The sequence below is a fragment of the Sitophilus oryzae genome, unplaced genomic scaffold (assembly GCF_002938485.1).
Source record: "Sitophilus oryzae breed Bouriz unplaced genomic scaffold, Soryzae_2.0 scaffold_1586_pilon_pilon, whole genome shotgun sequence".
In the NCBI taxonomy this organism is placed as follows: domain Eukaryota; kingdom Metazoa; phylum Arthropoda; class Insecta; order Coleoptera; family Curculionidae; genus Sitophilus; species Sitophilus oryzae.
This window is the reverse complement of record NW_022146265.1, coordinates 2,412,417-2,556,595: the sequence shown is the minus strand read 5'-3', so window position 1 is coordinate 2,556,595 and position 144,179 is coordinate 2,412,417. Positions and strand designations below refer to the sequence as shown.

Here is a 144,179-nt window from a genome sequence, read left to right as displayed (position 1 = left end):
AAGGAACTTGGGCTTCTTTTTCGTTAGTATATTCTGTGCCTGTCTTTTAATTTCAAGAATGCTCTTGAGGCGCTGCTAATCCTGTGCTGAATTTCAGCGTCGATATTGGTCTTTTCCGAAATCAAACTGTCGAGGTAATTGAATTCTGCTACATATTCCAATATTATAGTTCTACACACGAAAATCGGCACCCAAGGCCAATGCCTACTCGGTATATTATTCATTCTATTTCTTAAAAATTTCTTATAAATGTAAAATATTTGTCTTTAGTTCTAATATTTTTTATATTATTTTCTTCTCTGTTAAAACAAGAATTAAAAGGTGCCTCTCTTCTAGTAGCATTTTCTTGAAATAATGCCGTAATTTACAATTAACTAAAAATTTTATTATAAATATTGATGAACTTGTTGAAACAAGAGCTTAAAGGTAAAAAATTAAAATCTATATAAAACAGCTGTAACAAATCAATATGATCCGACATTTAAAAGTAGGCCATGCTTTATATTCTTGGTATTTTACTAATAATATTCCAGGAATACTTTTCGTTCAATTGTTTTATTTGTCAAGTACTTTTCAATTTATAGTAATGTTTAGACTTGAATGAGTTTTTTTGTCAGCGATAACATGAACGTGACATATATGTTCAGTCAAATGTAATACGTTCAGTAAATTTTTTATTTTTAAGTTTATTTTTTCATTCAAAAACAATGTAATGTAAACTATTTAAATCAACAAAAATACACATTTTATATATACAGTATATCCCCGGATTGTCTTTACAAGAAGAAAAAACTTTTTTATTATTGACATGTTGGAAAAAATGCATTCTTCATAAAAAATTTTAAGGTTAAAGGTGACCAATGTTCAATATTAATTTTGTCTCACCCTGTATAACTTTTTGGATCAAGTTTTAATTTGATTTTTAACGTACAATAGTTAATTTAACTAGATATTAGGCTATACCGGGTAAATTCCAATTTAGGTAGCTTTTATTGTAATTTAAAAATTGTTCTTTATTTTTAGAAATTGTTAAATATGTCAAAAACCTTACATTTTAGTCATACACTTATATATATTTTATACTCTTATAAAACTCACTTTTGCTTGTTGGTCAAACCCAGGGGGGTGACAGTAAACCGGAAAATTGGAAACAGTTGTGGCGCGGTTCTACCCAGGCAGAAAGCATGGCCTTCTAGACTGTCCTAGACAAAAATCTGAATACTTCTATATGATTTCTGTCAATTTCTGCTACGGAACATTTTTATGCACGTCGGCGTCCTGTTCTTTTGTCTTTTGTCTGTGTGTCAGCGTCAGCTCCCGAGGCCTCTGGCAAGGTCGGGCGCCATTTTAATTTCTGCCGTTTAGATTTGATTGGAAGATTGTTTCTGATATGTCGGCTGAAATTTATAAGTACAAATATGTTTTTTGATATAAAGTTCCTTGTTAACACTTTAATAAAGTATATATGATATTAATTACATGAAGAAAATGATGAAATCGACGTTTCTGCGTGTAGTAGGTATGGGCCATATTATATGTAAAAATAGGTAATATATTAACTGTTTTTATATTTTTTTAGCTTTAAACCCAAGGATCTTGGGATATTCTTTGCCAAGGATTTTTCCGTATCTCTACTTTAAAGACTGATCGGTGATTTTGAGCAATTGAAAGCAAGTTATACAAGGTAAATTATGATTATTGAACTATTATTGGCCTACATTAATTTTCTACAAGATGAACAGAAATGCGTAATTACATATCACATAGGTACCTATTATGTATTTTCATAGCAATAATGCTATAAATCTATGTATGTAGATTATTTTTAAAATACAAATGAGGTATTAGATGTATATGTATCATATTTTTTATTCATTTTATTTTCATTCAAGTCCTGTTTGATTTAATTCACAAAAGTCTTATGTGCCTATATTTATGTTTTTTACATATTTTTTTTGATTTCAGGTTTTGTGTGGGTTCCGGTTGCCTTTTTCCTGCTTCCAGTTATTTAGTTTTATGCCCGTGAAGCTGTGAAAACATTTATTTATCTTCAAGTTTCTGTAAGTCAATGCACTGTTACTTTACTAATTCACTTTAACACAGCATCTCTGATATTATTTAAATATTTGATATTGATACAGTAGTTTATTGGATTATAGCTCTTTAATTGTGTTGATTTGCATATTTACATTGTTCTAAATTCCAAATAAATATTTTTGAGTAATTTTGTTGTATTATTTACTACTAGAAAGAGTAAAAAGTTTATTAACCCTCATTTAAACCTCCTGAACAGCCCGCCATTAAAAACCGGAAACGGAAATAAATTTCATAAAATTGAAATTGTCATGTCTATGTCATGTCAAATGTCCCAGCCGCCATATCTGAAAATTAGTTACCCAGGCAGCCACGCTGTTTCCATAATTTAACATTGACTTGACACTTCTTGTATTTATTATTTTATGGTCAAACCCGTTTATATTTTTCCAAATTTCCATATCGTTTTAGACAAAATTAAGAAAACCGTGAAAATACATATAATTGAATTTTTTTCCTAAAAATCAAAACGCGTTTCTATGGCAATATAATTTCGTTTTCATTCTCTGATAGATGATAATCCAGTAAAATTGTATCGCCGTATAAAGAGTGAAAAAAAAAAATACGGGCAAGCTGATTTTTTCTCTCTCTGAGTTTGTCAGCGACTGTCTTCTGAGTGTAAAATTGACAAAATCGGAAATATTCCCCTTGCGGTTTTACAACAAAATAATTAGACGCAAATTGTACATAAGAACATTCTCTATAAGTTCGCCTAATGATTTTTTTTATAAGTTTATTATTTCCGACTTAGCGGCCGTTTTATGAGCCCTTTGGGGTGGTTTTCAAAAAGTTTGTTTTACAGCAAATTGACCCGTATAAAAGTTGTTCATAGTAAATGGACAAGCAACTTCTCCTCATGAATTTTTTTTGCAGCTTGATTATGTTTGGAGATAGCGTCCAGTTCATGAACAAATTAGGGTAGTTTTCATGTGTGTTACTCTTTTTTCAGCAAATTCACCCTAGGAAACTCGTTCAAAATAAGAGTACATATACCTTTGCCTTATGAACTTTTTTTATAACTTGACTATTTTTGGAGATAGCGCCCAGATCATGAACAAGTGGTGGTAGAATGTAGAATGTTTAGGAGGGGAGTTAATCACCGCGACCTTATAGATCTATTGTGTGTTCCCCTTTCTTGAGTTATAACGAGTTATAACTCATCATACAGTCTCAAGGCTTTAAGAAAAGCCAGTATCTGAGACGGCTCCACAGAGGCCAGCTCTCCATCCTCGACATCAGACGTACCAAGGTTCATGGCACGAATGGTCGTCGTCTCGGCGCACTCAGTGATAAGTTGTTCTGGTGTTTCCCCATTTTCCCACAAAAATCTGCATTCGCCGTTGTTTCTCAGTTTCAGCCTACTGAGGTGTTCGTTGAGGAGACAGTGTCCTGTTAGAAACCCCGTGACAATCCAAGATTGTTTTTACTTAAATCAAGGAAAACCTTTGATTTTTCTCGGTCATAAGTTCTAAGGAACTTTTTCGAGTGTCTTAGACTGTTGGAGGACACCCATTCCAAGTTACGGATGGAGTCTTCCAGATTCTTCAGTTCCGCTTTCAGTTGGTTCCCGTTTGGAAAACAGAACGGTTGTGGTCCAGTTAGTGGAGTGTTCGCTCCTTTTCTAGCTAGATCATTTGCTTTTTCATTGCCTTCTATCCCTTGGTGAGCAGACACCCAGAGTAGGAGGACTTTATTTTCTTTGCCTAATTTGTTGAGCTTCTCCAGGCATTCTTTGACCAACTTCGAATTGATGGTTACTGGGTTGATCGCGTTAAGTGCTGTTTGACTATCGGATAGGATGGCAATTTCCTGTTTTCGATAGTTCCTATCTAATATAAATTGTACGCATCTTTCGATAGCGCAAATTTCTGCCTGAAGGATACTGGGGTAGGTGCCCATTGGTTCGGAGTATTCAGTTTTCGGCCCAAATACTCCTATCCCTGTCCCTGCTTTGGTTTTGGAAGCATCCGTATACCACTTGATGGTATGGTCTTTTATATGCTGAGTAAGCGTCTCTTTCTTCCAATCCTTTTTATTACTCAATACTACAATGAAGTCTTTCTCAAAGTTGTAAATTCTTGGTATGTCATCCACTGGGAGTTGGAGAAGTGGAATTTTCTTTTTGAGGGTGTTCCAAGCCCCTGACCTGAAAATTCTCACAGTACTGTTTCCGTCAGTAACCATTCTAATCATTGTCGCATTGGCATAACTACCGACGACAATGTGCAGTGGTGTTAGGTCTAGAATGACCTCCATTGCTGCTGTTGGACATGTTCTCATGACACCTGTGATGCAGATACATGCCAGTCTCTGTACTTTGCACAGGTTTTGCCTTGCTGTACGTTGCTCTAGTTTTGTATACCAAGCAACTGCTCCATAAGTAATCATGGGTCTTACTATCATGGAATACATCCAGCGCAAAATGTTAGGGGCGCAGCCCCACCTTTGTGGCTTTGCTGGTAATGTTCTTAATATGCCTGTTCCAGAGAAGTTTACTATCCAGGGTTATTCCCAGATATTTCACTTCCTGTGATAGCAGTATTTCCTTTCCATCTAGATGGATTCTTTTCAAGTTTTTCAAACTTCGCTTTCTGGTGAATGGCACTACTGCGGTTTTATCTGAGTTAATACTCAGCCCGACAGTCCTGCACCATCTCTCAGCGATGCGGAATCCTCTTTGGATAATATCACACCGGGTGCCTTCATGTTAAGTGGTGGTAGCTTTAAATATCTTTTTTTAGGAAATTCACAAGTGCTATTGAAAAATGGATTCGTGTTTTATTTGCAAGAAATTATTGAATGTTGCTGAAGACCACTGTCAAACCAAACCAAACCACAGAAACGAGTTTTGATTTTTAGGAAAAAATTCATCCGTATTTTCATGTTTTTTTAATTTTCTCTAAAACGGTATGGAAATTTGCAAAAGTAGGTAGGTAGGTATAAACGGGATGCAGGAATCCATTTTTCTCAAAATTTCAATAATAAAAAAATGTTTTCAAGACAATCCGGGGACATACTCTATACAGGGTGAGTTTTTACGATGAGTATCTCGAAAACTACTGATATCATGTTTTTTAACTAAAAATTAAAAAGCTATCTAAAATGTTTTCTCGAAAAATAAAAATGTCCATTTTTTTCGCGTAAAAAACCTCATAGACGTGTTTCTGGAGTCGAAATATACCACCCCCAAAAATTTTTACATTTATTTAACTCACCCTGTATTGGATTTGTTAGCTAAAAAAATTGTAGAAAATTATAAAAAATATCTGATATTAAGAAAGGAATTGCTTTTTGTTTTAAAAATTTAATTTATATGTTACCCCAAATAATATTAGAATGTTCTCAGTAACTCACTGATTGAAAACGATTGTTTTCATTCAAGGTCAAGATGGTGAATGAAAATGCGGATTCGCTGTAAAGTGTATCGTTTAGATTAATCAACTGATATAATAACCGATCAAATTTAAAACACTCCTTGATAATATATAAGTAGGAGAGGCACGTTTAAAAACCATTCCAGACATAATGTGAATTTGAACAATCTCTTATTAGCAGATATATTGAAAGGTTCTTTTAGGGCAATGGAATATCAAATTTACTTAATAAATTTGTCAGTTGTGTTTAGTGTCATCTGCCCAAGCTGGGCAGGGGTAAGTAGTGTTTAGTATTTATATTTAGTCTTTCAACGATTAATAAGATATATCATTCAATATAGCACAAATATAACGTATACTCTTGAATATACTTGTTTATGTTGAGTGATATGGTTATATAAGTATCATGCTTTTTGTATTATGATTTTAATATTGGAAATTTTAATTTTGAGTACTTAACATAAAAATTAACTTGTTTTTGCATTATGTTTTCAAGTATGTATGTATTAATTAAATTTTAATCATAATCACCGTAAATGGAAATCAAAATAAATAATATAGAATGTTATAGATCTCTCATTTATAGATTGTTATAAACAGATATCAAGAGTCACTGATTTTAATTCGAATAAAATTATAAAAATAATTGTAAAAATACATTTTTTTATTATTTTTTAATTATGTATACAGTATGGTCCCCAATTGTCTTTACAAGAGGAAAAAAAATTTATATTACTGACATTTTGAGACAAATGCAGTCTTCTTTAAAAAAATTTCCTTTTTCTAAAATGGTTAATCCCGTTTATACTTCTCTTTAATTTTTAATAAAAAAGAACATGAAAATATGGTTGAATGGTTGAAACAAGTCCTGAAAATCAAAACGCGTTTGTATGGTAATGTAATTTAGATTTCATTCTTTGACAGATGGTTATTATTAATTTTGATTAAAGTCATATTTTGTTAAAGTATCACATTTTCCCATAACTTTTATCACCCTTTTCGTAGCATTGAACTAAATAAATTTTGCGCTTCTTTAACATTTTTAAACAGCGAAAAATATAACGTTAATTAAAATTCTATTAATAACAAAAATCGAAAAAAATCAACCATTTGTTTTTTTTTCTCTAAAACGAAAACGGAAATTTGGAAATGTACAGTTTGACAAATATAGGAAGAGACTTGGGGATAGCACCGGTCGCGCCATAGACTTAAAATAAAATATAGACTACACTATTTACATCTCAACGCGGTCAAACAAGCTTTTTTGTACACATGTTTACTTCTGGGTACAGTCGACCGAGCCTTCCTCATCCAGCCTATGTTGTCACGTCTTTAATATTATCAATATTTTTTTCTTGTTATACACATTTATTGAGATATTAATACTACAGCTTTGACTACAGTTTAATAAAGTAGGTTTTAATATTCCATAGATGTATTAAATAGTCCTTATACTACTAAATTATAAGTCGGATACTGTTTAAAAAGGATAAGTTCTTTACAATATGACAACACCGATTAGAGGCGAGGGAGCCTATTCATTCATTTATTACCTTGTAGTACGCGTCGCACGTGTGCGGTAAAGCTTTGTTGCCGCTATGTCCCCGGCTGTATTAACGCATTTTCTGAGCTTGTAGTCCTTAAGCGTTTATTTTATTGTCTTTTTCTGTTCAAGAACTATAAAATATGGTTCGCCAGTGCCAAATTTGCAAGAAATTTGACTTAAATAATCCATTTAAGTCTTGAAACGACTTTCGACCGGTAGGCAACTCTCAATTTACCCATTAGGAGTCAGTGGCGTTGTTGTAGAAAGGCGCTTATTTAGATAATAATTTAGTAAAATGTAAAATCTGAATTGTTTCTCTTACATTACATTATTTACTTACTTACATTGTAACAAAATCATAATTATAACCGTGTTAATAATTGATAATGTTTTTATTAAAAATATATTCCGGTTTATTCTAAAATTATCTTCAGAACCTAAAATAACATACAAGAATTTTAAAATGATATTACATTATGAAACAATATTTTTTAATATACCGGGTCGTCTCAAAAGTGGCTCACCCCTATAATTTTTTTATTTTTTCAGATAAAAAAACAGATTTGTATGTTAGTAGGTACAGTACAGTACGTCTGTCCGTTCTATAGCTACGGGGTATCCGTGAGAGAGGAAACAATATTCTCTCGATGTTTTTCGTAAAAAATTAAACGACGCGTCCCATCCATAAAAATTCGACAAATTTGCAAATAGCCAATAAAATGAGTGGGCGGAGCTATTTGCGGTGACGTACTCGTCAAGTCGACGTATAAAATATATTGCTGTTTATTTAAATGTTTTTTGTCCGCATTCCTTTCATAGACACAGATCCAGCAGACGTACTGTATATGACATAAATTAGGATTTATTGACGTATTCAATTGTTTTTGGTCTCTTCCTGTTTCACCGAAATGATTACATCTTTTGATTTATAAAAGCACCCTCGGTATATTGCTACTTTATTCGATAAAAATGACACTCTGAATAGAATGACATATCATATGTCAACTTTTAAATTTCAATCCAGGGTACCATGGTGTTGTTAAAAACACTAAGTTTTAATCAAGGAGCCTTGGAAAAATAGTTTTGATCGTCTAATGGGTTTCGTGTCTTGTCTAGGCCGGTTAAAAGATGTACAAATCGTATTTTTAATCATACATATGTCAATTTTTTCAAATGGAACAAGGGTGACAAATTGTCGTTATGAACCGCGTGTTACAATTACAATTAAACCATATGCGAAAATGTCAAAAGTTGACATATGATATGTCATTCTATTCAGAGTGTCATTTTCTATCGAATAAAGTAGAAATATACCGAGGGTGCCGTTTAAAAAAAAAGAAAAAGTTTTAGTCATTTCCGGTGAAACAGGAAGTGACCAAAAACAATTGAATGCGTCAATCAATCCTAATTTATGTCATATACTAACATACTAAATCTTGTTTTTTTATTTGAAAATATAAAAAAATTATGGGGATGAGCCACTTTTGGGACGCACCCGGTATAATAAAGACAGTACCGAGTTAAATAAATGTAGTTTTTATTTTATCCACTTCCTATCACCTTCCTTGCTTTAATGGAACAGATTTATGTTTTCTCTAATTTACATAATAAGACATCGCTTAACCAGAAAAAAAATTACAACAATCATATTTTTTTTTCTCTCCCTGTCGCCGATTCTATTATATCTGTGGAATAGATCCTGTTTTGATTAATATTAGGGGTTGTAAATGTTTGACTAAAATTAATAATTTATTATTAATTTCAAAAATTACGTAATTTCGATTATAAAATTTCTTCTATAACGTGTATTTTATTATTTTTATCCATTTTAGACTCTAAGACGTTTTTTCTAAACTTTTATTTAAAAAAACCTGTCCTAAATCTTAATAAAATATAAAAAAGTTTAAATACGATATATTTTTAATTTAATTGTAGCCTCATTAAAATAAAAAAATTACCGGCTATGATACAGAGAGTTCAGGTGTACTTGAGAAACGAAAGACAGTGTTGTCTTTTTCGTCAGAGTAGTCAGGGAACGACCGTTACGACAGAGACAACCTATCTATCGCTCGTGTCGCACTCGTTATAACCTAAAACAATAACACAACAATAACAAGACATTGTCTGACCGCATGTTCCAGCTATTTATGAATGAGATGCTCAGTCTATATTTTATTTTAAGTCTATGGGTCGCGCACACGATAGAGAGAGAACGCATTCGGCGAAAGAGAGATGCAATTACGCTACGACAAATCTGATTAAAGCAAATTTGCGGACTGTCCACTGCGCATCGAGGGGCGTCTCTTATTTTATATTTCTCACGTCTCTAGCTATACTTGTTAAGTTGTATAACCATTATAGAACAAGGGGGCAAACATTTTTATGAAGAATCCATTTTACGCAAAATGTCAATAATAAAAAAGTTTTCCCCTTGTAAAGACAATCCGGGGACATACTGTAGTAACGTATCTTATCCAAAACTAGAATAACAAATAGGAACTTAGATTAAGATACTTGATACTTGAAATATAGATTTGTACCGGAAATACTTTAAGAGCCCAATGTGTTTACAAATTCAGTTACACTTAACTTAATCAACGAGTTGACACATAATATGACATATCATTATCCTGGTACAATGTGCAATAACCATGCAATAACATTTAGAGTATTAGATTAAATTAATAATACTAAATCAGGTGCGTATATCCTAGACGAATTAACTTATTTATTAACTTTTCAATAAACAAATTAAGCAATCAATTGATCTGAGTTCATTGGCGCCGTTAATAAAGTTGATAAATATATTGTGATGATATATTGATTTGCGTTCTTGCCTGTGTTTAATTTTGTGAATAAGCTTTGACCAAACCCAAAGAAACACCCTTTAGATCAGTACAGTACTCTGGTATATCTCTAGATCTATCAACCTAACAAACTCTTCACTAAACTTATTATCTTTATATCCTTGACAGTACTTTAAAACTACGGTGAGATCTAGACTATCCCACCATCTGGCGGAAAACGTGCAAGGTAGCACGTATCATACTTTAGATTAAAACTAGCTATGGTTGATAAGTAGCAAAAGCTTTTAATTAGGTTACCTACTAAATTTTTTTTCTTTTTTCTTAGCTACCACCAATAATGAGATCTGATATGATGTACAACATCGTAGGTGGCTCGGAAGTTACTGCAAATTCACTTCCACACCAAGCTGCTCTTTTTATTGACGAAACATATTTTTGTGGAGGCTCTATTATATCAACTAGATATATATTGACAGCTGCCCATTGCGTATATAAGTAAGTTAAAAAATATACTGGTATATTTTCATTCGAACTACGAGTACTTATAGATCATACCAAAAAAACTTTTAGTCACGTGATTAAGCTTGACCGGCACAGCGTTGCCCACTTTTACATATTTTCTTTTAATCAAAATATTTTAGGAAATAAAAATAAATTGATTATAAATATATCAACCGTTATTATTTACATCAACAAAACTCATTTTCTATCAGCACTTAAGAGACATAAAGGGCCATTACTACCGCTTTCCCGTTCAAAATATTCTAATAAGGTTGCGATGAGTTTTTTGCAACGACTATTAAGCTATACGCACACTGGTGCGATCACGGGCGTGATCACGATCTCATGATCCCGATCAGGGATGAGACGTTTCACACTGGCGCGATCGAGTTTTGGAGACGAAACGGCCTGGCGGCGGCGTTCTATTCGACAAAAAAGTTAAAATTTACTAATATCTGAATATGTAATTTTATACTTATAGCAATGTTCAACCATCCTGTATATTATTTTTCATAAACAGCGTTTTTTTGTAAGCAAATATTTTCACTAAAAATAAATTTTGCGATCATTATCTTATATCAATGAAAAGAATAACATTCATAGTAGTTCTGTATATGGAGTTAAACGTAAACGAGTTAGTACGTACTTAATTAAAAGCCACTATGGATATTCTTAAACAAGGTATGTACTTTAAATTTATTTCTAAACAAGTTCGTGATTGTTTATTTTTTATTTATTTTTTAAGATGATTCTGAAATGGGTATAAAAATTATACGTTTTCAAACTTCAAAACGGCATTTAAGAAAAAACATATCAAAACATATCGTATTTATTGAATATTTTTGTTGACATATTCATACACTTTTAATTTTTGTATAGTTCACCTGCGTCTGCTTGCTACGAACTTTATTTTATAATACTTTTCAGATGGAGTAAAATTTATGACCAATGCCGATCTGGTTTATACTTGGCTTGATCATAAGGACAAGAACTCAAAATTATTTGTATTTCAAAAAATGTGTTCTTTATTAGATATTGATGAACCTTCCAGTCAAATGAGACCATTTGTGCCTGAAAAAGCCCACTATTTTAGAGCGAAACGTCGCATAAAAAAGTTTCCATCTTTCAATTTATTATAGAACCTCATACCCAAGAAAACGAAAAAATAATATATTGATATGGTCTTTAAAGAGGTTACTATTAACATCCGAACCCCTCATACCAACAAAAAGAACAGTAACAAGGCGAAAAAGTAACATATTAGAAAATGATGTACAGAAATATCTTATATGTGAGGATATTTCATCTACCTGTGATTTGGATACTATAAATTTGGAAGATTCTGTCAGCAGTGATTCTTCTGAATCAGAGTAGTTACGATCTATGCATTTTGTTGTCCTAAAGTAAATTTATAGTATCTTAAGTTTTTTTTAATTAAATATAGCATTAATGTTTCTTTTTCATTAAAGAAAAATATTTTTATCTTATATTGGCGTATATTGTAGGAATCATGTTCTAATGTTATTCCAATTCTTTTTTATCACAGGGATTTATTTAATACTTACACCGTTTTCATACTATAAATTATTATTTCCTTAGATGGAACACAGCTCCCACATTTTTATTATTTATAAGATTTTTTTTTCATAAACGTGGGACTAAGAACATCATCATTTAGTACAATGAGAGTACTCATCATTTGTGTCAAATAAACCTAGTTTGAATAAATTGCCTACTATAAAAGAGAAGTTTTGCATTTTTGTCCTCTAGAGCCATATGTTCGAAGCACTGTGTGGCGGCGCGGCGTTCTATTCTGCGGTGGCGATCAGATTCAACTTGTCGAGTTGATCGCGTCATCGCGACCCAACTGGTAGGAATTTTCAGTTATTTTGTGTGTTTTTTCTTGTTGCAATTTAGAAATGAAGTTAATAGAGCAACCAATAAGGTTAAAATACACAAAATTCAATATGATTTATCCGATCCAAGTTACAAAAATAATAGAATTAAAAATAAAAATTTTGAGATAAAATTGGAGTTGCAATTGGATTGGATAGTACATATGTATACATTTTTATTATTTAAGTTTAAATATGGTAGGTAAATATTTAAGAATGTTGTTTTAAATATTAAGAATGTTTGTGTTAAGAAGTCATGAATGAATTTAAAAATTGCGCCCTCGATTACGGAACTAAAAGTTTAATTGGTATCGTATATATATTGGTATAGCCATGTCTGGATACCAATATTTTTTTATTATTGATACTTCCTAAAATCATATCATATCATATCTAAATCCCTAATACCATTATACCCGTGAAATACGTGAAATATATCATTCAGTAAAGAAATATATGACTTACAGTTTGTTTGTGTTCAATGGTATACCGTAAATAACTTTAAAACTATTTTTTAACTCACAATATTTGTTTGTTTCAGTTCTAAAACGGTTGAAATAATTCTAGGAGCACACAAATGGAAAACCAACGAAAAGACTCAGAAAATTTTCTACTCAACCACCATGATAATCCACGAAAAATATAACGGTAACTACTTGGAGGGCAACGACATAGCTCTAGTCAAAACGCCATCTTTTATAACGTTTACCTGGGCTATCCAATCAATCTCCCTATGCGACAGTGGATCGGGAGATTATTCTGGTACTACAGCTATAGTAGCCGGATGGGGTAAGTCAGAGAGTTCCTTAAAAATTCTTTATTTTTGTCTTAAAGTTATATTTTAACAAAAAAATGCCCACAGTCACTGGTAGTAACGAGCAAATATAGCTAATAAGTACTGGAAAAATCTGTACTAATAACTCTTAACGTAATGGTGCGTTTAGATTTGAGCACGCACGCACTGATCCTTCGCGAATGGCTGTGCGCGCACGCTCACTCTGAATCTGCCTGCGCGCGAGCAGCCGCGAACGTGAGCCGTCTGGTGTCGGTTTTTGATCCGTGCTCAAAGGGATTTTATGTGTACGCGAACGCTCAGTTTGCACCGGCAATTTATTTTGTCTGCGTCCGTGATTTTTTTTCGATTTCTTTATTAAAATTATGGAGTGGATCAATGAATCTTCGTTATTATTAATTGAAGAATATGAAAAGTTGCCTATATTATGGGATGTTAAACATTCTTCGTATTATTAAAAAACAAAAAAAGAAAAGAAATAACGCATGGCGAGACCTTGTAAATAAAATTAATATTGAATATGTCGATATTAATGAAATTGCTATTCTAAAATTTGTATCTTTTGTTCGTAATTTTTGGTGTTATTAAATTTTGTAAATATTCAAAGTCGGGCCTGGTCATTCTTGTACAGTTTTTGGACTGATCATAGCCCTCCTCACACACAAGTTGTTGCAGTAAATTATATCAATTATATCCAAAAATTTGGCTTTGCCACCAGCGACGATGTTTTCGATTTTTCTTCTTTTTAATAATTAAGCTGTGCATAACAATGACTGCAGCTCCGACTATTTCTTGGTCGTCCATTATTTTCACCAACACAACTCTGCTGTGCGCGCACAAGTGAATCACTTCATTCGTCGAAAAATAAGTTTTTAATTTGAACGGAGCCTAGAGCGCGAACGAATGCTGTGCGCGCACGCGCAGCTCGTGCTAAACGCACCATAAGAAGCTCAATTTTGGCATACAGGTTGATTCTAGGGTGTAGAGGTTCGATAAGAAGGGATTTTTCCAAATTCCAGTTCCAAGAGGGTGAAACCACCCCTCAAATATTACAATATTGTTTATTTAAAAAACGGTCAAGTTTCCGAAAAAACGCTTACACACGTATATTTTATTTTGTTTTTTACATATTTTAAGATTTTTTAAAAATGTATACAGGGTGTTTCGAAAAATCTGGTCATTGATTAATCACGATCCTGCTTAAAGCGCTTGACGTAAAAAGCTGATTTTTGGAAAACGGATTGACTTTAGGGTGTAGAGGTTCGAGAAGAAGGGATTTTTCGAAACTCGAATTCTAAGGGGGTGAAATCACCCCTCAAATATTAGAATATTTTTTATTTAAAAACCGGTGAGTTTTTCGGAAAAAATCTTAAACACGTATATTTTATTTTGTTGCTTTACATATTTTAAGATTTTTTAAAAAATTATACAGGGTGTTTCATAAAATATGACCATTGAGTAATCACGATTCTACTTAAACTGCTTGACCTTTAAAGCGGATTGATTTGTTCGATAAGGAGGGGTTTCTCGATTGTTTTTTCTCATGCTGACATAAATGTGAGAAAATTTTATCCAGTTTGTAGATATGTTAATGGAAATTCTTGCTTTGCTTTATTATCAATTATCACCATTACAAATGATTAATTCGATGCAAACGAAGTTGCGGGTACACGCTAGTTATGTATAAAAGGCTCATTTTTTTCTCAAACAAATTATTACCTAGCTACAAATGTGTTATTTATTTCAGGATACACGTCATCCAACAACATACTTTCCTCCGTCCTCCGCAAGGCTTACGTCACAATGGACAAGGTGTCTTTTTGTCAGCAGTATTTTGAAAATGTAACAGATTCGGACCTTTGCAGCAGAGGCAACGACACATTGACAGGCGCTGTGGGGGCCTGTTATGGGGATTCGGGTGGTCCACTCACAAGGAACAATATACAAATCGGCATAGTGTCATATGGGGCAAAACAGTGCGAAGCGGGGTATCCTACAGTGTACACTAGTGTAACTTATCACAGAGATTGGATAAGAAAATACTCGGGAGTTTGAATAAAAGATTATAGTGATTCGGTAATAAAAGATTGGTCATGGGACTTTTATTTGCTTTAATATTGGTTGGTTTGGCAAATCTTCTCTTATGGATACAATAGCAATCGAAAGTTGTTAGGGAATGCAATCCCGCACCAAAATCTCAATCCCGCAAACCCGCGGGATTAAAGCAATCAATCCCGCGGATCCACAAAATTGCGGGATTGTAAACAATAAATGCTCTTCTTTTCTCTCTCCGATTTTGGAATGCAGTTTGGACCACGTTTTAGACGCATTTATTGTGATTAAAATGCTATGTGGTTTTCGAAAATATATTTAGCGAATTCTCGTATACAGAGTGTTTTATAATAGTGTACAAATTTGGTCAAGAATCTTTTTTTATCGAAAATTTACAAATTTTAACTTTGTACGACTAATCTGTATTGAAATTAGAAAAAACAATTTGGTGTTTTTTTTAAATTTTTTGTTTTAAGGAAAATACGATTTTTTGGAAAAATATGCATTTATAGTCATACATTTGCTCATAAATGGTACAAAAGGCATTGTACATTTTGCATAGGCCTACAATATATTGATATAGCGTGTATCTTAAACTATCTGTACAGAAATTGGACCGATGTATACAGGGTGTTCAAAAAATATATTTAATACTAAATAAACTTAAATTTTATTATAATTTATCTACTTTTTTTCTAAATAAAAATATTATTCTGATGTTGATTTTTTTTTAACTTGTGTTAGTTATCTGCTTTCAGATACACTCTATATCAATAATTTTTTGGCATATGCAGAACGTACAAAGCTTTTTGTACCATTTAGGACCATCGTATAAAAAACGTCGTATTTTTCTTAAAACAAGAAAAAAATAAAAAACCGATCAAATTATTTTTTTCTATAATATTTTAATTAATCTTTTTTTTAATTTTTCTATAATATTAAATTTCGATAATTTCAATACAGATTAGTCGTCCTTGGTAAAAATTTCGATTATTTAAAAATTGTAAATTTGCGGTAAAAAAGATTCTTGACCAAGTTTTCACTCTTATAAAACACCCTGTATACGAGAATTCGCTCAATATATTTTCGTATTTTCGAAAACCACATAGTGTCTTAATCACAATAGATGCATCTAAAACCTGGTCCAAACCGCATCCCAAAATATTTTTTACTTCAAGTTCAAGCGATATTCAAAAACTTTAAATTTACCATAAAATTTTACTTGTCTCGATAATTATGTCCGGCAGTTTATTTGACGTAGTTGTCCACAAGTACTAGTTAAACGCTTTTCTTCACTTAGGCACGCCAAAAAGAAATCTAACAATTAACCTGTTTGTTTCACTTATTTTTAATGGCCATGCCGTAAGGGGAATCCCCTGGTGTCGATCTCGCAGATCCCGCAGATCCCGCACGATAAATCCCGCAACTTTGATCCCGTGGAATCAGAGAGGGATCCCGCATTTGCGGGATTGCATTCCCTAGATGTTGTACACTGTTCAAAATATGTAAAGGCAATGGATTTCGAAAATCAAATCTTTTATTAGCGAGTCATTTGTGCTTTCTCAACAATATAATGCAATAATGTTATGTATATTTTTGTTTATGTTTTTATAATTTATTTTTGTATATAATATTTATATACTAGTTTGTAACTATATTTAGAAGAAAAAAATATTTTTAGTAAATTGATATATATTTTTTTTAAATCTGGTGGTTTTAATTACACTGCAATAAATCCTGCTCAGTTCACACTTGATAACGGTCAGTTATACTTTATATTTAAGGATAAACGTTGTGTAAGCAAAATAAATAAAGACAATGGAAGTCCGAAACTCTTTTAGTTTTACTGAATCATTGTTCTACCACATTCAAAGTTATAATAAATAAAATCTTTAGCGTTGATTGCAGAAATAAGAAGATGCGCAACTTTATGGACGATTTCGTAGCACGTAAATGTACGGATTAATCCGTAGTTCTGGCAACATTGTCTCCGGCAACCACCCACTGTGTCGACTAAAAACAAAACCACGGTACAGTATTCTTTATAGTGATGGGAATACCGGTTCCACATGAATCGCGTTCAAAGACATTATAAAGATAGACCGAACATCTCATTCATAAATACTCGTTGGTAGTGTACAAACATTCCAATGTGTCAAACAAGGACAGAAGAGACAGAGAAATCTAAAATTTCCGACCCCGGCAACTAGGCGCATTTCGATTGTTCTAATGGCCAGTGGCGTATCGTTTTTTGGAAAGCATTTAATTAGTAAAGTAAAAGTAAATTAATTAGTAAAATTTATACTCCATATTAATATACTACATTAACACTTTTTCGTCAGATGAGGTCGGGTAACACCTTTGTTTATTTATTGAGCAAAATTCCTTTAGAATATCGTATATAATGACTAGAAATGACGCAATTTTAAGAAAAAAATGTCACTTTCTGGCTTATAATAAAATTTCAAATGCAACGTTTATATTCAAATTTGTTATGATCTACAACAGTTAGGTAGTCATTGAGACGAATTATAATTCAATTACTGGCTGCTACGTTCTTGTTTAATAGATTAATTACAAATATAATTAGAAATTATTTTGATTGTGAGAGGCTCCCTTGTGGGACGCCTATGTACAATGACGAAAACAATACCCACCTGTGAAAAGACAAATTCGGGTAATTTGAGCTTATTTTTCCACACACTTGACACTGTCGTACCATACTGAATTCGCAGATTCAACTAAAACCTGGTCCAAACCGCATCCCAAAATCTTTTTTAGTTCAAGTTCAAGCGATATTCAAAAACTTTAAATTTACCATAAAATTTTACTTGTCTCGATAATTATGTCCGGCAGTTTATTTGACGTAGTTGTCCACAAGTACTAGTTAAACGCTTTTCTTCACTTAGGCACGCCAAAAAGAAATCAAACAATTAACCTGTTTGTTTCACTTATTTTTAATGGCCATGCCGTAAGGGGAATCCCCTGGTGTCGATCCCGCAGATCCCGCACGGTAAATCTCGCAACTTTGATCCCGTGGAATCAGAGAGGGATCCCGCATTTGCGGGATTGCATTCCCTAGATGTTGTACACTGTTGAAAATATGTAAAGGCAATGGATTTCGAAAATCAAATCTTTTATTAGCGAGTCATCTGTGCTTTCTCAACAATATAATGCAATAATGTTATGTATATTTTTGTTTATGTTTTTATAATTTATTTTTGTATATAATATTTATATACTAGTTTGTAACTATATTTAGAAGAAAAAAATATTTTTAGTAAATTGATATATTTTTTTGTATCTAGTGGTTTTAATTACACTGCAATAAATCCTGCTCAGTTCACACTTGATAACGGTCAGTGATACTTCTGACCGAAACGTTGTGTAAGCAAAATAAATAAAGACAATGGAAGTCCGAAACTCTTTTAGTTTTACTGAATCATTGTTCTACCACATTCAAAGTAATAATAAATAAAATCTTTAGCATTGATTGCAGAAATAAGAAGATGCGCAACTTTATGGACGATTTCGTAGTACGTAAATGTACGGATTAATCCGTAGTTCTGGCAACATTGTCTCCGGCAACCACCCACTGTGTCGACTAAAAACAAAACCACGGTACAGTATTCTTTATAGTGATGGGAATACCGGTTCCACATGAGTCGCGTTACGATAGCGACCGTTCCAGAAAAATACCGCGATTTTGTAACCAAGGTTCCGACTTGGAGTGTCGCGGTCCTTGCTTATGCAGTATTTCTGGCATTAGTACCTACCTACTCCCAACCAGTGTTATCAGGTTCTTACACTTCTACCAGCTGTTACAACCATTCGTGCTATAAACTTAGATACAACTGATATTGGAGATGGAGAATTACCCTCTATAAAACCGTCCCAGATACTGGCTTTTGTCAAAGCCCTGGGACTGTATGATGAGTTATAACTCAAGAAAGAGGGACACGATATATCTGTAAAGTCGCAGTGATTAACCCCCCCTCCCACTCATTCTACATTCTACCAGCTCAAAATACATTTTGCTGAGATTAACTGACTTTTCCACTACCTTTTTTCACAAAGTGCAAATTTAAAAAATAAAACTTTCGTAATGGTATAAATTGTATTTTTAAATTTATTATAGAGAATGGTAGAAGTTCTGGCAACACTGCTCCCAATCCTGCCGTTGTCTCTGTGCCCGTGTAAATTCATAAACAATTTCATAGACAAATTTGTAAACAATACAGATGGCTAGAAGAATTTATGACAGTGGCGATACGTTAGGTTTCAATTTTGGAAATGACGTCTAGTTTTTATTATTTAAGCACGAATAGATTGACTTAAAATATGTACATGCATTTATTGGTATTCAATACTTTTTATTACGGCTCTATAGGAGCGCGACAGCTGGAGCGAACACGCGCGACGCTACGTACATACCAGTGCCAGTTACTACCGACGAAATCGCGACGGCTGGAGTCGCTATGCGGTTACTACGGTTCGAGCTAACTTCAAGAGCGAATATAAATAATTTATTTGCAAATTATAAATAATTTATAATTTTGTCGTCAATATGATCGTCGTTCTTCAGTAACAGGTTCCTGATTCGTTGTGGAGCGCGACACGACGGCGACGTTATAAAAAAATACCGCACCAAAATCGCGTTACTCAAATACCGCTAGCAGCACAAAGCGGCGCAGAACTAAGTTAAATCTCGGACAGGTTGACTAGCGGCGACGGTATCGCCAACTACATCTCGGACAGTTTTTGTCCCACGAAATCACCCATAAGGTTGCGCATCTTCTTATTTCTTCAATCAATGGTAGTATATACTATATTTTGATATGAATTTATTGATATGAGTTTAGACGGTCATATTGCATTCATGCCAAATGAATTCAAGTATAACTTGATCAGTTTATTTAACCAGTATTAATAATGCAAATGGATGAGAACAAACGAGGCAGCTTATAGGCGGCGGCGGCGCCGGCGCACTGTGGGGCCGATTGAAGAATCGTTGGCCAAAACCTTCAAAGATATATGAATCAACCAAAAATATATAGAATTTAACAGTTTTTGCTTAATTGAATTTCTAAGTAGTCAATCTTCAAAATTTTAGTTAATCAAATTATAGTTCACGTATTTTTTAATTTACTTATTATTATAATTTTTAATTTACACTTTTGCCTTGCAAGCCATTTCGAATATTGTTGTCTTGTGGCATGTCTGTGTGTCTGTCTGTCTGTTTATCGGTCTGTTTGATATATTTTTTTATCCGTATGTGACCAACAACTTTGATAAAAAAATAAATATTGTTTTTGGATTCTAGTTTTGAAGAAGTAAAAAAATAATTATTTTCAATCGTGGTCTCACATGTCTCAAAATTAGTAGTCCAACAGGAAACCCACTTTTTTTATTTCGCTAGTGAAAAGGCTTTTCAATTCGTTACTTTTTAACTATACATGTTCCTATACCTAAAATAAATCGTTTTAAACTTATTTAAGATTTAGTTTTAAAGCGTATATTTTTCTTGATTTTAACCAGTAGCCTATGACTTTAAACGTCAAGTGATAGAATAGATAAAACAGTAGATCTGACCATGTCATATTGTGATGCTCTGTTCAAAAAGCAGCATCCTTTTCTAGCCAACTTTGTGCTGTTTTTTCTTTCGTTCCTACGGAATATTATTAATAATATCAACTATTAGATATCGCTAAAGAGCGAAAATACGAGATATATTTTTATAAATACACTTTTTAAATTCTTAAACAGGCAGTATTTATACTATAGGAAATTCAAATAATTTGTTTTCTGACAGATGGAAATTGTGTGACTGTTTGACACTTAATGTCAAAGGAAGCTAGATAAAATCAAGAAAAATATTCGTTTTCAAACTAAATCTTAAATAACTTAAAAGCGATTTATTTTGGGTATAGGAACATGTATAGTTAAAAAGTAACGAATTGAAAAACCGTTGCATTAGTGAAATAAAAAAGTGGGTTTCCATTTGAAAAAAATGATTTATGATAACTTTCTAATCACTCAATTTCATGACAGCTACCGCCATTATTATATGACATTTTAACTATTTAATTTTTGAAATAGATAGCCACATGTCTTCTCTTTATGTCACAGTGGCTGTGGTGATTACTAAGTTTGACTTTTAGGCTATACAAATTTTTTTGACAGGTAGTATTTTTCGTCCAAATATTTAAATTTTTTTTTTCTCAAAAACGGTTAATGTTAGATATAGAGTGTTTAATATCATAATAAAATTCATAAAATTATACAGAGAATTTAAGTACATAATAAAAAATGGGGGCACCCATTTAAAATAAGAAAGTTGCTGTCAACTTCCGGTATTTCCGGAAGTGCCGCCATATTGAAAATATTTTTAATCGATAGATCTCGTTGCAAAACAATGATGTGCACAAAATCTCCGATCTAGATATTGTGGTTCTCTAAAAAATTCTAATGCACGCTCAGCCTGGGACACCCTGTATACTATATTTTGATATGAGTTTAGACGGTCATATTGCATTTATGCCAAATGACATCAGGTATAACTTGATCAGTTTATTTAATTAGTATTAATAATGCACATTTAGGCTGAGAACAAACGAGGCGGCTTATAGGCGGCGTCGCGTCGCGTCCGTCCATTTTTCTTAGCTGCTTGTATACGCTTGGTGGCCGCTGCCGTTCGTGTGTTTTGTAGCATTTAAGTCTAATTGAAGAGCCTACACAGGCGGCACAACCCGCGGCGCACGGTGCGTTGAATGGTCATTCTAGCGGGACAACGGACAACAATCTTGTATTTATTTATTTATTAATAAATTAAGTTGTTAATAAATAAATGAATTTAATTCTGTGATTGCTATATATTAGACCATTTGCTACATTCTTAGCTTTTATTTAAATCTCAAACTTCGTTACTGATGTTTTGTCCCACTAGACTTACCATCCGTCTCAGTGTTTCGCGCCGCGTCGACGAAAAGCCGCATCGTGTGTCCTCACCCTTACTCTTTTTGGATCTTTCAAGTGTCAAAACCAAAGTTCGTGTGACAATACATATTTCTAATGGTGTACAAAAGAATTGGCGCCGGGAGGCACGTATAGCCGCCCATTCTAAAATATGTTAATAAAAAGTTGGTAGGCAGTTCTTTTAGTTTCAAAGTAAAGGAATTTTTCCAATTTTTTTTATTTCAAAAACTGCGATTTTGATTGATTCTGATGTTATTATAAATTTTGTTGCAAATATTATGCCTAATCTTAAATTAAAAACCGCGTTTCGCTAGCTACTGTAATTTTGGAGTTACGATTTTTTTAAATTTTTAATCCCCTCCCATACCCCCTTAAAAAACCCCACCCCCATCCACCAAAAACTAATAGCCAGATTCTCGGGTGCCACAGTATTTTTGTGCCAAATTTGGTTAAAATCGGTTTAGCGGTTTTTGAGTTAACGTGTTACAGAAAGACACCATGGAAATATTTTGTATTTAGGTCATTTATGATCCAAATAACTCATTTTGAGTGAAATTAAAGAAACTTTTTTACCTGTTGGTATGGTTGGCTAAAATGATATTCAGACTATTTTTTTACTCCAAAAAAATATATTTTTAAATATTCTTTTTACAGATAACATTCGCAGAATTCTAAACTGTAATTTATATAGAATATAAATAACCTTCGATCTAAAAAACTAATCCATTTTCTATATCAATTTTATTTTTTATCAAGTCATTGATAAAAAAAATAATGAATCGCAGGTTTAACGTTTCTTATTAATTATTAAAAGATCCAATTAAAAAAAATAAATTTACTTTTTCGATCACCGTCACACACACGATTAAAAAATAAAACTTTTCTAACGAACACGTCTTGTTTGATTAATGAATGAAAAAAAAAAACTTTGAGTTTGTGTTCAGAACTTCTTTAACCTGTCACTTTTCCATTAATCCTGGAGTAAATAATGTTTTCGCAGACTTACGCATCAAAAAAATTATGTCAATTGCCTCTAACAAGTCAGGGAAGATTTCTATAGACGGCATATAAAAAAAGGGAAAAATAGTCACCATGGACTAATGTCATGTACTAGAGATAGATGGGACACTGATATAAAACAAATAGATCCGTCATTCTAGTGATCATCCTAGTCATGGTGATCAGTCATGATCAGTGAAGCCACCTAGTGATCAGGAAGAAACTAATGGAGAGTTCTGGCATAACATAATTTTAGCGTTCCATTACTTGGAACGCTACTAACTAAAAGGGTAACGTTATTCAAACGCAAAATTATTCCTCGTAAAATATAAAGTAATAAATATAGCCTTTTTTACTACCATTTTATGTTTTATTATATCATGAAAAGTGTAGCACAGTCAAAACAAAAATAAATTTATGAATACATACCTTTTAATCACCAACAATAGAGCACATAGCGGCTATTTTTTTTTGATTTAACAAATAAATTATAATATAGTAAAAATATTATAGACTACTAATTAACTGTTACTAAAAATACTATATATAATTAATAACTATGTACTTCCTTATTTATGATTAAACTATTTTTTTTATTTGGTTCATAAATTTATTATTTCGAAAATGTCAAAATGTCTTTAATAAAAAAATTTAGTATTTAAAACGAAAACGATGATTGACTTAAATATTAAAATGCACAAACTAGGATTCATTTTTCATTTCAGTCATTTTCATATATAAAAGAAGTCTGTACTTTAATCACTTTAATGTCTTTTGCGCCATCTGGCGATGCGGAAAAAACTAGATTTGTAGTTCTATAAAATAACTATTGACCAGAATTTGTGACGTTGGACGCCATCATTTTGGAGCCTACGGATGAGTCATCACCTCGTCAACAGCGACAATTTTAGCGATTTTTAATTATTTGTTGTGTGTAGTGAACTTTGTATAAACTCTATTACAATTAATCTCAGTCAGTCACCTTCACTTATTTTTTTTGTAGGACAGATATTACATCTTGTATTATTTCCAAAAATATATAGAACGTTACTTTTTTTTATAAAAGCTTAAAGGATTTTTAATATCCGCTGGATATGAATATTCATTTATCCGTTTCCATGCTTCAAAGGTAAAAATAACCGAGATATTCCTTTGATATTCTCCAAGTGTAATTCGGATCCGGGCAATCCAAACGCGAATAAATTATTCTTGGCTTAACAGAGAGCGAACGGAAACAACAATAGCTCTCAGTCAACGTCTCTCAAATATACATACCGACAATTCCCACGTTTTGTCTTGTTCTGTTGCGGTTTAGGCACACTTCGCCGCCTCAAGATTGAGACGTGCCTTGCCGAAACGCCACCAGTCTCTCTATTTTGCAACGCCAACACATCAATACTAAAGGTATATAGAAATACAGTGACGTAGTTGACCACAAAATAAAATTACACTTATATACCGGGTGGTGCATCGTCGTTGGAAACATAGGAAAACCCATGCAAATTTTGAACTGCGCAGATATGGACTCGACTATTGATTTTTTAGCGAAATCGTAAATAGATTTTTTAAGGTCTACGTTTGGTAAACGCACATGCCAAATTTGAACAATTTTGGACTAGCCAATTTTGAGTAATTAGAGAAAAACTGAATCGATCTTCAAATTAAAAGTGGGAATAGGTAACAATCAGTAAAAACCCCAACAGTAGTAACACCAGTCAAAAACCAACATTTTAAGTTGTCAGCGTCATTTTCACACCGTAACTTAATTTTAATAAAATTTTAATATTCAGTACTAGTAATAATTTATTGTTATAAACACAAAGAAAAAGTAAGCATGATAAAATGGCACTATGCGGGAAATAGCTTAGACAGTCTATCTTTTTCCCCTGAATATTAAAATTAAATTACGTATTTTTGACAATGACAAAATCATAGTTTGGAACGCTACCTGACCATTGACTCGTGTTTGATTGTTCCTTGTTACGGTTTTAATTTAGAAATAGTTACAATCTTTTTGAAATTCCTCAAAATCGGCTGGTCCAAAATTTTTCAAATTTGGCATGTGTATTTACCATACATAAACATTTAAAAAATCTATTTACCTAAAATTTATTTTAGCCAATATTTGAACAGTTTAAACCAAAACAAAACCTAGCTACGCCCACGTAACCAGATAATATCAAATCAAAAGTATGGCAAATTGTTAAAGAATGTTTTATTTAATTAAATTATAATATTAAAATAGCAAATCGTAAATACCTGCAATTTTGGAGTAAAATACACAAATATACAAATATTCTAAATTGCAAATAAATATTTGATAAGATATTAGCTAGTAGCAAACATCTGATAAAATCTCTCAATAAAAATCGAGAAATAATTAGTTAGTTAGTATTTTTATGATAATCTTCTCTTTTCAATAAGATACATTGACGCAACTTCCTTTATCGCAATCGATAGATATCTTTTAAAAAAATTAACGTAAATTAAGTATTTAAACGATTCAAAGCTATGTAAACTACTACAGAAGCACTTGGAAATTCATAGCATTTATAGATAGGTATATTGTGGTATAAGGGAGACCAAAAAAAACATACAGTTTAATTAGTAAAGTTGTAAAAAACGGCAGAAATTTATATTTTTAACTCAGTAGTTTACAGGTACAGCTGGTTCCAATAAAATTGAATACGATTTAAAACATATTTTTATTATTTCGGGCAGTATATTCTATGATACCAGTCCCCCATTTCTCTATTTTCACTTTGTCAAAAGCAAAGTTGCTTTATACAATGTCACAATAACCTTAACATGTCAAAATACTTGACACATAAAGATACACTGCCCAAATATTCGAAAAAATGTGTAAAGAGTCGTATTCATTTTTTTTGGAACCAGCTGTACAGACGAAAAGTTATTACTCTTCAAGCCAGCTAAAAAATATGTAGGTGGCGTTGGGTGGCATCCCCTACATAGACAAACAAATAAAAAGAGACTGGCAAATCCCATGGTAAAGAGTAGGACCGCGTTCCCGTAGCGCAACTCAGAATAACAATTTTGAAACCAATTGGCAGGACGTACGTCTTTATTGCTATCTTTCTTTATTATGTGTGCTTTATATGAAAAAGAGAGAGATAGGTATAAAACGTATCGTAAGACATTATCGCACATTCTGGCTGGCGGAAAATTTAAATTAGCCTTTATTAGCAGTATTCTTTCATTCTCAAACTGAAAATTTTCCCTTAAACTGATTTATTCCCTATACCACGTAAAGGGAACGTGGTGTAGGGAATAAATCAGTTTAAGTGAAAATTTGCAGTTTCTTTCAGAACGAAAGAATACTACTATTATAACGAAATTATAAAAAAAGCAAAAATTGTACTGTTTTATAAACATATTTATTTATACATAAAAATAATAAACTTTTTATAATATAATAACAAAACATAACAGTGTTTATTCCACCCACCTACCAATTTTAAATGCAGAAGAACTGACTGTTGCAGGAAACGATCGGCCAATTTTTTTAAAGGGCATTAAAAATCTCATTTTCGAAAAAACTGCCTAATTGCAACAACAAAATGAATATCCAAGCAAAGAAGACTTTACGAGAATCATGATCCTGAACCATTTTCAAGTCCAGTTTTAATCCTAAAACAAAAGTAAAATAGGTATATTAATAAAGTTTCTGGTTACTATAAACCAGCTACAAACTACCTACCCAAAAAATGAAAAAAATTAATTGTATTATAATTTGTTATGTTAAGAGAGGTTCGAAATATTTTTGACACTACTACTTCTACTTTTTTCTTAATAAGATGATAAATATAACTACTTACTTTTATTTTACCGGGTGTCTTTAACATATCTATCAGAGAAAGGGGGCACCAATAATTTAAAAATTATTAAGACATAACCTCAAAAGTTATGTCAAATCATAATGCTTAACGTTTGAAAAGTAATTTTCACATTTATTATGTGTCATCAGTGTCACGATTTGAAATTGGCGCGCGGAGTTTGCTGACCAATGGGGTCGTTATCACCTGTGACGTAGTGACCAACCTGTGCAATATCATACCTTGTTTTCTCGTACGATAATGGACGTTTTAACACTTTTTTGGCAAATTTAATCTAACCTTTATAAAAATATATCAGTACAAGAGCTATCATCGTGGAGAACACGAGAATTTTAGGGAATTTATATTAAGGAACCAGCTTTCTTAAAATTCTCTCTCGAAAACGTTGCTAGCTCTGCCCACGGCCACACAGAAAGCGTTTTTTGCGTTTTTAGCGTGAAGCGTCTTTAGCGACTAAAACAAAATAACAGGATTATATAGGAGTGGTTACACCAAAAGCGTGTAGCGTTCGGCGTGTCTCGCAAAAAAATGCAAATGAGAACAAATCAGTTTGTTTTTTGTAGCGTCTTTAGCGTTTTCTAAGAAGAAACCCCGTCATAGGCGGACGTTATATTTAATAATACAATAAAAATAAATTAAATAGTATGCATTTTTTTTAATTTAGGGTATTATCTAAAAATATTTTTATAAAGAATATCTACTGTTTACGAAGATTCTATTAAATTCAAAAATTTGAAGGAAATGTTTATGTTGAAAAAGTAATAAATTAAAGGAATATTTTCTTACGCGTAAAAAATATGTTTTTCTATGCGTAAAAAGTGTTTTTTTCTGCGTAAAAAAGGTTTTTTAACAGAAACAAATAGTTTTTGACGCGTAAAAAATAGTTTTTGACGCGTAAAAAATAGTTTTAGACGCGTAAAAAATAGTTTTTTACGTGTAACAAATAATTTTTTTACACGTAATTTTTTTTTTTGGGTAAAAGAGTTTTTTATAAGAAACAATAAGTTTTTGACTCGGTTTTTGACGCGTAAAAATTAGTTTTTACGTGTAACAAATAGTTTTTTACACGTAAAAAATATTTTATTTTGCGTCAGAAAGGTTTTCTACCAGAAACAATAAGTTTCTGACGCGTAAAAAAATAGTTTTTACGTGTAACAAATAGATTTTTACAAGTAACAAATAGTTTTATACGCGTAAAAAATAGTTATTTGCGTGTAAAATAATAAAAATAGTTTTTTACGTTTAACAAACGTTTTTTAAACGTAATAATATGATTCACTTTTACAAAATTTGTATTAAAACATCAATATTTTTGATAAACACGTGGACTGCTCACAAATACACGTCGCGTCACTACGTATTTCTAAGCCGTTAACACGTTTCGTTACAACGAGCTCGTGTGTCAGGACCTTCTCACTAGCTCGTAAGTCACGACTTTGAATTTTTACTCCCAGCACGCGTAAAGAAGTTTCACTCCAAAATGTTTTATAAATCACGTCCTAAAATTGCATTAGCAACTAGAAATATTTACTATTCTATTATATAATTATAATTATTTATTATATTATATTATATTTATAACAAGTACTGACCACAAACACTACAACATAAAAAGACTATAAACATATAAACTAAAATTCGTAAAATAAATGGCAAATAATAATTATTATTATTTTTACATACACCACTGGCACTAGCAGTAGATTGTGTTTGTCTCCGAATATATGCCCCGGCCCGTCAACAATTCAATCCCAGCATCTTCTATCTTCGTCTCTTCAACGCTAACGGCGCCGATCTCGCCTATCTCTTTCTCACAGGATTGATTGTTGGACGGGCCGGGAATCCACGAGCTTGCGACGTTACTAATTGACATCTTGATAGAAACTGCAACAACCTGCCGCGTGTTTTGCGTGTTTTTAATGGACACAAAAAGCGCTCGAGACGCAAAAAATGCTTTCTGTGTGGCCGTGGGCTTAGACTATAAGTAAAACAGCAAAATCGTTATGGAAATGAAAATATAAAATGACACCAATCACAAGCAAATCGTACATACGATGAACGGATGCATGAAAATGCAATAAATTTAAAAACTATGTAATTGTCTAACCAATCGAAGTCTTTAAATTCAACCAATAAAATTAATACCGTATCATCCTATCGTCGGATAACGGATGCACAAAAATCAAGCTTAGGAAAACACTCTTCGACCAGAGACCCATATTCATTCAAGTATTGATATTAGTTTAGAAATTATTTGGAAAAGTATCTCCAAAAAGACGCATTTTAGGAGATAAATTGATAACGAACTTTATTACCTATTTTTATCAGTAGAATATGCTGCTGAAGTTTCCCGAATACAATTCGAACCACCCTCTATATTATTAGTTTTCTTTTTATCTCTATGAGACTTACTAGTAAAGCAACTTAATTAAAGAACTGAGAACTAGTGGAGAGAAAGATTTGTTATTTTTGCTCGAGATTTGTGACCATTTTTGCAAGCAACTAAACGATAAAATAATTCACCCCATTTTTCGTTCTTATTCTCTTTCCCTCTCTCCAAAACTCACCCTCGCTACCCCCAAATCTCTCCAACTACAATATTTCCACTATTTTATGGGCAAGCGACAAAATAATTCCGCCGCCATAAATTTCAGTTAGTGCCGTTCTGGTTATGACAGTACTTTAGGACGGTGCCTGAGCGTTATTCGTTCACGGCGGAAATACAATAGAGAGCCGTTTTTAATTTGCCCCGCCCACCACGCTCTAAATTCTCTATTCTATTTACCCTAAATGAATAATGTCGCTCCCGCAAATTCATAATGTTTTCTACGAACAAAAATTATTATTAAGATTATACCATTTATTGCAAAAAATATTTGGTACAGTCAGTCGGCGTCATAAAAAACCGGTGAAGGGGTAGAAAATTTCATTTTTAAACTGTTCAGAATATAGTACGAGGGCTAGCAACATCCGGAAAACAACTAATTCCATACAATTTTAAGACATCTGGCTCTTTGATATATCTTTTACTATGCTCTGTAGAACAGCGCGCGGGCCGTCTGGCTGCCGGTAAACGTTGCTGTCACTACTGCGCATTGAAAGAAGATCCTATATTTTTTATAAGGCCTGTAAATTCTAGTATTGAAAATAAACGGAGCCAGTCTCCGGAGGTTCCGCCTTTGGAGCGAGGAGTCCGAGTTCGAGACCGGCTCGGGGTATAAAACCTTTTTATTTTAGTTTTGTTTATATTCTAATAGTAAAGTATTAAATAATTCTGGTGGTTCAAAAAAACAAATATTTAATACTTTACTATCAGAATATCAACGAAAATAAAATAAAATAGTTCTTACCTCGAGCCGGTCTCGAACTTCCGACTCCTTTACTTCATAGACGAAACCTATGCGCGCCGCGCTATGGAGACTTGCTCGATTTATAATCAATACTAGAATTTAACGTACTAAATAGAAAAAAATATAGGATCTTCTTCCGATGCGCAGTAGTGAACGCAGCCAGACAGTCCGCATGCTGTTCCAAAGAGCATAATAAAAAAGATATATCAAAGAGAATTTTCTTAAAACTCATAGACTATTAGATACTTCGAGGTGATGATCCTGATGCATTGTGACTTTTTTGAAGTAAAACACGCACGATGCTAGCGTTACGCAAAGCGTCACGCCAAGGTTGCCAAGCGTTACAAAAATGGTATCTTGGAGCGTCGTAACTCGTTCGATTTAAGGTTGATTCTCAATATACCTTCCATATCGGTTCCCTTCCGTTTACATAAAATATTATATTACGTAAACGAATAGGACAATGCACACTATCCGTTCCGTTTTCCTTCCGTTCCATATCCTTTCCTTCCATACATTTTTTTTGGCGGACGGACTGAAGCATATCGGAAACAGCGTTGTAAAGTTCTTACATTTCTACCAGCTCTGTTTTTAATATTAACCACTGCATGACAAATCTGATCAAAAACTCTTAGATTGACTAATAGTTCAGTCATTGGGGATTTTTGCTTGGAAAAAAGTCCGGAAGTTTTGCAACTTTGCAGGTTTATATGTTTTGGGGTCCCTAACTAAAATCCATAAAATGCACATTTCCAGACTTGCCGCCGGTGCCGCCATCTTGCCAAGATGGCGCCCAAAATCGGTATTTTGTGAATATCTCGAAAACTATGCGTTTTTCGCGAAAATTTGAGGAGAGCAAAATTAAAGAGAATAAAATTTCCTATAAAAAAGGTTTTATGAAAATTTTCGCTAAAGTCAACCGGAAATCCCTGGAAATTTTAAAATTTTGCGTAAAATTTGATATATTATGTATAGTAGATTTTCCAAAATCAAATGTCGATTAGGGTTCACCAAAACTAGTTTTAGTATAGTTTCTTCAATTTTGTCATAAAACAGTGGCGTATCGTTAATTCGCTCATTAATTTATGAATAATTAATTTTAATTATTGAAAATATCTACTTGTTTCCACACCACCCAAGAGGTAAAGTCTATGGCGCGTTTATTTTAACGTGGTCTCCCGGAGGCCTACTCCACTAGATAAATTAAAAACTTTAACTTATCTGCACAAGCCCGACGGATCTGGCTCATTGATGTCAAAGTCGATCGTGTCTGCTGTGCTGGGCTCATCAGGGTGGTCTCTCAATACGTCCAACTCTTCATCTTCAGCCGCCAGAGGGATATCTACAGGCAAATCCAACTCCTCTTCATCGGATTCGTCGAGTGACACTTTAGTGACGTTGTCACAGGATTTCCCATTGCAGTATGCACAAATCATTGAACATTTTAATCCTGCTTTTCTGCATCCGCAGGCTTTACCATAGTTGTTGGTTTTGCAGGATACAAGATACAGGATAAAAATGCCAACAGGGATTTTGGAGCTGGATTTTTCAACGTTGGGACTGGAGTAATGCCTGTTTTTGTTTTCTTCCAACCCCATTCTTCGGCATCTTTGGTACAACCAGACTAATGCTGAACCTGGTGGTAAGTTCGCAATGAATGCTGTCCAGCACGACAATTAATTATTCATAAATTACTGAGCGAATTAATAATACGCCACTGTTTCATGACAAAATTGAAGAAACTAAACTAAAACTAGTTTTAGTGAACCTTAATCGACATTTGATTTCGGAAAATCGACTATACATAATATATCATATTCATTGCAAAATTGTAAAATTCCCAGGGATTTTGTGCCTAAACGGTTGACTTTAGCGAAAATTTTCATAAAACTTTTTTATAGGAAATTTTATTCTCTTTAATTTTGCTCTTCTCAAATTTTTGCGAAAACGCATAGTACACAAAATACCGATTTTGGGCGCCATCTTGGCAAGATGGCGGCGCCGGCGGCAAGTCTGCAAATGTGCATTTTATGGATTTTAGTTAGGGACCCCAAAACCTATAAACCAGCAAAGTTTCAAAACTTCCGGAGTTTTTTCCAAGCAGGCCCCTTTTTTTATCCCCAATGACTGAACTATAAGGTAAAAAAACTTTGCAGTTGATTGAGCACGTACTCATGTTCCCCTTAAAACAATTCGCCACTAGCGGACTAAATATTACTAAAATTAATGTACGTTATACAAACCTTAGATCGTATCCGGTCTAGACTTACCTTTAGAGACATTTTAGACTAACTATCCCATACTTTCCGGGTTTAGTCCGAAAAGGAAAAGGGCTTTTTCATTACAACAACGGACGGGGAATAATAAACGCCCACATATGCAGACCGGTCCGAAAATTTCAACTCGCGTTTTCTTCAATATGCAAATGGGTTTTAGGCAGCCACTAATTGCTGCGAGTTTTGCCCAAATAACGACTACACACATGCCGTAATACGCTAACAAATCGTAGGTCGTATACATACAAAAGAGAGAAGAGTACCTGCAATGGCCGAGGCTCGGTCTTGAATATTAAAAAGGAAAAAATGGCAATTAAAAAGAATATTTCTTTTTAATTTTAGTGAAAGCTGCATTATAATGGGAGAAAAATTTAATGAATATCTCAAACGAAGAATAATATGATAGGAATATTAATACTGTTACAGATTCCAGGGGTCCTTATACGGAGCGATCAACAATAATTGAAATAGTTGGCAAGACTGATTGAAAAATTATAACAATTAGTATTTATGAGGTTGTTAATTTAAAAGTTTAACTTGATATAATGTCATTTTAAGAGAACGTCAACAGTTTTTGTAGACGTATCTGTTTTAAAAAAACTAAAGTGTTCTCGAATACTTGCATTTAGATATTTTAAATAGTTTTTTTCTTTGTTCTTTGTGTTTTTTTGCTCCCAACGACGGAAAGAGATATACTTTCCGAAACGTTATGGTGCGTTTAGACTTGAGCACGCACGAGCTGAGCGTGCGCGCACGGCATTCGTTCGCGCTCTCGGCTCCGTTCAAATTAAAAACTTATTTTTCGACGAATGAAGTGATCCATTTGTGCGCGCACAGCAGAGTTGTGTTTGTGAAAATAATGGACGACCAAGAAATAGTCGAGGCTGCAGTAATTGTTATGCTTAATTATTAAAAAGGAGAAAAATCGAAAACATCGTCGCTATTGGCAAACCCAAATTTTTAGAAATCGATATAATTTACTGCAACAACTTAGTGTCTGAGGAGGGCTATGATCAGTTCAAAAACTTACAAGAATGACCAGACCCAACTTATATTATACAGGGTGTTTAAAAACAAATGCGAAAAACTTTAGGGGGTGATTCCTTGTTCAAAATAAAGGGTAGTTTGCTTTATAAACGTTGGGTCAAAAGTCAACCATTAGGGAGATATCGCGGTACAAAGATGGCGGAAAATTAATGTTTTTATTTTTTATCTTGAAAACAAAAAGAGATAGACTAATGAAATTTTATGGAAGCATTACTGTTATGAAAACACACTTTCAGGTAATTTTTTTACTTTTTTAAAATGAGTGGAAGGGGTTGAAATAAACTACCCATATCATTCTTGTTAACGAAATTTAAAGAAAAATTTTATCAAACACATGCAAATGCTTTAATTTGGATAGTTTAGTTTGTTTAGTAACTTTTTTACCTCTTGTGTTTTTTTGATAAAGCTCACCGATTTGAAATTAAAAAATAAAATGTAAAGAATTACATGTCAGGACAAAAAACATTTTAAGATTAAGAATCTAGTGATAATAACGATAATAATAATCATCTAGATAATAACGTATTGCAGTAGAGTAATGTCAAATAAAATAATATTAGGAACATTCTAAAAAGTAACAGCGGGCGACTAGATTTTTTCCTAAAAAATTACAGCAGCCCACTAGATTCTTTATCAGAAAATGTTTTTTGTCCTGGCATGTAATGCTTAACATTTTATTTTTTAATTTCAAATCGGTGAGTTTTATCAAAAAAATACAAGAGATAAAAAAGTTTCTAAACAAACTAAACTATCCAAATTAATTTTTTTGCATGTGTTTGATAAGATTTTTCTTTAAATTTCGTTAACAAGAATGATAGGTGTAGTTTATTTCAACCCCTTCCACTCATTTTAAAAAAGTGAAAAAATTACCAGAAAGTGTGTTTTCATAACAGTAATGCTTCCATAAAATTTTATTAGTCTATCTCTTTTCGTTTTCAAGATAAAAAATAAAAACATTATTTTTCCGCCATCTTTGTACCGCGATATCTCCCTAACGGTTGACTTTTGACCCAACGTTTATGAAGCAAACTACCCTTTATTTTGAACAAGGAATCGCCCCCTGAAGTTTTTCGCATTTGTTTTGAAACACCAAAAATTACGAACAAAAGATACAAATTTTAGAATAGCAATTTTATTAATATCGACATATTCAATATTAATTTTATACAAGATCTTGCCATGCGATTTCTTTTGATTTTTTAATAATACAAAGAATGTTTAACATCCCATAATATAGGCAACTTTTCATATTCTTTAATTAATAATAACGAAGATTCATTGATCCACTCAATAATTTTAATAAAGAAAACGAAAAAAAATCACACACGCACGCACGAACGCAGACAAAACAAATTGCCGGGCAAACTGAGCGTTCGCGCACACATAAAATCTCTTTGAGCACGGACCAAAAACCGACACCAGACGGCTCACGTTCGCTGCTGCTCGCGCACAGGCAAATTCAGAGTGAGCGTGCGCGCACAGCCGTGTACACTTGAGCATTCGCGGAGGATCAGTGCGTGCGTGGTCAAGTCTAAACGCACCATTATGCATTTTATTGCACGCTAGGCAAATTTGTTTATTAGTAGACCACTGCTGACAATTAGTCTCCGTTGGATTAACGCAGCATTATTTTATAGATTTTCTTGTAGTGGCAAAATACTCATAGGACTCTTTTATTAAAAAAAAATATGTTTTGGAACAGTTCTAGAACTTTATATAAGTAAAAATATGAATTTGTAGTAAAAATTATTCCAGCTCCTGCATGATCTGACGTTCTCAAGCTACCTGAATGATGTTAAAGTTCAAAAAAGCGCTGTTTTGTGGTTTATAGGTTTTATCTATGTTCTCATTTTAATTCTATAAATATAACTATTTGTAATTTATACTAAAAAACTGGATGAGATAAATTTGAGAATAATAACGGTCTAAATTAACGGAAACAGAGTCTTCGTTCAATATTTTCCGAATAAAAAAGACTAACTTAATTAACTGTAACGATTACAAATCTCCTCCTCATTTAATCCAATTGAAATCGATCAGCGCTGTTGCGGTCCATCCAACGTAACAAAGTCCTCGAGAAAGTGCTCTGTGGTATCTCCATTCCATTCTGTTGCTGTCGTCATCTTCTTTTTTACGTTGAGGGATGCGAAGAGAAAAGAAAATGCCTTTCCCTCTCCCTCTCCCCACTTCGGTAGGGATTGAAAGTTTCGATGAGCAAAGGGCGGTTATTTTCAGTCGTTTGCAGTGATTCGCTCTATGATTTATGGCGGTTTTCACTGACGTTGTCATTTTTCAACACGTTTATGTACGTAAGCGACGGCTTTTTCAGTCTGGTTTCGGGGATGGAAGTACTTTATAGGGACGAGGCAATAGAGAAGGGCTGTAATGTTTGTTAATCTATTGAATATACTGAGCGAATCGTTTTTAATTAGGGTGGATAATGTATTATCGTGCTTGTGTCATTGTAGCTTTTGAGGGACTGAAAAAGTCTTGTTGTTTCGTAACTATAGCAGAAAATTAAGAAATATAAGACATACGGGATGTTTCAAAAAAATGTGCAATATCTCGTGGGGAGATTCCTCACGTAAAAATAAGATTAAGTTTTCATATCAACATAGGTCCGATTCTGCTTTGTTGCGTAGCTACAAGGTGTTAAATAAAGTCTTAATATTCTTTCGATTTATTATAATTTTCTTCCAAGTACCTTTTAGTGATTCGAATGAAATTTTGAGGGTAAAAGTGCTACATATTTTAATGCTAAAAAAGTGTAAATAGATTCATCAGGGACGAGCATATGGGTTATCAATAGAATATTTAAAAAAAACATGTGTGACTGTGCGCCACTGACTTTTTTCTTTTAATATCAAAATTGTGTAGGCTGTTTAATACCAATTAAAAATTATCTCTTGATATTTTGTCGGATTCGGCGTTCTTGATGAGATAAACGAGATTTTACAAATCACAATAAAATTAAAATTAAAATAAAATTAATAAATTACATATTTTATCTAATATATCATTAAATATTATTACTATTAGTTATTATAACTATTAGTTCAACCTACAGTAATTTAAAATAAAAAATACTGGTATTTAGGATAATTACAAAAAACTTATTTTAAAAAGTTTTAACATTCCGTAACTCTAAAACTAAGCATTGCCATACCCATGTTTATAGAATTTTATTTCATATTTTTTGATAAGGAATCAATGAGTACTTATTTAAAATTTTGGCAAGTTAATGATATTAAAATTTTTTAAAGGTAGCTATTAAACTTGGACCAAGGCAAAATTAATAAAATTGCGTTTATCTCATCAAGGAGGCTAAAATCGACAAAATATCAAGAGAACCTTTAATCGGCATTAAACTACCAAGAGCGATTATAAATAATTTATAATTTCTTCGGTATTATGGTCGTCGTTCTTCAGTAACAGGTTCCTGGTTCGTTGTGGAGCGCGTTACTCAAATACCGACACATCACTAATGGAGTTCTACGGTGGTAGAATTCGAGGCTGTATTTCTTATGTAATCTTATTTATCAGGTTTTTGTAAAAATTCTGTTGTTTTTTCATATACAACTCTAGTTGAAGTATAGAATAATCAAAAATATCATAATTCATTAAACTATGATTCACCATCCTTTATTTAACTCATCGCATTCAACGTTAACAGTTACCCACAGTAATACAGACACAAAACAACATGCACATAGATATGCGCTCTCGACGTAATAAGTCTGAATTATGCAAATTGCTTTTCCAAAACCCAATTTGTTTTATATTCAATGGAAACGCGTTCTGCGGTGGCAGAATTCGAGGCTCTATTATATCTTTACGCCTGTTTAGTTCGCTCGTTCGGTCGGGATCCACGTTTGATTTAGTGAATGTCGGTATGAAGATCGTAAATTTGGCCATCGTTTTGCTGATCTTTCGCGTAATAGGTTTGTTAATGCTTTTCCAAACGTATTTGTTTTTAGGAGAGCCGTCAAAAAAACGACCATTTTTGTTGAAATGTTCAACAAATATCGGATGGCTTTAAATTCCTGTTTTGCGATGAAATATATTTTACGATCCGGCAGTAAAAATAGAAAATAGAATAAAATTTAACTAACATCGAAAATGTTTTTATGGTTTTGTCTTTATATTGCTATTTTTATAATTGTGAACAAGTGTAAGCTTATAACCGGGTTAGAGAGAATAAAATTTGTTGAAAATAGAAATAAATTTAGGTATACAGTGTTCGACAATAGTGCGTCGGGCATCTGTAGCTCCTAGAATAAAAACCTTAGGAATTTTGTTTGGGTGCAGACCTAAAGTATGGAATAGGGTGTACTGTAAGTCTGAATTATGCAAATTGCTTTTCCAAAACCCAGTTTGTTTTATATTCAATGGAAAGGCATTCTACGGTGGTAGAATTCCAGGCTCCATTCCATATGTAATCTTATTTATCAGATTTTTGTAAAAATTCTGTTGTTTATTCTTATAAGAACCTAGTTAAGTATAGAATAATCCTAGATTTCATAATTCTTTCAACTATGATTCACCGTCCTTTATTTAACTCATCGCATTCAACGTTAACAGTTACCCACAGTAATACAGACACAAAACAACATGCACATAGATATGCGCTCTCGACGTAATAAGTCTGAATTATGCAAATTGCTTTTCCAAAACCCAATTTGTTTTATATTCAATGGAAACGCGTTCTGCGGTGGCAGAATTCGAGGCTCTATTACATCTCTACGCCTGTTTAGTCCGCTCGTTTGGCCGGAATCCACGTTTGATTTAGTAAATGTCGGTATGAAGATCGTAAATTTGGCCATAGTTCTGCTGATCTTTCGCGTAATAGGTTTGTTAATGCTTTTCGAAACGTATTTGTTTTTACGAGAGCCGTCAAAAAAAGGACCATTTTTGTGAAAATGTTCAACAAATATCGGATGGCTTTAAATTCCTGTTTTGCGATGAAATATATTTTACGATCCGGCAGTAAAAATAGAAAATAGAATAAAATTTAACTAACATCCAAAATGTTTTTATAGTTTTGTCTTTATATTGGTATTTTTATAACTCTGAACAAGTGTAAGCTTATAACCGGGTTAGAGAGAATTAAAATTGTTGAAAATAGAAATAAACTTAGGTATGCAGGGTTCGGTATTAGTGCGTCGGGCATCTGCAGCTCCTAGAATAGAAACCTTAGGAATTTTGTTTGAGTGCAGACCTAAAGTATGTAATAGGGTGTATTGTAAGTCTGAATTATGCAAATTGCTTTTTCAAAACCCAGTTTGTTTTATATTTAATGGAAAGGAATTCTACGGTGGTAGAATTCGAGGCTCCATTCCATATGTAATCTTATTTATCAGATTTTTGTAAAAGTTCTGTTGTTTATTCTTATAAAAACCTAGTTAAATATAGAATAATCCTAGATTTCATAATTCTTTCAACTGTGATTCACCATCCTTTATTTAACTCATCGCATTCAACGTTAACAGTTACCCACAGTAATACAGACACAAAACAACGTGCATATAGATATGCGCTCTCGACGTAATAAGTCTGAATTATGCAAGTTGCTTTTCCAAAACCCAGTTTATTTTATATTCAATGGAAACGCCTTCTGCGGTGGCAGAATTTGAGCCTCTATTATATCTCTACGCCTGTTTAGTTCGCTTGTTTGGTCGGGATCCACGTTTGATTTAGTGAATGTCGGTATGAAGATCGTAAATTTGGCCATCGTTCCACTGATCTTCCGCGTAATAGGTTTGTTAATGCTTTTCGAAACGTATTTGTTTTTACGAGAGCCGTCAAAAAAACGACCATTTTTGTTGAACTGTTCAACAAATATCGGATGGCTTAAAATTCCTGTTTTGCCATGAAATATATTTTACCATCCGGCAGTAAAAATAGAAAATAGAATAAAATTTAACTAACATCGAAAATGTTTTTATGGTTTTGTCTTTATATTGCTATTTTTATAACTGTGAACAAGTGTAAGCTTATAACCGGGTTAGAGAGAATAAAATTTGTTGAAAATAGAAATAAATTTAGGTATACAGGGTTCGACAATAGTGCGTCGGGCATCTGTAGCTCCTAGAATAAAAACCTTAGGAATTTTGTTTGAGTGCAGACCTAAAGTATGGAATAGGGTGTACTGTAAGTCTGAATTATGCAAATTGCTTTTCCAAAACCCAGTTTGTTTTATACTCAATGGAAAGGCATTCTACGGTGGTAGAATTCAAGACTCCATTCCATATGTAATCTTATTTATCAGATTTTTGTAAAAGTTCTGTTGTTTATTCTTATAAAAACCTAGTTAAGTATAGAATAATCCTAGATTTCATAATTCTTTTAACAATGATTCACCATCCTTTATTTAACTCATCGTATTCAACGTTAACAGTTACCCACAGTAATACAGACACAAAACAACATGCACATAGATATGCGCTCTCGACGTTAAGTCTGAATTATGCAAATTGCTTTTCCAAAACCCAATTTGTTTTATATTCAATGGAAACGCGTTCTGCGGTGGCAGAATTCGAGGCTCTATTATATCTCTACGCCTGTTTAGTTCGCTCGTTTGGTCGGAATCCACATTTGATTTAGTGAATGTCGGTATGAAGATCATAAATTTGGCCATCGTTCTGCTGATCTTTCGCGTAATAGGTTTGTTAATGCTTTTCGAAACGTATTTGTTTTTACGAGAGCCGTCAAAAAAACGACCATTTTTGTTGAACTGTTCAGCAAATATCGGATGGTTTAAAATTCCTGTTTTGCCATGAAATATATTTTACCATCCGGCAGTAAAAATAGAAAATAGAATAAAATTTAACTAACATCGAAAATGTTTTTATGGTTTTGTCTTTATATTGCTATTTTTATAACTGTTAACAAGTGTAAGCTTATAACCGGGTTAGAGAGAATTAAAATTGTTGAAAATAGAAATAAACTTAGGTATGCAGGGTTCGGTATTAGTGCGTCGGGCATCTGCAGCTCCTAGAATAGAAACCTTAGGAATTTTGTTTGAGTGCAGACCTAAAGTATGGAATAGGGTGTACTGTAAGTCTGAATTATGCAAATTGCTTTTTCAAAACCCAGTTTGTTTTATATTCAATGGAAAGGCATTCCACGGTGGTAGAATTCGAGACTCCATTCCATATGTAATCTTATTTATCAGATTTTTGTAAAAGTTCTGTTGTTAATTCTTATAAAAACCTAGTTAGAATAATCCTAGATTTCATAATTCTTTTAGCAATGATTCACCATCCTTTATTTAACTCATCGTATTCAACGTTAACAGTTACCCACAGTAATACAGACACAAAACAACATGCACATAGATATGCGCTCTCGACGTAATAAGTCTGAATTATGCAAGTTGCTTTTCCAAAACCTAGTTTATTTTATATTCAATGGAAACGCGTTCTGCGGTGGCAGAATTTGAGCCTCTATTATATCTCTACGCCTGTTTAGTTCGCTCGTTTGGTCGGAATCCACGTTTGATTTAGTAAATGTCGGTATGAAGATCGTAAATTTGGCTATCGTTCTGCTGATCTTTCGCGTAATAGGTTTGTTAATGCTTTTTCAAACGTATTTGTTTTTACGAGAGCCGTCAAAAAAACGACCATTTTTGTTGAACTGTTCAACAAATATCGGATGGCTTAAAATTCCTGTTTTGCCATGAAATATATTTTACCATCCGGCAGTAAAAATAGAAAATAGAATAAAATTTAACTAACATCGAAAATGTTTTTATGGTTTTGTCTTTATATTGCTATTTTTATAACTGTGAACAAGTGTAAGCTTATAACCGGGTTAGAGAGAATAAAATTTGTTGAAAATAGAAATAAATTTAGGTATACAGGGTTCGACAATAGTGCGTCGGGCATCTGTAGCTCCTAGAATAAAAACCTTAGAAATTTTGTTTGAGTGCAGACCTAAAGTATGGAATAGGGTGTACTGTAAGTCTGAATTATGCAAATTGCTTTTCCAAAACCCAGTTTGTTTTGTATTCAATGGAAAGGCATTCTACGGTGGTAGAATTCGAGACTCCATTCCATATGTAATCTTATTTATCAGATTTTTGTAAAAGTTCTGTTGTTTATTCTTATAAAAACCTAGTTAAGTATAGAATAATCCTAGATTTCATAATTCTTTCAACTATGATTCACCATCCTTTATTTAACTCATCGCATTCAACGTTAACAGTTACCCACAGTAATACAGACACAAAACAACATGCACATAAATATGCGCTCTCGAAATAATAAGTCTGAATTATGCAAATTGCTTTTCCAAAACCCAATTTGTTTTATATTCAATGGAAACGCGTTCTGCGGTGGCAGAATTCGAGGCTCTATTATATCTCTACGCCTGTTTAGTTCGCTCGTTTGGTCGGAATCCACGTTTGATTTAGTAAATGTCGGTATGAAGATCGTAAATTTGGCCATCGTTCTGCTGATCTTTCGCGTAATAGGTTTGTAAATGCTTTTCGAAACGTATTTGTTTTTACGAGAGCCGTCAAAAAAACGACCATTTTTGTTGAAATGTTCAACAAATATCGGATGGCTTAAAATTCCTGTTTTGCCATGAAATATATTTTACGATTCGGCAGTAAAAATAGAAAATAGAATAAAATTTAACTAACATCCAAAATGTTTTTATGGTTTTGTCTTTATATTGGTATTTTTATAACTGTGAACAAGTGTAAGCTTATAACCGGGTTAGAGAGAACTAAAATTGTTGAAAATAGAAATAAACTTAGGTATGCAGGGTTTGGTATTAGTGCGTCGGGCATCTGCAGCTCCTAGAATAGAAACCTTAGGAATTTTGTTTGAGTGCAGACCTAAAGTATGTAATAGGGTGTATTGTAAGTCTGAATTATGCAAATTGCTTTTTCAAAACCCAGTTTGTTTTATATTTAATGGAAAGGAATTCTACGGTGGTAGAATTCGAGGCTCCATTCCATATGTAATCTTATTTATCAGATTTTTGTAAAAGTTCTGTTGTTTATTCTTATAAAAACCTAGTTAAATATAGAATAATCCTAGATTTCATAATTCTTTCAACTATGATTCACCATCCTTTATTTAACTCATCGCATTCAACGTTAACAGTTACCCACAGTAATACAGATACAAAACAACATGCACATAGATATGCGCTCTGGACGTAATTAGTCTGAATTATGCAAATTGCTTTTCCAAAACCCAATTTGTTTTATATTCAATGGAAACGCGGTCTGCGGTGGCAGAATTCGAGCCTCTATTATATCTCTACGCCTGTTTAGTTCGCTTGTTTGGTCGGGATCCACGTTTGATTTAGTGAATGTCGGTATGAAGACCGTAAATTTGGCCATCGTTCCGCTGATCTTCCGCGTAATAGGTTTGTTAATGCTTTTCGAAACGTATTTGGTTTTATGAGAGCCGTCAAAAAAAGGACCATTTTTGTGAAAATATTTAACAAATATCGGATTCGCTTTAAATTCCTGTTTTGCGATGAAATCTATTTTAGTATTCGGCTGTAAAAATAGAAAATAGAATAAAATTTAACTAACATCGAAACTTTTTTTATAGTTTTGTCTTTATATTGCTATTTTTATAACTGTGACCAAGTGTAAGCTTATAATCAGGTTAGAGAGAATAAAATTTGTTAAAAATAGAAATAAACTTAGGTATATATTGTTTATCGATTGTTCAATGTTACGTCATCATTATTTGCCAAATATGCGTTTTAGGGCATCTATGACATCAGTTCCAATTATTGAGAAAATATTAAATACGTTCCGAAATTATTAATTGAGTTCCGTTTTTATTAATTTCATGTAGGGGTATGTGGGGCCTTTATTAATTTTGATGGTCGTTTAATGAAACTGGAGAAAAAAGCATTAGCAACAGGCTATATTATTTAAAAAATGCAATTATTTAAGAACGTATATACACGTTTGCATTATACTTATAAATTACACGTTTAGATGTAACCTAACCTTAAATTCTACTATTGGAAAAAATCCTACTGCTACAATAAGTTAGTGTATAAAGTTTCTAGAGGTTTTTCTAGAAGTTTTGTTTCTAATATAGATTTTCTATGCTTTGTGAAATAAAAAAACTGAGATTTTTGGTAAATCCTGTAAAAAAATCCTACAGTTTGAATTCTAAATTCAGCAACCTAAACAAGTTTTCATTGATTTAAAATAAAAATTAAGTAATTTGCATTAATCAAACTGTATTTTGTCTGCATAAAAATATGGTTATAATAATAAATGTTAAAATAATATTTTTGAATAAAAATTTGATTATAAAATAGAGTTATAATTCCAATTTTAAGTTTTATTTAAATAGTTTTAAAAAAGCACGCCTTTATATAACATATAGATCTACCATACGATCGAAAAAAAACGGCGTCAGCGCTGGCTGTGAAATGAAGATCGCTCTCATTTTATATGTAAAATTATATGTAAAATGTCATTGATCATCGTTTTCCAGGCAACTGGACAAGTATTGTACAGGGTGTCCCATATTTGAGGGTTTGTCTCATATTTCTGTTAAAATGACATTATATCAAATTAAACTTCAATATTAACAATTACTACCTGATAACAAATACTTAATAAGGTAAAACCAAAAAGCTTCAAACTTTCTGTATGATTATTTTTAATTTGTTTTTAATTTTTACGTATGTTAGGTTTATTTATGTTATGTTCTTTAAAATCAAAGAAGCGATTGCCATTCATTACTAACATCTACAGATGCATGAGCAATACATTTACTTTTATTAGATTGTATTAAAAAGCCTCTTTTATTTTTCTTTTAGAGGCTATCGCTTCTTTAATTATAATTTTCTCTATACAATTTTAACTTGACTTAGTTCTTGTAGGAAGCCGACAATATCATACATACATGCATATTCGTTACACGTGCTCGACTGCGCATCGCTAATTAACGCGTTCTATAATTAATGAGTCCCCGATATGCAATTGACGGCTTGTCTTGGACAGATGGCGCTGACTGACCGGCCACCGCGTCGCGGGCCGCCTGGTCCAGCGAGTCCACTCATCAATCATCGGCCAAACGGCCGTCTAATGACGTAGATGTCGTTGGCCGTTGTTTATGTTTTGTTTAATATTTATGGATAGTATCGGCGCGGATGAGTTTGAGGCATGGACGTTAAAAGAATGTGAATGCCACTTTCTTTACCACATAAACTGAAATAAAATGACATATCATATGTCAAGTTTTCACATTCTCGTTTAATAAAAAATGGTATTTTAAAATTCAATCTAGAGTGCCACGGCTATGTTAAAAACACTAATTCTTCATCACGGAGCCTTGGAAAAATAGATTTGATAGTCTAATGTTTTTATTGTCTTGTCCTGGCCAGTTAGAAAATCCTCAAATCGTATTTTTAATCATATCTCAATTTTTTCAAATAGAACGACGGTACAACTCATTAGCACATTTGGAAAAAGCATCTTTTTACGAGTTATTTGATACCCCACACTTGGTATTTTTGTTAATTTTAGCCCTATTTTCATAATTTTTTTAGCAAGCTGTATATAATTATATCAACTTTTTCGTAAACTCAGTTTTTTATAAACTAGTATTTGGTATATTATTCAGGGTTAATCGAAAAGTTGTTTTTTAATCTAACTTTAAAAGACATTTTGTTTCTGGATCATGTCAATACATGCCTTGGTTAATTTTATAATAAATAAATATAATCGTGTTTCTGGGGTCGAAATTTACTCCCCCTGAAAATATTTGCACTTATTTAGGACTCACCCTGTATAGCGTAGAAAAGAATCAACGTTCTATCTATTACTTTTAATATCTATAATTTCTATATGCATCCACTTTTTTGAATACTAATTAATTTACGACGAAAAATTAAATTAAATTTTTCGACGCTTTATGGTCACTCTCCTCTTTGTTAGGTATGATGTTGCAAAAATTTGGGTATTTTCATTTGTATGTGGTATGCGTGCTGAAGCTAAAAAAGGCTAACAGAGATTGATCAAACAATAAAAAATACTTAGATGAGTATAGATAAGCACAGGAATATTGTTTTAACACTAATTTTAAACCGCTCGAAAATATAAAAGTATTTTTGACAAAAATCTGTTTATTAAGTAGACTTAATATAAATAAATAATTAGTAAAACAGACTGAAACACAGAAACGCTTATTTTTTAACATATACAAAATTATTATTACAAATCATAACTCACGAAACTACGATGCACAAATTGTTGTTTTTAATGTTCTGTAATTCTTATATGTAAATTTCTACCTGATTGATTAGATATAAGCAGTAAAAAACATATAAAATATATTATTAATAATTATTACAGTTGGGGGCTGGAACCTTTGGTGTTACACAGCAAAATAAAACATTAAATCACCACAATACACCAAAACACTTCTACTTTTACACTGGACGCGTTTCGCTAACCATGTTAGAATCATCAGCAGATGATTAAAACTAAATTTATATCTACAAATTGAGCGTGTATATACTCGCTCAGTTGTTTCTGAGTAGGCATGGGAAAAACTAGCCAAGCGAGTTATTAATTTTGACGGTCTCATATGGATCTAATTAACATTGAATAATTCATAAATGTAGTAAATGTAAAGATAGTATGAACAGAGACAATAGCCCAATTCCCTCCAGTTCTCTGTTCCTACTGCTCTAGTTTCGGTAACTAATTGATACGCTCGGTTCGTTTTGACTCGTTTGGCTAAGACCGTCAAAATTAATAACTCGCTTGGCTAGTTTTTGCCATGCTCACTCAGTACCAACTGAGCGAGTATATAAACGCTCCATTTGTAGATATAAGTTTAGTTTTAATCATTAGTTTCATTTTTATTTCGATTTTTTTCAAATAATTTCTGAAGAAACGTCAATATTTGGATGAAAATTGGTGTCTAGGATTTTTTTCACATGAAAAATTTGATTTTTATGCCAATATGACTCCTACTTTTAGACGGCGCACAGAAGGGTATCTGAAAAAATTAGGTGGCCAAAATTTGATTTGACAAATGTGACCTTTTTTAAGAAACAACAATATTATTGTTAAGATAACATATGAATGCACTATATATTATGTTTTTTTTCCACCTTAAGGAATTTTTGTTTTTGTTTCCATGCCACAATACAAAACAAGCATATTTATTTGAATTATTAAGACAAAGTTTGAAATTCGATACCTTTTGTAGTAGCTACTTTTCTTGAAAACGTTAATATGGATATTGATGAAGCAGATAAATACTACAAAGTATTAACACATGTTGTTCAATATATTCGATGAAACTGTTCCTAAAAGTAAATTTAAAAGATTTGACGTTTTAAATTTTAAGTAAAGCTAGGTTTCTGTTATAGTTCCGTGTATTTCCCGCCTAATTTTTTTTAATTGTCTAGATGGTAGTGTCTAGTACACGAATTTAAAAAGTTTAGACCCGATAATATCCGATTTTCCAAGATTTTTCTTTTTAAAAAAATCATGTAATTTCACACAATTATAAAACTTGTTAATTTTTATTTCGTTATTTAATTTTAGGACCATCTGGCGTGAAGATATTCACCAAAAAGCAATTATTTGATATATAATGAACAAATAAGAATTGCCAAATATAACAGAAAAACTGTGTTTTTTTAGAAAACTTTTTACTTTCTTACGATGATTTCTCGGATGACTGTAAAAAAGAAATAAAACATAAATTTTCAAGATTGGCGGCCGCGTTTAAAAAAAATGAACAAAAGTAAGTTTTGAGAAAAATTATTTTCTCAAAAAAAGTGCTACGTGGCTTGAAACCTCTTTTTGTTTGCCAAAAGCAGTGCCAAACATGGGAAGACCTAAAAAGTCGTTTTTTGAATTGAGTGAGAGAAGTAAAAGAAGAAAGGCCAAGGAAGTTCTTACTGAAACAGATGCCAAGTTACTTACCTACGCGACTCAAATGCAATTGCACGCAGAAGGACATCAAACTGCATCAAAGTTAGTAACTTTGATGCAGTTCTTTGATAACAACAGAAGATCCCTCTGACGATGACGATCCATTTAATACGTTTTCTTCTGACGGGGAATCATCATCTAACTATAAATGGACAAAGTTTTGGGAATTTATAATTATTTTGTATTTTTTTAGAGTTAATAATTAAATTTCCATATTTTCCTCTTTCTGTTATTCTTATATTGTATTTTTTACCCATACAAATCGTGTAAATTACAAAATTTCACATTAGTTTGCTATTATTCCAAATTAAAATCAATAAAATACATTTGACCGCCTAATTTTTACAAATATCCCTCTGTGCGGCGCCACCTACATATTTTTTAACTGAGGAAGTTGTATAAAACTACTGAGTAAAAAACATACATTTACGACATAAAAAAGGTCTCTCGGTAAAAATAGCTACGAGTAATGGTTCTCGAGATATTTGGAATCGATATCTGTCATTATTACCATAACATGTTGACTAAATAGTTATTAGACTGAAGTCATAAATTTGAAATGTCTTTCTGCCGAAAATTTAACAGAAACAGAAACTGTTTTATCATCGTGTTTTCGCAGAAAAATATATGATTAATTCAAAAAAAATCCCCAAATTTATTATTTCAGTCAAATAACTATCTACACAACGTGTTTATTTTTTGTCAATAATGACATGTATTCATTCTAAATATCGTATATCCATTCTAAAGATTTTTACCAAGAGACATTTTTTACGTAAAAAGTCACGGAAATGTATATTTTTTCACTCAGTAGTTTTATACAGATAGGGACAAAAAGTTATTACTCTTCAAAACAGTTAAAACACATGTAGGTGGCGCCCCCTACAAATAGGAGTCATATTGACATCAAAATCAAATTTCTCTTGTCAAAAAACTCTCTGCCACCAATTTTCATCCAAATGTTGACGTTATTTCACAAATTATTTGGGAAAAAATCAAAATAAAAATGAAACTTCTACACCCTGAATCTCCAAAACTAAGCATTTTGTTACATACATTTATCTCGAAGAAGTTTCTGAGGGCTTATGATCAAGAAAAATCACAGATCTTCCTGGGTCTGAGTAAGAACAATCTTCGGATTGTCACGGGGTTTTTAACAGGACACTGTCTCCTCAATGAACACCTCAGTAGATTGAAACTAAGAAGAAACGGCGAATGCAGATTCTGTGGGGAAGATGGTGAAACACCAGTACACCTCATCACTGAGTGCGCCGAGACGACAACCATTCGTGCCATGAATTTTGGTACGACTGATATTGGAGATGGAGAACTACCCTCTATAAAACCGTCCCAGATACTGGCTTTTGTCAAAGCCCTGGGACTGTATGATGAGTTATGATTCAAGAAAGGGGGACACAATGGATCTGTAAGGTCGAAGTGATTAACCCCCCTCCCACTCATTCTAAATTCTAAATTCTAAAAAAATTCTACATACATTTATACGAACTTTTTTACTTATTTTTATCTGCAGAATATGCTGCCAATGTTTCCGGAGTACAGTTAGGACCAACCTGTATAGTGTTCAGAAACTCTTGAAAAACGCCTAACAATAATAATATTTCCAAGGATGTTTCAGAAAGAACCAACCACAATCTATCATTACTATTTATTATTTCTATAAACTATTAACACCCGTTAAAAAATGAATACGGTATTTATGTGAAGATACTAAAACCATTGATAGAAAATCACTTCCATCTTCCAACCAGTCTTAATCGTAAATTATGCATCGTTTTCGCGCCGAAATTAAAACCAATTTGGCTCCCGCCATTTAAAATATATCTTTTAATACCGTCAGAATCAAATATATGGATCCATCAAATGAGTTTCGACTGGATAGGAACCGGAAGCCGAGCTCTGAATTGTTTATGCGCTCGCTCCTAATTGATGAGCGTTAATTTCGAGTGAGCTTAGGCCCGCGCTCTAGTCGTATAAATAGCGTTAACGTTATTTACGGATTTCGTGATGAAAACAATGACAATTCTGAAATTTCGAACGATGGCAAATACAGGGTGGCTCGACAAACCTCCATATCAGGTTTTCTATACGAGATCGTTATTACCGCTTTTAACAAATTAATACGAGCATTGGTAGTGCGCATTTTTAAAATATTGTTACGGATTTTGTGGGTCCTTTATTCAAACACACGACAAAACACTTAACGAAATTATTTTCCAACTATAAACACAGTTTATACCATGCTGGCAACTCTTACCTTTGGGTCGGTATTTACATATGCGGAAGTAAATCGCATAGGAATATTATTAAGTCGAAGTGAGAGAAAAGCGACGGTGTGCTGTTGCGGCGTTGCCACATTTCTCCGGTACACCTTTCCCTGTAAAGTAAAGTAAAATTATGATCGCAAACCGCTTATTTTTAAAAGACTTTTTTTCGAGATAACTAGATAAATGGTGAGTAAATACCCAATAGGTATAATAATAAAATTTAGGTATATACCCAGAAGGTGCAGGATACAGGGTGGCGCACCTCATTCGCCTCGGTTGATTATACGAAAACGGAAAGATGTAGAAACAAAATATTTTATGGGCATATGTGGGAAGGTAATGTGCATAATTTAAAATTATTTTGAAATGTACGGGGTGTGTCAGAATTAAGATCCATACCAAAGATATATTTTTTCTTATGGAACACCCGGTATTTTAGTTCATTTTAGGATTCTTGGACATAAAATAAGGCGTTTATTGTAAGGGTTAAAATAAATATTTAAAATAGATAGAATTTTTGATACCCCTGTATACATTTAAAAAAGCAATCACATTTTTTAGTAAAGCTAATTTCTCTGGCTTCAAAGTAAGCACAAGAATTAACTCTGGAAAGTAATTTACAGGGTGTTGACACACTTTTTTATTATAGCATGCATATTTAAATATCTTTAAATATCTCAAAAACCAGAGCATTTAAACATATTAAACTCCTATAATAAATGTCTTATTTTATGCCCAAGAATCCAAAAATGAAATAAAATACTGGGTGTTCCATAAGAAAAAATATAACTTTGGTATGGATCTTAGTTCTGACAGACCCTGTACACTTGAAAATAATTTTAAATTATGCACATTGCCTCTCTACATATACCCATAAAAAATTTTGTTTCTACATCTTTTCGTTTTCGTATAATCAACCGAGGCGAATGAGGTGCGCCACCCTGTATATTCATTGAGAGAATATTTCGTCGGGGAACCCCCTTGTAAAATCCGATTACTCACATAACCTAAATTGAAATATTTGCGTTGAGCTGTATTTTCGATACAATTAAAGCTATTGTGCTATTATTGTGTAATCTTTGTGGGCTAAGATAAATAAGGTAACAACAAAATTGTTGATAAAATTGGTTATGGTACGTTAAATTAACAAAATAAACATACTTGGGTATATAAGGGGTATATAGTATTTACCCAACTTCAATCTACCCTGAATTTACCCACTGGGATATACCCGATGCAAAACGTCAGGAATTTACCCATATTTTAATATATCGGGTGTTTACCCATCTCTGGTAAGTATATTGTTTTATTAGGAGTAAAAATGATACTTTTAGAGGCGAGGCTATACGTTTGATAGGCAAGGTAGAAAAAGTACATTTTTACTCCGTATATAGAACGTACTATTTATTTAAACGTTTATAAATATTTTTTTAAGAAGATTTTGTGTTTTAACTAGGAATTTAGCACTTTTCCAGTTCTACTTACAATATTAATACAGTATTTTACTAGAAATTATTAATGTTCTTAACTTACCTACTCATATTCGTGATTTTATAAAAGTATCTAGCAAATTAATTGAGAAAAATGCAGTTATTTATTAAAATGACAGTATTAGTATTGTTCTATGGTATTGTTAATATTTATTTCTGACATTTTGTAATTTAGATGCATGGCATATGTATGGTTTGATTCGCGAAAGAAGATAAGTGTCTCATATCCTAACAAATTACGAAAGGAACGTTTGAATCATCGCTATGTTTTAATCCATCTCTTACCTGATGCTTTTAACCATAGACAGGAAAAACTCCAGACGGGGCTAAGACCGCACATAGAAAGAGCAAAACAGTTCAAAAACGTTTTTGGTTCTCAAGATATTTGAAATCGAAATAACCAATACATGCCATCATTGACAAGAATTATACAAGTTGACTAAATAGTTGTTACACTGAAATCATGTTTTTATGCCAAAGGTTCTACAGAAACTGTTTTATCATTTTTTTTAGAAAAATGTTTGATTAATTATTTAAAAAAATAAAAAGTTTCAGTCAAATTACTATCTAGTCAAAATGTTTATTTTTTGTCAATGACGACATGTAGGTACTGATTATTTCCATTCTAAATATTTTGAAAACGGTCGCTAGTAGCAATCTTTTCCAACTGAACCTGACTGAACTTTTATAAGTAAAAAATGGCGGAAATGTATATTTTTCACTCAGTACTTTAATACAGGTATGAAAAAAAGCTATTACCTACTCTTCAAAATGGTTAAAACCTTTGTTAAAACACTGTCAGTTTTTTTACGTCATCTAGGGACCGAGTTGAAGTTGGCGCTAAAGATTTTAGACAGTGACAGTTATTTTTGCATTTGACGGACGAGCGCACAGTGCGTTGGAAGATAAATTTAGGGGGACATAAGCGTTTGGTTAGAAATAAGCCAAAAAATGTGTACTGATAAGAATAAATAGTAGACATTCCAATTGATATAAAAATGTATGAATATTATTTGTATTTCGATACATTTTTATCAACCAAATTTGGTCATTTTCTGCTCAGGAATGCAGAGATCATACAAAAACAAAATATTTACAAGTGCTTATACATTTTATTCCAAAGCCAAATTATGTGAAGATTGCCAAAGGTATGAACTTTTCTACTGTACGTATATTATTTGTCACTTTTTTTCAAATATCGATATATTGAATGATGTAGATTTTTTCAGTTACCAACACAGGTATAATAGTCACAGTCACAGGGAGTTCAAGCTTAAGGTGAATGCCCAAAAAGTTTCATTTCAATCGAATAGTATAAAAACAAAACAACTCCATCAAAAGGCACTGAGTTTAAAAAATTGTCTTAGATACTTACTATATATGAATTTACAATTACCGAGTGTTAAAATTAAAATATCTATCTTATTTATTATTTTCAAAATAAAATAGAATTTTTTAAAATAAAATATACAGGGTGTCACAAAATTACAAAGTAATTAAAAAATAACTGCTAAAGAATTTTTTGGAAGCATTTCACCTGATATCATAATTTTATGTATTTGGCAATAGTTTACAGTACGGTTTTTGGGTGTCATGTACGAATAATATCATAGTTTTATTCATCATCATCAGCCAGCCCTTTGCGTCCACTGCTGGACATAGGCCTCCCCCATTTGCGCCCACTGTTGCCTATTTTGTGCGCTCTAGATCCAGTTATTGGTGATCCTTTTTATGTCGTCAGTCCATCGTGTTGGTGGTCTTCCCTGGTTTCTTTTGTCAGCTCTCGGTCTCCATTCAAGCAGTGTCTTGGTCCACCTACCATCGGTCACTCGAGCCACATGTCCAGCCCACCTCCACTTGAGTGTAGCGATTCGTGACACAACGTCGATGACGCCTGTTCTCGCACGTACGTGCGTACGTGCGATAGTTTTATTATCTTGTATTTATTTATTAATAAATTAAGTTGTTAATAAATAAATAAATTTAACCATATGGTTGCTATTTATTAGACCATTTGCTGGGTTCTTAGATTTTAAGTCCCAAACATCGCTCTTGAGATTTTGTCCCGCTAGAATAACCATCCGCCGCACTGTGTAGCGCTGGTCCCTGCGTGACGTAAGCATCCACGGCGACTACGACAGCGGCGATTTGACGCGATCGAACAGTCCTTTAGAATATATACAGTCCTTGGGTGACGCCTCCTACAATTAGGAGTCATATTAACATAGAAACAAATGTCTCATGTCAAAAAATACCACATACCACACATGAGATGAGACCAATTTTCATCGACCTATGTTCAGAAATCATTTGGAAAAAATCGCAATAAAAATTAAACTTCTACACCCTATACCTCCTAAACGAAGCATTTTAGGACATAAATTTTTACTAACTCATTTACTTATTTTTATCTGTAAAATTTGCTGCCAAAGTTTCTATCAAGGTACTATATAGAATGAAAAAAAAAGAAATGTCCATTATGAACCTCGTTATATCGACCTGACAAATTTTCCATTATTTCTCCAAAACCAAAACATTCCGCATGGCAAATATAATTAATTTGGAATACTAACGAAAATCCTACAGCCAGACACCTCCGCAGAAATTCTCCGCATAACCGAGCGAATTCTTCTTCTGATCCGGGATACGTAAACTCCTGATTTATGTCTCCGAACCAGGTCTGCCTCTATTGTTCCCGGTGCCGTATAATTGTTCCACGTCGGATGATACATTGATTATTAGAATTTCTATTCGACATCGGATATTGAATAAAACGGAACGCAGACGCTCCGGTCTGTTGTAAACCTTCATCAGATCTAGTGGTTGAATGAGACAATTACAAGGTGTGTAACGTAAAGCACGCCATACACGTCGAATTCTAATAGTAATTTATATCCTGATATCATGCCCTGTGTCTAGTATTACCAACCCTCAGGGTTTCTCACGGACACTACTGGTTTTGTCGGGTTTAGGGGTAAATACCTTGAAGGACTTTATTGTTAGACGAAATGTTGTTTCTTGATATTTTCTTGTTGTTTCTTGTCGATCTCGGCCTCATTGATGAAATAAACATGATATGCTGTAGGGAATATAATCAGGTGGTTTCCCATTGCCTGCCTGATCCTCACGCCGTTGATTCTTTATTGGGTTCAACCGCCTTAAGGACAAGAGGGTGTCTTTAGTCTTGGCCGAAATAGATTTGAGTCTCTATATTCGGCCTTTGGGCTTTAAATCGCAGCTCTGCTACTATATGCCATGTCCACCTGATACATATGCCTATCGACTTTGTTCGCTGTCCATGCCATAGTAGTCTTGTACACTGTAGATGAGATTATCCAGGGAAATTACCAGATATATTCAATAAGTTCTATCCCCCTCACTAGGTTTAGCCTACCGACCAAAGCAGTTTACCGGGATATGGCCGCTGCGTGCACAACAGCTTCTTGGAGCTACTAGGATCAAATGGTCAATGTCCAACTACCAAAGTAGAAGTGGTCGTCATCACCCAAGAGGTGCTACCTCTAAGAACACTACACCATACATAGGTGGTTGAAAAGTTCAATTACCTCGGATCCCTCATAATAAACAAGGGAGGCTGTGAAAACGCGGACTAGCAATAGCTCGTAACGAGACTATAAAACTAACACGAATATGGAAAGACTGCAATAAATTTAGTAAACACATTGATCTTTCCTATCGCTACTTATACATCAAAGACTTGGACTCTAAAAACTACAAACAGACGAAAAATAGATGCTTTCGAAATGTGAGCCTACAGAAGAATGCTGCGAATTTCATACACAGTACATCGGACCAACGTATCAATTCTAAGGCGGTTGAAAGTTAACACAAGACTTTCAACCAAAATAAACCAGTGATACCTTAAGTACTTCGGGCACTTTTCGAGAAGAACAGGTAGGCTGGAAAAACTCATAATCGAAGAGAAGATTAATGGCAAACGACCAAGAGGGAGATCTCCGACGCGCTGGGTGGACCAAACCAAAGAAATTATTGGTCACGGCCTGCAAGAGGCTTCTATAGCCGCTCAAGATAGAGAGGGATGGAGAACAACAATCCGACCAATTGAGACATGATGTCATCATACTCTTTCGAGAGTTAGCGGACGAGAAGAAGATGAGATAAACGCATTTATATTAATTTGCTTTGATCCATGTCTAATAGCAACCATTAAAAATTTTTAACATCATTAATTTGCGAACGTTTTAAATAAGTACTCATTGATTCCTCATCATAAAATATGAAAAAAGTTCCTATATAAACATTGGGTATCATAGTTTTAAAATTACAGGATGTCAAAATTTTTTAAAATTAGGTCTTTTGTAATTATCTTAAATTTCATTATTTTTTTATTTGAATTTGCTGTAGGCTGAACTAATAGTAATTATAACTAATTACACAAATATTAAGACACAACTTTTATTTGGCATTAAACGGCCTATACAATTTTGCTATCAAAGGAAAAAAGGTCAGTAGCGTACACGTTTTTTTTTCGAAAAATATTCCAGTGATAACCCATACGCACGTCCCTAATAAATCTATCGACACTTTTTTAGCATTAAAATATGTAGCACTTGTAGGGACTCTGACGCCCAAAATTTCATTCAAATCACTAAAAGCACTTGGACTAAAGGACTTTAACCACTTGCAGTTACGAAATAAAAAGAATCGGACAAATATGTTGATATGAAAAATATATCTTATTTTTACGTGAGGAATATCCATCCCCACGAGAGATGGTCCATGTTTTTTGAAACACCCTGTATAGACTAAAGGCACCCCCCCCCCACAAATAATTTATTACAACTTTGTAGAGCCAGTCTGATTACAACGTCTTTCTTTAGCGATTTGCATCGTTTCCGCAAAACCAGAAGTTCGTCGCTTTATATTTTCGTGGCGCTACAAGAAATTAAATTGATAATTTCGGCTTAAATTTAACGAAGAAATATGAGCGAGGCTTTGGCGAGACAAAACAGATGCCGCTACGCCTAAATAAGACATTTAAATAAATGTACATATTTTACACGAAGCGAAAGATATTTCAATTACTTCTTGGCCCCAACAACAGGAAAGTGATTAATGAAAGCTAACCTAATTAATTTGCTTTTGAACTGATCGTTCGTTTCCAGTCTGGTTTCCAGAAACTGCTGTTTAAATAAATCTTTCAATAAATTACTAAAATTAAAAGGCTTATTTTGATTTAGCGTTATATGATATCTACTTGTTAAAATTTTATTGGATACAGCCGGTAAATTTTCGCTGTACGTAGAATACTACAATTGCTTCAGTAATATTAGTATTTTTATATAAAAACAGTTTAAAAATTAGAATTTAAATCAATATCGTCCAATTATATTTTAAAAAAATTATTACATATGCTGCCATCTATACCATAAACTTTAAACCATTTTTCACAGAGATAAATTAGGCAACCAGATATACACAATAGTTCCCAAACTTTTTAATTATTTTTTAATAAAAAAAAAAATATGGGTTTTTTTAAATTAACAATTTTATATAGAAATGACCGTAGATTTAATAAAAAATGCAAGTGGATTTAAAAATTGTTAGTTTTTATTTAAAATTTGGAAAAATTCTTTTAAATGGTTTAATATTTTTATTACGTTATGTTGGCCAACCTGATGACAGTAATGACATAATTTTGACATAAACCGCAAATGCAAATAAAATGCTCATGGCTTCGCTACAGCGCCATTTTAACATTAACCTTTTTAGACAGGGAGGAGATTAATAATTTTGTTAAAAATATGTGCCGAAGCAGTTCATACGTTTGTCCGTATTAAATAATTAAACATTAGCAATGAGTGTAAGTATATAATTACGTTCTCAAACGTTTGAACGCAAATCATTTGCATAACATTTCATAAGTTATCCTGAAGCTACTTAATAATTTTGCTACATAATCGGAGGCTTATTTTCCTCAATCAAGTGTTTATTTTCAGTTGTAATGATCGTTTTTCTACTGGCCGGGAAATTTTGCCATTTATTATTAGTAAACATCATTTTGACATTGTTTTAGTGTGATTTAAAACCAGTGTATACTAAATATATTTTTTTCGTAGGCAATTTAAAGAACAAAGGATAATTCGGTATGGAAGATGGTTTAGAAAGCCATGTAAATGATATTCAGTTACCTGAAAATGTAAAAAATGGAGAGATAGACTCCAGTATGGCAAATTTCCCTGAAGGGACTGTCACTGAAGCTAAAGATGATAAAAAATCCTCAGGCTCACCCAAAGTTAATGGAGATTATTCCCAAGAATATGAAGAAACAAATAATAGTTTATATCAAGACTCTTACAGTTCTGAAAGTGATGCATTGGTTATAGATGAAAGTGTACCTAAAAAGAAAAAAGGCAAAGGAAAATCTAATAAGAAAAATAAAGAAGTAATCCGTCGCATGAGCGAAAAAGAAAATGAAATTGTTGGTAGCCCTAGTGAGTCTCGTGAAAAAGACAGTAGTGTAGAAGAAAAAATTGTTGAATTAAAAAAAGACTTGTTTAGCAGTGATCAAAGCAGTAACTTGACTGTGCAAAAACCGTGTGACGATTTAAGTGTAGAAAACCAAATTATACCAAGTGATGATAAACAAACTAGTAACATTTTTAATGAAAACAGTGAAATTGTAGATACAGTAGTTAGTAAAACTGGTTCAGATTGTGATCATTCTGTAGTAGATAGTGAAACAAATTGTGCCCAGGATCTTTTAACACATTCAAATCCTTATTTTAATGAATCTTTGTTTGAGTTGTCTCAATTACATCATTCCAATGAGGAAACTACTACAGATAATCCAAGTAATATTTTAAGTAGTAAAGAAATAAATTCCAGTTGTAATAAAGGTTCGAAACGTTTTAAACCCAAGCCTAAACTAAAAGAATATGCTCAGTACTTAGGACTTCAGCCTGCTGTACAATTTAAATGCCCCAAGTGTGGAAAATCAGGTTTCGAATCTTTACACGTATTACAAGATCATTTTTTGCAATGTAATGCAGTACAGAGCTTAGAGAAAGCTATAGAAAATGAGAATATATCTGGATTTAAATTGACTCGAAAAGTATTTTTATGCTCAGCTTGTGGCACTTATTACGAAAACTGGAATTTGTATATGCATATGTTAGAGTATCACAGACGTTACATATGTTTATATTGTTTAGGAATGTTTTCTGTGTTAGAGGATCTATGTCAACACATTCAATCTAGGCATAACCTTGAACCTGGTGTCAAAAATACTTTAGAAGATTTTTATAATACTTACACGGAACCTTGTTACGTAGTATGTTGTGAATGTAATAGACAATTTAACGAAGGTGATAATTTTTTTTACCATAATTGCATACCACAAAAATCAGCTACTAAGAACAAATCAAAACTGATTAAACAAGTAATTGCTCCTGAAAATCATATAACTGGTGATTCTATAATGGTATCGTCAGAAACATTGAATAAAGTTAGTGAAGTTACTAATCATTCAGAAAAGAAGATAGAAGGTAATCTTGAAAATGAACTTATTAATAGTGATACAAAAGAAAATGAAGTCCATCAAGTTGACAGTGATAAACAAAATTTGATTGATAACGAAACTTCAAAACAATCTGTAAGTGATTTTAGTGAAAATGCTGACGAATCTTCATCCAGCATAAAAGATAAATTTCCAACAACAGAAGTTGAAGATACTAATAATAAAAAAGACTTTTCTCACAGTGTTAATAAAGATACTTGTTCGGACAATAGTTTAGAGGGCGAACAGGATTCTTTAGATTCAACAAAAATATCTGAAGGAATTGTAGATAATCACAATAGTACAGAAAACACAATGGATGGTATAGAAGAAAATTTCGATAACCAGGATGTAAAGCAGTCTGAAGAACCAGAAATAGAAACAAGAAAGGTACCAAAGCTCTCTTTAAAATTACCCAAACCAAAGCCCCTTTCTGATCCAGAAGATAGTGATGAAAGTGATAAGCATGAGATGGAAATTGATAACATTGAGAGTGAAAATGAGAATGATCCAGAAAAAAGTGATTCAGGTATTTCATTGCATTTTTTTAATCTTAAAATATTTTAAATATTTTTGTTAAACTCCTTCAACATATAAAGGTGCGTTCACTTCGTCTGCGCCGCGCCGCGCCGCGCAAATCACTTTTTTAAAGGTGCGTTTACACCGGCTGCGCCGCTCCTCACCGCGCCGCACATAGGTCATTTTATGTATTTTAGGAATTAATAAATAAAAAAATTGAATGTCGAAAAAAATATTTTTTTATATTTCATCTTGGAGGTAGGGCCCCATAGATATTATATCTGCGATATTATATTTTAATATTAACAGAAGTGGCCATGGCCAGAATGACAATGTCAAAGTTTGTTTGAATTATTTCGCATAGTAAAATTACTGTCATTAGTTCATAAAGTTTCGAATTTTGTTGTTACGAATAGAAGGTGAGTTTAAAAAGTAGTGTTGTGTTATTGTATACTATAAGGTAAGATTTATTATTAAAAAAAAATAATATCCGTTTAAAAAGCTTGTGACTTGGCGAAAAGATACAATGTTTTAATAATAAGAAAAAAATAGTTTTTTTTCATAACTTTGTATTTAAAAAGGTTTATAATTCAGGATTTATACAGATTTATTTCAAGAACATTTTTTTCGTATTCACAATCTTTTTATCGATTAATCTATCCTAAATTTAACTGCCAAGATGTGCCAAGAGAGTAAATATATATTGTTTTAGGTACCATGTCAATAGAAAAATCTCTCTTGTTTTCTGCTTGGTGTGAAGGCAATTCTTTGAAGGAAAAAAATGCATCTGTTTTGCCATTTGTTCTGAATACGCTAAATTTAGGGCAACATGTTGGCGACGAACATTATAATGAAATAGTGAAAATTATTAAAAAATGTAATTATTATTATTATTACTCTTTGTCTAAATGTGTGGGAGCACGGTCAAATAAGGAACCACTTATCAAAGAAGTACTTAATTTACTTCCAGAGCCTACTTTACAGGCATCAGAGTTTGATAAAAATATTAGTCAGGATGATGATGATCATCAATATTATGTCTCTAAAAGGGTACCTACATAGCGAGGCATCTCGATGCGATGTTCGCCGCGATGCATCCTACGCGCACTTACTCGTTGTTTTAAAACAGTGCTTAAAACGTGCGCGTAGGATGCATCGCGGCGAGTATCGCATCTAAATGCTTCACTATGTTGGTACCCTTAGTAGTGACGAGGATATCGATAGTGATTAAATAAAAATATTATTACATAAATTTCTCTAGTAAAATAGTGTTATTATCATTTTATTTATATTTGTTTAATGTTTTAGGTTGTTTTTTTCATTGTTCAAGCTAATTTTTACTTTCAATTACTAATACAGTACATCTTCTGTAAACCTTCTAGATACTAATAAATTCACTTACAAAAAAGTAACGAACTACAGTTTTTGTTTGAGTTCGATATAATAAAATGAAAAAAAATAATAATATATTTCGTAAGACACCCTGTACAAGCATAAAATGAAAGAAAATATCATTATCCCACGCATTTATTTATTTTCTTACCAAACAAATTATTTTTGTTTTAAAAAATAATTTAAATTTTAAAGGCATTATTTATTACCGCCTAAATTAGCGAAAATGACCTATGTGCGCCGCTCAAATCATTTTCTTAACAAACTTATTACCTGTCAGTCTTAAAACAAATCAACTAAACCAGTTGTGTAGATGAAAAAATGATCGGTTTTAGTTGAACTACCTGGATCATTCAGTTTTGCAGCAAAACTTGTTTTCCCTAAACTGAAAAAATATATAAATAAAAAAAATAATCTGGATATATTACAGCATCATTAATAAATTACTTAAAAATCTAATATTTTTGTTGTTTCATAAAATACAAAGTTGTTTAAAGATATTTAATGGTTATTACCAAAAGATACTATTTTTACAAATGAAATTTAAGCTATAAATACAATTTTGTAGTAAAATTTCATGTTTATTTTGTTTCAATTTCATTAAACAATACTTGACAAAGCAGCCAATGTATAAGATAGTCTTTACCTCACAGGGTGAAATGTTATGTCTAGACAGAACTAAGATCTTTGTTTGTTCTTTTAATAAGATGAAAGACAAGTAAAACTTTAACTAGCAATTTTTTTATATACTAATGTTATATTTACTTTTCAGAATTATTACCAGCAGATAAAGATGAAGCAGTTGCTGAAAAAGATACCTCAACTTCTGAAGTTCAGTATCCTGTAGCAGATTCTGATATACCAATTGTTGAAATTGAATTAGATTTGTCCCTTGACAAAATGGATATCAGAATATTGCTTCAGAAATGTCTTCAAGCAACAGCGGCCACTTGCATTTACTGCAACCACGCTCGTCGAATAGCTGTCAATGGCAAACAGCTTGGCTTGCATGCTATTGCAGAACATCGATATTCTGCTATAAATAAAAGCATAACAGCCGAAGAACTAATACCTGATAGCTTTAATTCAAGAATAAAAGAATGCTTTGAACAGTTGCAAGAAGTTTTCTTCAATTTGGACTCGGGTGCTTCAGATGAGGCAGTGACTTTTTCTCACGTGTTTGAGTGTTTTCAGTGCCACTACAGTACAACTGTTCACAAGGAACTTTACCTACATAATAGAAAATTTCACTCAAAAAACTTATTACTGTGTATAATGTGTAAATCTAATTTCTATAGTTATAGCGAACTTATATGTCACTTATGTCCCGGTGTGTATATATTGGACTATAATTTACAATTCAGATGTTGCATGTGCGTAAGTGACGATCTCCCTTCGTCGTTTCGTCTGATGGTTCATTTAAGAAAAAGACACAATGTCTGTGATGTATGTTTAGAAATGTGTCATAGTCAGTATAAATTATCTAACCATGTGTGGAAACATAAGTTGCACCACTTTTGTTATAGATGTGGCATTGCATATAGGTAATAATCGTAAAGTTTACTTCAAGCATATAACTATATCAATTGCTTTTACAGAAATAAGCCTGATATTACAAGACATCTTTTCTGGAAACATGGCACTGAAAGTGTTCTTTGCAAGAAATGTCTGCAGAAGAAATGGCCCCACGTTTACCACTTTTGTGTTCCCCCGGCAGCTTTTACCTGTGAAGAGTGCAATTTAGTTTTTAGTAGAGCAGTATCACTCAAGGTCCATAAGAGGATACATACTGAAGAAAAGAAACATGCTTGTACATGGGAAGACTGTACTGAAGCTTTTATTTCTAAGAAACTAATGGAAAAACATTTGAAAAGGCATACAGAACCTCCAGAAGAAGAGAAAGTTGAAGAAGAGATTAAAGAAGAACCGAACGATGTTGAAAATGAGACAGAACAAGTTAAAGAAGAGGTTGTAAGTATTCTATGAACTATTTTCTGATACAAATTATTATTTTAAATGTTAAAATTATGCCCACTCCACTCACAGTCATCTTGTTGCAATGTTGCTATTGACATTATCATTAGATTTTTTTTATTATTTTTTATAATATTGAGGGAAAAAATACGAGACTCTGAGACACAAACTGCTTCAAAAATTATAAAATCTCATATTTATTTTTTTAATAATTGTACCATATGATCGCAAAAATGGCGTCATAGATGTCTTGAAAATGAAGATCTGTCATTTTATGTGTAGAATTTTAGGTATAATTTTAAAATGTCATTGATCATCAATTTCAGTTCAACTTGACGCCGATTTTTTTCAGGCATACAATATTTTATAATAGTGTCTTTTCTATTTTTTAGGACAAAGATTCAGAAGATTCCGCCAAATCTGTAAAACCGAAAGTTGATGTTTACGATCTTCCTGAACTAAATCTATCAGAAAGTGACAGTAGTGATTCGGAGCCTGAACCTGAAAAGCCCGAAGAAACTACGACAGTTAAAGATCCGATTGCTGAATCAAAGATTGATAATATAATTGAGGGTAATTTATTATTAATTAATATAATTATACCACACACAGATACAATTGAAAAAAATGTGTCAAAGACGGCTGCGGACTTATTTTTTAATAGTGCTTACTGTTATTTTTCCTTAAGAAGGTTGTAATTTATCTTTATATTGAGTAAAAATTATTTTTAAATGGTGTAGTGCAGGGGCGGATGCAGGAATTTATTTTAGGGGGGGGGGCAAATAAGTAATGTAGAATATTCTTTTTAATGCGCCATTTTTAATCCAAAAGCCTAATATTTAACCCAATTTATAGACTTAGGGGGGACCTTGGCCCCGTGTGTCCCCTCTATCCGCTACTGGTGTAGTGTAATATTTGAGAAAAAATAATTTTTGGAATTTTTTTAATTTTTCTATCCTTTTTTAATTTTTCTATAATTAGTGTTAATTTTTGACAAATTTTATGTCAATTTTTAGTAAATATGACGTCTAGAGATTAACCTCGACCCCAGCCCTCTTTGACACCGTTTTTTTTTAACCTACGGTATGTTTGTATATATGTATTAATTACTTTTTTAGATCAAAATGTATTAAAAGAAGATTCAATACAAAAATCTCCAACAAATGTGACCGAGTCACAAGTACAGGAAAAATTTGAAGATCTACAACAACAAGCAGTTGTGGACGATGCTTCTTCAAGTGTGATGCAAAATATTTGGGATAATTTCAAGAATTATCAGGCCAGTAAAGAGAAATTAGATCATATGCTTATTGGAGAAGTAAGTAAACTTGTTTTACATTTGTTATAATTATTACATTTGTTATAATTATTTATTTTATTTAAATTTTAGTTTGACACAAAACCTGATGAACCCTATGTGCCCGACATTCCTATACCTATGGTCGAGGAAGAATTGACGTGGCAAGTGGCGCTTAGGGATCATGACTATTGCGCGGAACAGGGTAAAGATACTGATACTATTATTGAGGTTAAGGTGAGTTCTTTGGTCTGTGAGATTTTGTTCTGTCCATTAAAGTGTCCGATGAATGGTCTATCTAGCGAGAGAATATATTTTTTTGGCGGAAAAAAAATATTTATCTTGAATTAACCTGACAAACAGTAACTCTTACTGTCAGTTATTCTTTTGGTAGACAGACTGTAGGATAGTACAATATCATCGAGAAAAAAACGGCGTCAGCAATGCCTATGAAATGAAGATCGCTGTCATTTTATATGTAAAATTATATGGGTAATATTCATTTTTAAGCCAACTGGACGCCGTTTTTTCTTTTTCGATCATACAGTATATAGGATGACTCAGTATTCTGAGCAACGATATTGTTAAGGTGCGTTCACACCAGCTGCGCCGCGCAAAACATTTTTTTTAACATATACTTTTGAAGTGTATTTTTTTAGCGCGCACAAAAGTACATATATGTTAAAAAAATGATCTGCGCGGAGCGGCGCGGCCGCTGTGAACGCACCTTTAGATTTTCTCTTAGTGTTTTTAAGTTCAATTTTCTTTATATGATATGTGACCAATGGTAGCGCTCGTTTTACTTTTTTTACATATACAGAGTGTCAAGAAAATTTGCAATAAATGGGACTTTTTTATTATTAGGTTTTAGGTTACTGCAAATTCGTTAGAATTGGGTATAAAACATTCCGTTTAAAAACTAGAATTTTATCATTAGTACCTTTGAATAAGAAGACTAAGGAAGGAGCATATCAAAAATCTTAGGTACACTGCGATGGGCCTCAAATATGGCCGACTTAAATTCCGGTTTATCAGTGTCGTTCTAATTTTATTTAAAAAATGTAAAACTATAATGTAGGGTAGACGTGGGGTAGACTCAATAATTTGTTGTTTTATTTTACGTTATGAATAAATGTTGGTAGTTATTAAAATTGTTATAAAAATATATAATTCTAATAAAAATAGATAAGTTATAATAAGTATTTATTAACACAAACATCCGATACGCTACTGAAGCAGGTAAGTCAAATTAACGTATCTAAATTCTTTGACATCTAATCTTTGACAAGTAATAAATAAAAGCTAAAATGCAAGAAAAGTATATAATTTAGTTAATTTAAGTGAATTTCATAAATGATCGGTTTACTACACGTATGTATATTATATAGTCACTTACTAGCGAAAAGTTGCTCAATTGTTGCCGAGATCTACCGCACGCTACACAACCAACTATTTTAGAGTCTTTTTCGATAAATCGCGATAGTGTCACTGTTAATTTAAGTTCTGCCACAATTTCCATCTAGATTTACTACCTTTATACAACTATCAGTAGTAGAATAAATAATAAATAACATAAAATAAGCTCCGTAAAGACTGACAAATCCACAAAATTTCAAATCAAATTCAAATGTGTCAAATGAATCGTCAAACAGAACTGTCAAGGATCCCCACCCTAGAGTGCTTTTTCCGCCCACCATACATGAATACATGGATCATTATGCTCCTTCCTTAGTCTTCTTATTCAAAGGTTAGTACCATATGATGGATAAAAGGCGGCGTTGAAAACAGCTGAGAATAGTAATCAATGTTTATTTTAGCGCGGTCAATCTCTAGATGTCATTGATTAAAAATTGTCATGAAATTTGTCAAAAATTAACAGTAATTATAGAAAGATTAAAAAAGGATACAACGTTTCAAGACATACAAATCTATTTCCAAAAAAAAATCTCGAATTTTAAACTACAACATTTAAAACTCATTTTTCTTCAATATAAAAATAAAATACAGCCGTCTTAAAAAATAAAGAAGAGTAAAGGGTCAAGTAAATTACGTCTCCGGCTTGACCTCATCAAAATTATCATCGATTGTCATTCCCTAGCCGTCTTTGACACCGTTTTTTTTCGATCGTATGGTATTTGAATACACTGTGAAAATATTATTAAAATATGCGGAGTGAAAATCTCACACTGAAAAGCAGATATTGAGCTTTTTCTGAGCCATGGGTCACTCTGTATACTTTTATTATATTTAAATTTTAAATTAATTGTTTCTATAATTTTATAATATATTAATCGTTTATAATTGTTGCTAGCCGGCTTTGGAATCTGCGGAACGTGTAGACCACGACTATTGCTTCCAGTCGGAATCGGACAAGACGGAACAGCCTAAAGGGACCGAAGCTGTCAAAGACATTCCTCAAATAGTGGAGCAAAAAAGTCCGGCGCAAAAACGAAGTTCTTCCAGTTCGTCGAGCAGCGATAGCGATTCTAGTTGCGCCTGCGGTTCAAGTTGCTCTTGCTCAGATAGCAGTTCGGATAGTTCTAGCTCAAGCTCAGATAGTTCAAATTCTGACAGTTCTGCTGAAGGAGGTAATATATTAATGTTTCATTTTGATTTTTTTCCAATAACAAGGAGCCGTTCTCTGCCGGAAACAATGCGACCTGTAAGGCCTATTGTGCTTGCCCCCTTTCTATATCTGCACCTATTCTCCTATCTCTGCGCCCTGCACTAACTTATGCAGGTCCTTGATAGGATGGGAGCATAGTTCCTCTGGCTCTAGCCTAGCTTTCCCAAATAAAAATGTCACTTGCGATCCAGAGCATCGCAGTGAGTGACATGTGCTCCGCTGTTTCAGGATCTTTATCGCAGAGTCTGCAACAAAGACTTCCTTGATACAGATTGGTTGGTTTGGTTATAATAATTCCTTTATGTCAATCCCCCCTACATACTTAACTGCTTGTACAAGGTGGACTAATATCACAGTCACCTAGATTTTATCAAATAATAACGATCTACTGTCACTAAATCATAAAAATTAAAATATCTTGGAAAATCTTTGTCTGAGGGGTAGGAGGCAACCTTAATATTATTTTGAAGAGACATAAATTCTCCATTAAATATTGTAATGATATACTGGGTATCAGTGGCCGATACAGAGGGGGGGCCTATGGGGCCCGGCCCCCCCATAAAATCTGTAAATTGTGTAAAATATTAGGCTTTTGGGATAAAAATGGCGTCCTAAAAAGCATATTCTACATTACTTTTTATTTTGGGCCCCCCCCTATAAAATAAATTCCTGTATCCGCCCCTGCTAGGTATTCCATTTGAAATAAAAGAGTAACTTGCTTTTAAAAGTGACATTTTTACAATATTAATTGTTAATTATTCTATAAGGAACGAAAAAGCAGCAACGACGTTTGAAAAAGAAAGAGAGGAAAAACGCAAAGAAGGAAGCTCCAAAAGAATTAGAGGCTAAAGTTGACACTGTAGCTGTTGATCAACCTGTTGTGGCTGTAGAAACACCAATTAACGAATCGGATCTAGAAACGACTGAAAGTGAAACTGATGAAGAATTTTATGACAGGTAGTGTTTCTTTTGCTTTTAATATCCAGATTTTTTCAAAATGATATTGTCAGAGAATCATGTATATGTGCATGTTTAAAAATATGTATGTAGTTTGTTTAAAAAAAATACTCTTTAGGGAACCACAAATGTTTGCCAAGAAAATATTGGAAGAAAAGCGGGCTCAACTTTTAGCCGAAATGGGACCAAATATGGTACCAAATGGTTCATTTATTGAAAGTACCAGTAGACCACCAACGCCGCCTGCTGGTACAATTGAAGAGGAAGGTAAGCCATTTATTTTTTTAATACAAGGATTGTATTTTAAAAAAAGCTAAAAAACTGACTTCAATGAATTGACAATTTGCTATAATTTTTCGATTCAGAATTTGTACCAATTACTAATAATAAAATCCGGTATTAACACAGTATTGCCAACTATTTCAGTCATTGTTGATAGCTCCATATTTGACTCGTTTTTTAGTCTTTGTATTTAATCATTTAATGATTAATAACTATTGTCAGTTACCTCACTCATGTTTATTTATAAGTAATTTTAATTAACACTATTTTATAAAACACTAATTCACTACAATACTCCAAAACACTTTTACTTTTGTCCTGGACGTGCGTTTCGGTAATAGCATCACCAGCAGATGATTAAAACTAAAAAAAAATACTGTTTTGTAAGATTAATTATATTCAAAATTTGGATAATACAAATAGTCAATAATAATTAACTAATAATTTATTTTAGAACAACAACCCAAGAAGAAAAAGAAAACAAAAAAGCGGAAAAAGAAGAAGAGCGAAAAAAGAGTACCCCTAGAACAAAGAACATATTCTTCTACATTAATAGTGGACTCCAATCCCCCACAGATATCAACTCCCTCATATTATCAGCAGTTCCATCAAGTCGAGAGACAATCTCCAACAGTTGCTCCCATAACTCTATCTCTTTCCAGAAATTCGCCTGTTCCACAAACCCCGCCGATAAATACCTCTATTGTGAGTAAAATACACTTTTATTTACAAAAGATGACGATTGGATCACATAGGATATTCTAACAAACTAAGGAATGAACATATATTGGTGGTAAATTCATCAGTAATTCTCCCCATTTTGAATGAATCCAGACAAAAAATATCTACAGTATATTCCGAATAAAACTATTCTGACCAATGACTAAAGAATACAAGGATATGTAACGCCCATATACGGGCTGCAGCAGAATTTGTGACCTTAGACGCCATTCTCTTGGAAGTAATGAATGAGTCATCAGCTGGTCATCAGCGACAATTTTAGTGATTTTTAATAGTTGGTTGTGTGTAGTGAACTTTGTATAAACCTTATTACAATGGTAATTTGTTCAGCTTTCAAGTGGAAAAGGCGCAATGATAAGAAAGAACTAGGAGTTTGATATACGTCGATACGTGTTTTGTACCTTCTGTTTACATTTTAATACATTTTCTTCGTAATTAAATAGTATGATACCACTGGATACACCATAGGTGTAGTGAAAATATTTATCAAAAATATAAATATCGCTTCAAGCGGCTAAATATGTGCCACGGCACTGTTTGGAAGAATGGTAATATTTTGGTCTGGGGTTTTATTTGTCCTTGTATTCTTTAGTCATTGATTCTGACGCAATTGTCATCTTTCGTGGATAAGACTCAAGGATACTATAGAGATAAGGATAGTTCGATTCCTATTTTCCTGCACTGTCAGTTTTTTTACGCCATCTACTGACCGAGTTGAAGTTGGCGCTAAAGATTTTAGACAGTGACAGTTATTTTTGCATTTGACGGACGAGCGCACAGTGCGTTGGAAGATAAATTTAGCGGGACAAAAGCGTTTGGTTAGAAATAAACCAAAAAATGTGTACTGATAAGAATAAATAGTAGACATTCCAATTGATACAAAAATGCATGAATATTCTTTGTATTTCCATACATTTTTATCAACTAAACTTGGTCGTTTTCTGCTCAGCAAGGCAGAGATCATACGAAAACAAAATATTTACAAGTGCTTATACATTTTATTAGAAAGCCAAATTATGTTGAAGATTGCAAAAGGTATGTACTTTTCTACTGTATGTATATTATTTGTTAAAATCCTTCATGCCTTTGTTCTGCAGATATCAAACTTTCACTTTTTTTTCAAATATCGATATATTGAATGATGTAGATCTTTGAGTTACTAATAGATATAATAAACTATGAGTTACTAATAGTTACCAACACAGGTAGTCACAATCACAGGGAGTTCAAGCTTAACAGGTGAATGCCCAAAAAGATTCATTTCAATCGGATAGTATAAAAACAAAACAACTCCATCAAAAGGCATTGAGTTTAAAAAATTGTCTTCGATACTTACTATATATGAATTTACAATTACCGAGTGTTAAAATTAAAATATCTACCTATCTTATTTATTATTTTCAAAATAAAATATATTTTTTTAAAATAAATTATAGAAGGTGTCACAAGATTACAAATTAATTAAAAAAAAACTGCTAAAGAGTTTTTTGATATCATATTTTTATGTATTTGGCAATAGTTTACAATACGGTTTTTGTGTGTCATGTACGAATATCATAGTTTAGAATCCTTGTATTTATTTATTAATAAATTAAGTTGTTAATAAATAAATAAATTTAACCATATAGTTGCTAAAGTAAACGCCACGAATGTTTGGGAGTGATTCATCGGTCGCTACCATGTGAACTAATCTGTTCAAGGTCGCATAAAACTTAATTCCTGCCGTGGTCTTTCAAGTCATATAATAATCAATATATAATCTGTTGTAATTTGTTGTTTTAATTATCAAAGTCTTGTCAAAACATATATTTGGTGATAAATATAAAATGGAATGCCCCATTGGTCGCACTGCAAGCACACCAATGGACTGACGCACAAAAACGAATCAATCAAAGAAACGCGATATAGTATCGTCTTTGTCAATCACGCTAACATTTTAGAATAAGTAGGAGGAGCGCAGGCAGATGATTAGACCGGGCCTTTAAAAACCTACGTCTGCGGTAAAAATTTACGTTTTTAATGTAAAAATGATAGCGGGCGTGTCGATTCTAACTTCATCAAGCGATGAATCATTCCCAAACATTCGTGGCGTTTACTCTATATATTAGACCATTTGCTACGTTCTTAGATTTTAAGTCCCAAACATTGCTCTTGAGATTTTGTCCCGCTAGAATAACCATCCGCCGCACTGTGGAGCGCTGGTCAGCGCGTGACGTAGCATTCCTCGGCGACTACGACAGCGGCGATTTGACGCGATCGAACAGTCCTTTAGAATATATACAGTCCTTGGATAAGACTATAATTAAATTTCTTCTGAATTAAAATATGTAATAATAAAAATATTTTAGGAAATGCCCGTCTTAGCTCGTCAGGATTCCACTGCTTCGGATACGAGCTTGAGAGCATCAAAAAGAAGAAGAGTGCCAAATAAATTCTATGGTTATTCCAGCGACGAGGAGAACGATAAACCTAAAAGGAGTAAGATGGAACTGAACAAGGTAAGTTTATTGTTCTCTGTCGTATCCTACGCGAATGTACAGAGTGTCCCAGAAATAAGTACAAATATTTTAACTCGTAGTATAGGCTTGGTGCATTCTCCGCCGGTGCTGCCCCCCCATCGGAGAATATCGTAAACAAATGCACGGGTTTAAATAGCGAGTATACGAAAAATGTATTATATATTTATTCTAAAAGTGTTAGGAAGTATAATTTGTGAAAATTCTAAAAATATAAATAAAAAAGTAGATATTTTGATATCTTCAGAAGGTCTAACTTGTATTATAATTTATTATTTCAGCTAAAAAAACTTTTTAGGTGAGTTCAACTACGCTATTGAGCATAGTTTTAATCACTGGTTTTCCTAGTGGGGTCATAATTGGGGCTGTTTCGGCTATAACGAAATATTTTAAAGGTACATAATTATAATTTTAGAAGATGTTCATAAAATATTTGATCACTAGTTGATTAAAAAAAGTATACCATTAATATTGCAAATTATATTTTATCCTCTCATAGTATGTCTATTTATTTTTTTGATCGTGTAACGAGCACTTTGTTTACTCACTTGTTTCGTCAAACTTCTTGAATCCATTTTTGCATTTGATGAAATCGGTGTGAGAAACTATGAAGTTATAAAATGATGTTTCGGGAGAGTTGAATATCCGGGATAGTTGAGTTATTGAATGTTATTGCATCCAATAACGCCCTAATTACGCTCTCCTTTACGCATTCATTTTTTCGACAATTTTATTAACATTTGAAATTGTCACATGAAAAAAAAACGACGCGTAGTTCGGATTCTTTTTCACTTATTTTTTACTACCTGAAACAGCGTTACATCACACAAAAAACACTTTGTACCTGAGTGTTTTATAGTCTCAATAACTGCACTAGCAAAAAACTAAAATACCTAAATATTAAGACAAAGCCACGATTTTAATATTAATTTAATGAGATCAACATACGGCGGCGTGAAATACATACTGATAATTTCTGATTTCTGCTGTTGAAGCGCTGCGTTCGAAATTTGTTGAAATCAACTGAAATGCACCAAGCCTATAATAAAGTTAATAAACTTAACAAAAAAAAACATTATACAAAATGAACAATTTTTTAAATATAACAATTTTTTTACAGACTATACCAGCTCCAGCGTCGCCAATGCTAGTGCCACCAATCACGATAAAGACCGGTCCTTCGCCGATGACGCTACCGCCTAAACCGCCGGTGGTGGAGCCCCTCACTCTGCGTCTTCCTCGGCCTACTCATCCACCAAACGATTTCAGAGTTCAACGAAGGGTAAGTAATTTTAATAATAATTCATTCACTTTAAGACAGACTATACCATTAATATTGGTATAGTTTCTCCAGTAAAACATTTTCATCATTTTCAGTAGGTTTGTTCCTCTATTTCTCTCTCATTTTTTAAATCTGTTGAAATTGTACGTTTTCCCTATTTTATTAAAAATTCCTATTTTTGTTTTGTTACTACAAAACTGGAATATTAATGCCCACTTGCACCGTTTGTATAAACTTTGGTTAAATACTAAACAGTTATTAACTATAATACGAGGCATGTTTTTTAAGTAAGTACCGTTTTGGAATTTAAAAAAAACGTGCAAAGATATCGCAATAATTTTATTTTTACATGAAAGCCTGTACCTTAATCTACTTTTCTACATAATTTCCGTGAATATTGAGGCACTTGTCATAACGTGGCACCAGTTTTTCAATACCCTCTTCATAAAATTCTGCCGCCTGACTGGTTAACCACTGTATCACAACTGTTTTGACTTCGTTATCGTCTTGAAGACGCTGACCGCCCAGGTGTTTCTTCAAGTGCAGGAATAAATGGTAGTCACTGGGCGCCAGATCAGGGCTGTATGGAGGATGATCAGAGTTTCCCATTTAAAAGATTTGATGAGATCTTTGGTCCGATTAGCCACATGTGGACGGGCATTATCATGCAGCAAAACAATACCCTTACTCAACTTGCCACGTCTTTTGTTTTGGATTGCACGGCGCAGATTGTTCAATGTCTCACAATAAGATGCTGCCTTGACTGTCTCATTACGAGGCAGAAACTCCACTAGCAATACTCCTTTTCTGTCCCAAAAAACTGCACATGATTCTCCGGGCAGAAATTGTTTGCTTAAACTTCACTGTTTTGGGTGATGATGAATGTCGCCATTCCATGGACTGTTGTTTCGATTCTGGTGTTTCGTAGGCCACCCATGTTTCGTCACCAGTAACAATTTTGTCTAAAAAATCTTCACCTTCATTGTGGTACTGCTCAAGGAAAGTCAATGCACTGCCTAAACGTTGGGTTTTGTGCAAATCCATCAACATTTTCGGAACCCAACGTGAACACAATTTCCGGTAATTCAAGTTCTCGGTCACAATGCGATACAAAACACTACGAGAACATTGAGGAAAGTAGTCGCACAATGATGAAATTGTAAGCGTCTGTTTTCTTTCACCTTTTCGTCCACTTTCTGCACCAAATCTTCATTAACGACCGAAGGACGCCCACTCCGTTCTTCATCATGCACATTTGTGCGGCCATCTTTAAATGCTCTCACCCATTTCCTTACCATTCCATCACTCATAATGTTTTGTCCGTAAACTTCACAGATCTCACGATGAATATCGATCGGTTTTTCGCCTTTAGCGCTAAGAAATCGTATCACAGCCCGTACTTCACAATCGGCGGGGCTCACGATTGTCGGAGGCATCTTAAACACTCAATAAACAACGTATACAATGAAGAATCAGACTATACTGGCGTCTGTGCATAGACAAGAGATGTAGGTAACCAGCGCGCATGCGCGGAACGCCGACCGTAGCGCTGCGGCGGCGGAATCGCAAAACGGTACTTACTTAAAAAACATGCCTCGTAAAATATGTATAGTTAATCACTGTTTAGCCTTTAAACAAAGTTTATACAAACGGTGCAAGTGGGCATAAGGTGCGTTCACACCAGCTGCGCCGCTCTGCGAAAATAATTTTTTTGCGCGGCGCGGCGCAGCCGGTGTGAACGCACCTTTAAAAATATTATAATCGGTACGCGCTCGGTTATGAATTTCGGAACATGTTTTAAACAATATGGACCGATCTGAGTACACGCCATAAAATGCGGATATTAGATAAATAATGATGACCTAACGTTGATCGATCGTCGTATAGACAGAGTAAGTAGATTGCCGAGTAGCTACAGAAACCGTCGGCTCTTTTGATGTGGTGGAACCAAATTTTCTTTCTCTCTCTTTTGACGTGTTTGACAGATAGACTACGTATTTAACTGCTCAACTTATGAAGTGATCCTATAAACATGGTATACACTGCTCATAATTTGAAGTGGAATTAATTATAAAGTTTTATACATATTTTTTCTGTTTTGTTTTATCCTTATTTCTAAATTTGAATGTATAAAATATCTTACAGCTAATAAATAATTAAAAAAACTATTCGTTGCCTGAGGTATACTTGAAATAAAGTACATAGACATATTTGATAAATGGCAACAGTGGCAACTTCGCTTCTTCATATGACAGATAACCTACTTATTTCGCGCAGCCGCAAAGAAAATTGAAAACGGGACTGTCGCTACTCGTCGGTTTACTTACTCTGGTATAGACTGCACTATCTTTTTATAATACCATATACAGGGTGTCCCAAGCTAAGCGTGCCTTAGAAGATTCTGGAGATCTACACTATTTAGACCGAAATTTTTTTGGACCCATTTGGATGTTTTACAACGGTATCTAACAATCAAAAATATTTTGAATATGGCGGCACTTCTGGAAATACCGGAAGTTGGCAACAACTTTCTTATTTTAAATGGGTGCCTCCATTTTTTATATTAGCTGATTCTGCTTTTTATTCTAGCTGATTCTCTGTAAAAAACCTAACCAGACCAAACACTCTATACCTAACATTAACCGTTTTTGAGAAAAAAAAATATTTAAAATTTTTGGAGGAAAAAAATTGCCTGTCAAAAAAATTTGTATAGCCTAAACATCAAATTTAATTATTACTACAGCCACTGGGACATAAAAAGAATCAGATAATTTATTTGCATCTGTTAGAAAACGAAATATTTGAATTTCCTATATTGCCTAATACTGCCTGCCTTAAGAGTTTAAGAAGTGTATTTATAAAAATATATGTCCTATTTTCGCTCCTTAGTGATATCTAATAGTTGATGTTGATATTATTATAATAATAGATATACCGTATGATCGAAAAAAAAACAGCGCAAAGTTGGCTTGGAAATTATGATCGATGACATACTGCTTTTTGAACAAAGTGTCACAATATGACATGGCCAGATCTATTGTTTTACATCACTTGATGTCTAAAGGCGACTTGTTAAAATCAAGAAAAATATACGCTTTGAAACAAAAAAAAATCTTAAATAACTTAAAAACGATTTATTTTAGGCATAGGAACATGTATAGTCAAAAAGGAACGAATTGAACGGCTATTTCACTAGTGAAATAAAAAAGTGGATTTTCATTTGAAAAAAAATATTTATGATAATTTTTTAATCGCTCAATTCCATGACAGCTACGGCCATTATTATATGACGTTGGAACAATTTAATTTTTGACATAGATAGCCGAAAAAAAATCACCTCTTTATGGCACAGTGGCTGTGGAAACCATATACGTATTACTTTTTACAAATATACTCAGGGTTCCCTATTTAACTCCGTGTGCAATTTCTGTGCCGTAAGAAAAAGACAACATAACCCAGCTCCATATTAAAACTGCATGTCTATTTCACCCGCATATGGATTGAACTGCGATTGCGCCAAACTCCGATTGATTGTTGTTTTAGTTCTGTTTGGATTACTTTTTATTTGTGCGCGTAAAAGAGTGATTTTGTTTAGTTTATTGTTTCCAACTATTTTTTGATATTTTTCCAACTCCATGATAATGTGTTATAAATAATAAAAATATAAATAAAATTGAAGGTTAGGGAAATGTCAGTCAACCACTTCCCTTTAAAAACATCGACCAATGAAAACTTCTTCAGGTGAGGCATGCTCAGTTAAATGAATATCCGGGTGAAATAGACTTATGCAGAATTCCATATTGTTCTCTCACTGTTTGGGCTTCACTTTTTGGAGATTAGGCTGAGTATATTTGTAAAAAGTAATACGTATATGGTGGAAACCACTAAATATGACGTTTAGGCTATACACATATTTATGACAGGCAGTTTTTTTCGGTCAAAAATTTTAAATATTTTTTTCTAAAAACGGTTTATGTTAGATACAGAGTATTTAATATCAAAATTCATAAAATTTTACAGAGAATTTAAGTATGTAATAAAAAGCATTTAAAATATGAAAGTATGTATATACGAGATGAAGTGCCGCCATAGAGAAAATATTTTTAATCGATATATCTCGTGAAATAATGATGTGCAAAAAATTTCCGATCTGGATATTGTAGTTCTCTACAATTTTCTAATGCACGCTCAGCCTGGGACACCCTGTATAGCACCTGTATGAATATTGATTTATTTTTGAAGTATTTATATAATATATGCTTTCTTATTGTTTTTTCAGCCATCAATTCCACCAATTCGCTTGTTTAAGCCAAAGATACCCATAGCTTCAAGAGATGAAAGCGCTACGGATTCTAATGATTCCGATATGGATGAGCCAGCTGAAGCAGCCAATGGACCTCCCAAGCCACAGCAGCCACAGCTGTATTGTTATTGTAGATGTCCTTATGACGAAGTCTCAGAAATGATTGGGTAACTATCTATACTAATATACAGGCCCGGCAATGGATCTCTAGGCATAGGAATTACATGCATTGGAATGAAACGCCTATAAAAAGTCTATGCTTAAACAGAGATGGACAACAACTTCCCCGTTTCCACTTCCACTACGACTGTCTACTTAGACAAACTCCAATAAGATAACAAATTTTGGAAATTCCACCACCTCCCATCCACTCATGATACCCATCTCCCTGCCCTTTATTTATCGCCATTATTTTATTTCCCTTCCCGCGCCTCCGCACCTCGCTATTCCGACTACCGTCAGTTCATCACAGAGTTGCCAGGTCTACCGGTTTCGTCTGTAAGCTACCGATCTACCGATTTAAAGAAAAATCTAACGATATATTCAACTGCGTCTTTAGTTTTTACAATAGAAGCACTTTTAAAAAGCTGACTTATTTGACTAAAAATTAAGCGACTGCCGCGTTGGAATCTGTATAATCTGACTTTATTATTGATTCATTAAATTTTATTTAGTAATAACACACATACAGGTCATCGTTCTGTCTAGTTGCAGAGTTATAGAGATATTCCTAAATATCCTTCTTATTAGGCGCGGTATTGGCGACATGCCCGAAGAAGTTGATATCTTTTGAAAAGATTTTCATTCATCTTCTAAAGTTGAACCCATATTTTCCCCCAAAAAATGTAAACAAAAAACAAAATTTAAGTTAAGAAACAACCTAAATTCGGACAAATATTTTAGTGATTTTCCCGTCAAAAAAATATATTAATATGAAAAAAGAGTTGAGAGTTGCTACAGCTTTCCCATTGAAATGAAATTAATTTTAGATATCACTGATCAAAATTTGTACAAAGGTAAAAAGTGACTGCTACACTAATTTGTGACTGCTATCCCTACTTGTTATAGTTTTATATGTTTTTATTAATATATTAATATTATTTAATTCAATATTTTTTTTAATATCAAATAATATACCTAGCTATTTCTAATTCTTGTTATATTTATTATATTTGTATTTTATTTGAGTGATCTATTATTACGACACATAGGAATGCTAATTTTGGACTTAAATATTATATTTTATTTCGTTTCTGTACTTTTAATTTTTGTTGAAGATCTACCGAGAATTTTGTTCTCGTATGGAATTATAATCTAACCAACCCGGCAACCCTGTTCGGCTACTCCTTATAAAGTTTTTTTCGGCCTAATTCCTTTGTCACAGCCGCGGCTTTGTCAAGCGCCGCCGCCGACCGACTGTGTCGGGGCGACTGCTAGGAAGATCGTACAGTATTGCCATTTCATAGAATTGCACTTGCTATTTTAGAAATGATTTCAAAGTTTTGCATGTTACTTTTCGTTTTAGAAAGAAGTTATGTGCCTAGAGAAAACATTCTTAAAATTGTTTCGTACTTTATTTAATATTTCATTAAGTAGGCAAGATAATGGGATTAGAAGATTTAGGATTTTGACAAGCCAACATAATTTCGATTTAATTGAATGGCAACACTGTCCGTCCTGTTTCTATTTTTTCGATTCTGTTCTATTAGTAGGCGGTAGCCCCCACACAAGCGTCTTAAAGACCCGCCCGGCCCCCTCTCGCAGGGGCTCTCTCGTCGTATCACTTCTATGATCACTTCCCCTATACGATGGTAGGGAAAAGACACTTTATCCGTCTCTGTTGCACTGCAGTGTATTTTGCAGCCTTACCATCTTTTTTTATCGCATTGAAAACCTCCTATTGCTAATATTCCTTTGCCAGCAGTGTATAAAATCGTTAAGTGACTCACTGATTAATCACTATCCTGCTCAAACCACTCAACGTAAGAAGCTCAATTTTGGCATACAGGTTGATTCTAGGGTGTAGAGGTTCGATAAGAAGGGATTTTTCGAAAGTCCAGTTCCAAGGGGGTGAAACCACCCCTCAAATATTACAATATTTTTTATTTAAAAAACGGTCAAGTTTCATTATGCTTATAGTTTCATTAAGATTACATATTTTAGGATTTTTTAAAAAGGTATACAGGGTGTTTCGAAAAATGTGGCCATTGATTAATCACGATCCTGCTTAAAGCGCTTGACGTAAAAAGCTGCTTTTTGGAAAACAGATTGACTTTTGGGTGTAGAAGGTCGATAAGAAGGGATTTTTCGAAACTCGAATTCTAAAGGGTTGAAACCACCCCTCAAATATTAGAATATTTTTTATTTGAAAACCGGTGAGTTTTTCGGAAAAACTCTTAAACACGTATATTTTATTTTGTTGTTTTACATATCTTAAGATTTTTTAAAAATTTATACAGGGTGTTTCACAAAATATGACCATTGAGTAATCACGATTCTGCTTAAACTGCTTGACGTTTAAAGCTGATTTTTGGTAAACGGATTGACTGTGGGGTGTAGGGGTTCGATAAGGAGGGGTTTCTCGAATCTCAAATTCCAAGAGGGTGAAAACGCCCGGCCCCTCAAATATTACAATATTTGTTATTTAAAAAACGGTTAGTCTTTCGGGTAAACGCTTGGACACGCATAATTTATTTTGTTTTTTTACATATTTTGAAATTTTTTAAAAAATCATACAGGTTGTTCCAAAAAGTTGGGTAATTAATTAACCACGATTCTGCTTTAACTGCTTGACGTAAAAAGCTTATTTTTGGCAAACGGATTTTTCGAAAGTCAAATTTCAACGAGATGAAACTGCCCCTCAAATATTACCAAGTTATATAATAATATCGCCATATTATTTTTTCTCATGCTGACATAAATGTGAAATTTTTTTATCCAGTTTGTATATGTTAATGGAAATTCTTGTTTTGCTTTATCATCACCATTACAAATGATTAATTTGACGTGAACGAAGTCGCGGGTACACGCATTAATTATTAGTATTTTATATATTGTTTATACTTTTTATTTAACTGCTTATTGCAAACCTACTAATGTATGTTAAATTGTTACAGATGCGATTCAAATGATTGTGAAATAGAATGGTTCCATTTTGAATGTGTTGGAATTATGGTACCACCTAAAGGACAGTGGTTCTGCCCCGATTGTAGAAAGAAGAAACAGCAGCAAAGAAGAGACATACTGACTTAAATTTTCAGGAATGCATCAGTTTCGCGTGAAATTTTTGTTTAAATAGTATTTTAATGTTGATTGTAATTCTCCATTGTAGAGATACTTATTCACCTTAGAAGTCTTTCATTAGTTTTATTTTTACATGTATAGCAGTTAACTTGTAAATGTATATGGGAAAAAATGTTGAAATTTAATTTAAGAAAACGTATATGAAAAGAAATGTCTTACATGCATGCTTTAATTTTTTTGTTCTAAAAATCTGGAAGATTTAAATTCAATAGATTGAGAAAGGTGGTACTTACGAGGTTTAAAAAACATTAATTTATTTTTAAAATTGAGTTAAATTTAGACCTTTTTGTTTTGAGGTTATTTGTAAAGTCTGTCCAGCGAGAGAAGGCATTTTCAACAGACGGCATTGTGTCAACTGTCATTGTCATATTTTCTCTTGTTGGACAAAATGTATTTTTAATTAGTATGGCTCATTTTAACGGGGCTATTACATAACAATTGTAAAGGTATCTTCTGTTTAAAATTTAATTTTTTGGATGCTGTGAAAATTATAATTAGTATTTATTTTGACGGATTTGCTAAAAAACAAATATTAAAATTTTCGCAGTTAAAACAGCTTTATATTGTTTCTTGTACATAATATAACTGTAAATATTCTTTATATTCTATATTCTTTACTGTAAGGAATGCATACATACTGAACTGTACCAGTTTTAGTTTTTTTTTTCTCTATGATAGATCTTAATGTATATTATTTTTATTAATACTTTGCCAAATTAGTGTAAAAAACTTGTAAATAATTTTGTCAGTTATTGTGTATTGACAGTGTGTTTCCTGGTTTGAATGTGGTTTTTAGTAATAGATCTGGAATGCATATTCAGGATACTTACGTTTCTGATACCCATTATTAAATGTGACAAACTAAATACCTATAGATGTTTTATTTAAACCTTAAATGCTAGCATATATAGTCTGTCCAATGGGAGGATCCTTGATAGTGACAGTTGTGTTTGTCATAATTAACAAGGAAATTGTATTTTATATATCTTTTTTTTATGATGTCTGTCTAAATCTTCCTTGAGCCATTGGACAGACTATAAATATGTATGATAGGTCATAATTTTTTATATTATAGGGTCAAGAACCTTAGATTCAAAAAACATTGTAAAATGAACATAGAATAGCATGGAGCTATAAGCTACGTACTCTGCTATAAGCCCTATGTTCACAATTAAAATAGAAGCACAGAATATACCATTGTATAAAGGAGCCCTATTTTTAACGAAAATATAATTTTGCGGTTACTAGTGCACATATTTCTAGTTTTTGTGCAGAGGTTGATAGTTTTTTTTTATATTTTTGTTCCTTAAATTACGGGTATTGTATACAAAAAATGCACTTTTTTATGAAATCAACAAAAATTGAATATGAGCTTGAAAGGAAATGTGAACTGAGAAAGGTTGGCCCTTGGGCCGATTCAAAGTTATGGAATAGTTTAATAGGTAGCATTAATGTTTAGATGGGTTGCAATCATAACATAACACAGAACAGTTTATAACACAAAAACATGTTAAACCTTCTTTATCCCAAACATTAATTAAATATATTATTTTATTTTATTTATTTAACATTGTCATCAAAATCTGATGACAAAACCAGAAACAGTTTTTGACAAAACCAAAACAACCCAAACCACTTCCATATCTCTGACAAAAGTATAATTAGAACTTAGAACCAGTCATAACAGGAGCTGGATCATTCCACATTGTAAACACCAGTGTTCTAAACAGAATGGGAAATATGAGATACAGTGAATAACTACCATTAATACAGCTTTTTGTTTATTTATCAAATATCTTATGGCCTTATATATAAATATACTTCTTAAAAATTATTCAGAATTTTATGTATTAATTCCATATTTAGATTTCATTTTATCAATTTCCTCTTGTTTCTTGTCAATATCTGTCTTTTTAAATGCTTTATTGGCTTGATAATACAATACCACCAAATATCTGTTACATACATTAAATCCTGATAGATGATCGCAGGCATTCTTTGCGTCAAAAATATCCTCGTAAACAACAAAAGCTGTGCCTCTTGTTTCCGGAGTATTCCCTAGTCTTATCTGTCGAATAGCTCCATATTTTCCAAAAATATCGTACATTTCTTCGCCAGTTATTTTATAAGGCAAATTTCGAATATATAAAATTCTGTTTATTTCTGGTGGCAAACGGACCTACAACAAACAATTATGAAGTTGGAAATATCGTTAAATCTAAAAACTTACATTTGCTTTTCTTTGCATAACCAAAGCCATCTTCAAATGTTTTAAAGTCTACAATAAAGAGATACTTCAATATAACCAACTATCCCTGAACTATCTGGAACTATTCTAGCTTAAATAAGTGAAAATCAGTTAAAACAAACGTTTTTCGATCTTCCAAGTGTTTTCAATGTTGTTCCCTGCAGTTTCCTGTCAGTAGTGTCAGACTGTCAGTCACGTGTCAGTGTCAACCTGTCAGTTGTTAATGTCCCATAGATAAAAACATTAAGGGAAATGATTCCGTTGGATTTTCGTGGGATTATCTAATCTTTCTGTATTAAAACTGTATCTCCCTAAAGTATACCCTCCCTAACTTTTTTTTTACCTCTAAAAAGTTTAAACCCGCAGAACAAGAAAAGTTGTAAAATTTTATAATAAAGCATAAATCATATATTATTTTATATATGTAAATAAATTATATACTTTTATATATGTATATAAATCATATACTTTTGTAATTTAATGATGATGATATGATGATGACAGGATATTTATGATATATGATCTAGGGCTGGAATCTGGAATATGCAATGGGAATATGAAGCATTAAGCATAGTTGTTACGTTAAGTATGCTTTTTACAACCAGTTAACAACATAGGTCAACATATTTTACCAAAGTGCCACTTCCTCCTGTCCTGAAGGTATTTGGAGTGATTTTGAAGATATATTATTAATATCTATAACTACTATAATAACTCACTAAAATAGCGAATTTTTGTTTTAGAAAAGTGACATAACAGTCCTCTAACCTTACTTTAATATATTTTAGATTGGTATTTTAACTTATAAATAAAAAAGAATTATTAAGAAATGGCTGGTTTGGTAAACGCCCGTCGATTATTTATATCAAAATTAAGGCTTCAGTTACAAAGAAGATTAGTATCTACGTCGAAAAAAAATGATACAGTGGTAGCTGAAGTAGCTAATAGTACTACCACCAAAGCTGAATCTGAAACCAAAAATTGGGTATCTTATGGATTCGATTATTATAACAAATCGGAGGATAGGAATATGTTACACTCCCATTTCTTTGTAACAGTTACTTTGTGTTTTGTAGTTGGAGGTATGTGACATTTATTTTTATTAATGTTGACCACTGCTCGGTTTTGTAATTTGAATATTTTTTTTTTTGCTTTTGAGTAAATAGAGTATTTAAATTATGCAGAAGAGGTTTCTCATTAATGTAGGTCCTTTACGAACAGTTTCAATTTTGCAGGATTCTTTTATACCTATGCTCCTGATTTAAATTTGAGAGATTGGGCCATTAGAGAAGCATTTTTGGAACTAAAAAGAAGGGAGGCTGCTGGTTTGCCTTTGGTGGATCCAAACCTTATTCCACCTGAAAAGATTACTCTACCCACTGATGAAGAATTAGGAGACACTGAAATTATTATTTAATTACTGAAATATTATTAATTCTAATATAAAAATGTAATCGATGTGGCAGTTTAATTTTAGGTTTGTTCAGTTTGTAAATAAAAATACACTTCGATTAAATTCCTGTTTAAGCCATTTTTAAAAATATGGCGCGTATTTAACTCGAGAAATATTGCCTCTAAAAATTTAATAAAAATCTGTATATATTATTAGTATCAAATTATAAAAAACAAATTATTTTAAAAGATCTTTTATGATTATAGTTCCAATCAAATTCAAGGAAAGTGACATATAAAACAAAAAGTACAGTTGCTAATCAAGCTTAGATTGTGTTGAATAAAATAGCTTATCTTCAACAATTTATGTACTTCTAAGATGAGTATACATACAACCGATTGAAGACATTTTTAACTATAGAGGTAAATTTGTGGGTCGGCATCTGTAAATTGTTTGATAAAAATATTAATCATAAGTTATTAGTTATAAATAAAAAGGAATTATTACAATTTACTTAATTTACATTATGCAATAAATGAATAAGAATAAAATACTTAATACTTATATAGACATGTTATACTTTAAAAAATGATAATAATTAGAAAAATAATATATTTCATTTTAAATAGTTTAAAATCCCCGCCAGAAAATCACATTCTACTTTTCTTCTCATTTAATTTGTTGACCACAGCATCCAAAATTCATAATTTGGGCCATATCGTCCTAGTAGCTTAAAGCCATTAAACCGAAGAGAAGAATACTTATCATATATAAATACTAATATAAAATATATTATCATATATATTATACAGACTGTTACCCTTTCATATATAAATAAAAATATGTAACTGAATTCATCTGTGATATATATTCTTTGTCTGTGCCACATTTGACATTTTTGACAATTAACAGAGCGTCATTTTGTAAATTTTTGTTTTGGTTTGGAATGGAGTACCTTTTAGAAAAATAATTATCTAACAAACAGTTCTGGTTTTGTAATTCCAAGATTACTGTTCGTTATTGATGGAAGAACATTAGGATTTACTTAATACTGGAGGTTTAAGTAAATTTTACATTGTTGATCCTAACATGGAAGAAGGTCGCGTAGCCCCACGAGGTCGCGGAGCTGCAGCTCTAGCGGCTCTACTAAAGCAGAAAAAGGAACAGCAAGTCGGTATCCAATCCCAAGTACCTCCGCAAACATCGAGTATTTCGGTAAGAATACTATGTAACCTTATGCCCTTTTTTATTAATATTTTTTCAAGTATATAGAGCTTTAAAAAGTAAATTTGTATTGTTCTTTTCTTTGTAACAAGACGGAGGAACATGGGGTACCAGAACCTGTTGCACCAGCACCACGAGGGCGAGGTGCTTCTTTATTGGCTAGTTACCAGAAGAAAAAAGAGGAAATGCAACAACATGTTGGTGTCCAACCTGTAACGTCTCAAGGAGAGGCCCCAAAACCGAAGGTATTAATTATTTTTATTATATATTATTTTTTATTATGAATTTGAAAGCACATATCTCAATGTAATTGTGTGATTTATTAAAATTTAAGGGTCGGGCAGCAATGTTAGAGAAGTACTATCAAACTAAACTGGTAGGATCGGCACCTGAAAGTACAAGTAGTCCCAAATCAAAAATTGAAGAAATAACCAAAAAAATTGGAGAGATTACAACTGAAGATGAAGCTTTAGAGACAATGTATTACAGAGGTAATTTACTTTATCTTTTTCAAATATTTTGTATATGTTCTACAGAATATTTTATTAAATAACTATATTTACTTATATGTATGTCATGTCAAGAAAAGCTACAAGCTTTCTTTTATATATCTCCTTTTTGTACTATATAATTACAAATCTAATTTTTATTACTCATAGATATAATTTTTTACTGATAATTTATGTCTATTACAATTTAATTTTATTACTTATCACCAAATATAGAGATAATATAGGATAAAAATACTTTCTTTCATGATACTAGAATAGAATACTATAATTTTATGTTTATTACATAACCACTTAATCTTAGTCTTATTTAATGCACTTCGGAAAATACTTGCTCTTACAGTACATCTTATTGTACTGAATACATTGACTGTACTCTTAAAATCGGCATCCAAAACTAGGCGTTGCCGACTGTATTTTTAGCCAACCATACCAACAGGTATGGTAGGCTATTAAGATCGGCAAAAAAAAAGTTTTTTTAATTTCATTCAAAATGAGTTATTTGGGTCATAAATAACCTGAACACAAAATATTTTCATGGTGTCGGTCCATCTGTAACACGATAACTCAAAAACCGCTAAACCGATTTTAACCAAATTTGGCACAAAAATACTGTGGCACCCGAGAATCTGGCCATTAGTTTTTGGTGGGGGTGGGGGGTTGGTAAGGGGGTATGGGAGGGGGTTAAAATTTAAAAAAATCGTAACTCCAGAATTACAGTAGCTAGCGAAACGCGGTTTTCAATTTAAGATTAGGAATATTATTTGCAACAAAATTTGTAATAACATCAAAGTCAGTCAAAGTCGCAGTTTTTGAGATATTCCGTGTTTCCGTAGTCCGTTTTAGAGAAAATCCGTGTAGAGAACTCCAAACTCCCATCGGACGCGACCCCAGGTGGCGGATAGGGGAAATAACCGTGGACCAAGATTGGAAAAATTCCTTTACTTTGAAACTAAAAGAACTGCCTACCAACTTTTTAACAACATATTTTAGTATGGGCGGTTATATGTGCCTCCCGGCGCCCATTTTTTTTATACAGGGTGCTACAAATTTGAGATACGAGTATTGGTATCTCGGAAACCGTAATAGATATGAAGATGGTTAAATTGGGGCAAAGTTGCGCCTTGGGATGCTCACCTAGATACCATCAAAAAAGTTTTAAAAATTTCAAGGATTGTTGATTTTTTCGGAAAAAAACGATTTTTTTGAAAATGAATTTTATTTTTTCCTGTCGTTGCTTTTTATAAAATCAAAAAACTAATTGCACATCCTCATAGCAACTTTATTAGGGCTATCTGATAGTATTTTTAGATTTTCAAATTAGCTGATAATTTGTGAGATACAGAGGCCAACTTAATTTTTTTAAATACGGACCTGCATTTTTTATTTCAAGTTATGAAAGAACTCAATGATATGTCACACTTAACTTTTTTTTTGTTTTGGAAATTTGAACACAATTTATTTAAACTAATTTCAAGTCCGACTCTATTTTTTTTAATCATCATTTTTCATTTCAATCATAATTTACAAGCCAACTGGACGTCGTTTTTTTTCGATTATACGGTATAATAATGAATCTAGCCAATTCCCTTCACACTTGCTTACGGATTCAATGAATAATGTAATTTTTAATATTCATTTGTGAAATTGTCATTTCCAAACAAGGCGCCGTTTTTTTCGATCATACAGTATATATGTATATACACGTTTAAAATATATGTTATTACATTATTTTTTATTTAATTATACATTATACACACGTTAATAAATAAATAATTGTCTTGATAATCAGTCCACTGCGACTGTTAATAAATTTTGCATTATCGACTTAGATATTCTAATATTATAAAGGTGAGACTATAAAATACAAAATTGTATATGCATTACTCAAAAATGAACGATATATTAGTTTACGTTTTAATAAATATTTTGTACCGTCTAGGTACAAGCTAATTTCTGATGCTACGCCATTGGAGAATTTCGCCTGGTGACAATTTGCCTCACTTTCAGCTGCCGTGTTACCTGTCCCCTCTCTTTCCTTGTCTAAGCTAATGCTCGTACCTCGAATTTGTAGCACCCTGTATATGCTAAGAAATTAAATTACTATAGATATATCTCTACTAATTTGATATTTTATAATATTTAGGTACTACTGGAAAAGAATTACAGCTATCTGTAAATTATATTCAACTGAATATACAAAAAGGTGGAGGAGTTTTTCAGTATGAAGTTGTATTTAGCCCTGAACTAGATGCAAAAAGTCAAAGATATGAGTTAGTTAATAAGATAATGGGAGATCTTAAAACTGTAAAAGTATTTGATGGAGGTAATACATTTGAAAAATATATTTATTGTTTAATATACTTTTCTATCTAACATCTTACAGGTAGCTGTTTGTATCTTCCTCAGAAATTCATTGACACCCAAAAATCTTACGACATGAATCTCACAAATGGTGATCAAGCAGTTACAGTAACTATTATATTTAAGAAACAGAAGCGATTGGGTGACAAGGACTGTTTGCATTTGTATAATGTTTTATTTAAAAGGATCATGTTTGTCCTTTTATACACACGCATTGGAACAAATTATTACAATACAGAACATAAACATATAATTCCGCAACACAAGCTTGAGGTATGTTTTAATTTTATATACCGGGCGTGGTTCCAGTCGATATTATGGACACTAAAAACGTTAAATTTTCCATACAGATGGTAGAAACATTGAATATTAGCACTTTACTACATTATATAGGATGTGGATTGACCTAGTTTAAGCACAAAAATTCAAGAAATTTGTAAGCGTAAAAATTAAGAAAATGCATGTATTTACAATATCCCGAACTAGCAAGCATTGACTTTTTGATTGACAGTTGATCGACGGCCTTTACACGCTATTTGCGACGTTGTCAATATAATTATTTTATATAATTTTCTACTGAAGTGAGGTTATGTTAGATATTCTTTTAGAGGTTTTGTGGTTTTGAATTTTTGGTTAGCTTTTCTTTGTGAAGGGTGTTAAGCTGTGGTTTTTATATTTTAATAATTAACTGTGATTTTGCAAAAATATTATTAGATTGGTTAGGATTTGGGTTGCTTTGGTTAGGTTTTCTATGGTGAGGGGGTTAAGCTGTGTTTTTTATATTTTAATACGAATCTGAGTGCTTTCAATGATTTGATTTTAAACACAGATTTTATAATAATTCATTTGTTTTCACCGTGATGGAAAGGGAGGAGCCGTTCTAGGAGCCGTTCCTCCAGCGACCGGCACGTGAAAAATTGGCGTAAAATAGCGGCAACGTCGCACATGTTAATGTCATCATATGTTTGTACCATCTGTCAAAATTCCTCCGCAGCCATCAAATAGTACCATCATTTTATTTCAATATTTTAAAATTTACTGGATAATCCGCAAATTTTTTTGGCTTAAATTACCTACTAAAACACATACTTTTACAGGACAATTTTTGTTTTTTTAAAATTCTAGTGTCCGTAAAGTCGAACGGATCCCAGGGCGTTTCTTAAATAAGTGCAAAATATTATAATTTATTGATAAATATATAAATTTAATAACTTTTTTCAGGTGTATCCGGGTTTTGTAGTGACCGTTGTTGACCGTGAGTCTGATCTGTTGTTATGTTTAGATACTCAGCACAAAATAATACATAACCAGACGGCATATCAATTACTGGCTGAACTCAAGTGCTCTTCAGACGCTCGAAATTTCAAAGAAAACGCATATAAATCATTCCTGGGCATGTGTGTTATTACGCGATATAATCACAAAACCTATATTATTCATGATATTTTATGGGACGTGACTCCAAAGAGTACTTTTCCAACTCACGATGGACGGTAAGTAGTTTTGGAAGTTTGAAAAAGACTATATCCTCATATATTTGAAATTATTTTATGTTTACTGTTATAAAAATAATTTTTTCAGGGCTATTTCTTACGTTGAGTATTACAAGAATCAATACAAATTAGACATTCTAGATCATCATCAGCCATTACTTTTGCATAGAAAAAGTGTAACTGTAGCAGGTTCATTAGAAAAAGAAGATAGGATGATTTGTCTAGTACCGGAACTTTGTTATTTAACAAATCTAACAGATGCCATGCGAAATGATTTTAAGGTTAGTATCTAGTATTACCAACCCTCAATTTTAACGATGGATAATAAATAAATTTTAATATTTTATATAGTTAATGAAGGATGTGGCATTTTTTACAAGAATTACTCCTCAGCAGCGAAGACTAGCCTTAAGAACGTATATCGATAACGTTCGGAATAGTGAAAGAGCTCAGGAGGTAAGAAAAATATTTTAATAAAAAAATCACACTTATACAGGATTTACCAAAAAAATTTGCTACAAATAGGATTTTCTTGCCGATTTTTTTCAATATTCTATCATCTCATCCCCACTTGCTTATGCAAAGAGGATTATTGTGATCCACCGACATTGGTACTTGTTGCGCGACATACTTCAAAATATAAAGGTGCGTTCTGACCGACTGCGCCGCTCCGCGCAAAACATTTTTTTAACATGTACTTTTGAAGTGTATTTTTTTAGCACGCACAAAAGTATATGTTAAAGAAATGATTTGCGCGGAGCGGAGCAGTTGCAGTGAACGCACCTTAACAAAAGGTAGTTTATTGGCTATATAGTAGTAGTAGTAGTAGTATATATTGGTTTAATGATGCTGAAGAAAATAAAAAATTCTATCTGTTGGGGACTTTTTGGCACACCCTATACGCTTGGTGCATTTTCCGCCGGTGCTGCCACCATCGGAGAATATCGTAAACAACTAGTATATACAAATACACGGGTTTAAATAGCGAGTATACGAAAAATGTATTATTTAATTATTCTAAAAGTGTTAGGAAGTATAATTTGTGAAAATTCTAAAAATAAAAATAAAAAAGTAAATATTTTGAGATCTTCAGAAGGTCTAACTTATATTATAATTTATTATTCCAGTTAAAAAAACTGTTTAGATGTATTCAACTACAGTAGCGAGCATAGTTTTAATCACCGGTTTTGCTAGTGGGGCATAATTGGGGCTATTTCGGATATAACGAAATTTTTTAAAGGTACGTAATTACAATTTTAGAAGATGTTCATAAAACATTTAATCACTAGTTGATTAAAAACATATACCATTAATATTTCAAATTATATTTTATCCTCTTATAGTATATTATATGTCTATTTAATTTTTTGATTATGTAACGAGCACTTTGTTTACTCACTTGTTTCCTGAAACTGCTTGAATCCATTTTTGCTTTTGATCAAATCTATGTGAGAAACAATGAAGCTATAAAATGTTGTTTCGGGAGACTTGAATATCCGTGAAAGTTGAGTTATTGAATGTTATTGCACCTAACAACCCCCTAATTGTGCTTTCCTTTACACGTTAATATTTTTTCGGCAATTTTATTAACATTTGAAATTGTCACAACACAACACCACGCCTAGTTCGAATTCTTTTTCACACATATTATGACAAAACCACGATTTCAATATTATTTTAATGCGATCAACATGACGGCGGCGTGAAATACGTACTGATATTTTATGATTTCTGTCGTTGAAGCGCTGTGGTCGGAATTTGTTGAAATCAGCTGAAATGCACCAAGCCTATAAATAAGTCAAAAATTCTTTGGCGGCACTATACAGGGTGGTTCACCACATACGACACGGAGTATTGTAGCTAAACGATTAGATTTTTGCAAATTGTAAGTTTGGGGTTCGTTGAAGTACTATTAGAGCAACAATTTAAAATTATTTTTACAAGATACAGAGTGTCCCAAAACAAATAAAAAATGTCAAAGTTGTATTTTTTTAAATGGAACCTGGTTCCCTGTATATTATTACATTTTTTGTTTCCACGATTAAAATAAAGGTAAATTTGATTAAGGTTTACCGCATTTTAATCTTACCGTTTTTGAAATATTTAGGTTTTTGTAAAAAAACAGTAATAATTTTAATGCTTCATTTCTCTAGGCGTATTTAAGTTTTTAAAACTAAATATTGTACTAAAGTATTTCAATTTACTAAATTTTGTGTTGCAATAATAAAAATTATACTACCTTATACAGAGTATCTAAAAAGTTATTTTAAATAATTACTAGCTTTAAACGGCAATAACTTGTTAAATTTAAATGGAACACCCTGTATATTTTATGAGAATCAAATGCGCAATTTAATTGTCTATCAAATTATATTATACTATTTTTACCTATCTAAGTTTTCGTAGAAAATGCATTTTCTCATAATTTAGACCTCATTTATCAACATACCCATGGAATATTGACATTTTAGATTATTTTTAAAGATGTAACAAATTTTTAAAGAGTACAAATACCAATATCGTCGATATAGTTCGTTTATTTCATTAAAAAATAAACTTTTTAAATATTTGTTAAAGAGGACCATTTAATATGATTCCAGTATTCAAAGTACATTAATTGGCTGTTTGCGTTGATTAATAATAATAAATTGTTCAAAGTACTGTTACGGATTCCGTGGGTCCACTATTTAAACTCACGATAAAATACTTAACGAATTTATTTGTTTCACTCTGTACACAACTTATACTATTTACAACACAAAATATGCAACTACTATTACTCTAACGGTATTTCGCGGTATTTTCAAACTTCAGACTTAGACTTCAAACTTCAAACTTGTCCAACTGTCAAAGCGCGGGCCTTATATACCCCCTGGCGGTTGTTTCTAGATTTTTCTAAAGAATTCTATAATTTTCTTTACTTTCTGGCGAATGCGCCAGGTTCCTCAATTCCAAATTTTTTAGCAGTATGCAGTTATGCAACCAGTAATACACCTTGACATTGCCCCCTTCTCAAATTTGATCTTCCCGATCAAGGTTTCCTGTCTGGTATCTCTTCAATCGATCCAGATGAACTACTTTCATCTTACTTCTAGGGCTGCGTTGAATCCGGTACACAACATCATTTATCCTCTTGATGACTGTATAAGGACCTTCCCATGCTGGAGTTAACTTTGGGGACCTCCCTTTCTTGCGCTGTGGGTTATATAACCATACCATATCGTCCTGTTGAAATCCCGTAGAATTAGCTCTGAGGTCGTAACGAGCTTTCATCCGGTCACTGGCTAGCGTAATCTTACTTCTTACGGCCTTATGAATTTCCATTAACCTTTCCTTCAGTTCATCCGCGTAGTCCTCTACATTTGTGGTGCCGTCGTCTGGTGATCCGAACACCAAGTCACAAGGCAACCGTAATTCTCGACCAAATAAAATCTTCGATGGTGAAAGTCCGGTGGTGTTGTGAACTGCACTTCTATACGCCATTAGGAACAGCGGTATGTGTTGATCCCAATCTCTTTGATGTTCGGCCACCATTTTCGAGAGGTGTTCTTCAATGGTCTTATTGAATCTTTCGACCATCCCATCAGACTGCGGATGTAAAGCTGTTGTCCTAGTCTTGTGAATACCAAGCAGATCACACATCTTCTGGAACAGTCTTGACTCGAAGTTCCTTCCTTGGTCAGTGTGAAGCTCTAAGGGAATTCCAAATCTACTGAAGACATTATTGACCAATACTTCAGCTACAGTCGATGCTTCTTGGTTTGGAATGGCAAAAACTTCTGGCCATTTACTGAAATAATCCATCGCTACTAAAACGTACTTGTTGCCCTTGTGCGTTTCAGGGAATGGGCCTGCAATGTCAACAGCGATTCTTTCGAATGGCAGTCCAACGTTATATTGTTTCATTTTTCCCCTAGAGCGAGTGCTTGGTCCTTGGCTGGCTGCACAAGTTTTACATTGTCGACACCATTTCTTGACATCTTCGCAATAATCCACCCAGTAAAAGCGATCTCTCAGCTTGCTCAAGGTCTTGTTTACCCCAAGATGGGCTCCAGTTTTACCACCATGAATTTCTTCCAATACCTGGGTAACTTTCTTCCTTGGTACCAGTAACTGAGTTGTTACTGTCCTGTCATCCTCACTTTCCCACGTGCGCTTTAACAATCCATTCTCAATATCCAGTGAATTCCACTGAGCCCAGAGAGCTTTGAAAACGAGCCCTCTGTCCGCAATATCCTGCCACGGTGGTCTCTCGCCGTTACCTTCCTTGAGCTGTAGTATTGCTCCGATGTCTGGATCTTCCACTTGGTCTTTCCTCAATTGTATCTTCGTCCATTGTTCGTCAGTTCTCAGTTTAAAATTCTTTACTCTGATAGTGCTTTCGCGATGTTGCATTTTCTTGCCCAAGGTAGCTCGTCGTCGATCCGGTTCGTTGTCGATAATTTGTACCCGTCCTACACGGCACCCAACGGTTTTCTCCAGTTTCCCGAACACAGTTTTCTTGGTATCACCAGGTATCATCACAATTTTCGATGATCTTTCTTCCATATTTCCTGGCCTCTTCTCTTTAGATACAGAAAATTCCTCATTTCCGATTTTCAGGATGTTTCTATGGTGATCAAACGAAAAACCATGTTGACTGATCACATCCATACCCATGATAAAATCATCTTCAATGTCTGCCACTAAGACGCTATGCTGGAACTTCAAATTTCCTAACTTCAGTTCGACGATAGCCTCTCCCCGTACAACGGCCATTTCCCCCGTAACTGTACGTAAACACACTCTTCTTCTCAGAGGCATCAGCTTCAATCCTTGCACTGAGTTAGCCCGCACCAACGATACCATAGCGCCAGTGTCCACTGTCATTCGGATTCCCTTTCCATTGACTTTCCCGTCGATCACCAAACTGTCAGCGGTTCTTCCTAGATTTCAAATGGAAAAAATCCTGGGGGCTCTGTTCTCCCCAGTCAATACTCGCCCCTTAGTATTGACTGATTTTAGTTTTCCTGGTGCCTACGTTCTCTGGATGGTGAACGGGATCGCATTTGAACGCGGCAATCTCGTTTGATGTGGCCACTCCTGCCACATCTATAACACCTTATGTCCTGGGATCTTCTATGGTTCTCTGTCTGGGTGTTGTTGCTACTCTTGTTCACTAGTAACTCACATAGTTTACTAAACATCTCCTCCAAACGTATGTGAGAACTTCCGGGCTGTTCCTCGACCGTTACCGATCTTATCTTCGGTCTAGGGATGGCGCTAAAAGCAGCTTCAATTTCTAGCGCCCTGACCAGTGCTTCGCTGCTGGTAGAAAAACGGGATATTTGCAGCGCCCTCTGCAGTTCGTTGACCCTCAGTCCGCTGATAAAGCACTGAGCAGCGAGTTCCTCCCTAAATCCTTCCGGTGCTTCAGGATACGCTAGGTGTACCAGCCGACGTAAGTCTGCTTCAAATTCCTGCAGACTCTCTCCGGACCTCTGCATGCGTGTCTTGATCTGGGCCTGGTAAAGTTGACGTCGATGTTGGTCGCCATATCTTCTGTCCAGTACAGCGACCAAAGTTTGGTATTCCTGCTGTTGGGCTGCAGGAATAGTTTGCAACAGTTCCAGGGCAGGGCCACGCAGCGCGATGACAAGTGCTGCTGCTTTCTCTTGGTCAGTCCATCCATTGGCAGCAGCCGCTGCTTCAAACTGGCGTTGGTACATCGTCCAGGTGGTTTGTCCATCGTAGGTCGGGGCCTTGAGGTTCGCAGTTCCATGAACGCCAGGTGTCCTTACTTGTACATTGGTCTTCTGTAGGTCCATCTATAATTTTTCCATTTTCTGCTGAAGGCGTTCCTCCAGATCTTCTACGGCTTCTTGGAAGTGATTCTGCTGTTCCTGGCAACGTACTTCCAACATTGCTTGTTGCTTTTTTTCCATGTCCCCGAAGCTTTTCCGAAGTCGAATTTCCTGATTTTCTAATATTTTCTGAAGCCGGTCTTGTTCTTCTTGTTTGTCGTGCTGTCGTTGAAATTTAAAATCTTCGAAAATTTTCTCAAGCCGGTCCTGTTCTTCTTGTTTATCATGCTGTCGTTGAGCTTTCAAATCTTCGAGAATTTTCTCAAGCCGGTCCTGTTCTTCTTGTTTGTCTTGTTGTCGTTGAATTTTTAAATCTTCGAAAATTTTGTCTTGATTTTCTAGAATTTTCAGTAGGCGATCCTGTTCTTCTGATTTTTTCTCTTCTCATATTCTCCATAAAACCTTCTAATAACTTGCTTACTTCCTCCATTTTCTTCGCTTGCTCCCTTGTACCAACCATAAAAATACTCTAATCCGGTCTAAAAATCTTCCAATCCACTTAATTTCTTCTTAAAATCCTCTTGAATCGCACTTCCGACACCAATTGTTACGGATTCCGTGGGTCCACTATTTAAACTCACGATAAAATACTTAACGAATTTATTTGTTTCACTCTGTACACAACTTATACTATTTACAACACAACTTATGCAACTACTATTACTCTAATGGTATTTCGCGGTATTTTCAAACTTCAGACTTAGACTTCAAACTTCAAACTTGTCCAACTGTCAAAGCGCGGGCCTTATATACCCCCTGGCGGTTGTTTCTAGATTTTTCTAAAGAATTCTATAATTTTCTTTACTTTCTGGCGAATGCGCCAGGTTCCTCAATGCACTTTGCGATTTTTTAGCAGTATGCAGTTATGCAACCAGTAATACACCTTGACAGCACTAAAAAACTGAATTTTGTATGTGTTTTATACCGTGTGGTAAAAATCAACATCTTAAAAATTTCATTTCATTTTCTGACGAATATAATTATTTATAACAACAGAGACGTTCATTTTACGCACATTTATTTAGAATAATTCATTAACTAACACAAGTATGTAATTAATTAATATTTGAGCGGAAATAATGGTGGTATATTAAGTTAATGATACACTCTTTTATAAAGATTTAAATAGTTATCTTTTTGTATACAAATGGGCTAGTAATATCGTTTTTAGCACCTGTATCTTTTATACATTGGTTGCTTTAAAAACAATCTAAAATGTCAATATTTCATGGCTATATTGATAAAGTAGGTCTAAATTATAATAAAATGCATTTTCTACGAAAACTTGAAGGGATAGGTAAAAAATGGCAAAATTCAATTTGATAGACAATTAAATTGTGCATCTGATTCTCCTAAAATATACAGGGTGTGCCATTTAAATTAAACAAGTTATTGCCGTTTAAAGCTAGAGATTATTTAAAATAAATTTTCAGACACTCTGTATGAGGTAATATTATTTTTATTATTACAACACAATAACTGATCAATAAATACACTTAATAACTTAATATAAACGTAAAAACTTTGATACCCTTGAAGAAATAAAGCTTTAAAATTTTTACTGCAATTTCACAAAATTGAAAATATTTCAAAAACGGTAAGATTTAAGTGTGGTAAACCTTAATCAAATTTACCTTTATTTTAATAGTAGAAACTAAAAATGTAATAATATACAGGGTGTTCCATTTAAAAAAATACAACTTTGATATTTTTTATCTATTTGGGACACTCTATATCTTGTGAAAATATTTTTAAATTGTAGCTCTAATAGTCCTTCAACGAACCCAAAACTTTGACCCAACACTTGAACCCAAAACAATTTGCAAAAATCTAATCGTTTAGCTACAATACTCCGTGTCGTATGTGGTGAACAACCCTGTATATTAAAAATATGATTAAATCTTTTCAGCTGTTGTCACAATGGGGTTTATCGTTAGCCGCCGAAAACCTGGGTTTAACTGGAAGGCAGCTGGAGACAGAGACAATTATTTATGGTAATCAAATTACCAAGTCCGCCGGTCCCAGTGCCGATTGGAACAGAGACCTTGGAAATAATCCCGTAATTGGCTTTTATATTCTGTTGAATCGTGTTTATTCATTTATAGATATATTTTTAAGGTTCTTATGCCAGTTGACATACGGAATTGGGTCGTATTTTATACGCACCAAGATACGCAGTGCGCTCGGGAGTACGCAAACCATATGCAAAGATTGTCAAGATCGATGGGCTGCCATATTGCCGAACCTCGATTGGAAAAATTGCCTAACGATCAGACCCAGACATATATTACCTTTGTTAAAGATCGACTCGATAAGGATGTTCAGGTAATTGTTACATAAAAAAATCAAAATAATATTCTTGGCCACTAAAAAGTTCGTTGCACATACTGTATTCCGGAAACTTCGGCGGCATATTCTGCAGATAAAAATAAGTAAAAAAGTTCTTATAAATGTATGTCCTAAAATGCGTTTCGAAGATACAGGGTGTAGAAGTGTCATTTTTATTTCGAATTTTTCCAAATAATTTCTGAAGTAACGTCAATATATGGATGAAAATTGGTACCTGGGAGTTTTTTGACATAAGAAATTTGATTTTGATGTCAGTATGACTCCTACTTGTTGAGTGCGCCACCTACATATTTTTTAACTGGTTTGAAGAGTAATAACTTTTCGTCCGTACCTGTATAAAACTACTGAGTAAAAAAATACACATTTACGATGTTTTTTACGTAAAATAGGTCTCTTGGTAAAAATCGGTACGAGTAATGGTTCTCGAGATATTTGGAATAGAAATTATCAATACCTGTCATCATTGACATAAATCAAACGTGTTGACTAGATAGTTATTAGACTGAAATAATAAATTTAAAATGTTTTTGTACCAAAAATTCAACAGGGCCTGTTTTATCATCATTTGTTCGCAGAAAAATTTATGATTTATTTAAAAAAAAATCCTAAAATTTATTATTTCGGTCAAATAAAAAAAACTTCTACACCCTGTATCTCTAAAGCCGCGTCCAAGCTACTCGAACAAAATGTTCGCGAAGATATATAATTAAACAGATACTAAGTGAAAATTGTGAGATAGGTAGATTTATAAATAATAAAGCCAACAAGTACAGCTAGCCTAGGCCTATTAAGGAGCGCCCAGCGCCGAACGGCTAGCTTGTACGCCAGAGCGTGCGTCTGCCTATGCTGGAGCGCGCGCGTTCTTTTTCCGACGGGTGTCGGTAAATCAAAATGAGCGAACGGCGTGCATTTCGGCGGACATTGTACCGGACACTTGTTCTATAGAAGGGTCTCATTTAATTTCGGGCGTCCGGCTGTGATTTTTATTTTTTATCGAGTATTCGACAATGGGGGACGCAGTTATTGACTGGGATCGTGAACATTTACAACTAATTTGTTTACACAAAGAAAAGATTTTATAATTTTAATTTTATTGTGGGTTGAGTGTGAAAAGCTAAGTAGCTAGACTTCGTCCATGTAATTTCATTTTTGTTAATAAAGACCTTTATGGTTATTTTTATTAAAAACCGGAATTATTATGGGATTGTGAAACTAAAAATTACTACTTAATAGGAAGTTTGACACCGGAAATGAAATTTTACCATTACCCTTTTAGAAATAAATATACCGGGTGTTCCTGAAAAGTGGTTCACTTCTATAATTTTTTTAATTTTTTAGCTAAAAAACGAGATTTGGTATGTTAGTATAGGACATAAATCAGGATTGATCGACGTTTTCATTTATTTTCGGTCACTACCTATTTCACCGAAAATGACAACAACTTTTGATTTAAATGGTACCCTCGGTATTTTTTTACCGTATATGATAGAAAATGACATTCTAAATAGAATGATATATTATATGTCAACTTTTGACATTTTCAATTTAAAAATGGCCATAAATAAACGTAACGACAATTTTACTCCAAATACGTATGTGGTACCAAATATATGTAATAATATGTATGTGGTACCCCAAATTATTCGTAAAAAATGCTTTTTTCAAATATGCTGAGCCAGCCTCGTACCATTTGAAAAATTTGAGTTATCATTAAAAATACGATTTGGGTATCTTTTAAGCGGCCATGAAAGGATACGAAAAAAAATTACACAATCAGATATATGTTTCCAAAGTTCTTTGATTACAAATTAATAGTTTTAACTCAGTCTTGGTACTCTAGATTGAAATTTAAAATGCTATTTTTATTTAATTGGAATTGTCTAAAATTGACGTATGGTGTCATTCTATTCAGAATGTCATTTTCTATCAAATAAAGTAAAAAAGTACTTAGGATACAATCTAAAAATACAAAGTTGTAGTCATTTCCGGTGAAACAGGAAGCGACCGAAGGTAATTGAATACGTCAATCAAACCCGCGATTTATGTCATACAACAAACCAAATTTCGTTGTATTATCTGAAAAAATAAAAAAGTGAGCCCCTTTTGAGAAACACCTGTTAGAATCGGCTGAAAATGAATACAGGTCTTAAAAATACACTATAACGAATAATCTACCAAAGGACCCCTGTGACCCTCCGCCTGCTAAATATTGATTCTTTAACGACAAGAGTTCTTAAACTGTTTACCGGTTAATTTAATTAATAAAATGCTTGCACTCGAAATCCGGGCACTCGAAAAAACAGCGAGTACCTAAACGCATCCTAGATCTATAGAACAAACTGGTTGTCGCATTGTTCCCCGCACCTCAGTCCTCGGGACCGATGCGATGGGCTGTGCCGTCGTTTACGACCTGCCGCTACGAGTATATAGTGTGAATTATATATGTTCGAGTAGCTAGGACGCGGCTTAAACCTAAGCATTTCAGGACATACATTTATGCGAACTTTTTTACTTATTTTTATCTGCAGAATATGCTGCCGAAGTTTCCAGAATACAGTTCGGACCACCCTGTATATTTGTGTATATATTAACACGAATTGTTTCTATTTTTTTATGAAAATATTTTGGAAACTATTGTATCTAATCATAAACAACTTTAAACAATGTTACTTTTATTTTTGATGAAAAATACACTAAAAAAGAAAAATCAGTGCTTCCGTTTGAAAATGGAGTTTTAATAGTTCTGTTAAACTAATAGTTCTTTTAACGTAATATTTGTGACATATTTATAAGCATCCTGTAGAATATTCAAAAACAGCTAAATTAGATATGACACTATAAACGAAATGTGGTAAGACTTTCATGTAAATTCACAAATCATAAAGTATGTCGCGGGTTTTTATATTAATATTGTGTTAATTATTTTTAGGTCGCCGTTTTTATATGTCCTTCGATGAGAACTGACCGATATTCCGTAATAAAAAAACTGTGTTGTGCCCAGTTTCCTGTAGCGTCCCAAGTGATTAACGCGAGAACGTTATCGAAACCAGATAAGGTCCGATCGATCATTTTGAAAATAGCGCTACAGATCAATTGCAAGTTAGGAGGGAGCTTGTGGACGCTCAGATTTCCTTTTAAAGGGTGGATGATATGCGGAATCGACGTATACCACGGTGCGCAAAATAAATCAGTTTGCGGATTTGTTAGTAATCTGAATGAAAATTTTACCAAGTAAGTTTTTTTCACTACTAACGCAGTAAATACCTATACGTCGTACAAAATAAAGACCGTTGCATGTCATCGAGCACGTGCGTTGATTGTAGACAGCATTGTTGCCAGATTGTAATCGGAAGAGAAATATTTTTGGAAAATTTTCTATATCTAAGATCTATTAAAAATTCTAAAATAAACTTTAAATTGTTAACAGTTTTAAATAGTTTCAAGCAGCGCTGAAAAAAAAATATTTTTAAACAAAACATGTTTTTTTATTGTTTAAAACAATTTTTTATGGTTTTAAAGAACATTGTAAATACAAAGTCGAAAATATGTTTACAACACTTTTATACTCTGTTTTAAACCATATCATGTTGAGTAATGATAAAGCCAAAGGACTAAACTTAATTTGATTTTAGAAACCTTAATGGTGCTCCTCCAAGTAGTAGTACAGAATTAATAGTTTATTTAGACAATATTAAGTTGAGCTGATTACTCTGTTTTTTATTCCTTTTGTATTATAGTTGTTGTTTTTTTATTTTGAAAGAGTTTTTCTCATTTTTTATTGAAATAAACACTTACACACCAAACCTATTTAATACTCTGTTATAAACAAATATTTAAAACAAGTAATGGTGTCTTAAAAACATCGTTTTAAACATTTTGTTTAATTAATAACAGTCTGGGTTTCGGGCAATTCAAAATATTATCTATTATAAAGAGTGGTAAATGATTATAAAATATATAGGCAACTTTTTGAAATATTCCAAGGATTAATAAATATTTTCCATAGAAGATTAGTAGATTTTGTTTCTCAAAATAAAAAAAACTCACTTCACTGGTCTACTTTAAAATACTTTATTATAATATAATACCGTTTATTGCCGTTATTGTCCCTTTCTTTCTCAAAATATTGTATCAGAGATGACACTAATTCTTGGCACCGACTATTTAACTGCTTAGGCATTTTTCAAAGAAAAAACTAACAACTACTACACAAAATATTCTGAAAACAACAGTTTTCGATCGATAGATAAAGGTTTTAAAAGATTCAATACACACGAGACACAACTCTCAACTAACGTTCAGAAAATTCTGGCAAATGTCAAATAAACGTGGCACCGCTGCAACCACTTCCTCGCCGTTGCCAACACAATATCGAGTGGGAGATTTAAAACTCATTGAAAACGTTCCACAAGGGCCATATTTGTGTAGTGGTAGCACTGCACACATTTATTAGCTTAATCGATAGCCCGCAACGGTTTTTATTTTGTACGACGTATACTTTTGATATACTTTTATCAAACAGTGTTTGATTTCAGTTATTGGTTACATAGAAGGGTGTTCCAAAATAAAAAAAATCTTATGGTGTTGAAAAGTTGAAAGTACATTTCAAACCAAAAATTTTGGCGCCTTTCATAAAATAAATTTGTTATAAAAGATAGCCAAAACTGATTTATTTGATTTGATATATGTAACCTTTATAATTTATACATCAAAAAAAAATAACAAGTTAGGTTAACAGAATTGAAGTTTTTAAGAAATTTTACAGTAAAAATTATATAAATATGGAGTATTATATATATTTTTTGTAGTTTTATTGGAAAATATTTGAAATTTTCGATTGGTGTTATTTTTGGTCTTTGAGACGGTTGATCTTAGGGACTTTGACCTTCACACGTTTTTTGTAGAGCGTGAAATTTCCTATAAATCTTCTCGCGAGGATGTTGCGGAAACAAACCATTCCGAAATTATTAAAATTCAAAAATAAAAATAATAATTTTCCGTGTTATTTAAATGGCAAAACACCAAATAAATTGAGGCAAACCTTAATATTAATATTAGGGGATGTTTCTACTAGGCGCCAAAATGTTTGTTTTTAAATGTACATTTCTTTTTTTTTTCATCTTTTCATCACCATAAGAATTTTTTTTTATATTTTGAAACACTCTTATTACATAGTTTCTCTTTCCTACAAAAGATTTTAAAAAATCTTATTTTTTTGGATTCCTTAATATTAATGTATTTTATTATAGGTGGTTTTCCGCTGCCCTATTTCAGTCTAAAGAATTAGGAGATTTCTATCAAATGGCCTTTACTAAAGCTTTGGAAGAATATAAAGCTCATTCTGGTTCTTACCCTGGCAAAGTTATCATTATTAGAGATGGTGTGGGCGATGGACAATTAGACCATTGCAAAGAACACGAACTCAAGCAGTTTCAAAATGTGCTAAAAGCATTTCAATTCGAAACCAACATTTGCTTCGTTATTGTACAGAAACGGATTAGTACGCGTATATTTCATTCAGTCAGAAATGGTAAGTTACACATTCATAGAGTCCTTATATAAAATTAACAATAAAAAATCTTAGGCCAAGTAGAAAATCCACCGCCTGGAACAGTAGTAGATCATACAATTACCAGCAAATATTTGTACGATTTCTTCTTGATTTCTCAGAACGTTAGACAAGCTACAGTGAATCCTACGCATTATATCGGTAAGTCATATTTTGGGTGTACTTTTATTGGAATATACCGGGTGTTGCATCGTCGAGCGGGACATAGGAAATCCCATGTAAATTTTAATGGGGTCAATTATTAGCTTCCCTAATTATTCTTGAGAATAATTCTATTTAGGTTTATTGAAGAGCACTAAAACCCACATTCAAAAGAAAAACCTTAGATATTTTTGATTAGTCCGTTTACGAGTTATCGCCGATTTCTTTTTAAATATTTCTCCTTTCTTATGGCCCTGTATTTACTTAGGAGCACCAGTCAAGGTAAAAGATAACTATCAAATGAAGTTGTCATTTCAGAAATTTATCTATTTAGTGCTTTATTATTATTATTAAAAACTCATACCTACATGGAAAATATTAGCCATGAATTACACTACCGAAGAAAAAGTATTGATGATTAAATGGTATTATCAAGGAAATAGTTATCAAAAGGTGTCGAACATGTTTGCTGGATAGACCGATACCTCGAAAATCTACAACCGCAAGGAATATCCAGAGATTTGAGACCAAAGGTACCCTAATAAATAACTGCAGATGTGAAGCAAGGCAGGAACAAAGAGAAGATGCAAGAAATGATACCGACTTGGAAGTTTTATTGTGCGTGGAAGAGAACGATGGAAAGATCAGCACAAGGAAACTTGAGGATGAAATAGGAATAGATCACACTACAGCGTTTCGAATTTTGAAACGACATAAATACTATTCCTTCAAATATGAAAAGCACCAAGAGCTACGAGATGGGGACGAAATACGGCGGCAGGCGTTTTGTTTTGATATGATGGAAAGAGCAAACTCGGATAGGGAATTTTTAAAAAACATGTTTCACTGACGAATGCACGTTTACCGTAAATAATGAACCCAATGTTCAAAATTATCGATATTGGAACAAAGAAAACTAACACAGGTTTAGAAAGTAAATGTTTGGGCAGGGATATTCGGACACAATATTATCGGGCCATTATTTCTTACGCGAAATTTAAATGCAGAATATTATTTGGAACTACTGGAAAATCATATTTTACCTGCTTTACATGATGCCGCTAGAGAAAATCAGGAAGTTTGGTACCAAATGGATGGCTGGTTTGATTTAACGGAAACGTTATGGCCCTAAATCATACAGTAAATTGGCCAGCAAGGTCTCCTGATATTTCGCCAAATGATTTCTTTCTCTGGGGCCATTTAAAAAACAGGATATACAAGGATAAAAAATACCCAAATCTAGACGAGTTAAAAATGCTATTTCTGCCGAATGCAATAGAATTTCAGTTTACCAACTAGGGAATGTAAGAAGAGAATTTTATGATCGCCTGGGTTATTGTCTAGCAGTCGATGCAGGAATATTTGAACATCTTCTTAAATCCTAAAGTTCTAACAATTTAATAGTACCTAAATTAATAAGTTATTGAATATTGTAATAATACTATAATTAACCTTGTAATTGATTACTTTATTTTACTTTAATTCATATTAATTTGTATTTATAAATACATCTTTTAAGATTTCCGATGTAGGGATGAGTTTTCAATAATAATAAAGCACTAAATAGGTAAATTTCTGAAATGACAACTTTATTTGACAGTTATCTTTTACCTTGACTGGTGCTCATAAGTAAATACAGGACCATAAAAAAGGAGAAATATTTAAAAAGAAATCGGCGATAACTCGCAAACGAGCTAATCAAAAATATCTAAAGTTATTCTTCTGAATGTGGGTTTTAGTGCTCTTCAATAAACCTAAATAGAATTATTCTCTACAATAATTAGGGAAGCCAATAATTGACCCCATTAAAATTTACATGGGATTTCCTATGTCTCGTCCGACGATGCAACACCCGGTAGAGATATTTATATATATTTTCAATTTTTAGTTCTCCATGATTCTTGTAACATTAAACCCGACCATATACAAAGGCTGTGCTACAAACTTTGCCACTTGTACTACAATTGGCCGGGAACCATAAAGGTGCCTGCACCTTGCCAATATGCACACAAGTTAGCTGCTATGGTAGGACAGTTTGTAAAATGCCAGCCGTCACCTGAATTAGCTACCAAGTTATGGTATTTGTAAATTTGTTGGCATTTATACTATGTATTATTTTGTTTTTGTCTGGAGAATATTTTTTTTCTAATTCTTTACTTATCGATAATTTGACTTACTGTTCTATACTTTACTACTTAAGTATGTTTGTTAATTCTTTATATGTCTTTAATAGATCTAAAACTGTTGTAGTTTTATGCAAATTATTTTTAATTTCAAAGACGTTGGTTTTTAGAATTTTCTAAATTTTTAAGTAAGACTAGTGTAATATTTGTTATGTAAAATATATTTTTCTATCTATATTGAAAACAATTTTCATTTATCATTAGTTACAAACACATCAAAGACAAGTATCTATCACAGCTTATTTAATTGGTGAGTAGGAATTGATTCTTTACCATAACGATTCCTCGCCTCGTTAATAAAAGCTATTTCCATTTCTTTCACAACTTTATCGAAGAAAATTGTTGCTAACTGTGAATGCAAAAGAGAACGAAATTCAAATTTTACATAAAAATCTATAACACATGTTTTTGGGTTGCTTCTAAGTCCTGGAGCAAATTTCCATTTTGTTTCTAAATAATTAAATAATCTTCCATCGTAGCACTGTGCTTTAACAAGCTTTGGTTCCACCAGCGTTACTTTTGAGGTGTAATTTTCGGTAACAGGTGGAAATCCAATTTCTAAATTGGCCTTGAGAATGTTGTCATTATGATCTAGTATTGTAGATTTTATGCAGAAAGGTAAAAATGCTTTATAATTTTTTATATCCGCTACAACATTGTACATTTGTTGTTCTGAAAATCTACAACAGTGATAATTTAGTACCTTCTATAAATACTAAAAGAATAATATATTGTATTACCCAATAAGCTTTCTCGCCTTATATTGTTTAACTTTGGTAATAATGTTATTGATGTGAAAATGCATGATTTTCATATGATTTTTAAAACATTAGTTTAAGATTTTAAATTAAAATACAATATACTGAACACTTCTTCTTCTTCTTCTTCTGTGGAAAGGATCAGTGACTCTGGAAACATCCAATTCCCGATCCAATCCATATATGGCCACTTGCCCTTACAGCATTCAGCCAGCACTACACTTTGTTTGAATATTTATTCCACTCGCGATAAAATCTGTTATCCTCTGGTATCTCTCTTCCTGCTCGTTACTGCTAGAATGAAGGAATATAAAATGTGGGCTAGGAATGTACTGTGGCGTGTCCAGTAACTGTGTGGAAGGATTGCGCCAGGAAGTAAATGTATGATAGGAACCTGAAATTGTTTTATTATATTAATTCATCTTTGGTTTTCTTTCCTTGATATTCCTATTATTCCATCTACCAAGCAGAAAATAGAAAGAAAGCGAAAAAAAAAAAAAAGAAAAACGTGCACCGCTAGAAACCGTACCTAGCTTCATCACCCACAAAATCAAAGCAAAGCATCCAGCAGACTACAATTGAGTACCCCAGAATGAGAAGTCGGTAAAAACCATTTTTTACCAAAAGCGGTTTTTGCCTGATTTCCTTTCATATACACCCAATACAACTCTTAGATCGAGAACTAGACATAACCGCTTAATAGTTTTGCCAAAGGATGGCGCAAATATATATCCGATTCGGCAATTGAGAATGAAAATTAGGTATATCCGGTTTTTACCCAACTGTCATTCTCATATTTTCGTTTATTTACGTTTGACGTTTAATTATGGCGGACAGAGAGAGTGATCCCGAGATAATGAGCGACGATTTAGATAATAGTGATAGTGTTGAAAGTGATACCGAGAGTGATGAAATTATTGAAGAGAACAAAACAAGGAAGAGAAAAAAAATAAAAGTCTCTGGAAAAGTGTTCAGAGGAAACGTAACCTCAAAGCGGACTGGCATACATTTCCACAACCGGAAGAAATGTCCCTGCAAGGCAGGGTTATGAATGTAGCTGCAAAAATCAATGCACAAGTAAAATATCATTCGAAGAAAAAACAAGCATTCTTAGCAAATTCAACGATTTGGCTGTTAAAAATGTGCAAGATTCTTACCTATTTAGCCTAATAACTGTGAAGTCTGTTGCAAGGTAGGTAGATACTTAGGTATTTAATGTTTAAACTATTTAATATGAATAAAATAAATAGGAAAAAAAAACAAAACAAAACAAGGGAAATTTCCAATTTTTTTTCAGAAGACGACCAGACATTATGAGAAAGCGGCTACGTGAAAAAGGTAATTCGAATGCAAATAATGCTGTGTCCGATGCCGATTTGATTGAAGCATCAAAACGAAACTCATCTTTTCATTACAAGGTAAGAACTTTTAGGAGGTATTGGCCGGCCGATTGTACTATGTTATTAACATAGTTTTTTATGTCGTAGGTAGGTTGTATTAGCATCAGGACGCGAACAAATTGTTTGCAAAAAAGCTTTCGCGGGACTTCATGGCATCAAGTTTGGTAGAATTGATCGAATAGGGCTAGCAAAGAAAAATAATTCCACTCCTCCGATTGACAAAAGAGGTTTATCAGAAGGATCTAGGGCACTAAAAAAATCAGAAGACCAAATCCGACAAATTACGTCACATATAAATTCGTTTCCCGTTCGCATCTCTCACTACACCAGAAATAAATCCGAAAGAAAATATCTGTCGCCCGAATTGAGTGTCATGAAAATGCACCAGCTGTATGTTGAAAGGTATGAACCTGAAAAATATATTCAATGGAAAGCTGATAAGAGCACAAAGTTTGAAATAAACTATGAATTTTACCTTCACATATTCAACAGTAAATTGAATCTTTCGTTTGGAAAACCTAAAATGGATGTCTGCAATACATGTGACAAATTCAAAAATCAAATAGATGTGGCGGAAAATCCTGAAGAAAAATCTAGATTAAATCGAGAGCACTCTCTACATCTAGCTAAAGCGCAAAAATTTTATGACGATCTGAATCAGTTAAGTAAAAAAGCTAAAACGGACGAAACAGTGGATGTTATCAGCTTCGACAACCAGCAAAACTTGCCAGTACCAGTACTACCGATAGGTGACATTTTTTATAAAAGGCAGCTATGGGTTTTCAACCAATGTTTTTATTCGGCAAAAACGGGTAATTCCCATATGTACATGTACAATGAAGTCGAAGGGAAAAAAAGGCGCGAATGAGACAGTATCTTTTTTAAAACATTATGTTGACAGTGTTATTAATCCTTCTGTTAAGACGCTGTACATCTTCACGGATAACTGTGTTGGACAGAACAAGAACATGGTTGTTGTTCAGATGTTATCTGCTTTGGTCGCAACTGGAAGGTTTAATATAATATACCACCGATTTCCTGAAAGAGGTCATTCATTCCTTCCTTGTGATCGTAAATTTGCCCTTGAAAAAGAAAAACGCAAGGTTACATACCTTTACTTGCCGGAAGAATGGTACTCAAAAGTAGCAAGAACATCACAGACTTTTTTAGTTGTCAATATTCTTCCAAAAATGATTCGGGACTTTCGTTCATATTTTCAACCTTTTTTTAAAAAAACCATAAAAAACTTTACAATCACAAAATACAAAACTTTTAAATATGAGGAAAAAAAAATCACAGTTTCTGCATGTCACAACATTGATACTCTAAATCGAACATTCATTGCCTTCAAACCAAACGCAGATTTAATTGCGTTAAAGGAATGGACTGTACCCCAGCTCTACATTACGAAACTTCCAGTAAATCCAAAAAAACTTCAAAACCTAAGAGAACTCCTAGACTTCATTCCTCTAGCATATCACGGATTTTATGTTTCTTTGGAAACTCAAGACGGGGGAGAGCAACAGCAGGGGGAAAGTGAAACCGAGGCATCCGACAGCAGTGATGAATGAACAGGAAAAAATTAAAAGTTGTATTTTTGTATGTTTTGCGAATGAAGAATGAAAACTAGATATATCCATTTTTTCTTTTTTCATTTTTTCCTGAAAAAATAAAATTTTATACAGTCTGACCACTAAGAACGTTTCAGAACAATTACCAATCAATTCTTAAATAAAAATAATTTAGCAGATCAAATAATGAGCAGTTCAATAATTTTTTTGCTCTCCTGTAAAATTATATTTTTGGTTTTTAGCGAGTTATCATTCTCATATACTCAATTATTCAACTAAACTAATTTACACTAGGTTTGTCAAGAATACAGATCAATAGTCTTATAATAATATTGGCATGAAAGAGACAGATCCGTGACAGCGAGTTCACAATTTAATATTGTTTTGCTTGAGGTAGATACACCATTTTTGCCTCTTTAGATAATGGATTCATCAGAACATCTTGAATCCTAATGGGAGCACGCATACAACTGGCTAGAGACAAGTATAGTGCATGACATGCTTGAGCTCTCAAACTACAAGCAAAAATGACGTGCGATAGGTCACCGTTGCTTCCACATTCACATAGAAAAGTCTTTGATACCTATTTTATGTAGGTGAGCCGGAGTGAGACAATGTGACGATCTCATTCTACAAAACATACTGACATATTCACGATTCTCCTCCGCACATTTACCAAACCATGGGGTATTGAAAGGTTGTAGAGCAATATTATAGTAAAAAACTCCCTTTGATTGGCCCATATTATGATATAAATTTGCCCATTCCCGCCTGCTTTCCTTCTTTATGATGCCAAAAAGTTCCGAATAATGAATCTTATTATACACCAGGTTCCTAGACTTTCTTCCAAGGAATGCCAGTCTATCTGCTTCCGTATTACCGTCGACATAAGAGTGACCGGGGATCCAAATTAGTCTTATCGATTTTCCTCGTTGTATAAGAGTAATAATTCGCTCTTTTATTCTTCCTGCTGTTTTTCCTACTCTACAAGAAATATCCGTACGTGAAATGCTCTGAAGAGCACTCCTTGAATCCGACAGAATGGCAATTTTCTCAAAATCGTCCCCCAGACCATCCAATGCCCTTTCAATAGCTAACATTTCTGCCGAGCAGATTGACGTGTTCCTCATAACTCTACCAATCGACGAATATTTTCTTGATGCATTAAAAACCCCAACTCCGCATCTCCCAGAAAGTGGATCCAATGAGGCATCCGTGTAAATCAGCTCATACCCTAGAAGTTCCTTAGAAACAAATTCCCGAAAGGCCATATTGTTATCAAGGGCACTCCCAGTCCCGAGTTTTCCCACTGCAAACACTGTAGCTGTATGTCCAACTCTATCTCAAAGCATGGAAGAATGTTACTTTTTTCCAGGACACGAGTGAAAGACAACAACTGTGTCCAGGCCCTCCATCAATGCCGGCGACTCCCTTCTTGCCCAATACGCCAAATTCTCATTATAAGACGTATACAGCTGTATAAGACAGGTTGAGGTTGCGTCTTCAGAAATTGCCATCTTTTTGGCGGCAAATTTTGCAGATAACAACGCTCTTCTGATTCGCCAGAGGGGTTTCCGCAGTTTCAGATAAAAGTATTGGAGTGCTCTTCCATGCACCCCGTTAGCACCCTTAGTGCGTGATATTGCGTTCGATCCAATTTTCGGGAGTTGTTCTTAGATAACGTTAGCATCGCTTGACTTCCATAATCGAGATGGGATCTTACTATGCCTTTATAGATGTTTATTAAAGTGTACTGAGGGGAGCCCCACCACGTTCTACATAGAGCACGCATAACATCTATTCCTCGTTGCGCTTTACCGCAGGCTTCCGTAATATGAAGGTTCCATGAGAGTCGTCTATCAAATAATACTCCAAGGTATCGATACTTCTCCACCCATTCAATCGCCTCCCCTTCGGCAGTGATTATCAATGGCGGATTCGGCCTTTTTCCACGCGAAAAGAGCGTGTATAATAAGATTCAGTCTTGGTTTTAGAAGTGGATATGCTCAACCCATTATTACTCAACCAGTTCATGAGAGAATTAATGTTGGTTTGTAAACTACTAATGACCATACTGACATTCCTATGGGACGAAAAAATTACTAGATCATCAGCATATTGGAGAAATTGAACGTCATCACTTAAGGCTTGAATTATGTCATTAGAGTATATATTAAATAAAATAGGGCTCAGAGGGGATCCTTGCGGGAAACCTTTGTGGGAGACCCGAGAACCTTTAAGTATGCCAGAATGAGGAGACCTAATAAATAGATTGGCGTTGTTTTAATAATTTTAGAATCACTTGAACAGTCCATTTATCAATCTGAGCATCATTTAGCTTCCTGCCCAAAACATCCAGCAAAACATTGTCATACGCCGCTTTTAGATCAATAAAAATACAGACTACTATCTCATTTCTGGCAAATGCCTGGTAAATAAAGCTAGATAATACTACCAGATTATCAGTAACGCCACGTCCTCTTCTAAATCCATTTTGATGTTGATTGTAGAACCTATCCTGTTCTAGCTTGTGCTCAATTCTGTTCTTTAGTATATTTTCAAATATCTCGCATAAACAAGAGGAAAGTGCAATCGGTCTATAAGATTCGTGGTGAGACGGGTCTTTACCATGCTTTAATAACGGTACAATGATATGTTCCTTCTATTCAGCAGGTATCTCCATATCTTGTCTTAAAATTTTATTATAAATGTTTACAAGACATTCGTTCATTTTCGTGGGTGTTTGGGCGATCATCTTGAATGTAATGTTATCTTTCCCAGGGCATGATTCCTTCCTGTTTTTTAATGCATAGTTGAACTCATACATGGAGATACTCTTTAGCTGGTTGTTGTTGTATGCTCTATCTGCTGAGGAGTCTTTAGCGGTGCAGTAAGGAGGGGCGAGACTGTCCAACAACGTCTCGAGCCACATCTCATTTTCATTACGGTTTCTAGCTTGTTTATAACTATTGGAGTATGCCTTGACCACTTTCCAGATGGTATTCATGGGTGTGTTTCTGTCTAGGCTTTCTGTAAATTTTCTAAAGTTTTCCTTTTTCTTTTGTTTCATGATTCTTCTTGCTACAACCGCTTTCCTTTTGTACTCCAGATAATCGTGTTCACTGATTCTCTCTTTATATGCCCGCAGGGCCCTGCCCTGATTTTCTCTTGCCATTTTGGAATGACGTTATGGGGATATGTGCCAGTGCTGTCCTATTATCTCTTCTACCAGACTTGGATAAGAGTTTACATTCATATCTTGATTGAAGCTCATGAAGTATCCGTCCCAATCCGCCTTCTTTGTGTTCCATCTGCTTATAGGATTATGTACTGTTTGGATGAACAGGTTAGAATTAATGACTACCCTCGATGTGGAAAATGATCACTCAGGCCGGGGCTATCTACAATTTCCCATGAGATGTTTAGTCCCAGTTCTGCCGTCATTAAGAGAATATCCGGACAGCTTTTCCCTTGGTTCGGGGGAGTGATCCTGGTCAGTGAACCATCATTTGCTATCAATATATCATTCTCAGCGCATTTGACTAAGATGTTTATGGTGATGTTTACTTATGATGATCCCTGTGAAGTTATTGCGGGAAGAGCCCCCTCCTTTACTGTGTTGACCATTAATGTCTCCCAAAAAAATGCTTCTATTTGTCCACGTGTTCATTAGCTCCTGAATATTCTCTCTAGTGAGATGAATGTCTGGTGGGCAATATCCAGTAAAAATCGACAAGTTTTTTTAGAGATTCCTAAATATTGAACTCTCCGGTCTATATTAATATTAGTATTGCTCACGACAAACGGGATAGAAGAGCTGACCAGGATAGCCACTCCTCCCCTTTTGTCCTGTCTATCTTTCCTTATGATACTATATGATGGTATATTAACACTAATATGCGGACTTAACCATGTTTCGTTAAGACACACTATAGAGATGAGCAAAACTGCGATTTTCCAATCGCAGTTGAAACTGCGATTGTGATTTATAAATCGCTGCGACTGTAACCTGCGATTGCGATTTTGATATTTTTAAATTGGTACGCTGTAATCTGGGAAGCTCAATCCCATAATTTCTTTATAAAAAACAGAATAAATAGCGGAATAATTTTTTTTTAATAAAAATTTACAAAGAAACTGTTGGGTATTTCGATGCCATGTGTCTTTTAAAATTTGTAGTGCGTGTTTTTTATGATATTTTTGCTGCACACATATTGCACTTAAAATTTTCATCAATTACCTACCAAAAAAAAATCCACAAATAACTTAGTTTCCTTTTTTTAAACATTTTTGATTAGAACAGACCGAATAAATTTAAAAGGGAAATTAAAAATACATAAAATGTTCAAAATATTCGAATGTGCTTTTAGACAGTAGGTATACTAACGAAAAATTTATTATAAAAAAAGTTGCCGCCAACCTTAATTCAGATAACTAGAAAAAAAAACTGTTTATTTTATCTTGTTTTCTTTTAAAAACATTTTCTTTATATGTAACTCAAAAGAAGCCGACGCCGACGGCTTTGATATGGCCCGTCCAGTGCAAGTGCAAACTTTCGAACTTTTAGATAAATAAAAGGACAATATCACATTTTATATTTAAAATTTCTCTAAAATGAAAAAACTGATTGTAAAGGATGTATTTAAATTAACATAGCAGCGGATCCACAACTGTTAGTATATTCAGAAAATTATATTATATTATGGACTGTTATAAAAATGTTTATAATAATATAATATATAACAAAATATAATAAATAAAAAGGGATGTTTCTTTTCCGTGCTCTATATCTTCTAGTAAATAAAGGATAAAAATAGATAATTTTTTATAATTTGAATCCAAAACTGTCCTTATCAATCATTTTACCTGAATCATTACCGGGGAGCAACTGTAACTATAATTAGTCATAACCGAAAACAAGAATTTTTTAACCTTCTCAATCCATAATTATATTATAAATCTAAAACTATTATCAAAATTTAAAACTAATAAATTATATATATTATGCGGTATATAAACATATATAAGCCTATTTTCCAACGCTTCATAAAAATTACGGGGCCCTGATTGCGAATGTGATTTTGCAATCTAGTCTAGGCCGATGTGTTGGGAGCTGCGAACGAAAATCGCAATCGCCGCTCTTCGTTGGCGTGCCCACTCCCGATGCCGCAATCGCAATCGCAATGCTGGGATGAGCTGCGCAGTGCCTTCTATTATAAGATCAGCCTACGGGCGAGATTTATGACGTCACGCTAGTTAGATATAACGGATTAATAAATATGTTGTAGAATACATGGAAAACATAATTATTCCTCAGATTTTTGGTTTGTATTTTAAAAATGATATAGTTTAAATGAAATATACATAATATACAGTTAATAACTACAACATATATACCTATTTATAGTAATAAATACTTTGGCAAATAAACTATGAACCATACAAATGCAGCAAATGTTTTACAATGTACAAATAATGTATAGGTACATAAGATAATGGGTAAAATGTAAATATATTTTAAATTTTGGGGTTTGAAAATCGATCTAAATTAACAAAAAACATTTAATATCTACTAATAGTGATGTATTATTATTTGCATTCACAAAATTTATATGTATATTTTGCAAGTATCAATGTTCGAAAAATTATATTTACAAATAATACAATATTATCTAAAAAAGGCGTCAGCGATGGCTATGAAATGAAGATTGCTGGCATTTTTTATATGTTAAATTATTCTAAAATTTTGATTTTCTTGGGATTTTTAGGTTCGGGAAAAACGCTGATTAAGTTTTCATTTGGGTTTTCATTATTTTTATTTGGTTTAAAAAAACGTTTCGGCTAACTATAGCCTTCACAGTGTTGTGTCATATGAGAAAAATAGTGTCGAATATAATCCAAAAAATTACATATACAATATAATTTACACCTCATAATGTTTACTGCAATTAATAAACTAATATAAACTTATCAAAAGATGACCACATATTTTTTAAAATTATTATTCTTAACACTAAAATTATCTACATTGACTATGGAGTACGCAGTAAACATTATGTGCGTGGTGTGAATATTTTATATGCAATTTTTGGATTATATTCGACACTATTTTTTTCATATGACACAACACTGATGGAGGCTATAATGTTAGCCGAACCGTTTTTTTTAAACCAAATAAAAATAATGAAAACCAAATGAAAAATCAATCAGCGTTTTTCCTGAACCTAAATTCCAAGAAAATCAAAAATTTAGAATATTTAGAATCAAGGTTCAAGAATATCAAATTTTCCAAGATTGTAAAATTCTAGTTAATTATTTTATGTGTACAGTTATTTAGGGAATGTCATCGATGTTTATTTCCAAGCCAACTAGACGCCGATTTTTTTCGATGATACAGTATAATTCTTACGTAAAATGTAAATAACATTAGACCAATTAAAACAAAGAAATATGAATTTTTAGTATTTTTAGTAACACCTTTATTCTTAAAACTTAATTTTTGTATTATGCAAATATACCAATTTTATTGTTATTTTATTCATATTGTATTCAGCCATCACTTAAATATTTGATATTAATTTGGTATTATAAATAATCAATACTATTCATTAAAAATTACTGAACAAATATATGTTATGCTTAACATACATTATATATTATCAAACAAAACACATTCTTCTTTTTAAACTGTATCAGTCTTGGCTTTACAAAAATCTTTTAAAATTTGAACTCAAAATAATAATCTTTTTCATGATCTCTAATACACATATTCTTTACTTTTCCCTAGATCATAATACCTACTTACGTGTTTGAATCTATCGAAGCTGAACCAGCAACACTTGGAGTGGAGATTCCACAATATGAATAAAATAAACATAATTGTCCAGTTTTCATTAATACCATCATGGGAGAATATTATTTTTAAATTTATTAAAGATATTTTCAATAAAATTCTCTTGATTTATAACTCGTACCCACTTTTCTTGCTCTTCCGGACACTTTAGGCTGCCTAGTATAATAACTATCCTTTCCACCAGGAACACAACAAAGATGAGGCATAGCACCAATAACACACTCCACTTAAGCTTTATTGATGAATTGTTAGAGTCTTAAAAACACACACAAAAATCACGATAAGTAAAAATGTATGGGCACTTTTAGGTTAAATCACTTGCACAACGTGTAATTTTTAAAATTTCTATTTTTTATGCGAAACCGAGAGTGACCATATATCTGGTAGTAGTTTATGTCACTTCAACACCAAAATAATTAGTTTTTTGCACTACAATAATAAATAATACCAAAAATCAAAGAGTTAAAACCAAAAATCAACCGATAAAATATGAAACGGAATCTAACCCAATATCTAAGTATGTACAGCTGATGAAGTAAACAAAAGTCCGCCCGTAGGCTGATCTTTTAATAGAAGGCACTGAGCTGCGATTTTCGTTCAGCTCCTCGTTCGCCTGTCCACTGCCGTGTTGAAGACGCGCCGCCGCCGGCCGGGGCGTACGAGAATCGCAATATTGCGATTTTCGTTCGCAGCTCATCGTTCGGCTTCTCAGTGCCGTGTCGATGCAACGCCGGTGCGAACGAAAATCGCAATGCTGTGATTTTCGTTGGCAGCTCTCCGTTCGCGTGCCCACTGCGATTGTAAATCGCAACTGGTGTAATATTGGTTGCCTAAAAATCCAAAATCGGCAGATATATGTTTCAATCGCAAGTCGCAGTTTGCTATGGAAAGGAATCACAGGTTGCGATTGCGAATTTACAATCGCTGCGATTAAATCGCAGTTTGCGATTTTCTGCTCATCTCTAACACACTACATCAGGTTTATAGGAATTCAGTAAAATAGTTAATTCAGAATAATTTCTTAGTAAACTTCGGATATTCCAATGTATGATGCTTAATTTGTTGCTGTGAATCATTGAAACAGGATTTCTTCTGAATCAAAAAGGTCCATAGGTCTAGGAGTGGATCTATTGGAATTGAGTATCATTGGGGATCTATGAGCGTTTTGAGAACTAATGTGAAACTGTGACAATACGGAGTCTTTGATTTCTTTAGAGACATTAATAGTATCAAGGACAGACCTTAGATAATCTTCCTGGTTCACTACCTCTACTTCCGTGTAATTAGAAGGACTAGGAGACGCCCTGGGTGAGCAATTTATAATAGGTGATGAAGCTCTTCGGCTTGTGTTTGGGAAGGAAGCCCTCCTAATGCCAGTTTTGGAAATGGAAGGATTTGGGGGCAATGTTTTTTTCCTCTTACCACTGTTCACCACTTTCGAATATGAGTATCCTTGGGAACTCTGAGCAGCTTGAAATTTCAAGTGTAGATGCCTCTGATTAATTTCAATGGTATTGTCCTCCTTATTTTTTAAAGTGTTGGGGAAATCCCTGACATCTTTTATAAATCTTGAACTAGCCAATCTTTCTTCCGGTGAAGGATGTTTAGCCTTTGCCTCGAAGAAAGATATATTCTCCGTTGCCATTGTTTCTTTGATGGCTCTTTGACGCGCGAACTCTCTGCAATTCCTGTCAGTTGCATAGTGTGGCCCCTTACAGTGCGCACAAGATGGCTCAATTTCTTCACACTTATCCTCTATGTGATCACCTCCGCACTTACGACACCTTTAAGCACTGCGACATTGCTTTGCCGAATGCCCAAATCTCAGACAATTAAAACACAGCAAAACCAGGTTAACATATACATGAACTGGAACATCACAATAATCTATTGTGACAAATTTTGGAATAATTTTCCCTTCGAATATTAGGATTACCGTCTCTGTCTCAATATACTTTACTTCCCCTTTATCATTGCTTTGTCTTTTTTTTATTCTCTTTACATCCAGTATCTTAGGTCCTGGTCTAATTTCCGACATGATATCTTCTCCTGTAACGTCGTTAAGTACGTTTCTGGCTACCCCCTTGCAAGTTACTAAGCTAGACGGCAGATAGGCCTCCAGGTTCCTTTCCTTCAGCAGTCTGTGGTTCAGAAAAGAGTTTGCCTCCATCCACGAATTAAACAGAATCCCTACTCTGTTTCTTCCTTTACGATCTACTTTTTGCACTCCAGATACCCTAAATTCTCTCAACTTTCTACCAATACCCATTGGGTACAAATTCCCCAGGTTTTCGGAAGATTTCGATCCAACGATAATTAAGCATGATACAAAGAATACAAGGTATCAGCGTTGTGCTTTTGATGTAAGGCAAATGTACTAGAATTGGTTACAAAATTGTAATAAATTGTAATAGATTCAAATTTCTTTCAAATGTTATATCAAGCTGTTATTACTGAAATTTGAAACAGTTTTTGAAAACATTTTTTTTAACCAAACAAATAAAACAATTAATTTTCAAAAAAATAAAATTTATTCTATAAAAACAAAAAAATTACAAAAATAAAACAGACTAAAAATGAACCAAAAAAACTTTATAAACGTAAGAACATTATAATAATTTAAAATGTAAGAGTATCAGGTTCTTCATCCTGTGCGTTTGAATTAAAATTTAGGCTTAAGAGATGCTCCGAGGGTTGAAAATTATAACATTTGGTACTGGATAAAAGAGACTTAGTATGTAAAAGAGCATCAAATGTACTTTTAAATCTGTTCCTGTTTTTTGTTTTAATTAAAATTTAAAATCTGAAAACTTCCTTTTAGCGGGCCGCCGAAGAATGTGGGAGAGACAATAGCGCTCGAACAAAAATCGTCAAAAAAAAGTTGAAGGTGATTTTTTTCAAATAATTGTAATAGATTATAGGGATTTTTGCTATTGTAGTAATAGCGTAATAGTAATTGGTTAATTGTAATAGATCTAGTACAATTGTAATAGCAAGCACAACGCTGCAAGGTATGATATTGCTAGATATTGCGCAGGTTGGTCACTACGTCACAGGTGATAAACATGTGATAAACGGCACCATTGGTCGGCAACAAGGATATATAGAATAAGGATATTCGACTGGCCCAAAAAAAACGTGCCGTATTTTGTCGAGGAAGACGATTTCGTCACGACCAATGAGCGTCGAGTATTTGAAATTGAAAACATATAAATTGACGGTAACCTATGTTTTTTGACTCATTTCACTGACAAATGTGATGAGATTGTTATTGTAATTTATAGATCCAAAATCCAAACGTTTTTTGAATAAATAATTTATTTTAAAGTTATTTCCTAGAGGTTTGGTTTGGCCTTCTATATTCTGGTATTTGTCTACTAATAAATAATATCTTATTTTGTATTTCGATGTATGGAAATCCGCAAGTTTTGTATCTGAAGCCGCAAAGAAATTTCGCTCTATAGTGAGAAAAATGTTATATCTTTTTAGACGCGTAGAATAACAAAATTTCTTATTTCCGATGTTCTAAATGTATTGCTCATAGAAATTGATAATATACTATTTTTATATTCACTCGTTCAAGTGCTGATCTATTTTAAATTGAATATTTATGTAAGTATTATGTGTATAGGGGCGGATTTACCCAATTCCTTAATTGCTATTCCTTAATTCTTATTTCTTATTCAAGCTAAATTATAAAAGATAAAATACGTGTTATGCAGTTAGTTTGGTTATACAATGTCTTAATCCTTAATTCTTAACCACGGTTCGTAATTCTTTATTTTGAAAGTTCCCAACTTTTAACTTTTTAGCGATTACGAATTGCGATTAAGGAAAACGTGTAGATGCGCATTACGTGGAAATTTTGAAATGTTAATTTTTTGGTGTATTTTGTGAACTGTTGTTCGTCCCATTCCAAGGAAGGCATGTCTTGTATTAGAGTTCCAAAATTGCCTTCCATGTCCTTTCTTCTATTCATGGGGCGAACCCCAAATCGCCTACAACCTCGGTGGCTATTCACGAGGTGAGCGACACAACAAGCCATGGTTATAAAAAATTAAAATATATACTTGAAATATTTGTAGTTATACCCATTGCACTTTGAAGTAAACAAAAATTGAAGAAAGTGATTTGCCTCTACAGAATTTAAATTTATTAGGAATTAGAAATAAATGATTAAGTAATTGATATTGCTCATAGAAATTGATAATATACTATGTTTATATTTACTCGTTCAAGTGCTGATCTATTTTTAAATTGAATATTTATGTAAGTATTATGTATAACACGATATAAATAATTTAAGGACATAAGAAATTAAAATTTCAAGTGCCAATATTGATTATTTTTCGAGTTTTATTCAAATATATTGAAATTAATATGGAAACAAAAGTTCATAAATATTAGTTTGAAAAGCCATGTCAGAAGAGTAGGATTAAAGACAAAGTATTAAGGTAACATATATTTGCATAAAGTTTTAATAACACTGACAATTTTATTTGTTTATGTTTATTAATTAAAATTTAGTTGCAATTTATTTCATATTTTTGAGAAAATTTTACTTACATACATACCTGAATATTATGCTGCTTTTTTTATTTTAAAGTGTGCCGACTGTGCTGTTATTTTTGTACTAGTAATATTGTATACTGTAGGTATCGTATTCATATATAGTTATATATATATATATATATATATATATATATATATATATATATATATATATATATATATCAGTAGGATAGATACTTTACTTTCTTTCTATGTGTACTTTATCCTTTATAGTCTTTCTAAGTGCATATAATACTACTTTTTTAAGAGAAGGCAGTTTTTAATAATCTATTGTTAATTCCCCTAATTCTGTGTCCCCTGGTTCTGCTATACAACAATTATATATTTTTTTATCATTACTGATTTTAAAAGTTTCTTTTCAAAGAATTTGACCATATATTTTTTTTTCAGAGTAATTGGGCTGTTCCTGAACAATATTGAATATAAATATTCAAAAATATGATAAACTGCATATCCTACTAAGTAGATCAATACCAAAATTCCATTAGAGAAATAAGTTAAAATTATGTTTTACTTGTATAATTTTCTTGCTATTTGTCCACCATTATTTGTGACTTAGAAATTAAATAGTCAAAAAGAATTTAGTACCAGTTTTTATTTCCCAAAAAAAATAATTGTTAAATAATTACATATTGCTTAAGATACAGTATATTATATTGTGTTTATAGTTGATAATTCTAGTTCTTAGTTGTTTATAGTTGATAATTAACAATATTTCTGATGTTAGATATTATATTAGATAAAAAATTTAATTACCAACAGCTACCTACCTATGTAGCTGCAGATTATTATATTGTGTAGTAGGTACTGTATAATTCTTTAGTTCAAGAAACAAATATCAGTACAAGTATATAACCAAAAAAATGTTGATGCAAATTCTTTGTATAACATACGTACCCCTATGGTATTCAACTTTTCATTGTTCTTTTAATTAGATACACAATAAGCACATTAATTCGTTTATTAAACAACCAAAACTCTAACTACTTAAATTCACAATATAAATATCACAATAAATGTATAAGCTTTGATCAATTCCTATTATTAATACCTGACGACTTCATACTTTATAACTACCAATGGCTATCCTACTAACACACTAGCCAACTAATAATAAATCTGTTCTAAAAAATACAACATAAAGACATCGTTATTGCAATAATATAGAAATATATTCCATGTATCATTAACTACCTAGGTATAAATACAATACCCACATCTTCTTTTAAGCGAATAGTGCGTTAGAGGCAGAAATATTGCCTGCATTGTACATCGTACAAATTGGCTAGAATTTATTAATATCCATTGCAAACATTTCTCTTTCAAAGGGTCTAAATGTTTTGTCTTTTTACTGTGTCCCTGTAATATGTTATCAATTAAGAACAGTTATCAAATATGACATGGACAATAATAATTGTTTTACCTTTTTTTCAAACTAAACTCTTTAAACAAACTATATAAATAAAATTTATCTCATAACCTAACTTGCTGCTAGAATTTCTTTCTTGTTATTCTATGTTCCTGTATTGTTATTCTTCACATTATCAATTTCTATGAGCAATATTATTACTAAATCAAGGAAATCTATTCCTAATGCCAATTTAAATTCTGTGAAGGCACAACACTTTCTTCAATATTTGTTTACTTCCAAAAAATGTCAAAGCATATAACTTGAAATAATATATCAAGTATATATTTAAATTTTTGACATGCACTCACATTTAGAACATCTGAAATAAGAAATTTTGTAATTCTACACGCCTAAAAAGATATAATAACATTTTTCTCACTATAGAGCGAAATTTCTTTGCGGCTTCAGATACAAAACTTGCGGATTTCCATACATCGAAATACAAAATAAGATATTATTTATTAGTAGACAAATACCAAAATATAGAAGGCTAACACGCATATTCTTCAGCGAAAAATTTTTGAGGCCAAAATTTGATCGGCGGCCATACTTTGGTGACAAGATTTCGAGATGACACCGAGCGAATTTTTATGTTTTTTGTGACAACTGTTTTGTTTTAAATTTATAAACTGTATTGTTTAGTATGGCGAAATGTTCAGCGTATGGCTGCAAATGCCGAAGCGAGAAAAAAGTGGCTGGAATTACATTTCACAGGTAAAAATCGATACACAACTTTTGTTATGTGGTCATAAAATGTACATTTTTTCATTATAGCAGTAAAAATATGTAAAATGCTTTTAATATGTTTTGTACCACATCCAAACCATTTTTAATAAGATTTTTAATAATTCCAAGTGGTATTTTCAATATCCTGTATTATAATTAATGTTTGAAACTATAAATAATGCTACTCAGCATGGATTTCTCCAGTGGCGTCCAATTATAATCAGAGAAATACAATTTCTGCAATAAACATTTTTTTATATATTTTACATGTAAAAAAATGTATAAAGTATTGTTATCAAATATGTAAAATAATTGTAAACTATAAAAAAATAATATATGTATAGTTGTTATATAAAAATCTATATGTATAGTTGTTATATAAAACTTAAATTTACCTGCCAAGATTTGCTAGGGGTGGACAAACTTGTGGTGGGCTACCTGTTACTACATATATTTTTTTAAATATTCTTTCAAAAAATTTGCTAATTTAGGTGTATAATAATAGTTTCAGCGAGTAATTAATAAAAATTTAAAAATAAATAAAATAACACAAAGCTTCCAGAATTGTTTTTTTTTTGTGGAAAATTAGGATATTCTTATGATTGAAGGTAAGAAATATTAAAAATTACATTCATTGAATCCGTATGCAAGTGTGAAGGGGAATGGCTAGATTCATTATTATACCGTATGGTGGTAAACAAAAACGACGTCCAGTTGGCTTGTAAATGACGATCGACGACATTCCCCATATAATTTTACATATAAAATGACAGCGATCTTCATTTCATAGCCATCGCTGACGCCGTCTTTTTTCGATGTCGTTTTGTATAGTTTTTATGTCATTTTATATGTAGAATTATATGGGGAATATCATCGATCGTAATTTACAAGCCAACTGGACGTTTTTTTTTCGATTATACGGTATAATAATGAATCTAGTCAATTCCCTTCACACTTGCTTACGGATTCAATGAATAATGTAATTTTTAATATTCATTTGTGAAATTGTCATTTTCAAACAAACAAGAAGCCGTTTTTTTCGATCATACAGTATATATGTATATACACGTTTAAAACATATGTTATTACATTATTTTTTATTTAATTATACATTATACACACGTTAATAAATAAATAATTGTCTTGATAATAATCAGTCCACTGTGACTGTTAAATAAATTTTGCATTATCCACTTAGATATTCTAATATTATAAAGGTGAGACTATAAAATACAAAATTGTATATGCATTACTCAAAAATGAACGATATATTAGTTTACGTTTTAATAAATATTTTGTACCGTCTAGGTACAAGCTAATTTCTGATGCTACGCCATTGGAGAATTTCGATTGGTGACAACTTGCCTCACTTACAGCTGTCGTGTTACCTGTCCCCTCTCTTTCCTTGTCTAAGGTATGCGCAAACTTAACGAAATTGGAGCCGCTATCGATCATACCTTGTTTTCTTTGTACCATGATAATTAAGTAAGGACCAGAATCCTTATGTGAATATTTATATGATATTTTAGGGCCCCCCGAACTAGCAGCCATGCAAGAAGCTAATTTATAGGTTAGATAAACAAAGCAATAGGGAAAATAAGGAAACGAGCAGCAAAGCAAAAGATATTAAACAGTACTTACCAGAGGATTGTATATATACTTTGTATTTTCAATTTTACCACTATTAGAGGAAAAACTGTGACACGAGAATTTTATATATTAGATGTATATCATTATTCACTTAAAAATTTCTAAATCCGCTCCTGGCGTGACCCCCACCAAAGGAACCCAGATCGGAAAAACAGGCAGCCTTCGCGCATTATAAAATAGAGCATTTGTTACCTCTTTCTCTTCTAACCTCTTTGGCTGCACTGCAGCCACACTATCCTAAAAACGGCGTATCGGCGTAACGGGCGTAATGACCTTGAATGGATTTCCAGTAATTCTATTGGCTGAAACATTCATCTGTCAGAAATTTTATCTGTCAAAAATTTTAGCCAATAGAATTACTGGAAATCGATTCAAGGTCGTTACGCCGATACCTTTGCCGATACGCCGTTTTTAGGATAGTGTGGCTGCACCCTTACGAAGGAGTTAACACGCAAATTTCAAAAAATATTTACCAACAGAACCAGTAATAATAATTTAAACAAGAGTTCTTCTGAAATATGTAAACATATTTTTATAAAATAAACCTGAATATTTGTAGCACATCAACAATTTGGTAATGTATTTTTTTCAATTATTTTTTTTACATAAAATATATTTAGCACTTATTAACAGGCATGGTAGTTAATTTATTTTAATTTTATAACTACTTAGGGCCCTTGTCTTATTTTTCTCAATATATTATTATGTACAATTTTAGTAATATTTCCATCAACATTTGTAAGAGGCACATTTCTCCGTATTGCAAGCTACAAATTTATGTTCTGTACAAGATAAAAAAAAATATTACAATTACCTCAATTTGTTGGACAAGATTAACTTCTGGTTCGGAACATATAAAATTTGTAATTTTACTATCATGAGGACTACCTAATCTTCCCACTCTACCTATCCTATGAAGATAGTCAGCTGCGTATATAGGAAAATCATAATTTAAAATATGTTTAACTTGAATTGTATTTAATCCTCTTGACCCTACATCTGTAGCTGATAAAATATTTGTTTCTCCTCTACAATGTTAAACAAAATTAAATAGAAACTCAATTATTTTACAATTTTTAGCAGTGTTAAATTACCGAATAAATTTATTCCATTGTTCTATTCGAATTGCATAATTCATGTCACCATTTATATTTGCACAGCTGATTCCATTCTCTCTCAGAAACATAGCTAACCAATTACAATTTTGATGTTTATTAGTAAATATAATCATGGGCTCTTTGTTAAATTTAGTAAGTTGTAACAAACGGGCAGGTCTGTCTGATTTGGTAATTCTCATAAATTTTTGTTTGACATGTAAAAGGGGCATATGAAGATTGGGTGATACAACCTATATAAATATTATGTCCCAGTATTAAGACTATTCACACAGATATTTTTACCTGTTCCATTCTTGATTCATACGGTGCTAAAATGTCAGGTAATTTTCTAGGCAATGTGGCTGACACTAATATTAATTGTGCTTGCGACATTCTCTTAATTAATACTTCTACTCTGTCTATGAAGCCATCATCTAGGAGTGTATCAGCTTCATCTAATACAAAGTATAAAACCTAAAAATGAACTTGATGCTCTTTACTTATAATTAAATGAGTCTAGTTATTAGTGATCTATGTACCTGATTCAATTTGTAAATGCCTACAGTAGAAAGTTTACTTAAAGCACCTGGTGTTGCAACTATAATGTCTACATCATTTAATTGTGGATTCATCATATTATATTTTGTTCTTCCTGAAAAGATATGTGAGTTTCCTTACCACACATAAAATACTCTTTATACCTCCAGTTACAGTTTTAACCTTAATTCCAAAAGGCGCACCTAATATATTTGCAAATTCAGTTGTCTGAAAAGCTAATTCTCTGTTTGGCACCAAAACAACAGCTTTTGGAGCGTTGAGCTGTTCATTCCGTTCACTGTTTATAATATTTTGAATGATAGGTAAAAGAAATGCAATTGTTTTACCACATCCTGTTTCAGCTGCCAATAATGTATGAACACCTACAAAAACTTACTTTAAATCCTGGAAATAAATGTCTTTAATCAATACCTCTTTGTACAGTTGTAATAGCTTTTGTTTGAAAGCTAGTAGCTTCCTTTATTTTAATATTTTTCAAAGCGTCAATTATTAATTTATTTATTCCTAAGTTTGAGAATAAACATCCTTCTCCTTCGTCTTCTTGTTTAGAAATCGGAATAATTGTAAAATAATCACCCTTAGATTTACTGTGCAACCATCCCTTAGAAGCTAAGGATACTTCGTCCAACTTATTATAAGTAGAGCCTAAATAATAATCAAGTTTCTTTTGTTTACAACTAATTAACAATGTATTTTTATTGGTTTTTATCTTAGGGGCTGTCGTAGAATAATATAGTAAATTATCCCATAAACCATACTTTTTTAAAAGACGTTTTCCTAAAGCTATTGATGCCATCACATCTGAATTTGAAAATAAAATACACCACATACACTTAACTCAAAGCAAATCAATAGCCAAATTATGGAAGCTAAAAGGGTTAAAAGTTAAAAGGCATTTTTAAGCCATTCATAAGCTAAATTATAGCCAAATTTAAGCCCGGTATAGATTTTGGTTAAAGTAACAATCTTCTACTTTTTTTTATTAATTTGAAGGCCCAAGCGAACTAGAACGATCCGGTCTGGTAACAGGGTTACCATCCAGGCTAACTTTGGTTAATCAATGTAGAGACAGGATCCACCCTTGGATCCGCCTTAAAGCGGGTCTGAGTAGGACCGCTGTTCGGATTCTTCTGCGTAAACATGGCGTAAACAATGTATGCACCGTCCAGATTAGCCTTAGCAGCAAAAAGGTGACGTTACTCCACTTTAAACTTTTTATATGTTTTATCTTCAAATACCAACTTTTTAAAAGAAGATATAGAAGCCGGTATATGACAAGGGTATATGATGGCTATGATGAATATATGACAATGTAATTTTGTTAATGTCAATAATATGATATCAATCTTGGTGGTGCATTAATTTTATAAAATACTGAAACTATTAAAAAGTTTTGTAGGTTTAAAAAGGCAAAAAAAGGAATAATCCGAATAATAACATGTCAAATGTAATAGACGCTTTAATGGAAATGGGTTTTCCCAAAGAGAGAATGTAAAGTATAATAATTTTAGATGTATATATTTTTTTAAAATATGTATTATAGTGAACTCGCAATGACAAAGACCGGTAGTACAGACGTTCAAGCTATCATGGACTGGATATTGTCTCACGAAGAGGATATTCCACAAGATCCACTTGAAATAAATCCAGCTGGAAACGAAAATGTAGAAGGTACCTCCTCTGGTTTATTAGAGAACACTGAACAGCCTACAGCGAAATCTATTAAATGTGATGATTGTGGGAAGATATTTAATACAGATGACGAAATACAATTTCATGCTTCTAAGTCGGGTGAGTAGACAATCTTAGAGGAATATTACGTCCTATTAAATATGCTATTTCAGGTCACGAAAATTTCTCAGAATCTACTGAAGAGAAGAAATCCCTAACTGAAGAAGAAAAAAAGGAGCAACTTGCTCGGATAGAGGCAAAATTAAAGCAACGTAGGCTAGAAAGGGAAGCCCGAGAAAAAGAAGAAGCCTTATTAAAGGAGAAAGCTCGTATCAAGTCTGGAAAAGAACTTCTTGAAGCAAAAAAGGTAAGAGTTTGTATTTACTTTAATAGTTTTGATTGCACAGACACTTATTTTTAAAGAAATATGAGGAACTGGAAATGAAAAAAATTGTTGAACAAAGGAGAAGGGAAAAGGAAGAAGAAAAATTGGCAAGACAAAGAGTTAGAGATCAAATTGAGGCTGATAAATTGGCCAGAAAAGCTAAATTTTCTGGGACTAATAATCAGGATATACCTGCAACACCTCCAGTGGTAACTAGCATAGTGGAAAAGAAACCCCAAAATTACACTGAAGTGAAGCTTCAGATAAAACTTATAGATGGTAAAATCTACATTAATACACAAATATTCAAAAATCTTCCAATTTTTTAGTTACTCAATATTGTTTTTTTAAGTACATATCTGAACTATACTCATACTATTTATTGTATTTAAATATAACATCAAAAACATTTTAGGAAAAACTTTAGTTCAAAACTTTGGTATAAAAGAACCCCTTTCAGCAGTCCGGTTGTTTGTGGAAATGAATAGAACAGATGGCGATGGGCCTTTTAAATTAATGACAAGTTTTCCAAGAAAAATTTTTGTCCCTGAAGATTATGATAAACCCTTGGAAACCCTAGGTAAATTTAATATAATATTACATTTTTTTATGAAATATGAATGGTATATTTTAGGTTTAGCTCCAACTGCAACTTTAATAGTGTCAAAGTCTTAGCTTTCCTGATAAAAAAATTGATTGAATGAAATAAATGTGTATTTTTAAGTTAAAGTAAACATCCCCAAACATGAGTTGTTGGGTGCAAAACATTTTTTAAATATATTTATTTGCAACACCTTTATAAGAAGATCAGCTAATAAATAGGTAAATGTTACTACTAGATTTTTTTGACAAAAAATGAGAACTTTTTTATCTTTCTTCAATATTCGAATAAAAGAAAGTTTGAAGTTATTCTTCAAAAATAATTACCAATTTTGTGCTTTTATGTATATATTATTTTTCTGTATGTTTAGTCTCAAAGGAAGATGTCTAAAATGCCTAAGTAATAAATCAAGATTAGGCATAAAATTTGTTTTCATATTATAACATTTTTAATAAATATTATCAGTAGTTAAAATTATTTATAAATAATAATAGCAAGAATAGTTTATTACAAACTTTATTTTTAAAGGATAAACTTAAATACTATTCTGGTATTGGTAATCCTACAATTTACAAAAAAAGGCTTAGCTAAGTTTTTAGTTCTGATTAAGATTATCCAATGCTACAAAGTTAACCATCTCAATGTGTTTATAAAGTCATATAACCATGTTAAACGTTTCAGATTTTCATAAGACTGATCCATAAGCACGAAAATATCTGATTCATCATTTTCTATTGCAGATGTTGATATACTTGATATATATTGAATTGTCTTCTTAAGATTACAATTAGTTGTTACTCCATAATTATTTCCATAAGTTTTGTTTGATTGATTACAATCTAAAATAAAAAAAATATATACTTTCATTTCAATACTAAATCTGAAATTTACCTATAATATCTAAGGTTTTATTAAAACAGATGCGAATTTCACTTAAAAATGATTCCTTCGTTTTTTTATCTACAATACATTGGATAGTTGGTTCCTTATTTAAGTATTGCTTGAGAACATCATAAATTTTCGCGATGTCATATCCATCATTACTAGGAATAACCCCTCCTTTAGATAATACACTGTATAAATCATATTCTTCATTAAATCTTAAACCCATCCGAAAATAATTTGGTACACTGTCAAACTGGGGCAATATGGAAGCACAGGTTCCATGTTTGTTCCATTCATGCGCCCAGAACGAGTTTGGTTTAGTATTTCCCTCAACATTAACCCAATGATCCTTCAGATCATCAAGTATTGGAGTGAGTTCGTCTGGATTAAAGTGAATGGCTGAGGGACAGAATAGAGGTCCTTCATGGCCTAGGAAAAATATAATTTTAATAAAACTTAAATGAAATTTTTCAATTTAACCTACCTATCTTTGTTGGCCACACTCCATGAATGGTCCATAGTGATTTATCCTTAGGCAAGTTACATGTGTTATCCTTTTTTGCTTGTTCCCATTCTGTACAAGTTGTCAATGGCCAGCGTTGTGAGAAAATTAAATAGTCCCAATCATGATAAGGAGTTGGTTTTGGTGGGGTTTTAATGATCTGCCCAAAACTAAAATATTGCAATAAATATCGTTAATAGCATCATCCCTGTTTTTAATTGAATACCATATTTACATTATGGAACAATACAGTGTAAATATTCCCACAAATAACAAATTCTTGATGTAACACATATCTAATCATATGCGACTTAAATTAGAATATTTACTATTTTCTTTGTGTTTTTATCATTCATTCTTTATCGTTTCAAGAATGTAAATTAAAGATTAATTATTAATCACAAAATCAGCTGTTTAAATTGTTTGATTATCAAAATATGTCAATTCAATAAGATATTTATTCTATGGATTACATTATATAACTATAGAACCTTTTAATTCTATGGATTTCTTGTCATATATCACATTTTCAGTTTTTTAGTAGAATAGAAATCTAATACGTCGAAAGCCGATATCTAATGCATTTACCGATAGATGCCAGTAGACACAAGAATTTGAAAAAATATTAGTCCATAATAATAAAATGATCGGACATTATAAAACGGTAAAAAATCAATTTATTAAAGAGTAATTTAAATTGACGTCGCAAAATTGATAATATAGCTTATATATAATTTAATAAATAATAACTATTAATATATTAATATTTTTAATCCTTACATACCGATTGAATCAGAGATATACCTCTGGACACGAGAAGATGCAGTTTTACTTAACTATTTAATTAGCATAATGTGATATTTGTGAGTATCTAGGTTCTAGGTATTAATAAAAATATATTATGGTAGTTTTAAAAGTAAAGGAGTAAATAGGCTTCCATAAGATTTGGCCTGCGGATTTAGTCCGCCCTTTCACGTACCTACCAACTACTATATACCTCTCTCACTAAACCATCATACTCTCGTATTTTTAGCATAAAATATTCTCGTTTGGGACAAAATTTGACGTTTTATAGCAGTTTTTATAATATAGATGTTTAGAGGAATAAAAACTGCCGTATTTTCGTAAGTCCGCAACTTTATCCTTCGATCGTTTTTTTAGACCAATTCTAATCTGAGGGGCCAAGTCCGCGGATTTGGCCTGTGACAGGGTTGGTCCGCCACAGGTATAGCCTGCTACAGACTTGGTCCGTCCAAACCAAGTCCGCGGGCCAAATACGCAGGCTAAATCTTCTCGTGTATGGGGGGAGGGGTTAATGAGAACATTATATAAATTATTCGAAAAAGTGATAAACAATTTTGGAAAACAGACAACACAACAAACGCCTTAAATTTTTAGTCAAATGCAGTAACCTAATAAACTTAATAAATTAACAAGGTTTGATACCCTAGCATCCCCTTTGAGCAACACTGGACTAATTATTCATCTATTAGGTACTTTATTAAGTTAATTAGATATTAAATACTTATGTATATAATATTTATTTTTCATATCGACATAGGGTCCAATTCTGCTTTGTTTGTGGCTACAGGGGATTAAATAAGTATTATTTTTCGATTAATAATAATTTTATAATAAGTACTTTTAGCGATTCGAAAACCTCTTCGATTTTAAGTGTGAAAGTTACTATAAGTGTGACATATTTTAATGTTAGAAAAATGTCAAATGTCGACAAATATGTCTGAATACACCAGGGTCGTGCATTTGTGTTATCACTGGAATATTTTTTTTTAAAAAATATGTGCGCCACTGACTTTTTTCTTCTCTTGTTAGCAAAATTGTGTAAACCGTTAAACGCTTATTAAAAGTTGTCTTTTAACATTTGCAATTTATTTAATTTGCCTTAATTCAATTTTAATAGAAACCTTCAAAAAATTTTAATGTCTTTTACTGACCAAAATGTTAAATAAGTATTGATTCCTCATCAAAAAATATGAAAAGAAGTCCCCAAAAAAGCAGAATCGGACCTATGTTGATATGAAAAATCAATCTTATTTTCACTCACATGAGGAATCTCCCCACGAGAGATGGCACATGTTTTTTGAAACACCCTGTATTTGACCGGAGGCAAAATTCTTTAATTGAAGGGTATCGCATATTTCAAAAATACATAATTTTATCTTTTTAATATGTGCATAGCAACTGCAGGAGGTGGGCACTGCTTTTGTGGGGACATTGGCCAGATAATACAAAAAAAATTCTCATTATTAAATCTTTAATCTGAAATATTATATTTATGTATTTACATGCGACATATTTTAGAATGCGTACAGTTAATTAAAAATTTAAATTTAGATATATGTATAATGTTTATAATAGTCTGTCCAACGAGAGAATTCGTGACAGTGACAGTTTTGTGTCTGTGTCATTTTAATTCACATATATAAATTGTAATTTCTGTCATTGTTTGGATGCTGTCTGTGTAAATATTCCCTGGCTCCTTGACATTTTTTTTATAAAGTACGTCTCCTGGATCTGTGTCTATGAAAGGAATTTTAAGAATGCGTGCACATTATCGGAGTATGATCAATTTACTACAAAACACATTTAAATAAACAGCAAACAGCAGTATATTTTATAGATTGCTACCTATATACAAGCGGCAGAGAGTCACTTGATGAGTATGGACGGACTTGATGAGTATGTCATCGCAAAATACACTCCGTACATACACTCAAAGATACACTCATTACAATTGCTGTCCTCCTTTCACGCAGTTGAGCAGCTCTGAACTGTTCAAGAACGCGATGCTCTCACTCCTCACTCCATTCAATTGAGTCATAAAGCTCCAGAACTGTTCTGTGCCATATGGAGGCACCAGGCTATCGCGCACCGCTCCTTTCAGAACCGTTCTCGAGTAGCCCCAGGGCGTAAAGCCCGGAACTCGAAGTTCGCGAATGGAGGACAGCAATTGACCATTAACTACTTGCAAATTTGTCAAATTCTTATTGATGGGACGCGTCGTCTATTTTTTTACGAGAAACGAGAAACATCGATCAAAACAGTGGTAGACTGAACTTGGAGAACAGTGTAGTCGTTATCGGTAAAATAGTTGCATGATTTTATTGATTTTTTATTGTTTTTCTTCTTAATTTTTATAAAGGTTTTATGTCTCATTTAGGTTGAAAAACATTGAAAAAGTAAAACAGATAGGGCATTTTTAACATTTTTGTATAAGTAAGTAATATTACAAAAATATTTATGGTTAGGTTATTAGTTATAAAAATATTTATGGCACGCCCATGAATTGCCTGCTAACAGAGATCATATAAAATTTGAAATTATAGTCATGTCAAAATTCTGGTTTAAATAATATTTTCCAGGTTGGTGCTCTCCTTCCGGTTATACCAAAACTAGTTTATTCAACGCCCAGATGCACCAGACGCTAACAAATACCGTATGATCGAAAAAAAAAACGGCGTCAATGACAATTCGATGGTAATTTTGGCAAGGTTAATACCTAACCTAGAGATCATTTAATAAAAATTGACATAAAACTTGTCAAAAATTAACACTAATTATAGAAAAAGTACAGTATGTACTCAATACAAAAATAAATTACAACCTTCTTAACGCCAGCTGGCAGTAAGCGTCATTAAAAAAATAAAGAAGAATATAGGCCTAGTAAATGACGTTTAGGGCTTGACCTCGCCAAAATTATCACTACCAAACCTAATAGGACAAATGGCACCCGAGACCAAACTGTGACCATTCTTCCAAACAGTGCCGTGGCACATATTTTTCTTAACATAGTCGCTTGAAGCGATATTTATTTTTTTGATAAATGTTTTCACTACGCCTATGGTGTATCCGGTGGTATCATACTAATTAATTACGAAAAAAACGTATTAAAATGTTAACAAAAGGTAGAAAACTAGTATCGACGTATAGCACATATCGAGTATAGGGTGGGTCAAATTCGACGCTTTTAAATGGAAACACCCTTTTCTATAGGAGATAGACGAAAACTAATATCGGTGTCTGGAGCTCAATTTTCATCAAAAACATGATGGTGAAAACCGCACATCAATATCTATTACCGTTTCGGAGTTACGGAGTGTTTTTCAAAAATGTGCATTTTTAACAAATCGCTGTAACTTTTTTGCTATGGAAAATTTTGTATTTCTATGAAAACATTTCCAAAGCACCTTTTTACGTAGAATTTAATGGTTTAAGTATAGTTTTTTTAAAATTAATAATTTAATAGTTATCAACAAAAAAATTGATTTTTTATTTGGGACACCCTCTACATTTTTAATTAACTGAAAATAATTTAAAATTACCTTTCCAAAAATATAGCACACTTGATATTTTGTTATAATCCCCTTCGAAATACAGAATATTTAAAAATTCGCCACTTTTAACTAGTAGGCTTTGGATCCCTTATTGATGATATGCCCTTAATGGAACTCGAAAACATATTTTTCCAGCAAGACGACGCACCGCCTCAGAACGCTGAAGTTACCAGCAAATTTTTGCAGCCAATTTCAAGAAAAATTGAATAGCTAACCAACATCCCAGCTGTTGGCCGGCGAGGCCGCCTGACTTATTGCCCATGGATCTAATCTTATGGATATATTTGCGGAAGAATAAATGTTCCTTATTCTTCCGTATAATCTAGACAAAAATTAGAAATACTTAGCAATTACGAGAGGGTATCTTTCACCCCCACTGAGTTAATGAATTCCGCGAGAAATGTTCAAAAACGGCCCCGTCTGTCCATAACAGAAGACGGTCGATATGTCGAACACCTGTAGCAAAATCTCATGTCTTGGTTTGCTATTTATTTTTATTGTTATTAGATATAGTTTAAATGTGTTTAATTAATGTTGATGTTGGTTAAATATATTTTAAATTGTTATAAAATTCTGCATCTCTCATAGCAAATAATATTTTCGATTTAATTGATTCTCACAGCTAGAATTTTTTTGCATTACAGCCGGTGCCGTTCAAAATTTTCTTAATTTCCGTTCTTAATTTAAAGCAGGCGAATTTTTATATACTCTATATCTCGAACAGGAATCGAGCAAAATATCAAGTGTGTTATATTTTTGGAAAGGTAATTTTAAATTCTTTTCAATAAATTAAAAATATACAGGGTGTCTCATAAAAGAAATCAAATTTGGAAATGTTTTCATAAAAATACAAAATTTTCCATAGCAAAAAAGTTACAGCGATTTGTTAAAAATGCATATTTTTGAAAAACACCCCGTAACTCAAAAACGGTAACAGATATCGATATGCGGTTTTCACCATCATGTTTTTGACAAAAATTTAGCTCCAGACACCGATATTAGTTTTTGTCTATTTCCTATAGAAAAGGGTGTTTCCATTTAAAAGCGTCGAATTTGACCCACACTGTACATATAATATCAGAAAAATAATTATCGAATTCAATAAAAAAAAACGCTAAAAAGGTGTAGTGGACTGTTTATAAACGACCCTATAAAACGTAACTCCTGGCTCTTTCTTATCATTGTGCCTTTTACACTTGAAAGCTGAACAAATTACCATTGTAATAAAGTTTATACGAAGTTCACTACACACAACAAATTATTTAAAATAGCTAAAATTGTCATTACCAATTTCCAAGGCGCCAAGTTTGACTCACCCTGTAAAAAGATGTTTGGTACACCCTGTAGCGTAATAGTTTGGCGTTTGCCAATATATTCAATGGCTATCAATTTTGCGAAACGGCTGCGGAACATGCGAAATTTTCATTAATACATACGGGGGCACTCGACAGCTGTAGGCCAGACGGTATATGAATAATGCAGAGATTGTCCTATATATTTTAGCAATTTCCTAAGGTTTATGCAAAAGAAACCCGAATATTGACTTCATTTCCATAAGTTACGTTTGGATGCGGAAGTTAAGGAACGATTTAATGGAGTACCAGATTATTTTTATTTTTAATGTGTTGTATGTATAATCTTTTATTGTATTAGGAACCACACGATGGAAAAAAAACGGCGTCAAAGACGGCTGGGGAATGAAAATCGATAATAATTTTAGCGAGGTCAAGCCCTAGACGTCATTTATGCGTCATTTTTCTTGGCTCGTATATACTCTTCTTTATTTTTTAATGGCCCTTGCTACTAATTGGTCTTAAAAAGGTTGTTATTTATTTTTATACTGAGTAAAAATTATTTTTAAATGGTGTAGTTTAAAATTCGAAAAAATAATATTTTTTGGAAATCGATTTGTGTGTTTGGAAACGTTCTATTCTTTTTTAATCTTTCTATAATTAGTATTAATATTTGACAGGTTTTATGTTAATTTTTAGCAAATGACGTCTAGAGATTGACCTCGCCAAAATTATTATCGATTGTTATTCCCTAGCCGTCTTTGACGCCGTTTTTTTTTTCGATCATACGGTACTTAAACGTTATATGACTTTTATCTTTTAAGTTCGATTTACAAAAGAATATCAGAGCACAAAACCAACTCAAAATATCAACAATAGTTTGCACTAGCCGTATCACAGAGCTGCTAATACCGGGTGCGTCTCAAAAGTGGCTCACCCCCTATAACTTTTTTATTTTTTCAGATAAAAAAACGAGATTTGGTATGTTAGTATATGACATAAATTAGGATTGATTGGTGCATTCGTTTGTTTTTGGTCACTTCCTGTTTCACCGGAAATGACTACAACTTTTGATTTTTAAATGACACCCTCAGCATTTTTTTACTTTATTCGATAGAAAATGACATTCTGAATAGAATGTCATATCATATGTCAACTTTTGATATTCTCGCTTAATAAAAAATTGTATTTTAAAATTCAATCTAGAGTGCCATGACTATGTTAAAAACAGATGGATTTACAATAAAAGCGCCCCTAGGTACTTTTCCAAGCGCCCCCCATCAATTTGTAGAACATCCAAAACCGATAAAAAATTGCTAATATTTTTATTACAAAATATCCAAATTAAAAACCAACAAAAAAATTTTTGGTTGGTTTTCTTAGTTCCAGGTTTTAGTTACATAATAAGTAAAACACCGGCTATCGCTGGCGCCCCTTTCGCAGCTGGCGCCCCTAGGCAATTGCCTAATGTGCCTAGTGGTAAATCCGGCCCTAGTTAAAAACACTAATTCTTCATCAAGAAGCATTGGAAAAATAGATTTGATGGTCTAATGTTTTTAGTATCTTGTCCTGGCCAGTTAGAAAATGCTCAAATCGTATTTTTAATCATATGTCAATTTTTTCAAACGGAACGAGGGTGGCTCATTAGCATATTTGGAAAAAGCATTTTTTACGAATAATTTGATACCACACACTTGGTATTCCAAGTCAAATTTTCGTTACGAACCACAAGTTATAATTTCAAATAAACCATATGCGAAAATGTCAAAAGTTGACATATGATATGACATTCTATTCAGAGTGATATTTTCTATCGTATAAAGTAAAAAAATCCCGGTGTTGCCATTTAAAAATCAAAAGTTGTAGCCATTTCCGGTGAAACCGGAAGTGACCGAAAACAATTGAATACGTCAATCAATTCTAATTTATGTCATATACTAACATACCAAATTTCGTTTTTTTTCACTAAACAAATAAAAAAGTAATAAACGTAATAGCCACTTTTGAGACGCACCCGGTATATAAAAAATACTCTTATTTTACTAAAATATATATCGATATAGAGGGTCCTGTACCAGTGTCGAACATCTGAAGGCCCTGTATATACTAAAGAATTTCCTGTTAACACTATTAATTATAAATAACAGTATGCAACTGTTGTTTTGTCTTAAAATAACAGTTAAGAGAATAAGAGTTAGTATTTAATAATTACAAAAAAAATGAAAACTGTTATTTAGAATTGTTTGTAAATAACAGTTTTCAACTGTTGTTACTTCTTAAAATAATATTTGCTTCGAAAAATATCGGGTGGTATTTATAAATATCTTGTATCAGAACTGATATTTATAAATAGGTAACAGATTTCTCTAATATTACTTCTTAAAATAACAGTTACAAACATAACAGTTGGTATGCATTTAACAACAAAGTTACAACTGTTATTTATAATAAATTTCAGTTAACCAAACCAAACTAAAATCATTAGATTGGCTTTGATATAAATTTATTATTACATTCACCAGGTATTTTTCTAATTCTAGGGACACTAGCAGTGGCGGACTAAGCCTGTTGGCGGCCCGGGGCGGCGAAGCTAAATGTGGCCCCCTGTCTGTTTAGATAATGATATACTTCTAATGCACATTTTGTAAAAATTGAATGACGTATGTATAATGCTTGACAAAATTCAAGTATTTATACAGGGTGTCCCAGGCTGAGCCTGCGTTAGAAGTTTCTAGAGAACTATATCTAGATACGAAATTTTGTGCATATCATTGTTTCACAATGAGATCTATCGATTAAAAATATTTTCAATATGGCAGCACTTTCGGAAGTACCGGAAGTTGACAGCAACTTTCTTATTTTAAATGGGTGACCCCATTTTTTATTACATACTTAAATTCTCTGTAAAATTTTATGAATTTTAATATTAAACACTCTATACCTAACGTTAACCGTTTTTGAGAAAAAAAAATATTTATAATTCTTAGAGGAAAAAAAACTGCCTGTCAAAAATATGTAAGTATATAGCCTAAACGTGTGGATATCTATGTCAAAAATTAAATTGTCCGAATGTCATATAATAATGGCCGCAGCTGTCATGGAAAATTATAATAAATCATGTTTTTTCAAATGGAAATCCACTTTTTTTATTTCACTCGTGAAAAGGCTTTCGTTACTTTCGTTTTTAAAATTTGTTACTATTTGACTATACATGTTCCTGTACCTAAAATAAATCGTTTTTAAGTTATTTAAGATTTAGCTTTAAAGCGTATATTTTTCTTGATTTTAACCAGTAGCCTATGACAGTATATTATCGATCATCATTTCCAAGCTAACTTTGCGCTGTTTTTTTTTATCGTACGGTATATTATTAAAATATCAACTATTAGATATCACTATAGAACGAAAATATGAGATATATTTATATAAATACACTTTTTAAACTTTTAAGGGGGCAGCAGTAGTTATAATATAGGAAATTCAAATAATTCATTTTCTGACAGATGGAAATAAATTGTCTGACTGTTTGACACTAAAAGGCACCAAGAAAAATATACGTTTTCAAACTAAATCTTAAAAAACTTAAAAACGATTTATTTTAGGTATAGGAATACTAGTGAAATAAAAAAAGTGGGTTTCCATTTGAAAAAAAAAATTTATGATAATTTTTTAATCGCTCGATTCCATGACAGATACCGCCATTATTATATGACATTTGAACAATTTAACTTTTGAAATAGATAGCCACATGTCTTTTCTTTATGTCATAAAATAATAAATACAAGAAGAAGTGTCAAGTCAATGTTAAATTATGGAAACAGCGTGGCTGCCTGGGTAACTAATTTTCAGATATAGCGGCTGGGACATTTGACATGACATAGACATGACAATTTCAATTTTATGAAATTTATTTCCGTTTCCGGTTTTTAATGGCGGGCTGTTCAGGAGGTTTAAATGAGGGTTAATATACTTTTTACTCTTTCTAGTAGTAAATAATACAACAAAATTACTCAAAAATATTTATTTGGAATTTAGAACAATGTAAATATGCAAATCAACACAATTAAAGAGCTATAAACCAATAAACTACTGTATCAATAAAATATTTAAATAATATCAGAGATGCTGTGTTAAAGTGAATTAGTAAAGTAACAGTGCATTGACTTACAGAAACTTGAAGATAAATAAATGTTTTCACAGCTTAAAGGGCATAAAACTAAATAACTGGAAGCAGGAAAAAGGCAACCGGAACCCACACAAAACCTGGAATCAAAAAAATATGTAAAAAACATAAATATAGGTACATAAGACTTTTGTGAATTAAATCAAACAGGACTTGAATGAAAATAAAATGAATAAAAAATATGATACATATACATCTAATACCTCATTTGTATTTTAAAAATAATCTACATACATGAAAACTACATTAAAAAACTACATTTAAAAATAATCTACACGCATTATTGCTATGAAAATACATAATAGGTACCTATGTGATATCTAATTACGCATTTCTGTTCATCTTGTAGAAAATTAATGTAGGCTAATAATAGTTCAATAATCATAATTTACCTTGTATAACTTGCTTTCAATTGCTCAAAATCACCGATCAGTCTTTAAAGTAGAGATACGGAAAAATCCTTGGCAAAGAATATCCCCAAGATCCTTGGGTTTAAAGCTAAAAAATATAAAAACAGTTAATATATTACCTATTTTTACATATAATATGGCCCATACCTACTACACGCAGAAACGTCGATTTCATCATTTTCTTCATGTAATTAGTATCATATATACTTTATTAAAGTGTTAACAAGGAACTTTATATCAAAAAAACATCTTTGTACTTATAAATTTCAGCCGAAATATCAGAAACAAACTGCCAATCAAATCTAAACGGCAAAAATTAAAATGGCGCCCGACCTTGCCAGAGGCCTCGGGAGCTGACGCTGACACACAGACAAAACACAAAAGAACAGGACGCCGACGTGCATAAAAATGTTCCGTAGCAGAAATTGACAGAAATCATATAGAAATATTCAGATTTTTGTCTAGGACAGTCTAGAAGGCCATGCTTTCTGCCTGGGTAGAACCGCGCCACAACTGTTTCCAATTTTCCGGTTTACTGTCACCCCCCTGCTTTATGTCACAGGGCTATGATAATCACTAATTTTTTGACTTTTAGGCCGTACAAATTTTCTTGACAGGGTAGTTTTCGTCCAAAGAAAAACAGAGTTTTCGTCCTCAAGATCGAGGGCCCCTTCGCTGTCTCAGGTCCGTGGCCCCGTTATGCCTAAAGACTTCACTGTCATCATCAGTAATGAAGCTAGAATACAAGTTATGCTGTGCATTGGTTTGTACTGTTTATAGTTGGCGTATACGTATGATTTGGTTGTACAAACTGCTTTATAACTACTTCATAGCACATATTGGCTTTGTTTGCCAGTTGAATAAAAATTACTTATTAAGATTCGGAGGCCCCCTAAAGGACGGGGGTAGGGCAGACCGCCCCTTCCGCCCTCCCCAACCCTTATTCCGCCACTGGACACTAGGCAGTTTTTTAGTCCTTTATTAACAAATTTTAGTTGCCAAGGATAAACATAATAAAAATTGAATACATAAGGGCATGGGTCACAGTGGGGCAGTTGCCATTACCATTATCCACTCTGACTCTAGCTAGCTTAAAAAATATTCTTGTCTTTTTTTGTAATGTTTTTACAGTTTTGAAATAAAAAAAATAATATTTAAAAAACTGTTTTTTTTTATAAATTACCAATGTTACCGTAATATTACGCAATATACCGGTAATATTACCCATTTATAAATTACCGGTAATTTTACATCATTAATCATGACCAAAGTCTTACCAGATGAAATTCAGGTTCAAGAAGCGAAAAATAAATTTGAAATCGAAATTTTGAAAGATTTAGCCACGCCCCTCGCAAGTTACTTTTGAAACGAAGTTACTGTTTTGTTGAGAGTAAGGTATAAGACATGTTTTTGACATTACACATACTTTAAGATTTTTTTCCCCACTCGAAATCCCGACCTAGATACGCCCATGATGCATAAGGACCTCCCATTGATTAATTGGCATTATGAGTACATATAATATTTTAAAGTAAGGTAAAAAATAATTTAGGTATGGTCAATAAAAAATCTTACCAGTTTATGTTAAACTATAAGGCACAGCAGAACTCAATAGCACAAAAGTATGTATAGTATTAAAAAATTGTTGAAATTTAGCTACCTATTTGACTAACACTTGATTGATTTAACACTCACCTAGGACCCACTGCAGTAGCGCATACAAAATTTAATTTTAGATGCCTTAATAAAAGGACCAGTGTTGCCAGATACTTAAACAAAGAAAACAAAGTAGAAGTAGTAAGAATCATACTTTCAGAATTTCTATTTTGTTTACCTATAGGTATATTCTTATATACTTACTTATACAAGGGTTGTAGTAATATAAATGTAGGCCTACTTCTTGTAGATTTAATGCACCATCGGGATAATTTATTTCCTTCTGTTTTCGAGGTACTAAGAAGTTTTACTTATCAGAGGTAAAGAAATTTTACGAAACCTGGCAACTCTGTGATAACAACAAAATTGTTTTCATAGAGATTTGCAACGCAAATTCCTGCATACTAGCGTGTTAAGACAAGTATGTTTTGAATGAAAGCAAATTAAAATTATTTTGGTAAATATAAACCTTTAGCGGAATTTAGGTGATAAATAATTAAAATAAAATGCAATATGTATTTTGGAGATGTTAAAAACAACTTGCATTTATGAAGAAAGATTTTATAAATATTTTAGTTTATATTAAATCAGTTCAATTGTTGCAATTTAAACAATATGATGCGGATTTTAAGCGGTGCAAATATCCGCTGTCGCATGTTGTGAATTCCGCGTTGGTCTGTGGTATCCTTTAAATGTGTTGACATATACTACCGAGTGTGTCTCAAAAATGGCTCACCCCCATAACTTTTTTATTTTTTCAGATAAAAAATTTGATTTGGTATGTTAGCATGTACAGTACGTTTGTCCGTTCTGTGGCTACGAGGTATCCGTGAGAGGGGAAACGATATTCTCTCGATGTTTTTCGTAAAAAATAAGACGACGCGTCCCATCAATAAAAATTCGACAAATTTGCAAGTAGCCAATAAAATCAGTGGGCGGAGCGATTTGCGGTGACGTACTCGTCAAGTCGACGTATAAAATATATTGCTGTTTATTTAAATGTTTTTTGTCCGCATTCCTTTCATAGACACAGATCCAGCAGACGTACTGTATGTTAGTATATGACATAAATTAGGATTGATTGACGTATTCAATTGTTTTTGGTCACTAAAAGTTATAGGGGTGAGACACTTTTGAGGCGCACCCGGTATAGATACCTACAGATATTTTATGATTTAATATTTTTCAATATTTATAGAATGACTCATAGAACCGTCACAGAACCATTGTTTTAAAATCTATAATACTGATACTGATAAGATACAAATCAGGGGCGGGTTTTGAGTTGGCAGTAATTCTTCCTCCTATAATGTGTCAGTAGTAAAGGGTGTTTCAAAAAACATGTGCCATCTCTCGTAGGGAGATTCCTCACGTAAAAATAAGATTTATTTTTTATATCAACATAGGTCCCATTCTGCTTTGTTTCGTAGCTACAGGGTGTTAAAGTCTTATTTTTTTTTCGATTTATCATAATTCTCTTCAAAGCGCTTTTATCGATTCGAATCGAAAGTTACTTAAGTACGACATATTTTATTGCTAAAAGTGTTGACAGGTTCACCATTTAATGCCGGTTAAAATTTGTCTAAAAACATGGGTGCGGGGTTTTCAAACGAAAAGTACATAAATGAACTTCAATATCACTAGAACTACATATAATAATTGAAAAAAAAATAACAGTGGCGGATACAGGAATTTATTTTAGGGAAGGGAGGGCAAATAAAAAAAGTAATATAGAATATGATTTTTAGGGCTTCATTTTTAACCCAAAAGTCTAATATTTAACACAATTTATAGATTTCAGGGGTGGCCTGAGCCTCATGCTCCCCTCTGTATCCGCCACTGGTAAAAACATAAGAAAGTAGCATAGTGGTATGTAGTGATGTTGGTAGCGAATATTTCCGTTCGAATTTTGCAGGAAATTTCAGAAATTTCCGAAATATTCGGTCCCAAAATCGCGAATATTCGCAAAAATCCGAATTTTGCAAGAAATTTCTTTTCAAAATTCAAGACATTGAGCAAAAATTTTTAACGAAAGTGTATCAAATATGCCTATTCTTAAATCAGAAGAAAAAGAACGCTTCTCCGCCTTACAAAATAGAAAACGTATGGCTTTTAAAATAATGCATTTTGCCGCGAATCTCTTTGCCCCCTCTGTTTCCTGGGAGAGCACCTTAACAATGAAGAACACATAGCCACTATGGAATTTATCAACAATATCACCAACAAACATCCTCAGTTTGTCAATAATAAAGAAATTTAAAAAAGGCATCCATTTTTCTCAAAGAGACCTGGTTCAAATTAAAAAAGGTAGA

At 32.8% G+C, this 144,179-nt stretch overlaps 9 protein-coding genes and 1 long non-coding RNA gene across 11 annotated transcripts; 6 read left to right on the top strand and 4 right to left on the bottom strand.

The window, feature by feature from the left end:
- The first annotated feature begins 5,564 nt into the window (after positions 1-5,564).
- On the top strand, positions 5,565-15,109 carry LOC115879767 (brachyurin-like). Its single transcript, XM_030896755.1, has 4 exons — positions 5,565-5,744; positions 10,147-10,316; positions 12,759-13,006; positions 14,758-15,109. The coding sequence occupies exons 1-4, from the start codon at positions 5,676-5,678 to the stop codon at positions 15,063-15,065; spliced, it is 795 nt and encodes a 264-aa protein (XP_030752615.1). The 5' UTR covers positions 5,565-5,675; the 3' UTR covers positions 15,066-15,109.
- Positions 15,110-56,948: 41,839 nt separating this feature from the next.
- LOC115879695 lies at positions 56,949-80,884 on the top strand. Its single transcript, XM_030896646.1, has 15 exons — positions 56,949-57,128; positions 57,385-59,352; positions 61,507-62,278; positions 62,333-62,705; positions 63,101-63,281; positions 63,827-64,026; positions 64,099-64,242; positions 66,317-66,593; positions 67,399-67,588; positions 67,707-67,855; positions 68,325-68,575; positions 70,960-71,109; positions 72,248-72,409; positions 76,689-76,879; positions 79,829-80,884. Exons 2-15 carry the CDS (start codon positions 57,414-57,416, stop codon positions 79,962-79,964), a joined length of 5,115 nt encoding a protein of 1,704 aa, XP_030752506.1. The 5' UTR covers positions 56,949-57,128; positions 57,385-57,413; the 3' UTR covers positions 79,965-80,884.
- An 895-nt stretch (positions 80,885-81,779) lies between these two features.
- LOC115879737 (splicing factor 3B subunit 6) lies at positions 81,780-82,464 on the bottom strand. Its single transcript, XM_030896707.1, has 2 exons — positions 82,246-82,464; positions 81,780-82,194 (listed from the first exon to the last, which is right to left on the bottom strand). Exons 1-2 carry the CDS (start codon positions 82,273-82,275, stop codon positions 81,859-81,861), a joined length of 366 nt encoding a protein of 121 aa, XP_030752567.1. The 5' UTR covers positions 82,276-82,464; the 3' UTR covers positions 81,780-81,858.
- Positions 82,465-82,789: 325 nt separating this feature from the next.
- On the top strand, positions 82,790-83,779 carry LOC115879771 (NADH dehydrogenase [ubiquinone] 1 beta subcomplex subunit 11, mitochondrial). Of its 2 annotated transcripts, none has more exons than XM_030896758.1 (3): positions 82,790-82,923; positions 83,052-83,345; positions 83,499-83,779. In XM_030896758.1, exons 2-3 carry the CDS (start codon positions 83,093-83,095, stop codon positions 83,678-83,680), a joined length of 435 nt encoding a protein of 144 aa, XP_030752618.1. In that variant the 5' UTR covers positions 82,790-82,923; positions 83,052-83,092; the 3' UTR covers positions 83,681-83,779. The 2 variants fall into 2 exon arrangements, with proteins under 2 accessions (XP_030752618.1, XP_030752619.1); XM_030896759.1 differs by having other exon boundaries at positions 82,793-82,923; positions 83,007-83,345.
- A 777-nt stretch (positions 83,780-84,556) lies between these two features.
- LOC115879776 (piwi-like protein Ago3) lies at positions 84,557-105,515 on the top strand. Its single transcript, XM_030896763.1, has 14 exons — positions 84,557-84,871; positions 84,973-85,125; positions 85,215-85,371; positions 87,536-87,715; positions 87,776-88,026; positions 88,975-89,246; positions 89,335-89,527; positions 89,598-89,702; positions 96,999-97,148; positions 97,208-97,414; positions 100,368-100,669; positions 102,688-102,968; positions 103,023-103,148; positions 105,037-105,515. The coding sequence occupies exons 1-14, from the start codon at positions 84,746-84,748 to the stop codon at positions 105,234-105,236; spliced, it is 2,703 nt and encodes a 900-aa protein (XP_030752623.1). The 5' UTR covers positions 84,557-84,745; the 3' UTR covers positions 105,237-105,515.
- Positions 105,472-124,317, bottom strand: LOC115879777 (coenzyme Q-binding protein COQ10 homolog B, mitochondrial). Its single transcript, XM_030896764.1, has 3 exons — positions 124,264-124,317; positions 106,072-106,483; positions 105,472-106,011 (listed from the first exon to the last, which is right to left on the bottom strand). Exons 2-3 carry the CDS (start codon positions 106,143-106,145, stop codon positions 105,564-105,566), a joined length of 522 nt encoding a protein of 173 aa, XP_030752624.1. The 5' UTR covers positions 106,146-106,483; positions 124,264-124,317; the 3' UTR covers positions 105,472-105,563.
- On the top strand, positions 120,143-121,516 carry LOC115879778. The gene is made up of 3 exons (XR_004049753.1): positions 120,143-120,182; positions 120,268-120,367; positions 120,876-121,516. It is a non-coding gene; the product is annotated as an uncharacterized LOC115879778 (long non-coding RNA).
- A 586-nt stretch (positions 124,318-124,903) lies between the features above and the next one.
- Positions 124,904-126,899, bottom strand: LOC115879716 (probable ATP-dependent RNA helicase DDX28). The gene is made up of 7 exons (XM_030896673.1): positions 126,339-126,899; positions 126,071-126,289; positions 125,909-126,021; positions 125,673-125,843; positions 125,367-125,620; positions 125,087-125,300; positions 124,904-125,039 (listed from the first exon to the last, which is right to left on the bottom strand). The coding sequence occupies exons 1-7, from the start codon at positions 126,754-126,756 to the stop codon at positions 124,941-124,943; spliced, it is 1,488 nt and encodes a 495-aa protein (XP_030752533.1). The 5' UTR covers positions 126,757-126,899; the 3' UTR covers positions 124,904-124,940.
- A 287-nt stretch (positions 126,900-127,186) lies between these two features.
- LOC115879717 (UBX domain-containing protein 1) lies at positions 127,187-128,815 on the top strand. The gene is made up of 6 exons (XM_030896674.1): positions 127,187-127,418; positions 127,471-127,718; positions 127,772-127,965; positions 128,022-128,262; positions 128,399-128,563; positions 128,618-128,815. The coding sequence occupies exons 1-6, from the start codon at positions 127,366-127,368 to the stop codon at positions 128,656-128,658; spliced, it is 942 nt and encodes a 313-aa protein (XP_030752534.1). The 5' UTR covers positions 127,187-127,365; the 3' UTR covers positions 128,659-128,815.
- A 269-nt stretch (positions 128,816-129,084) lies between these two features.
- LOC115879718 (ribonuclease Oy) lies at positions 129,085-130,468 on the bottom strand. Its single transcript, XM_030896676.1, has 4 exons — positions 130,207-130,468; positions 129,954-130,141; positions 129,476-129,898; positions 129,085-129,423 (listed from the first exon to the last, which is right to left on the bottom strand). Exons 1-4 carry the CDS (start codon positions 130,263-130,265, stop codon positions 129,206-129,208), a joined length of 888 nt encoding a protein of 295 aa, XP_030752536.1. The 5' UTR covers positions 130,266-130,468; the 3' UTR covers positions 129,085-129,205.
- Between the last annotated feature and the right edge of the window lie 13,711 nt (positions 130,469-144,179).

Bases quoted from the DNA above. Each gene is read 5' to 3' on its own strand.
- LOC115879767 (XM_030896755.1), top strand. From the start codon at position 5,676: ATGGAATATCAAATTTACTTAATAAATTTGTCAGTTGTGTTTAGTGTC. The intron at 5,745-10,146 runs GTAAGTAGTGTT...CTTTTTTCTTAG, and splicing joins TCTGCCCAAGCTGGGCAGGG to CTACCACCAATAATGAGATC. The intron at 13,007-14,757 runs GTAAGTCAGAGA...TATTTATTTCAG, and splicing joins AGCTATAGTAGCCGGATGGG to GATACACGTCATCCAACAAC.
- LOC115879695 (XM_030896646.1), top strand. From the start codon at position 57,414: ATGGAAGATGGTTTAGAAAGCCATGTAAATGATATTCAGTTACCTGAA. The intron at 67,856-68,324 runs GTAAGCCATTTA...AATTTATTTTAG, and splicing joins TGGTACAATTGAAGAGGAAG to AACAACAACCCAAGAAGAAA. The intron at 76,880-79,828 runs GTAACTATCTAT...AAATTGTTACAG, and splicing joins GAAGTCTCAGAAATGATTGG to ATGCGATTCAAATGATTGTG.
- LOC115879737 (XM_030896707.1), bottom strand. From the start codon at position 82,275: ATGGCTTTGGTTATGCAAAGAAAAGCAAAT. The intron at 82,195-82,245 runs GTAAGTTTTTAG...TGTTTGTTGTAG, and splicing joins TTATGCAAAGAAAAGCAAAT to GTCCGTTTGCCACCAGAAAT.
- LOC115879771 (XM_030896758.1), top strand. From the start codon at position 83,093: ATGGCTGGTTTGGTAAACGCCCGTCGATTATTTATATCAAAATTAAGG. The intron at 83,346-83,498 runs GTATGTGACATT...TCAATTTTGCAG, and splicing joins TTTGTGTTTTGTAGTTGGAG to GATTCTTTTATACCTATGCT.
- LOC115879776 (XM_030896763.1), top strand. From the start codon at position 84,746: ATGGAAGAAGGTCGCGTAGCCCCACGAGGTCGCGGAGCTGCAGCTCTA. The intron at 85,372-87,535 runs GTAATTTACTTT...TATAATATTTAG, and splicing joins AGAGACAATGTATTACAGAG to GTACTACTGGAAAAGAATTA. The intron at 88,027-88,974 runs GTATGTTTTAAT...AACTTTTTTCAG, and splicing joins TTCCGCAACACAAGCTTGAG to GTGTATCCGGGTTTTGTAGT.
- LOC115879777 (XM_030896764.1), bottom strand. From the start codon at position 106,145: ATGAAAATCATGCATTTTCACATCAATAACATTATTACCAAAGTTAAA. The intron at 106,012-106,071 runs GTAATACAATAT...TCACTGTTGTAG, and splicing joins AAGGCGAGAAAGCTTATTGG to ATTTTCAGAACAACAAATGT.
- LOC115879716 (XM_030896673.1), bottom strand. From the start codon at position 126,756: ATGTGGTGTATTTTATTTTCAAATTCAGATGTGATGGCATCAATAGCT. The intron at 126,290-126,338 runs GTATTGATTAAA...AAGTTTTTGTAG, and splicing joins TATTACAACTGTACAAAGAG to GTGTTCATACATTATTGGCA. The intron at 125,040-125,086 runs GTAATTGTAATA...ATAAATTTGTAG, and splicing joins ATCTTGTCCAACAAATTGAG to CTTGCAATACGGAGAAATGT.
- LOC115879717 (XM_030896674.1), top strand. From the start codon at position 127,366: ATGTCAAATGTAATAGACGCTTTAATGGAAATGGGTTTTCCCAAAGAG. The intron at 127,419-127,470 runs GTAAAGTATAAT...TATGTATTATAG, and splicing joins GGTTTTCCCAAAGAGAGAAT to TGAACTCGCAATGACAAAGA. The intron at 128,263-128,398 runs GTAAAATCTACA...AAAACATTTTAG, and splicing joins TCAGATAAAACTTATAGATG to GAAAAACTTTAGTTCAAAAC.
- LOC115879718 (XM_030896676.1), bottom strand. From the start codon at position 130,265: ATGTGTTACATCAAGAATTTGTTATTTGTGGGAATATTTACACTGTAT. The intron at 129,899-129,953 runs GTAGGTTAAATT...TATTTTTCCTAG, and splicing joins AGTGTGGCCAACAAAGATAG to GCCATGAAGGACCTCTATTC. The intron at 129,424-129,475 runs GTAAATTTCAGA...TTTTTATTTTAG, and splicing joins TAAAACCTTAGATATTATAG to ATTGTAATCAATCAAACAAA.